At 39.5% G+C, this 117,618-nt stretch overlaps 6 protein-coding genes across 8 annotated transcripts; 2 read left to right on the forward strand and 4 right to left on the reverse strand.

Annotated features, from left to right (window-relative positions):
- Positions 1–546: 546 nt before the first annotated feature.
- On the reverse strand, positions 547–1,309 carry LOC128734663 (39S ribosomal protein L21, mitochondrial). Its single transcript, XM_053828959.1, has 2 exons — positions 1,193–1,309; positions 547–1,137 (listed from the first exon to the last, which is right to left on the reverse strand). The coding sequence occupies exons 1-2, from the start codon at positions 1,236–1,238 to the stop codon at positions 581–583; spliced, it is 603 nt and encodes a 200-aa protein (XP_053684934.1). The 5' UTR covers positions 1,239–1,309; the 3' UTR covers positions 547–580.
- Positions 1,310–2,430: 1,121 nt separating this feature from the next.
- LOC128734662 (POC1 centriolar protein homolog) lies at positions 2,431–4,219 on the forward strand. 2 transcript variants are annotated; one of them, XM_053828957.1, is made up of 4 exons: positions 2,436–2,486; positions 2,558–3,436; positions 3,493–3,756; positions 3,856–4,219. In XM_053828957.1, the coding sequence occupies exons 2-4, from the start codon at positions 2,570–2,572 to the stop codon at positions 4,048–4,050; spliced, it is 1,326 nt and encodes a 441-aa protein (XP_053684932.1). In that variant the 5' UTR covers positions 2,436–2,486; positions 2,558–2,569; the 3' UTR covers positions 4,051–4,219. The 2 variants fall into 2 exon arrangements, with proteins under 2 accessions (XP_053684933.1, XP_053684932.1); XM_053828958.1 differs by lacking the exon at positions 3,856–4,219 and having other exon boundaries at positions 2,431–2,500; positions 3,493–3,768.
- On the reverse strand, positions 4,124–4,946 carry LOC128734664 (copper transport protein ATOX1). Its single transcript, XM_053828960.1, has 3 exons — positions 4,774–4,946; positions 4,514–4,592; positions 4,124–4,417 (listed from the first exon to the last, which is right to left on the reverse strand). The coding sequence occupies exons 1-3, from the start codon at positions 4,780–4,782 to the stop codon at positions 4,287–4,289; spliced, it is 219 nt and encodes a 72-aa protein (XP_053684935.1). The 5' UTR covers positions 4,783–4,946; the 3' UTR covers positions 4,124–4,286.
- An 11,558-nt stretch (positions 4,947–16,504) lies between these two features.
- Positions 16,505–66,713, reverse strand: LOC128733601 (bestrophin-4). Of its 2 annotated transcripts, none has more exons than XM_053827314.1 (6): positions 66,418–66,713; positions 51,315–51,995; positions 31,453–31,563; positions 31,224–31,395; positions 20,363–21,193; positions 16,505–17,923 (listed from the first exon to the last, which is right to left on the reverse strand). In XM_053827314.1, the coding sequence occupies exons 2-6, from the start codon at positions 51,383–51,385 to the stop codon at positions 17,000–17,002; spliced, it is 2,109 nt and encodes a 702-aa protein (XP_053683289.1). In that variant the 5' UTR covers positions 51,386–51,995; positions 66,418–66,713; the 3' UTR covers positions 16,505–16,999. The 2 variants fall into 2 exon arrangements, with proteins under 2 accessions (XP_053683289.1, XP_053683288.1); XM_053827313.1 differs by having other exon boundaries at positions 20,297–21,193.
- Positions 66,714–76,529: 9,816 nt separating this feature from the next.
- LOC128738782 (uncharacterized) lies at positions 76,530–102,087 on the forward strand. Its single transcript, XM_053834157.1, has 5 exons — positions 76,530–76,942; positions 83,494–83,962; positions 98,064–99,541; positions 99,612–100,394; positions 100,455–102,087. The coding sequence occupies exons 1-5, from the start codon at positions 76,915–76,917 to the stop codon at positions 101,654–101,656; spliced, it is 3,960 nt and encodes a 1,319-aa protein (XP_053690132.1). The 5' UTR covers positions 76,530–76,914; the 3' UTR covers positions 101,657–102,087.
- Positions 102,088–105,814: 3,727 nt separating this feature from the next.
- On the reverse strand, positions 105,815–109,170 carry LOC128737660 (uncharacterized). The gene is made up of 4 exons (XM_053832338.1): positions 109,090–109,170; positions 108,815–109,015; positions 106,413–107,646; positions 105,815–106,339 (listed from the first exon to the last, which is right to left on the reverse strand). Exons 1-4 carry the CDS (start codon positions 109,161–109,163, stop codon positions 105,908–105,910), a joined length of 1,941 nt encoding a protein of 646 aa, XP_053688313.1. The 5' UTR covers positions 109,164–109,170; the 3' UTR covers positions 105,815–105,907.
- Between the last annotated feature and the right edge of the window lie 8,448 nt (positions 109,171–117,618).

Below are 117,618 nucleotides of genomic sequence, written 5' to 3' on the forward strand. Positions count from 1 at the left end.
ATGGCTAAAAACTGCGAGTCAAAACGATCTAAGCATATCAATTTATTCGGGACCACGTAGCTAACAAATGAGTGGAACTGAGATATTATATGAGATCAGCCAGCAAATTTGTTTACCAAAGCCGTAGATGCTGGGCGCATCAAAGAACTTTCTATGATGATCGGATTATCAGTTTGAGAGGGGGTGTTAACATAGCAACAATCGACTAATAGGTTGCGACGAAACAGTAACAACCCTGCTAGGTTGCGTGTTTGTCATAGATATATCAATTTAGATTTTTTCATTCCAATTCCAATTTTCATCCTGTTCGGAAGCTTTAATAAACGTTTAATATTTAAAGCCAGAGTTTTAATTCCAATAGATCTATATTCATCTCGCCCCGTATGGTCCTTACCCAAAACCCTCGAGACAGTATAGGTACTTGTAACTTGAACACTTTTCAAAAACAAAAGATGACCGGTGACTTTACCAAACCAAATTCTTTTTAAAATATGTAGATAACCTAGAGGCCGCTGTTTAAAACAAAAGTCATTGAAGTTTAGATTTTCTACATTTATTATTCTAAATAGCATACCAAAATTCAAAAGAATTTTTCTGGCAAATTAGTCTCACCTTGCGTTTCTACACCATTCGGATTAATTTCTATCGAATTGATTCGAATCATCGTTTGCTGTGTTCGGTAGAAATTGATACGCATGTATTGCTTCCTTCGCTTCTTCTTGAAGTGTGTCCTCGTGTGCGAAAGTGACTTTTCAACGATTGTTGCTTGAACATCCACCAAATTAGGCGAAACTAGCGGTCGTCCAATCAGGGAAAAATCCGTTCCACCCGCAACGAGTACCTTATCCAGTCGAATACGGTCTCCATTTGTAGGAGGCCAGTAGCCTTCGACAATAACTATATCCCCGGCCGTGATTTTGAATTGTTTACCGCAAAGTTGTACTACCGCGAACAAGCGCCCTTCATTGCCGGATGCAATTTGTTTGTTAACCTTCTGTACGACAGATCCATCGGTAAGCTGGGGTATTGCCACTGTCGAACAATATCGGCTACATACAGCGGCAAAAGGAAATTTAATTGCCGTTTGAGCCGAAAATGGATTAGCCGCACCGGAGGTTGACGGGGAGTGTTTAAACACTGAAATCAACCACAATACTGTACCATTTATCGTTAGTAGAATAACAAAACTTACCAGAAAATAACGCTGGCCATTTGCTAAATATTTGTTTAGCAAACATTTCAGAAACAGAAACCGCTAAGTAGTGAAAATGACAAGTTATTCTACAATTTAGATAGACTTTCAGGAAAATATCGGCACTTCCAGTTCGGTACGGTTACGGAATACACACGCAAAAAAGCAAAAGCACGGTAATGTTTTGATTTGTTGACAGTTCACCACAGTTGATACGAAAAGTGACAAAAATTTCAAAGAACGATTCACGAGGGTATCTTGTCATGTTGAACTTCGACACTGAAATTAATCTGCATGTTTTAAGCTGGAATCACACGCACCATCAGCGAACATCATCGGCAACGTATCGTAACGGAACGTCAGTGATGGTCGGTTGCATTTTCAATTGGCGATGCCAGCAGTGAAAGAGATTTCGTATAGGCTGCTGTGCGTACAGGAAATCTCGTGCCGAACTGTCAACGCGTGAGTGTTGACAAAAGCAAAAATACTTCCCTTCCTTTTTTCTCACGCAAAACCCTGAACAATATCAGCAACGCTGGCAAGGCCAAATGTGCGCATTCACACGCGCCCGGAACGTCACATCACGGAACGTCACGGCACTCGTGTGAATGCTGTGAATGCGCTCATTGAAAATGCATGGAACCAGGGATGCCAGGTGATTTTTTGAAAAGTCTTCACGAATCAAGGAAAAATGTCTTCATTTGTCTTCCTTCGGCTTTCCGCCCATTTAAATTGCATGGTGAAGACATGTCTTCACATGTCTTCAAGTGAAGACATTTCACTTTTTTGTAACAAAAATAAAGATAGAATTAACAAAAGGGCGAATGTCGCAAGCGTAAACAAACCGAGTGAGGGTTGATTTTTCTATGCTGGTCCACCAAAAAGTAACTCTCACTCGTTTTGATTACATTTGCGACATTCGCCCTTTTGTTAATTCTATCTAGAAATGTCTTCAAAAATGAAGACATGTCTTCACTTCGGCATCTCTGCATGCAACCATCACTGACGTCATTTGATGTGATTCCAGCTTATTACGTAATTTGTGAATGGCCATACGATTCAAAAAATGGAAACTAGTTGACCCAACGTCCAAATCCATTTTATCGTTTAGCCACAGTTGATTTCGTCATAACAAACCTCGTTAAAATCCAAAAAGTGTAAACTGGAATGCAAACGGTTTTTGTAACTTGTAATTTGCAAATTTAATTGTGTATTTTAACTTTAATCGAACAAAACAATTGAAAACCTATTTGTAAAAGTTAATCCACAAGTACTAACTTCGTGTTTAATCAAAGTACGACAATCTTAGTAAGCATATGCATTATATGTGGGTAACTGTCTACTTTTTAATTTTTCATTCCGCAGACCCGAAGTAAAATGTCCGATCCTGTGCTTATTCGACATTTGAAAGGCCACCGAGGCAAAGTAACCGGTATTGCGTTTCACCCGGAAGGAAATCGTTTTGTAACAAGTTCAGTTGACAGTACAGCTATTGTATGGAATATGAATGAACAAATCCGTTGTATGCGTTTTGCGGCCCATACGGATGTAATTAATGATGTCGCTTGGTCCCCGGATGGACGTATTGTTGCTTCTGCTTCCAAGGACCGAACCATCAAAATCTGGGTACCGTCACTGATGGGCAATTGTGATGAATTTCGTGCACACACTTCCAACATACGGTCGGTAGACTTTGATTCAAAGGGCAAAAAGCTGATCACCGCTTCCGACGACAAAACAGTAAAACTGTGGCGCGTATCACGCAAACATTTCGTGTCCTCATTTACAGGGCACACAAATTGGGTGCGGTGTGCACGATTTTCCCCTGATAATAAATTAATTGCTTCTTGTGGGGATGATAAAACGCTAAAGTTATTCGATCCGGCCTCCGGCAATTGTATCCACACTTTCGTCGATCAGAAAGGAGCCGGAAATAAAGTAGCATGGCATCCGGATGGATCACTGGTAGCAATTGCCCTGGATAATGCTCGGGTAAAGATTTTTGACATAAAAATTCGGAAACTGATCCAGTACTACCGGATATTTGATGGACCTGTGAATTCATTGGACTTCCATTCTTCGGGAACATATTTGATCACTGGAAGTGACGACGGAGCTGTAAAAATAATTGATTTGCTGGAAGGTCGGCATATCTACACTCTTACAGGACATACAGGACCAGTGACCGCTGTAAAATTCGCTAAAGATGGTCACACATTTGCTACCGGAAGTGACGATAGACATGTAAGAAAGCTATGCTTTATCAATATGTTGTCAGTCTAAAATTATTTTTTTTGCAGATCATGCTTTGGAGGGCTAATTTTACTGGGGAATCCTCGGATAACTCTTTATATACATCTGAGAGCAGCGACGTTCAGCAAGAACAAACGCAGAAACACTGTAGACAGTCGGTTCCATATTGCAAGAAACTCAGTTACGACGATTATCGTGAAACTGATGACGATGACGAACTACAATTTGGCAACAAAGAGAATTATCCAGACACGAGCGTTCTGGTAGATGCTCGCAAAACAGAAAATTTCCAGCTCACAGATGCCGTGGAGGTTTGCGAATAATTATTCTGCTCTTTCTTAGTTTTGTCGTTTAACAAAATAGTTATATTTTTAATGTCGATTAGTAATTAAGAATTTCTATGCCTCAAGGAAATTGTAATAAGACTAAGCAGCGCACCTCATCAACGTTGCTTGTCGGAATCCTGTATAAAACCCGACGAATGGATTGGAAGCAATAATTTTGAGAAGCATGTCCTCTGTAAGCTGGGAGTAATTGAAATGGCCATGCTGAGTCTTGAGCGAAGGGTATCAATGATTGAAGATGTTGTACTGAATCGAAGTTAGGACAAAACATTACATTTTCAAGCCAATTTTGTACATACTTTCATGTTAACCATCCGAACTGCTTTTATCTACATATTTGAGACACTGATTAGTTTACGGCTTTATTTAATTAATGAATTAAAAACGTGTACTATTACAAATAGTTATGCTTATTTACCTTATGCTAGAAATCAAGCTAACGTGTAAATAAAATAATGAATCGCGAACATCCCTGAGTTCAAATAGAATTAAAGTTCCTATTTTACTCCAACATAGGACACCTCTTTGCCTGTTTTCTTGATAGTTTCAAGCAATTCTTCCGACGTTAGTTTTGAGGTAACGAAAACTTTTTTGTTGTCCAGATCAATATCAACTTTCTCGACTTTTTCTGTGAGTAAAAAATTAAAAATAAATTAACAAGTTAAATCGCTTTTAAAAAACACTCGATATCTGGTTGCTAACCAACTGTTGGCTATTTGCTTACCTTTCAACTTGCCAAGGACCCTTTCCACTGCCCCAGAGCAGCCGGTGCAAGTCATTTCCACTTTGAACTCATGCGTTGGCTGCAAACAGGTGTTTACAATAAGTCCAGCACCATATGATTTCATTGTAGTATGTAAATTATTGAAATTGATTGCAATTGAGTAAACCATATAACTCCCTAATCTAATCAAGTAGCTAGATTGTATTGATAAAGTGCTATTCCTCCGTGGAACTTGCTTTGTGTTGTAAAACACGACTTACCGTTGCCATTGTACACTCAAATAATAGTATACTGGTATTTATCTAATTTACGAAACTAAAATCGCGTTCAGAATCCTCGAAATAGCAGAGATTTTGTTATTTGGCGACTCAAAAATTAAATATTATTTTAGCATCCGTGCTGTACATTGAAGAAAAAAGAAGCAGACTGCTGTTCGAGCTTCGAGTGTTCGCATCGCACAGGCCACAGAATGTCAACTTTCTAAAACACTGATACAAAACTGAAGGTACAGAATGCTATAAAATGCTCTTGAAAATGCTACAAAACGCTGTTTTTTACTTGGATTCCAGATATACAGATTACCGTGTACCCCCGTTGGTATGACCTTCTTTAATCTGAACATTTTTAATCTGTACCCCGGTGGTATGAATGCGTTCACATTAAAAACCGATCAAGCGTCACACACAATTGACGTTAAAGTGGAGCGGTAAATTAAAAAAAAAGCAAAAAATCTTAATGCGTTTCCTCTTGCTCAGGAGCTTTGGCAATATTGCTAATATGCAACTTATCTCTCTCCAGCACTCAAAATAGACCATTTTAGTCGAAACTGCCGAGCCAATTTCGTATTATACAAATCGAACCTTCAGAATTCGCGCATGTTTGAGATGTTTTCAAAACGTTTGTTTTCGTCAAATCAAAACAACAAGTTCATAGGGTGCGCGTCTTGCGCGTTTGTGAAAATGAATAGAGTTACCAAATATTCAGATTAAAAATGAACTCGCCCAATCTGAACGAGCTGTTTTTCATATTAGCGGGGGTTGAGTGTACCTGCATAAATTTTAAACTCGATGGTAAAATTTTAATTTCTTTTCAAAATAGGTTTGTAAAATATTGAATATTGAATATGGAAACTTAAAACCTTGAAGCTCTTACTTGTTTCTTGTTTCTAGTTGCATAGAGCCGGGGTGGCTCTTGCTGAATCAAGAATTCTTCTTTACTGTACTCGGTCCTGGGCTACTCGTCGCCAATTCGTTGAGCGTTTCGACACATGCAAGTCGGCTTCAACATAAGTGGTCAAGCCGCTTAGCATGTTGAGCACCTCTGTCCCTGGTGCCGGTTCTTGGAGAGAATGGATTTCACTGCACGGTCGTCCGGTATCCTTGCGACGTGGCCGATCCACCGTAGTTGGTCAACTTTTGCCAGGCTTACGATAGGAAAAATAGTCCGCAACACCTTTCGTTCAAATACGGTAAGTAGGTATGTCTTCCGCAAGTAACGTTTCTGTCTCAAGTCCATAGAAGATTAGTGGTTGGCGATGACCTGAAATCCCATATATATGAACTCGTTTTGGCAATTTTGCCGACTTTGGCAATTTTGCCAACTCACTACACTAGACATTGGCAATTACCTTTCCCGTGACATTTGAAATAACGTTAAAACAGTTTGACGTTCAGTCATCGAATGTGTTTCATTAAAATCGTTTACTTATAATCACACTTCTTACATTTTAAACTTTCATCCCTACTCTATTATTTCTCTGAAGTTTAAAAGTAGGAGGTGGAGTTAAGGTTTACTTCATTTCTATCCAGCTTACTGGTGTTGGTAAAAAGCTTGGGCAAGCATCATCAAAAACGTTTCATTGGCCACCACTTGTCACTTACAAGTTGTGGTAAAAGAATTCATTACACAACAACAATCTGTATCATACAAGACGTTGAAGTGTCACAATGAAACAAGCAACATGTAGCGCGACTTCTCGTCGCAACATTCGCTCGTGACCCAATTCGATTCTCGGAAGGAAAGTAGTAAAGTAAGGTGCTACGTGCTAGTTGACGACGGTCAGTTCTTGCGAGACACACAGCAATGTTTTCACTGCATGGGGATTGTCCCTGAAACATGAGTCAGGTTGATCTGGCTCGATTTGGCTTGCTGAAGACATTAACCAATAACATCTTCTTGTGGGAAATATTTTCAACGAGTAGAGATTCATAACGTAACAATTTACGTTGGTGCAATCGTTTGCTTGAGAATTAGAACATGTGAAGTACAACACGTTGGTGCAAGAGCAACGATGTTGTAAATTGAAGCACAGACAAACAGACGAGACACTCGTGATAATTCCATTGTCCAATCAAAAACCACTCATTTTTCAAACAAGCATGTTTCGCAACATGGCCACACCGCGGCGCGCAGGTGTTGCTTCGAGTTTTCAGTATAAAACCATACAAATGTAAAAACCCTACAGCATAAAACCCAGCAAATGCAAGCTACTCCGCGACATGCCATAACAGAGGGTGCTAGTGTGTAAGCAAAATGTGTAGGACGATGGTTTTTAAAGGATTTTCTTCTATATGTCATGTCAGTTCGTCAGTGATTGAAGTACCGTGTACCCCCGTTCGTATGACCTTCTTTAATCTGAACATTTTTAATCCGTACCCCGGTGGTATGAATGCGTTCACATTAAAAACCGATCAAGCGTCACACACAATTGACGTTAAAGTTGACCGGTAAATTAAAAAAAAGCTAAAAATCTTAGTGTGTTTCCTCTTGTTCAGGAGCTTTGGCAATATAGCTCATATGCAACTTGCCTCTCTCCAGCACTCAAAATAGACCATTTTAGCCGAAACTGCCAAGCCAATTTCGTCTTCTACAAACCGAACGTTCAGAATTCGCGTAGGTTTGAAATGTTTTCAAAACGTTTGTTTTCGTCAAATCAAAACAACAAGTTCATAGGGTGCGCGTCTTGCGCGTGTGTGAAAATGAATAGAGTTACCAAATATTCAGATTAAAAATGAACTCGCCCAATCTGAACGAGTTGTTTTTCATATTAGCGGGGGTTGAGTGTAACAGTTAATTTTACGATGTTGGGTTCTGGAATCGAGGGTTGTTTCTCACGATCCTTTTTGTAATATGAAGCATGGGAATGCAGTACGTATAGTACATCATCAACCACTTTCAGTTCATCGTTGGCAATTCGCACTGCCCGTGGGAGGCGACCGTTGTTGCTCTGGAGGCTCTTCGTTTCATATACACCCAGTTCTTTTTTGTACGGGTTTTTTTACACGGATTTTTTTTGCACGACTTTTTTGCAAGGTTTCTCGAAATAACACGGTTTATTTTTGCACGGTTTTTTTTACACGGGACGCATCCCCCGTATAAAAACAGAATTTGGTGTATTTGGTTTTCGATGGTTTGATTTTAAAAAAGGTTGTACTTACTTATGTGTCCATGTCCGCCGGTCCGGCAGAACAAAGGGATGAAATCAGAGATCTCCACTGCTGACGGTTACCCGCCATGGCTTTTACCTGTCGCCAGGACAGGTTCTCGTCTACAGCCCAGATGTCGTTGGCTAAGCTCCGTCGCCATGAGCCTCTGGGTCTGCCTCTTCTACGCTGTCCTTGTGGATTCCAGTCGAGTGCTGCTCTGCAAACCTCGTTCGCTCCTTTCCTCAAGGTGTGTCCGATCCACTTCCACCTACGCTCACGAATTTCTGTGGCTATCGGCCGTTGATGACACCGACGATGGAGTTCCTCATTGAATATCCAATTATCAGGCCACCAGGCACGAATAATATATCGCAGGCACCGGTTAATGAATACCTGCAGTTTTTGCGTTGTCTCCGCTGAGACGAACCACGTTTCGCAGGCATACAGCAGTACGGATTCAACGTTTGAATTAAAGATTCGGGTTTTCGTACGTAGAGTGATCTGGTTTGAGCGCCAAATGTTTCGCAGACCTGCAAAGGCACCCCTGGCCTTCCTGATCCGTGTGGCTATATCAGTCTTGGTACCACCATCGGGCGTTGTTTGGCTACCAAGATATTGAAAGACGGCTACCTGCTCAACTTGTTGTCCCGCTACTGTAAAGTTGGTGGAGTTGTGTTCACTACCATAGACTTAGTTTTCGCTACATTGACTGTGAGACCTGCTGCCTGGGAGCTCTCGGAGAGGTCGTCTAACTTGCTCTGCATATCGTTTCGGCGTTGTGCGAGCAAGACAATGTCGTCGGCTAGGTCGAGGTAATTTAGCTGCTCCATCGTTAGAGGATTCCAAGGCAATCCTCGATTTGGTCTACTGTCAATTGCTCCAACTAATATCTCATCCATAACGATGAGAAACAGAAGCGGTGATAAAATGCAGCCCTGTCTCACGCCAGCAGTAACCCTTATGGGGTCGGACAAGACGCCGTCGTGCAAAACCTTGCACGAGAACGCCTCGTACTGAGCCTCGATGAGATGGACTAGCTTATCTGGAACTCCTCTACGCCTAAGTGCGCCCCAGATGTTTTCGTGATTGAGTCGGTCGAACGCCTTTTCGAAGTCAACGAACACCAGCAGAAGAGAGTCCTGGAATTCGTTGATCTGCTCCAATATAATGCGGAGCGTTGTGATATGGTCTACACATGATCGGCCAGCACGGAATCCAGCTTGCTGCCGCCGGAGAGTAGCGTCGATCTTCTCCTGGATCCGGTTGAGGATTACCTTACAGAGTACTTTGAGAGTAATACAGAGCAACGTGATGCCACGCCAGTTACCGCATTCCGTTAGGTCTCCTTTCTTAGGGACTTTGACCAATATGCCCTGCATCCAGTCCACCGGAAAAGTTGCGGTTTCCCAAATATTGATGAAAAGCTGATGCATCATCTGGGCAGACAAAGATGGGTCAGCTTTGAGCATTTCGGCTGAAATACGATCTATCCCTGGCGCTCTATTGGATTTCATACTCTTGATGGCTGCTACAATTTCATCCAGCGATGGCGCCTCCGAGTTCACGCGATTTATTCGACGAACTGTAGGCGTCGTACGCTGCTGGTTTTGTTGGTCTCTGACATTTGAAACTCGGAAGAGTTGTTCAAAATGTTCAGTCCATCGCTTAAGCTGTTCTGTACGGTCAGTCAATAGCTGACCAGCTCTGTCCTTTAGCGGCATCTTTGTATTCATCCTGACACCACTAAGGCGGCGAGAAATATCGTACAACAAACGGATATCACCATTGGCGGCGGCGGTTTCTCCTTGTTCGGCTAGGGAGTTAGTCCAGGCTCTCTTGTCCCGCCTACAAGCACGTTTAACAGCCCTCTCCAGTTCGGCGTATCGTTGACGGGCAGCTGTCTTAGCCGATCTGGTCCGCGCTCGCTCAATGCCGGCTTTCGCCTCTCCGCTCGTCGATCTTCCTCCAAGTTTCATCCGAAATCCACTCCCTCCGCCCACTGCGCGCTTTGCCGAGGGTTTCATCACTGGTCGTGATGAAGGCGTTCTTGATGCCGGTCCATTGCTCTTCGACGGTTCCACCAGATGGCAACTCCGAGGCTCGAGATTCAAGTTGTTCAACAAAGGCCCTTTTCACCTCAGGATTCTCCAATCGGCGGACGTCGTAGCGGCACCCAACCTTCTCCTCCCGTCGTTGGACACGTGCGACGCGCAGACGTATCTCAGCGATAACAAGATGATGGTCGGATGCAATGTCAGCGCTGCGTTTGTTGCGTACATCAAGAAGGCTCCTTCTCCATTTTCGGCTGATGCAGATGTGGTCGATTTGGTTTTCTGTTCGGCCGCCGCGGGAAACCCACGTGACTTTATGTACTGGTCTATGGGGGAAGAGCGATCCACCAATGACCATGTCGTTATTACCACAGAATTCTGTAAACAGCTCCCCGTTTTCGCTCATCTCTCCTAGGCCATGGCGTCCCATGACGCGTTCAAGGTCCGCGTTGTTTGAGCCAATCTTCGCGTTGAAGTCGCCCATGTAAATTTGGATGTCCCCCTTCGGGATTTTCTCAACCACGCTGTTCAGCTGGCTGTAAAAGCTCTCTTTCTCCTGCAGGTCGGCAGCATCTGTTGGCGCATAGCACTGGATTGCCGTAAGGTTCCTAACCCGTGTTCTAAACCTGGCAACGATTATTCGCTCATTTATTGGTTCCCACTTCATCAGGGACGCATGTGCCCCTGGGCTCAGTAGGAATCCAACTCCTTTTTCTCGAGTAGCATTTTCACCTCGTATGCCAGAGTAGAGCAAGACTTGCCCGGATGATGTCCTGTGTTCGCCAGTACCCGGCCAGCGGACCTCGCTCAGCCCCAGGATTTCAAGCTTCAGGCGGCTAGCTTCCCTTGCAAGTTGAGCCAGCTTGCCCTGCTGGGCAAGGGTCAGTATATTCCATGTTCCGATTCTTGTCCGTGTTTTCATGCTAAAGGTCGTTGCCAATAATCCGGAGAGATTTCTTCTTTCATTTTCATTAACTTTTTGTGTGTTCTGGTACAGTAGGCTGTTAACCTAAGGTCCTTATCCCGCTGATGGGGCTGCCATCTTAATGTGGGCGGGAGCCACTGTGCCCCCTTTCCTGTTAGCATACGACAACCGAAGTTGCGTACCCCAGCCGGTACCTCGTGGAGGTAGGAATAGGAGTTAATGAACAGAGGTTATGGAATGCAAAAAAAAGGTTGTAGATTGAAGATTTATAGATTGCGTCCGCCATCCCAAGGTTTTTCCGCCAAGGCCCTGAAATACGCACATAACACATCACTCACTCCAGGGTAGCTTTGACCGGCCGGTAAAGGTCCTACACAAGTGGGTTGTGGGTCGGTCAGGGCCAGATTTGTCTTGTATCAACCAAACAACCTCTGTTAAGAGCAGACTTGTCCAGCACTCAGTGAACTTATTTAGCTGTAACACCTCAGCCAAGTAAAATTCGAAAATATTTTGTATGGGACATTTATAGAGTAAATTATTATCCATAAGATTGCTGAACTAAGTATTGGTCTATTTTAGTATTTACGGCGCACTCCCAGTTCACAATGGCTGGTGCACCAAATGCTGGTGGATGGTAAAATAAGGATCGGCTGGTCAATCTGTGCACTTACGGCCAACAACGTGTGAAGCACTGTTTTAAATGCACTGGTTTCAGTCATCGGGCGGGAAAGAGCAAAATCCCCGAACAGTCTAAACGCGAGGAAAGCTACTTCTCGAAAGTGCGATATTACTATTATCGCAGACCCCTTGCGTGTCGCCAAGGGCAACGGTAACTGAGTAACGGACAAGGGTCGGATGACAGCGATTGCTATCACAAGAAGGGTAGGTGATCGCTGCAGTCACCCCATCGACATCTCTATATCGAACTGCAGTAAACGTCAGCGACAGCATGTCCTAGGCGCAAAATTTGACAGCGGGCCCAAATCAGACTGCTGGCAGTTGAGTGAAACGCAGTGCTGACATGCTATCTCATTTTCGCATACACGAGATGTTGGCAGCGAAAACATGGTTGCCTGCCAATGGGGTGGCTGCAGTCGATGGCGTTTACATCTGTAGCTGCTTCGCTCCCTCTAGGTGCTCACCAGAGCAGTTCTTCCGGATGTTAGATAAGCGATGGTACGTACATATAGGGATGGTCATACCACATACCATCTACTAGAGCTGCGGCACAGTTTTTATAGTGATGGATGAGATGCAGAAGCGGGTGATTGGCCAATCAACCCCCGAATGTGCAGATTAAGAATCAAGGGCCAATTTTTCAATATTAGCATCATTAACGTGTACAGCGCTCACCTCGGAAGTACCGATCATGACAAAGACGAAATTTAAGCGCAGTTAAAAATTACGACCGCTGCCCAGGACATGATGTCAAAATCATCATCGGGGACTGTAACGCTCAGGTTGGTCAGGAGGAGGAATTTAAATCGGTGATTGGGCGGTTTAGCGCACACTCGTAAACGAACGAAAACGGCCTAGACTTGTCGTCTTCGCCGCCTCCAAGAACATGACCATACGTAGTGCCTTCTTCCAGTATAACCTCTACCATCGGTACACCTGGAGATCAACCAACCAGACGGAATCACAAATAGACCACGTTCTGCTAGACTTTTCTGACATTATCGACCTCAGACCCTATTCGGGCGCTAACATTGATTTGGATCACTACCTAGTAATGGTAAGGATACGTCAAAAACAATTTGTTGTCAACAACATACGATACCGGCATCCGCCACGGTATAATCTAGCGCGACTCAAGCAACCGGATGCGTTATCTCTCGAAACTGCGCTGCCGGAAGAGGGTGAGCTGGATGAAGCCTTTCTTGAGAACTGTTGGAATACTGTGAAAACAGCTATTAACCGTAGCGGAGAAAGTCCTAGGCTGTGTGGCACCGAATCGACGTAACGAATGGTTTGACGAGGAGTGCCAGCAGATATTGGTTGAGAAGAACGCAGCGCAGGAACAAAAGCTGCGTAGAGCCAGCCGTCAGAATATGGAGCGATACAAACAGAAGCGGAGACAGCAAACCCGACTCTTCCAGGAGAAGAAGCGCCACTAGTAGGAGAAGGAGTACGGAGAATTCGAGCAGCTGTATCACTTCCACGACACACGGAAGTTTTATCAAAGAGTCAACGAATTTAGCAAAGGCTTTTTACCGCGAGCTGAAAGGTGCAGAGATAAAGATGCAAGTATCTTGACTGATGGCCGTGCGGTGATCGAAAGGTGGAAGCAGCACAACGATGAACACCTGGATGGCGTGCAGGCGGAAGACCATGATAGCGGAGAAAGTGACCACATTGGTGTAGCAAGCAACGAAGATGTGCTACCGCCATCGATATCGGAAGTTAAAGAAGCTATCCAACGGCTGAAGAACAGCGGGATAGGATGGCATTGGAGCAGAACTTATTAAAATGGGCCCGTACAAGTTGGTTAGCTGTCTGCATCAACTGATTGTCGAGTTTTGGGATACGGAACGCCTACTGGAAGAGTAGAAAGGTGGGGTTATTTGCCCTATCTACAAGACAGGCGATAAGCTGGATTGTGAGAACTACCGAGTGATCACTATCCTGAATGCCGCATACAAAGTGATGCCCCAAGTCATCTTTCATCGAGTCCCCACGCATCACTTGTTCATCGATTTTAAAGCCGCCCGCTTGGACAGTACCGTGTTAATCGACGGGGATGGATTTGAGGTAGTCGACGAGTTTGTATACCCTGGCTCACTGGCAACAGAGGACAACAATGCAAGCCGTGAGATTAAAAGGCGTATTATCAGCGGAAGTCGGGGCTACTACGGACGCCACAAACACTTGCGATCGAACAATCTAATCTCGCCCACACTGTACAAAACGCTAATTAGACGGTTATCCTCTACGGGCATGAAATGTGGACACTGCTAGAAGAGGACCAACGAGCACTCGGAGTTTTCGAACGGCGGCAGCTAAGAACCATCTATGGCGACGTGCAAGAGAACGGTGTATGGAGGCGAAGAATGAACTATGAGCTCGCGCATCTCTACGGCGAACCAAATATTCAGAAAGTGGTTAAAGCTGGACGGATACGTTGGGCAGGATATGTTGCTAGAATGCCAGACAACTATCTCGCAGAAATGGTTTTCGCATCGTATCCGGTAGGAACAAGACGGAGAGAGGCACAGCGAGCGAGGTGGCAAGATCAGGAGGAGCGAGATCTGGAGAGCACTGGGTGCTCGCGGAACTGGAGACCAGCTGTTAAATAAGTAAGCTAGGTAAGCTTACGGGCGAGTTCAGGGACTGCATGCCGGATGTCATTGGAAGGGACTTCAATACCTGGGCAGTCGAGTGGGGTAGTTGCCATACTACCCCTATGGGGCAAAGCTTAATAGAAGCTCCATGCTGGCTGGACGTAAGCATGACAAATGACGGTTCCGTTAGTACCTTCTGCAGCAGGGTATAACAATCAATCATCGATAACATCTTCTACGACCCATAGGGTCCGGTAAGTACACGCATAGCGATTGACAAGCTATACGATACAAGATTGACCAACGGAGGCTGTCGCGAGGCCTTAGATTGACCGGTACAATGAAATAATGAAAATGACTTAAACAGAGCTCTCGTGAAAAATGGTCAACAATTCATACAAGAAATTGAGTACCGTCATCCGGGGATACTTGCATCGCCGGGGTTACTTGCAACACTTCGGCGCATCGCGCTTTTGACAGCTCTAACGCATTTGTTTGTTAACATAACCATTTGTACCCAATGCCATTTTAAAGAAGGGACGTTTACCTATTGTTTAGTTAGGTTTAATCCATTACATCATTGTTTTGCTTGTTTTTATACGATTGGAAAGTAATTTCACTTTCAGAATAGGAAAAATGGATGTGCAAAGTTGCGTCAGTTCATTGACATGGAATTATTTTTTATTGTTTGGTTCCTGTACACAATAAGTGCATCATATAAGCTAACAAATAGCAACTTTGAGCTTTGTTTATATTTTGGACTTGGAGAAGAAACGATGAATTCGTGTTGTTACTTCCAATATGGCGCGGCTTGCAGCACTTATAAAAAAAAATAGTAATAGACAGTACATACTTTAAGTAAGTAAGTTTGCATCTATACGATGTTATTTTATCTACCGCCATCTCCAGAAAAATTCAAATTGTGAAAAATTCCACGTGCCTTGAAATGGCAATTTGGAGTTCGCCGACATCCTGCATTTTTACCGAATATCTTTAAAAAGGCGATAGACGAAATTGGGAAACAAAAAACGGCTCCAGTATCTCTTGTTTTACTACAAATACATTCAAAATATCTAAAAATAGCCATTTGCGGTTTGAAATCAGATATAAAATCATAAGAAACGCAAAATCAGAAAAGTGTTGCAAGTAACCCCGTTTACTGGGTAACTTGCAACATCCCCATTTTCGGTTCATTCTACAGATTCATTTAGTTTATATTCTTTCTCATAATCATAAATCAAAAGTACTGACTACTATACAAGTTTGGCTACTTACACTTGGACCTAAACGGTATACTTCGAAAGTTATACTAAGTCAAAGTTTAAAAGTGTTGCAAGTATCCCCGGATGACGGTTGTCTTGTCTCAAACAGATTAAAATAGGTCACCATAGCCCTACAAGGTAGTCAAACAAGAAAGTATAGCTATTTCAACTAATAGTTAACTATGTATTCGAATTTTTTGGCTGCATGGACTTCTGGAAGATTTTTTCCCAATTATTGCCATGCATCCAAATATGCTGCAGTTAAACATTGTTTTAAAAAATTAATTTTGCCATTGTTTGGCAGAAATACTGAGCAGTATAATTAAAAGCAATAGCAATAGCAATAATAATAAGCAATAAGCAATGATGGGGTTCTTTCATACTATTTCTGATTTATCAATTTTGGTTCAATTTTGAAGTACAATTACTGTATTTTTGAATAAAATTACGAGTATCTGAATAGAATACGTAATCTGTATAGTAAATCTTTGTGTATCGTGATAATTATGGATGTTTTTTTGGCCTACACTCTTACTTGCGAGTGTTATGTGTTATTGAGTTTACAATAACAGAAGGCAGAATGGCGTGACTGCATACGTTATAGCCAAATTATTTTATAAGGCAGAATCACAAAATGCAGACTAACGATAAAAGCACCCCATTGGTAATGATCCTTGGCAATGTACAGCGTAACAAACAATGATAAACTACGAGTGTTTACCATTGCAAGTGCTGGCCATTACTGGGTTGAGCTCATAGTTGTCGCATCGATTTGCTATATTTTGAATGTAATTTGTGTCCTTTTATGATTTTGCTTTCCGAGATTTAATGTTTTGAGACTTTACCTTGCTTTCACGTAGGTACTAGTTATTAACGATCGTTTAGTTCATGTCCAAAGGCGTTTAGATTATTGTTACTGTACTTGTTACTTTACGTTCTTAGTGGTATAATACAGCAGCAAATAATGAACGTTTTACGCTGATTGTTAATAATAAATATTTTTGTATAGCTAGAATAATGTTCTTTACATAACTATTAAGTTTTGTGAATTTTCTTTATGAGTTGTGCAATTATGTAAAGATCATTAGTAGATGTCTTTATTAAAACGATTTTACTGTCGCTTTTGCGAAAAATATCACTGGTTTGTTGTTTGCATTCGTGCGTCTTTAATATTCCTTGCTGTGCAGGATAAGCATAGTCAATAAAAATGACCTAAGAATTCAAATATCCGATTTTTATAAGCTGTATTTGCTTTGTATTTATAATTCTCGTTAATCCGAAAACCTAACTTTTTTATCTCTTATGTTTAGAAACGTGAACGAATGAAATTAATTTTGTCAATACTGATAAAAGAAAAGTGCACTTTTTAACGATTGTCTTAGAGATTAAATGATACGTTTTTCACATCCAAAATGTTAAAAAATAAAAACACAACTAATGCCAATGCCATCCCGGAACAAAAAGATTTACGAATTTCTCCTACTACTAGCTCTTGTCCGTAAGATTGACCACAATGACGTTGTCTTCGTCGGAGACGTAAAATCAAATGGTCGTGTCGGCTTGTGTCCCGTGAACACCGGAATATCGTTTCGTGTTAGGTGTGTCCTGTCCGGATGGTCCAGGTGTTGCATCCTGTTGCTGCTGTTCGGCCGTCCTGGTAAGTTTTTCTAGTAAAATATCCGTTGCATCGATCGGTCCTAGCCCACTAACCGACCGGGCGAGTTTGACCTTTTGTCGTTCTAATCGCTCTTTTTCGCGTGCTTGGCGCAATTTTTCGAAATCATCAGCTTCACTCGTATCCTCGTCCGGACCACCATCCATGGCATCGCCAATTGTTTTTTCTGACTCTTTGCTTCCCGTTATGTTTGGTTCGTACAATGGGTTATTCAGAGGAACAAAAGCAGGTTCAAATTGTCCTCCGACTGGGGCAGAAGCACTTAGTAATGATTCGATGCCGCCAGGAGGATAGATCCCAACTCCTTCGAATTGTCCATGGGCAACTGCCGACTGGGTTCGCTTGTAGGACGGTTGTGGAACGTCGACAGGTTCGCTGGGCTTCGGTGGCCCTTGCTCCCATAAACTGGCGGCCATTGGTCGAGCATCATTTTTCCCTGTAACCGAAGTGATAGTCATCTGTTGTTCATCGACTTCTTCGATCACCTGATCTGTGATGCGTATGCTGCCTTGAGCACGTTCCGGCAATCGTCCGGTAAGATTCGATGAGCTTGCCGATCCGGGAAATTTAAACGGTCCAGTTTGTGATTCCGGAGTAGCACTTGGCGGTCGACTAGTGGTGGGATTATTGCTATCCTCCCGGCCGAAGAACCGCTTCAAAGCCGATGCTACCGTGTTGACGCGGGTTATCGTTTGTGCTACACTGGCGAGACTGTTCGTGGACGGTCCGCCTCGCTGGAATGGTTTATTGTCGTAGGAACCAAAGTGAATGCCACTTGCATTGTCGTCGGCCTGCGGGAAAATCGAGTGAAATATTAGATAAAATATTTGTACATATGTTCCAATATTGAAGCAATCGCTGCAACTGCCCCCTTAGGATGCATGGTTTCAAAGTAACATCACACAACGGTGCTGCCGGAGACATTACTCACAGATCTAGAAGCAACGCTTAATGGCTCGCAGGTACTAAGGCGGTAAGCAACTACTCTATAGCTTTGACTATCCGCGTACGTTAACTATTCATATAGTATATCTAACCATCACCAGAGATTGTTGTAGAAACTTAAGGTGAAATTAGTCGTCATCGATTCTGCCAATTGTAAAAGCAGTTTTTTTTATATATTCGCTGTGTTCAGATTGACAAGAAGAATGCAGTATTTACATTTTTATAAACAAAATCCCGCTTTTGGGTCCAAAAACTGCTTCCGAAATTGGGCTCTCCGACGAAAAATTAATAATGACTGCTAATTTCCCGTTAACATTTTGTGAATGTTTGTAAAGCTCAACATCTATTTAACACACAAATGTGAAATGAGTATGTCAACTCTAGATTTTTTATATTCAATGAAGGTATAACAAATATTTTAAAATGTTTAAATAGTTGGACAAATATCCAACTGAAAATTACTGAATCCGCTGGATCGTATTGTCGACCGGACATAGATATACGACTATGGATAATGCAATCCAATGGATTCAATAAAAAAGGATAGGACGAATGGTGTTGAACTCGAGGACGATTGGGTGCTGAATTATTCTATAATATTATATTTCCAGCTTCAAGTGAAAAAGAGAATGATAAGGTCGGTAGTAAAAAATCACTGACTACACTTTACCTACTCAATCCTCTCAATAGTAAGACTCTATACGATGTAACTCTATATGATAAAATGACTGAATTCTGAAGCACAAAGCATGTAAACTTCTACAAACTAAAACTAAACAAACCCTTGAAATTTATAAAAAATTCGGAATTACTGATTTAGTTTGTGCGAAATTTGATAGACTTGAAATTACTTCCAATTTTTGAAACGTTTATGCGCCGGTTTGAAAATCAAAATATGGCATTGTTAAGAAGATACATCTAAACTTTGTGTAAGTTATGAATAAAGTAACAGGCACTTCGTTAAGAAGGTTGTGTCGATCAATTAATTGAATACCTCATGGTACCCACGAGCCACACGAACATTGCTTCAATATTTAAGTTGGCAGTTAAAACCTTCACCACTATGTGCTGTTAATAAGTTACTTTTATCGAATTATGAGTCAAAGTATGCATGAGCAAATATAATTAGAAATAAGAGTTATACAGTCGTGCAATTTGTGGTTAAAAATTAAGTGTACTGTGAAGTGGTGTGAAAAGTGAAAATTGACAATATAATCAAGTGCAGCAGTAATTGGTTTCAATTTATCTTGACCGGTTTTGTCATATTTTGCTATTTAATTTCATCTACTAACGAAGAGTGCGTCACCAGATTAGTAAGCGAGTGCTGTAAGGTATTTCTAATCTTACGAAATAAATTCGCTAGATAGGGAAGTTGGCGCATTGACTTTGATATTTTTCCAATCGAGTTTTTCACAGGTTTTGATTGTTCATTTGCGTGACATTCCTTTTGAGGCTAGAAATAAAATGCAAGAAAACTTATAACAAAAGCTGTTTACTATATGGACGATCAAGACGCCTTTCACTAGGAATGACATATGGTTATCACAAAAAATTAATCCTTCCACCGTTGAAAGGGGGTTGGTTAAATTAGGTTTGCATACTGGTTGAGAGCTGAACAAATATATTCCGAGTGGTAGTTGATATATTTTAACCGCAAATAAAAAAAAATTCCGCAATACGAAGCAAACTTAGGGAATTTGTAATACTCTTAACCTTTAATCGTTTAACTGTTTCCTGCATTTTAAATAATAATTTTCAAGTACATAAGTACATAAGAGTAAAAAAAGAAGTACTTTGTTCAATTAATTACCGGTATGTTAGTAGAAATGAAAGGAATACTTCTTTGTTTACTTATGAAATACTTCAATTTTAAACACTTGACTGATTTTTGTATCAAAATTCATCTATTATTACAATAATACAGAATAGGGTAAGCGAATCAGAGAAAGAGAATTGCGGGAAAAAATATAATAGTAGAAAACTAAACGTTTGATACATTATCTTTGCTACAATTTGGACTTTGGATATAGCGAGTGAACTGTACAAATTAAGCGAAGCGATTCGCTTCAGTGCAGTCATAATTGCATGCCATAAACTATGCAAATCGTCCTTTTTTCGCGGAATATCATAATGTTCAATCTCAACTGGCAAACCGTACGGAAGTGTATATCAAAATGCAAGTAAAAAAGTCGGCACTTCGCCAGCACTCGTTCGCTAACCTCGTCGTCGAGCATACCCTGCTGTTCAGGGAATGTGTAGTCATAATTGTGACTCTTTTTACCGACCATTTCGTCCACTCGTACGGATGACGGCACCACCGGGATGACTTCCGCTTGTTTATTCTTCACGGAGATGTTAGCCGTGGACGGTTGAGGTGGTTCCTCCTTGTTCTCAGCCGTTGCCACGGTGTATGGCAGCTCGGACGGGAAGACTTCGTCCCAGTATTGATCCTTAACCAACGTGGGATGCTCGTGGTGCATTTCATCTACAATTAGGTAGGAAACCTGAATGTTTCGATCAACCATCCAGTTCACTTCGAAATCGTCATCGTCTTCGCCGAAGGGATTTATCAACGATTCCGCCACTTTGAGCCAGCCCATGTAGAAGAAAAACTGTAACGTAGTAAAGACCGGAAAATACTGATCGATCTTATTAACTACTCCTTCGCCGAGATTCTTTGTTTCGATCCATTGCTGTCCCATGACAGAGGTTAGGAAGTACGAGTACACAGCCAACGTCACCACCTGAGTGTACACTAACGGGATACTGATAGTGTCGTACGAGATCAACAGCCCGCATTGACCTCGAAATTTGTTCAGTTCATCAATGATAGTCTTAACGGCAAAATCGTCCCGACAGCGACCTTCCTTCCGTGCTCGGGTTACAATACTGGCAGCCCACACAATCGGTAACCAGTGTTTCGAGTGCCTGGGAAACTTTTGATTCAGGTGGTGCATAATTTTGTGCTCATTTTCGTTGAGCAAACCAGCTTCCACCAGATGCTCGATCGTTGGGAAACGTTTCTTGACGCGTGGTGAAATGTTGGTCAGAACCATTGTCAGGCAGAGGCACACGTATCGCATAATCGTTCGCCGCATCACTCTGCCTCGCTCATCCTGGTGAATAAAGTAAATAGAAGGCATGATTAGACAACTTTGTGTAAATACATCAACTTCTGTTTCTGTTTCTGTTTGCAGCACAAGGTGGGGCAGTTAGAGCCAAGTCTGTCCAGGGCTGAGATAAGGTGGTTGTGATAATGTTAAAAGAATCCGTGCGGATTACGCTAGCTCCATAATGTATTGGTGATTATGGATTAATGGGCGGAAGAAGAGTGACAGAACTTGGCTTGATATAATTGTGTGCTTGGTCAATATAGCATAAGATGGCTTGTACTTATCTTGTTTTCTCCTTCCCTTGTTTGTTTCCTCGTCTTGCTCCACCCTTTCTTACAACTTGTTTATTCATGGCATCACGGCGTCCTCATCCATTGTTGTCACCAGTATGGTCATCTGTGGCTGGTCTCTTGTCTCCCCTCACGGCAACATTATTGTTGCCGTGAGAAGAAGCGATAGAGATCAGGCAGAAAAGAAAAGAAAAGAAAAGAAAAGAGGAATTTTTTAGTCAACATGTTGATTGCAATTTTCAAGTTAGTAATATCACGAGAATTCTATGTCTGTCCATCACCTATGCTACTACCGACTAACTACTCGCTAGGCTGGACGCTACTCATCTCCCAAATACCCATGTCGTCACGATTGACCCAGCGCTGTTCCACAACCTATGCTCATTAAAAGCCACAGCCGCCTCTTTATCTACCATCTTTGCAGTATTGTAGCTGATGGCGTAAATTTTCGAATATTTTGTGCGGAATATTATTCAAGAGCAATATTATCGCTCAGAACTATCGAAAAACTACTTGAACTTCCGAAAAATAGAGCAGATGCGATATAATGGGGACTGGTACTCGCTCGTATTATTCCCGGTGGCATTAATTGCATATTTGTAACGGTAGTCAACCGATTTGTCGGTATGCTCTTCAGACCGTGGTCAATTGAAATGATTCTGTAACTAAGAAGGGATGAGGTGGATCAAAAAGAACTGCACTTCGAGATATGTATATATGCCGTGTTAGGTCTTAAGTGCAAGCTGTCACTAAAGCAAGACTTAATAAGATGTTAACGACGTTGATAATTCTGTGAGGATGGTATTGAATCGAAAAATAAATCCTCATACCACGGCCATATATTATGTACTATGACCCCATTTTAGGAAGTGGAAATGATTGAGGACAGCCCTTCGCTATCGCTTGAATCAGCCAGAGAATCGAATACCTGTTTTACTTGAAGAAGTTTTAACTCTAAAAAGATTTAGTTAGAATGGAATTTCAGTTGAAGTTTGCCAGCATTGGGCAATGGACAGAACAAGATATATATCGAGGCTATAAATCTTTTCGAGTGATCCACTAAGTCCGACCGCGACGACAGCCGCAAGAATGGAGAGGAGCAGGCCGCCGGTGAGTTGCCACCGTTCGACTTGATGGACTCTCCGACAGAGGCTCATCAGCATTAGGAAGGCCCTTGGGAGACAAACAGCGTCATACATGATCATTTTATGTTGTTAGTTGAATACCGTTTACGCGGTTAGTCACAAGACATGCAAATCATTCTAATAAAGGAGGGAAATAAGAAAAAAAAAAATTATAATTACATCCAAAACAATACAATAGAGGTGACAGTAACAGCAACGATAGCAATATTAGTAATAATAGTAATAGCATAGGAAACTGATACAGGAAACACAGCTACTGACTATAACTTCCTGCCCATTAATAATTGTAATTTGGCAGCATAGGTATAAGAAGAATTTCCGACTCATCATAGAACACTCAAACATATATTCATTCGTACCTATACACCCATGCACACTCATACATGCATACACATGTATACATGTACGTGTGTGTATATTTTTCAGTGCTGTGCTGTCCATAATCGCATAACAGCCACAAATTCTATGGCAATCTCATAGAAAATGTCTCGATTACGCAAATAAAGACATCACATCATTTTTGAACGCTCGTTCGTTCTAACTAGCGATACATTTTAATTTTCATGAGTAAGTCAAAATCTCATGAATGGTGGGTAGGATTTGGTTTCAGTTTTCTAGAGAAATTTCTGTGCATACCAGCAATTCATCTAGGGAACCGAGTAAGCCCTCCCGGTGCTTCGGCCCAAACGGATTGAATTTAAAATCAAATCCGTTCGATTTCGCTCCATTCCGCTTTACGAGACACATGCTACACATAAAGCTAAATTATGCAATACTACATACTACACATATATCCAACTTAAACTATAAACATTCTACATGCGGAACTAAGAATTTTTAGGTTGTTTGGCCGAATTACGCGTCAAACCACCTACCCATGGGAGGGAACTTTGTGTAAATACATCAACTTGCGTTTAAACTTAAGCTATTCAAGCGTTTCACGTCGAAAAACTTCATACTAAAGTTTAAGAACAGATTTTCCTAGAGAACAATTATATAAACTAAATTTGAAAACAACAGAGTGAGTTAAAATGGACCATACTATGTGATACTATGACAACTATGTGAAAATAGCTTAATTAAATACAGCATCCGGCATTCTCCTCGCTATGATTTACGTTATTGATTTTACTCAAAACCACGAATAGTAAAAATTTGCTACAAACAATCGTAAAATAAAATATACGATAAACTGCCCATGAACGTAAATGTACATTCTGAAAACTTTTAGAACCTTTAAACTCGATTAACGGATTTCAATATGCTGCATGAGCGAACGTCGCAACAAGGCAAATAAAACGGTTTAACAGTGCCACGACAATTGTTTTCCAGGACCATGTAATGGATTGACTATATTGGGAATCGTAAACGACGCGTGACACGGTGTGATCCGCAGCAGCTGTTGGCTCCGTCGATGGCGAAGCTATCAAAGCCTCAAATAAAAAGCGTCATCATTTTTACGGCACCGTCAATTACTTCTCGCAAGAAGCTTTCCGTCGCCAATCAGTATCGTTAGTCAACGAAATGTAAACTTAAATAGTGCACTACTCGATATTTATGAAAAAATTATATAATGCATTAAAAATGTTATCTAGTAAAAATATATTTTTGAAATTAAGCTAATTAGGATAAATCCCTTTTCGATTCTGCGGACTTGGTTACACTAAATTATTAGGTTTTTAAGTTTGTTTCTCACAAAGCCTTGCTTGATATAGTAAAAAAATGTTAAAACTAGGAGAAAATAAGCAAAAGCAATGACAAACAAGAAAGGGGTAGCACCACGCGATTCTACGAAAAATTATATCATAAAAACACCTACATTTTATCAGCATGTAGGTCGTATCTTAATTGCGTCCGTTTTTGGCTTGTTTTTGCCCATAGTGCAGCAGCTCTCCGCAGAGCGATTGGCTCGATTGAATTTTTACACTCTGTAAATCCTCCAGAAATGCCGAGAGTACAACGTGCCCACGTGTCATATTTTCGTCGATTTCAATGCAGCATACGATACAGTGGAACGCGAACAGCTATGGCAGATAATGCACGAAAACAGTTTTCTCGACAAGCTGACGCGGTTGATCAAAGCTATCTTGAAGCGACTGAAGTACCGTGGACCCCCGTTCGTTTGACCATTTTTAATCTGAACACTTTTTAATTTGAACCCCGTTGGTTTGCACGACGTGCAAATTAAAAATGGTTCAAACGTCATTCTCAACATGACATCATTTTTTGTTTATGCAGACAATGCACATAAACACGATTTGTTTGTACTGACCTAGCGTGTTTAATCGGTTTCACATATCGTTTTCCTAACGGTTAAGATAGAAATCCGATCAGAAAATGCAATATTCGCACTTGCAACTGCCAACTAAAACAAACCACCAAAACAATAACAAAGAGCAGGGCGGCCAGTTCACACAGGTTTCAGCATATTTCGGGTTACCAGTTATTCAAATTAAAAAGTAACCCCGTTAGTTTGCATGAGGAATCGTTCAAACGAACGGGGGTCCACTGTACTACGAGCGTATTTCGGGGGCACTCTCGAGTTCTTTCAAATCACGCGCAAAGGGTTGCGGCAAGGGGATGGACTAACCAGTATATTATTCAAAATCGCTATTGAAGATGTCATCCGGGGAGGGCATCCAAACAAGAGGAACGATCTTTAGCAAAAGTAGCCAACTCCAAGCCATCGCAGACAATCTCGTCATCATTAGATACTAGAAACCTTTTGACGGCGGATGAAATCTACACCAGACTAGGTGCCTAAGAGGATTGGACGCAGCGGAGAGGATCAACGCAACGAAAACCAAATATATGATATGGTATAGTAAGAAGAGGCTCCAGAAAAAACAACTTTTGATTCCCACGGACAGTGATTATTGACGGCAATGAAGTGGAAGTGGTTGATGAGTTGCTATATTTGGGATCTCTTATCACCGCCGACAATAATACGAGTAAGGAATTCAACGACACATTCAAGCTGGAAGTTGAGCCTGCTTTTCGCTCCGCAAGACGCTTCGATCAAGGAGCACACACCACCACACAAAACTGACGATCTACAAAACCCTAATCAGACCGATAGTCCTCTGTGGACTTGAGACTGTTACTTTGCTTACGGGAGACATACGTGTACTTGCCGTATTTGAACAAAAGGTGTAGGGGACTATTTTAGGCACAGTACAAACGGATAGCGAAGAGTGGCGTAGGTGTATGAACCACGAGTTACGGGCGCTACGTGGAGAGATTCCCATCGTAAATCTGGCGAAACTTGGAAGACTACAATGTGCCGGTCATGTCGCAAGGCTGCCAGACGATTATGTAGTAAAATCCGTTCTCTTCAAAAACCACACCGGCACCAGGAATACAGGGGCCCAACGTGCTAGATGGCTCGACCAGGTTGAAACCAACTTGCGTGTGTCGGGATGCGCGCATTGGCGACGAGCTGCCCAGGACCGACTATGATGGTCCGATCACATTGACTCAATTTTGATTCATTTGACGGTACCATCTCAGCCGAGCAAAATTCGACAAAGTAATGTATGGGACATTTGAAGAACTAGTTATTATCTACAATTTTGCTGAATAATGTTTTACTGTAACTTTTGTATTTACGGTGCTACGATGGTAGTACCTCATTAGTAACAAAGTAAAGGTTCATTTGGGTACTAATGAGGTACTAGCATTGTAGCTGTGACAGTTACGGTCAAATGAATCAAAATTGAGTCAAAGTTGTCGGACCACCCCCTTTGGCCTAGCTTGAGGGGGTGCCTCGGGGACCAGGCTCCTTCCAGAATTCTGTAGGCCCCCTCCAGAAATTTACCATTGCCATTCCCTCCATTGCTATTTGAAAACCAGAAAGAATCAACGTATATGTTTCCAAAAATAATTCCCTCCTTATCTTTCTCGCGCAAAAACCAAACGAATATCAACAGCTTTGTAGTTACGATATCACACACCGAAACCTGAAATATGATAGGGACTAAGAAGGGAATCTAATCACAAACAAGCGCGAGATGGTCTTCAGATGGAAGCAGTCCGTCGATGAACACCTCTATGGCGAAGTTGCAAAAGGAAGCGGAACGGAAGTTAACCTGGGAGTGTCCATGGAACATAGTAATGTCTCACACACTTAAAAAACTCAGCAAAATTTGCCGAGATTTGGACAGCCGAGCGTTCGGTAAAAATTTCAGTTTTGCAAATCGACGTTTACGGATCTTTACTAACGTTTGGCATCATAAAAAATTTTACCGAACGCTCGGCTGTCCAAATCTCGGCAAAATTTTGCTGACTTCGGCACTTTTTTTTAAGTGTGCACCATCTCCATGAAATTAAACGAGAAATCGAGTTGCTGAAGACCAACAAAGCCGCATGTAAGGACCGTTTACCAGCAGAGCTTCAAAAAATATGGCCGAGAAACGCTGGCAGCGGCTCTACACTAGATTATTTCCAATATTTGCGAGGAGGAGAAGCTGGCGGAGGAATGGATGGAAGAAGAGGCATAACGCGGGTAAAGCCGCCTATAAAGTACTCTCCCAGATCTTGTTACACCAACTGCTACCGATAGCATATGGTTTCGAAGGAAATTAACAGGCAGGCTTCATGGGAACACGGGCAACTGCGAACCATAGTTTTAACCTCCGATAGATCTTGTAGAAATTTCGGGACTACAACGTGCCCACGAGTCACATCTATATTGTTTTTAAAGAAGCATACGATACAGTCGATCGAGACCACCTATATGGCAGATAAGGCAAGTACACGGTTTTTCGCATAAACTGGTGGGACTGGTCAGAGTTACATTGGATCGCGTGTGTGTTTCGTGTGCATCTCGGAGAAACTCTCCAGTCCCTTCGAAACGTAGCGAGGGTTGGGACAAGGTGATGGCTTATGCTGCATGCTGTTCAACATCACTATTGAAGGGGTAATCCGACGAGCGGATTTCGAAACGAGAGATACAAGTTTTACCAATGGTAGCCAGCTGCAAGCCAGGAATTTTGCGGCGCAAACGCTACGATCGTACGAAGCTAACAATGTACAAAACCAATATTAGATCGATAGTTTTTTACGGAGTTGAAGCCGGAACACTGCTCACGGAGGCGCCATTGCCATGTTCGAGCGAAAAGTGCTGCAGATGATATTTGGTGGAGTGCAAACGGAAAGTAGGGAGTGGTAGAGGCATATGAATCACGAGCTACAGGCACTGCTTGAAGAGATTTCCATCGCACATCTGGCGAAAGTTGGAAGGCTGTGGTGCTCCAGACACGTCGTAAAGATGCCGGACGACAATGCGACGAAAATAGTTCTCTTGAATAAGCTAACCGGCGCCAGGAACAAGGGGGCTTCACGTCAGGATGGCTTGACCAGGTCGAAAAGATGTTTTGACTTCTGAGACGACTGGGAAATTGACGACGAGTGGCCCAAGATCGAGTTGAATGGAGACGACTCCTTGAAGCAGCACGAGCCACTCCGGCTCTATGCTGCTGACGACAATGACGACGATAGCGCTTATATGAGTTTTTAAATATATAACGTGAAAATATGATTTGGAAGGCACCCCCTAGGCCCCTTCCAGGGAAATTTTCTAGCTACGCCAATGACCATCCCTGGGACCGAGTACAGCTGATATCGTAAGAGTCACCCCGGCTCTCTGCTGGTAGAAGTAAGTCAAATCGCTAAGTATACAAAAAATACGAATCAAAATTTTGGTTAAATCAAAAAAGCAAAGCCGTGGGCTTAAACCGTCATTAGACATTACCCTTCTTTATCGACAGACTTCGCAGCCGGCTGTTAGAGTACAGGAAAATTACGGGGCCAGTGTAATAATCCTACTGACTCTATCTAGCAAGCACCGCCTAACCGAGATTCGAACATACGACGACTAGCTTGTTAGACCAGCATCGAGGCGGAGGAATGTCATATAATAAGATTGTTCAAGAGCAAGGGATATTGTAATCGCTTTGTAGCGATCCAAGTTAGTCAATCTGCAAAAGTGTTACCAAATTTCCTAAAAAAAGGTCCAAATATGGGATAAAACGTTCTTACAAAAGGCAGTACCAAAACCTTGGGTCTAAAAGGTCTAATCCAGTGGTGGCCACAGTATAAGCATAGCTCGCCTTGGATTGTACATAGATCGATTATGACCAAATACTGTACTGAAATTGGATTATCGATGAGAAAGTTGGGGAAGCAGCAAAAAGTTAAGGGCCGCACAGAATTAGTACGTTTGCGTCGCGGTTATGGAAATTTGACACTTCTTCCATGCAATCTGACAGATTATCTGTCCGATTTACGCAACCATAACGTAACAATTCTGCGCGGGCCTTTAGCCTTTACGCGGTTCAATATGCGATTAATTATTCGGTACACATTACACATTTCAGAATATACTTTTTCACTGCCGAAAAATTTGTTCATCTAATCTGGATGTAAACATAAAGATTTGTAAAATGTTTGAACAAAAAAGGAAGTATCACTTCAGAATTACGCAAAAAAGTGTAGAATATCAATAGGAAATATTCAAAGCGCTAAGGCACGTAGTTCTCTCGAAGTCTCAAAACATACCAAGAACTAAAAATGTCCTAAACGCAGCAAAATTCAAGCAGATTTCGTGAAAACTCGAGCCCGTAAGCTGTATGATGATACAGTCTTGAGCAAAAAAGAGATGTCCATCATTATGGATGACGAAACATATGTTAAACCTTACTACAAACTACTTCCAGGGACATAATGCTATACCGTCAACAAAAGGAAATAGATGTCCCAACCGATTTTGTTCAAATTCATTGTACTTTTTTCATTTCAGAAAATTTTTACCTGTACAGCCCCTTTAAAAAATCTTTCATTTGCCGCTTCAATGCTTAAAATCGGTCCAATAGTGGTTTAAAAGTTGAGATTTTTCGAATTTAGCAAGGTAGCATCGCGCATCGCTTTAATTCAGAAAGGACAACGTTAGAAGCAAAAAAAATACGAGCTTATTTTCAAAACAGCGAAGTACAGCGAATTTGAACAAAAACGGAGGTAACTTTTATTTCGATAGATTTTTTTCTGTGGAATTGCTGGTATAGCATCTCCTTAGTAACCATTATATGGTACAAAGCAAATGCAAAAATCAGAGGGGTTGTGTACAAGACACGACCGCATATGTAAGTGACGCAGGACTACGTAAAGTCTCTTTGTAATGATAAAAGCATCCATCCATGCATGTAATCATTAGATTCTTCATGTATACATTCTATATCCAGCATATATACATGCTACATGCGTTGTATGTAACATTTAACAAAATGAAGAACACAAACTATTGCTTTCCTGCTACCTTTTTTTCCTTGTTGGGGATCTTGGACCACTGCGACCAGTTCTTTGATCTATTGTGGTGTAAGCTACCTTACAGAAATTAAAGATTGTTTTTATTACCAATCGTTCCACCACTCGGATTTTACCAATTCAATCCCATTTTATCAACAGCACATCATTTTATTACACTTCCAATGCAACGCAAACTTAACCCAACACTACAGCTGTAGCACACTTTTCCAGCACAGATATCAAATTTGCCTAGGTTTACACGTCTCGCCGTCAAGAATTGGCATCTGGTGAGACAATGGACTTCAGTCATTTTTTCTGGCTCCCTAACCCAGACATCAAATTGGACTAGGTTTAATCTGTTAAGGCAATGGACTTTAGTCATTTTTTCTGGCACACTTCCCTAACACAGATATCAAATTAGACTAGGTTTAACCGCGTTTGAAAGAAATTTGTTGGCACGTGGGGGCTTTGTCGCTCTTTCTGGTGTATTTCCCAAGCAAGGATTTCAAAATGGTCTAGGTTTAATCGCGGTGTTAGGAAATCCTGTTTAGATGAGGAAACTTTGTCACTTGTTTTGGCTTCCCAAGCACAGATATCAAATTAGTATAGGCTTATATCATCGTAAAGAATCTTCCAACCAATCACGAAACGAGGATTTCCAATTGGACAATGCTTCATTATTTTCAATTTTTCAATAGTACGTACTTTGAAATCAATAGGTTTCGTTATTGGTATGGATGCGTAGAAGATTTTCATATCAATTTGCGTAAAAATATTTAAAATCGATCTGGAAACCGCTAAGCTATTAGCGCTCAAAATCTTTCATTTTTCGTGACGCTCGTGTTTTTCGATTTTTAGGAATGACACCATATCCCAAACTTTGCCGTAAGACGTAGTCCTACGTCAAAACACAGAGCATTAGCTAGCGACCAACTGAATGACTATATCAAATTTTTGTTTGCGGAAGGAAGGTTCTTTGTTATCAACAAAACTCGTCGTACTACTCAACTACGAATATATAACTGTACAGCGAAATATTTCATCACGAGATGGCTACAGCTGACTTGCATTATTGATAAGCGGCGAATACGTAGAATGGCGCCAGTTGGACTGCACCCTTTCCAATGTTCTATTGGTGGGGTTTTGGGTGTGTGCAACTGCAATCGCAAAGCAGTTGCGCTGTAGTTGAAAGCCCGCGAATGTTTGCTTTGGTTCATTCATTAATTAAGTCTGCCTATGTACAACCTGAGATTTGCTCTCTGTTTTATGCATTCAAGTTTAATTTTTTTATCTTACCTGACCATGAATATTGGCACTAACGAATACCGCGATTGGGTCCGGCCACGGTATACTGGTGTACTGGTTCCACCATCGTGTCATCACAATTGTGACGTAAAAACCAAGTACGAAGGATAATGGAATGAGGTTACTGTATGTGGAACAATATCGCACAATTTCTTCGAAAATACTAAAACGAAAAAAAGAAATTACTCGAAATATTCACTACAAACAATATTTTTCTTACCGCTTCTGTTCCTCGTTTAGTGCTACCCGGTAGGTTATATTTAATATATAATACAGCAGTAGGAAACAGCTGAGATCCAGCCAGACTAATTTGTATATGCTGCCTCGCCATCTGTAAACATAGTTGAAGGAAAAAGAAAAAAAAAAAAGACTGTTTACATCGTACCGATAAATGCATTGAAAGCGTGATGGGCGTGAAGTTGGTTGACGGCGGCACCGAAAACGTGTTTTAAGCGTGACCTAAAGGGTTTGTGGCACGATCAATGGCAAGGTCTTGGTTGCGATAGTCGCCTTCAGGCTACGGTTTAGTAAGAGGAATATATTTAACGTGAAGGTTTACTAACAGTGACGATGCAATCCTTAGTCATTTTTGAAAGTTTCGTGCGAGTTTCTGACGGTTACCAACTAGATTTCATGAGTCTCTTTTAAATGCTATGGGATTGAAATTTGGTTAAATATTAATATCAAAATAATGATCTTCGATAAATTTGCCGTTCATTCAACTTTATATAAAAATATCAGCAATTAAGTTAAGTTAAAACTATTTTTATCACCCTTTAGAATATTGAGTGACCGCCAATTTTAGCTATTTCGCTTTCAACGAAGGATGATCGACAGGTAAGTATCGTGCAAAAGTTTCCGTAACTTCCTTTTATGTGGTTAAACAGAGGACACAATTTTGTAGATAAATGTATTAATCAATACAACACACTTCGAAAAAATCTCATAATTTTACGTCTTCTGACATGGATGTAACATGACATGACATGGAGCAACTCCTACCCCTACCTGCTCGGGAACAGCTTTCATAGTGATGAGCGAGATGCAGAAGCGGGTGATCGGGTGGTGGCCGATCAACCCCCGAATGTGCTGATTAATAGCGAATTTGTTTATTCAATCCGGGTTGGAACCGGATGAATTTTTTGTGTTCATTTGCTCCTATCTGACAGATGAAATTCATGCAGTTCCAACCCGGATTGAATAAACAAATTCGCTATAAGTATCAAGGCCCGATTCTTTAATGTTAGCATAATTAACATGCACATCCCTCACCTCGGAAGTACCGATCATAACAAAGACGAATTTTACGCGCAGTTGAAGCGTGAAAACGACCGCTGCCCAAGACATTATGTCAAAATTATCATCGGGGACTGTAATGCTCCGGTTGGCCAGGAGGAGGAATTCAAGAACATGGCCATACGTAGTACCTTCTTCCAGGATAACCTCTACCATCGGTACATCTGGAGATCACCCAACCAGACAGAATCACAAATCGACCACGTTCTGATAGATTGTCGGCACTTTTCAGACAATATCGACGTCAACATTGATTCGGATCACTGCCAAGTGATGGTAAGGATTCGTCAAAAACCATCTGTTGTGAACAACATACAATACCGGCGACCGCCATGCTAGCGCGGCTAAAGCAACTGGATGTCGCCGAAAACTACGCTTTATCTCTCGAAACCGTGCTGCCGGAAGAGGATGAGCTAGATGAAGCTCCTCTTCTTGAGGACTGTTGGAATGCCGTGAAAACAGTCATTAACAGCGTAGCGGAGAACATCCTAGGCCGTGTGGCACCGAATCGACGTAATGAATGGTTTGACGAGGAGTGCCAGCAGATATTGGCTGAGAAGAACCCGTCAGAATGTGGAGCAATACAAACAGAAGCGGAGGCAACAAACCCGACTCTTGAAGGAGAAGAAGCGTCACCAAGAAAAGCAGGAGTGCGAAGAACTCGAGCAGCTGTGTCGCTTTTACGATACACGGAAGTTCTATCAGAGACTCAATCTCGCAAAGGCTTTGTGCCGCGGACCGAAATGTGTAGAGATAAAGATGCAGGTATTTCGATTAACGACCGTGTGGTGAACGAAAGCTGGAAGCAGCACTTCGAGGAACACCTGAATAGCACGCAGGCGGAAGACCATGATAGCGTAACGAACCCGGACAAGTTGGCCGGCTGTCTGCATCAACTGTTTGCCAAGATTTGGGATACGAATGGCTACCGGAGGAGTGGAAAGACGGGATAATCTACCTTATCTACAAAAAAGGCGACAAGATGGATTGTAAGAACTACCGAGCGATCACTATCCTGAATGCCGCCAACAAAATGCTGTCCTAAATCATCTTCCGTCGACTATCGCCAATAGCCAATAGATTTGTGGGGATGGAGGGACGGTCTACAACGGACCAAATCTTCACCCTGCGGCAGACCCTCCAGAAGTGCCGCGAATTCTGAGTCCCCACGCATTAAGTGGTCATCGATTTCAAAGCCGCATATGATAGCGTAAACCGACAAGAGCTATGGAAAATTTTGGACGAAACGGCTTTCCGGGTAAGCTTACTAGACTTATCAATCATGGCTGCAATGGATGGGATCCAGTGCTGTGTAAGAAGCGCAGGTGGATTGTCGGACCCATTCGAATCTCGCAGGGGATTTCGACAAGGAGATGGTCTTTCCTGCCTGCTATTCAACATTGCGCTTGGAGGTGGCGTTATAAGATGAGCGGTAATCGAAATGCGGGGCACGATTTTCAATAAATCAAGTCAATTTATCTGCTTTACTGCCGACGTGGGTGCTGTCGGTAGAACATTTGAGGTGGTGGAAGATCAGTACACCAGACTAAAACGCGAAGCAGAGGAGATTGGGTTGAAGATAAATACGTCTAAAACAAAGAAGTATATGTTGGCGGGCGGGACCGAGCGCGACAGGGCCCGCTTGGGCAGTACCGTGGTAATCGACGAGGATGAGTTCGAGGTAGTCGACGAGTTCGTATACCTTGGCTCACTGGCAACAGAGGACAACAATACCATCTGTGAGATTAAAAGGCGTATTATCAGCGGAATACTACAGATTCCAAAAACCGTCGAACAATCAGAGCCCCCGTACAAAGTGCACACTGTACAAAACGCTAATTAGACCGGTTGTCCTCTACGGACACGAAACGTGGACACTGCTAGAAGCCGGGACGGCACAATCACTTTGATTCAATTCACATTCATTTGACAGTACCGTCTCAGTCATACAGAATTTGAAAAAGTTATGTATGGGACGATTGAAGAACTAGTTATTGTCTACAACTTTTCTGAATAAAGTATTCCTGCGTCTTTTGTACTTACGGTGCTACAACGCTAGAACCTCTTTAGTGACTAAGTGAACGTTCATTTAGTCATTAATGAGTTACCAGCATTATAGCGCCGTAACTACAAAAGATACAGCAAAACTTCATTCAGCAAAATTGTAGATAATAACTAATTCTATAAATGTCCCATATAAAACTTTGTCAAATTTTGCTTGGCTGAGACAGTTGTGTCAAATGAATGTGAATTGAGTCAAAGTAATCGTGCCATCCCTGGCTAGAAGAAGACCTACGAACACTAGGAGTTTCAAAACGGCGGGTGCTAAGAACCATCTTTGGCGGAGTGATGAATGCTGATATTTTTAATAATTTGTGTTGGATAGGACGGGAATAGGTAGTTACGACGAAGCATCAACATACCCTAGGACATGAGCTGCTTTATTCACTGTAGGGGGGTTTTCACTCCATGCTGCTAGAATTCAGCCCAGGAAACATCGTCTTTCTATGCAGCTTACAATTATTTATTTCGCGAATCACTTTTTTAGTGGGTTAGTGCGTCTATAGCTCACAATCATGCTCACTCCGCCTGGTCCAACCATCTTGCTCGCTGCACTCCTGATTGTCTTGTTTCTACCGGAAATTAAGTAAACACCTTTTTGCAGGGTGGTTGCCCGGCATTTTAGCAACATGCCTTGCTAATTGTATCCGCCCAGCTTTAACCACCGCCGAAGATCGTTCTTAACACTCGTGTTTCGAAAACTCCGGGCACTCGCAGATCCTCCTCGAACATTGTGCATGTTTCATGCCCGTAGAGAACAACCAGTCTAATGAGCGTCTTCTACACGGGGCTTAGTCTGTTCAACCGCAATTGCTTGTGAAGCCCATGGTAAGCAACGGTGTCATTGTCTACCGTTGCCAGTGAGCTAAGATAGACAAATTTGTCGACCACCTCCACCTTATCGCCGTCGTTCGTTATACTACTATCTCAGTGGTGTCGGTCGGCTCCGCCGGCTAGTATGTACAACTTTGTTTTAGACGTAGATACATATTTACTTTTAACCCAATCTTTTCTACTTCGTGCTTAGTCTGGTGCACTGTTCAGTCACTGCGTCATATGTTTTGTTGATAATATCCATGTCACCGGCAAAGCAGACGAATTGACTAGATTTGTTGAATTTGACTCGCCTGTTGATATCCGCACGGTTCATAACACCTCGTAGAGCTATGTTTAACAGCAGGCATGAGAGACCATCATCTTGATGAAGTCTTCTGTGCGATTCGAATGAACTCGACAATCCACCCGAAAGCCGTACACAGCATGTAGCATCCATCGCAGATTGAATCATTTTAATAAGCTTCCTGGAGTAGCAGTTCTCGTCCATCATTTTCCATAGCTTTTTTCGGTCGATGGTATCATATACAGCTTTGAAGTCAAAGAAAAAATGGTATATGCCTTGGCCTATTGCAGCGTAGCTTCTAATCTAAATGCCGAAAGTCAATAAAGAAGCGTTTGGTATGGGAGGTCCACGCTTTTTCCTTCTCTTTGATTTTAAGGAGTTAAATGAAATTAGGTTCGTTTTTGGTTCCACTTGATTTCTTAGAATTCTACCTGCGGTACATGCTGCATAGTTGGCCTGGCCGTCGACAAGAAAAAGAATTTATTGCATTGATTCAAGTGTATGTTGTATTTCACCCACTTTTTCCGGCCGGATCGTTATAAAATTAGTATTAGGGTAAAAGCACCAGTTTTGGCCATAGTTTGTCAAACTTTTAAGGATATCGATCACGTTTTATAAAAAACGAATAAACTAAATATTTTTAACCTCTTCAACAGGTAATTTCAGTCTCAATCTTCATAATGTATAAGTTTATTTGATGGAAATATGCTTTTTTGTTTTAATTTTTGTCGATTGAAAAACCTCTGCTGGGTTCCTATTTTGGCCATAATGTTCTTCTATTCGCCACTCTGTGTTCCTATTTTGGCCACCCTGGTGAAAAAGTATCGCAACACAAGTTAAACTACCACGCAAACTAATTTTACTGAATTAGTTATCTTTTTAATATTAAATTGCAACGGATTGGCATTGCTTCCGGAATTTTAACCTTTTCTCGTTGCACCTTTTTTTTGCAAGAGTGCAAAAATTGCTGTTCGAGAAAAAAAAGTTATAATAAAAATCATTTTTTCCTTATCCTTAAGTTTATTTGAGATTATTTCTAATCCTTTAAGCAGTTTTCAGTTATAAATCCATTTTTGCAGCAATATAATCAAGTATGGGAAATCTTTTGGATAATTTTCATAGCCGATGATTCAATAACTTCTGCTTTATTTTTTGCTTGCTACGGGTCCAATCAGTGTAACAAATTTATCCGATTTAAAAAGCAAAGCAAAGCAAAGCCCAGCTGTTAAAGTGCAGGACAATTGCAGGACCAGTTGCTGCGATCCTGTTAACTCTAACAGCCTCTCCCAGCATCATACCTCGAGGCAAACTGGGAGGCATGACGGAGTTATGTTAAACAAAAGCGTTTTTCATAAACCACAACTGCAAAAAATTGACATTCAACTTTCAGCTTTACATAAGACAGATTGGTGAGATATCGTAATATACAGATGCATTACCTTCAAACGTTTGAAAAGTGTGTAACAGCCTTTTGATATCTGAATTTCAAACATAGTTTTCTTTCAATATTGTGATCGTGAAGATTAATAATCACTAGGTATCGTAAGGAAAAAAATAATTAGCCTTTATAAACATACTGTTGTTCGAGCTACTTAATCTCAATTACAGAAATCGTCGCTTATAGCGAAACTAAGCAAAAAAATTATGCTGTTCTAGAAATAGATTATATTTCAACATTATTTTAAGTCTGATACAGTACTTTCTTATGTAATCGAGGAACATTAGAACCTATCGAGATATGAAAGCAAAACTTGAACTTCCTTTTGAGAAAACCATATGTATTATTTAATTTATTCCAGTATTTACATGGCTTTTCAAATTATAAGTGGTCATCCAACCCCGTTCTCTTTGACCAAGTCCCCATGTAGAGTGTAGAGAGAAAACCTTTAGCGACTTTTTTTCTGAAACGCTATCCTAGGAGTATAATCAAAACAATTATCAAATTAATTATGATTCCTTCGTAGTTTATCCACGTGGAAGCTTCCATGATAGCTTCGCTAACTCGGGCGCTGGCTGAAGTTACAGTTTCGGGAGTCCAAATTGATAGTTGTTTATGACGGACCATGAAAGACGAGAACCATTTCCTGTCCAACGTAAATAAAAGTTATCAAAAAAGTTGTGAATATTTTGAACAATATGTAAATTACATGAAAAATTATATTTTATGGAGTATCACGATTGTTTTTGGCAAGAAAATCTTTCACATTGAATAACTACGTATGATGCTGCATTATAAAATCGCTACGTAGTATTTCAATAAGCCAGGAAACAATTTTTTCCTCCTCCTTGGACAGTATCGTTCCAGTACTCTGTGTTGTGGTTTTCTGCCTCTTGCCACACGTACGGTATCAAATTGTAGACCTTAGATACCGTATTTTTACGGGTCGCGTATTCTGAAGATACTTTGATTGTACACCTCAATGTACACCTTTGATTGGACAGGCAATGTTTTTCGATGAAGCCATCATTTTGTGTACAATCTTCAACAAAGCATATCAAATAGTCAATAAATTTATTGATAAATTAATCAATTAAGTAACTCACTGTCTTCCAGCGGTAAAAAAAGAACAAATTTTGGAATTCCACGATCACCATTTCAGAACTAAATATCAATAGATTTTACATATGGCGAAAACGGGCATATGAAATATGAAATTGCTTTGACGTATGGCCAAAAGCGGCACAGCGAAAGTTTTTGATCTCCTATGGCTAAACATCCTTTTTTATATAAAATATACTTCTTTACGTTTATCATATGATCGATATGGTTTGAGAAATAATCCATTGCACCATATGGAAAAACCCAACAAAAAATAAATAATTTTAGATAATAAATGTTATGTACTGAAAGTTCTTCTCGTACTATGCTGGCAATAGGTTATGTGGGAAATTAAGGGAGGCCTGTTTTATTTTTGCAATATTCCTAGAATAATGATTTTCTAGTATTAGTTTTCATATACGTTATATGGAAAAATATCAAAAATTTGATTTAGTTTCATCTAAAGTTGCATTATTAGCCATATATTTCATCAATTAACACGTAAATACAAGTATGGCCAAAACAGGTGCTATGGCTAAAACCGGTGCTTCTGCCCTATTCGTAATTTTTTTTTTGTATGCCAGAAGGGCATTGGGTTAAAAGGCCACTGCGACAGTCTTAATGATCGTCTTTTGTGGCAGGCCCCGATTGCTGTACACAGTTTACGGATCGCTCATACCCATTGATGGAGTTGAGCGGAATAGTTGTAATCCTGTGCCCCAATTCGGTACTACATGGTTTATAAAGCCAATGACCGTTTTGGGATTTAGGCTCCATACCTGATATGGAGTAAGAAGGAAACTTCCTAAGAAGTTGTGCCTTGATAATGCAAGAGCTCCGCAATAGCAGAGCAGATGCGCTGAACTTTTAGGTTCAGAGTTACAAAAGCGGCAGGTGTCAGATGATACCTTGCCGATATTCTTTAAATAATAAAGAGCGGGGCTGTGTCCTGTTAGGAGTCCCGTGATCGTGCGTAGTTCACTACGAGTTAAATGGAGTAGTTTTTTAGCTACTGCAGGGTTTGGGTAGATAAACTGTTTAGCTTGTCTACAACCCTGTGTTTGATTCCAACGGGATGCTATTTCTAGCTTTTCCCATGTCATCAGTTCGCCTTTCACGGCGGATGTGGAGGTGCCCAGAAACGGTTCAGGACCAATAAATTGCTGAGCTGATCCTTGTCTTGCTAGGTTGTCAGCAAATTCATTGCCCTCGATTCCGCAGTGACCGGGCACCCAAAGTAATAAAACTTTGTTTTGGCGGGAGAGTTCCCTCAATGCTGTGCTGCACTCCCAAACTAATTTGGACACGCATTTGGAGGACTTGAGAGCCAGTAGTGCTGCTTGGCTGTCCGTGAAGATACCGATTTTCGCATGTCTGTACTTTCGTTTCAAGCATATTGTCGCACAGATGTATATGGCATATACTTCTGCTTGAAAAACGGTGGGCCACTTTCCTAATGAGATAGTTTCCCTGATGCCGGGTCCGTAGACTCCGGAGCCTGTGCAGGCCCCCATTTTTGAACCATCTGTAAAAAAACAGATAGTTCCAGATGGAAGATCTGGCCCTCCATTATTCCACATTGAGCGATCTGTTTCAATCACCTCATATGGAACGTCCATATTGGGCCTGGCTTCCATGCAGTCAGAGACTGAAGTTACTAAGAGTGTCAGATTGAATTCCCGAAGTATGCGAAGATGACCGATTTGGTCACCTTCGAGTATGGTTTTACTCCTTTGCAACCGTAGTGCGCCGAGCTCTGCTTCCTTCTTCACATGAAGATGCAAAGGCAGTAAGCATAGCATTGCCTCCATGGCTGCAGTAGGTGTTGTACGCATGGCACTGGTAACTGTAAGACAGGCCAGGCGCTGAACTTTGTTTAGTTTGGCTTGGGCTGTTACCTCGTTCACCTTTGGCCACCATACGACTGCAGCATAGGTTATCCTAGGCCGTGCAATAGTAGTATATGACCAGAAGGCTAGTTGAGGTTTCAATCCCCAGGTTTTGCCAAACAGTGACCTGCATGCCCAGATAGCCGAAGTTGCTTTCTTAACAGCATAATCTAGGTGGGCAGCCCAGTTCAGTTTTTTATCGAGAATTATTCCGAGGTGTTTGACTTCATTACTGAAGCCCAGTCTGACACCATTCAGTATAGGCGGAGTAATGGTATGTTTCCTTCGCCTAGTGAATGGTATAACGACTGTTTTGGTGGGATTTACATTAAGTCCCTCTTGTGAGCACCATAACATGGTGGTGTTTAGAGCTCCTTGCAAGCGACTTGACAGTACTGCGTCAAACTTTCCTCTGACGATAAGTACAACGTCGTCGGCGTAAGCAATGGTCTCATAACCAAGCTGTGACAGCTTGTGAAGGAGTGCGTCGGCCACCAGTGACCAGAGCAGGGGGGAGAGAACTCCTCCCTGTGGACATCCTTTGATCACCGAAATCGTGACCGACGTATCTCCCAATGATGCTGTAATTTGTCTGCTCGAGAGCATTGCTTGAATCCAGCTCATTGTAGTGTGGTCGATTCTCTTTTGACAGAGAGCCGTATTAATTGACGCAAAGGACGTGTTATCGAAAGCGCCTTCAATATCAAGAAAAGCACAAAAAGATTTACCGTGTTGGTATGCATGTTGATTTACATGTAACGGAGAGTTTTTTAAAAACTCATTGCGGATATAGTTATCCGTGATTTTCTCCATCAGCTTAAGAAGCGTTGAAGTCAGACTTATCGGTCTGAAAGCCTTAGGCATGGTTTTGTCTTTTTTGCCAGCCTTAGGTATGAACACCACCCTTACTTTCCGCCAATTCTCTGGGATATACCCCAAAGTGAAACTGGCTCGAAAGAGGTTGATGAGCTCGGACATTATAACACCGTCCGTTTTTTGTAAGAAAATGGGTAGAATACCATTCGGACCTGGAGATTTCATTGGTTCAAAAGAGCTGAGTGCCCAATTGATCGAGGCCTCCGTAAACAATCGGCGTGCAAGTAGAACCGAATCATTTGGCACATTGTGTAATGACCCATTCCACTGATGCCCGCCTATGTTTTGCCCAGTGGTCACTGTCGAACCAGGGAAGTGCGTGTTCATCAGAACTTCCAGAGTTTCCCTGGTGGTAACAGTGAGACTCCCATCCTCTTTTTTCAATTGCCCTAGACCATTGCAATGGTCCTTGGACATCGCTTTCTGCAGACGCGTAGCCTCTGGCAGAGTTTGAATGCTTTCGCAAAATTTGACTCGTGATTTCCTTTTGGTTTTGCGTAGCTCAGCGTTGTATTTGGTGAGGGAAGCTCTGTAGTCTTCCCAGTTAGACGTGATTTTGGCCCTGTTGAACAGACGCCTTGCCTTCCGACGGAGATTGCTAAGCGTCTCATTCCACCAGGGCACATCACGGCAAACTGTTCGCGTGTTTACGGGACAGTTTGTGTTATACGCGTCTGTGATCCTACATTGCAGGTCACTAGCGGCGATATCCAGCTCAACTGGAGTTCGTATATTATTGTGACAGGAATTACGTGAGGCAATCAGATGATCCCTAAAGGAACTCCAATTAGTTTTCCTCGGATTCCTGAATTGTTCACTCTTTAGAGGATTAGCCTCGATGTCGAAAATGATATGTCTGTGGTCTGATAAACTTGGTTCATCAGAGACATGCCAATTTTTGACTTTCTCAGCTATAGAGGCGCTACATAGAGTAAGATCTAGGACCTCTTGTCTGATAGCGTTTATAAAGGTGGGGTCATTCCCTACATTGATTACATTGACATCGTTAGAAGTAAGATATTCAAGTAGGTACTCACCCCTGTTCGTAATAAAATATGCAGATAAATCTATAGAATTGGGATCATGCTCCCTTAACTATAAATTTGCAAAAGTGCAATTTATCAATATTATAGTTAATTTCTATTGTGATTTCTCTTCGTTTCTATTACGACAATTATCTTTATAGTTATAAATTATTTTCGAGTGTCTTAGTATAATTCATGAACAATCGAGAAAAATCGAGAAAATTCCTAAGAATTCTACTATATTTAGGAGGATGTAGGAGTAGGTCAAAAAATACTGCCACTTGGTGAAAAATTAACACGCGAATATTACATCAATCATAACTGGTAATCATACCGACAAGCTAATTAGTCTAGGTCGAATTGCCGGTAAAATATTATGGGACAAAAGCTCCGGATCACACCTTTCCCCACGCGAATAAAACCGGTCGCGTCTGCCAGTTAACATACACAGAAGTTGCTATCCTCAAAGCCAATTATTGGTACATTAATGTTGAACAAAAGCCAATGAAGAGAATATAATCATTCTAAAGTTTCATACAGCTACTCGGTAAAAATTGAGGAACACTAGCCATTTTAGCACCAATTGCAATGATTTAACGATACATTCAGTATGACAATGATAATTAATGAAGCGCAAGTCTCAGAAACTATCGGCTGCTTTATTCTCGGTTATATAAAGCGGAAAATACTTATAGTCATAACGTGAAAAACCCAAACGCGTATTACCCGTTGCCACGATACAGATAATAATTATTTTATGCATAACCGGTACATATAGCTACTTTATAAGACTGTTTAGATGTCAAAAATAAAGTATAAAGGCCGGCCAACTCAATCCATGATCATATTGTATGAGTGGCTGCCTTTCCATGTTGGAAACCGACACAAAGATAGAAAGCTTTGCACTACCTACGACACGAGTAACGGAGCTTGTGTGGATATCGTTCCTTTCAATATCAAGGCACGCGATCAGGAATCCGTCAGCAACGTTCAAGGTGAATAGTAATTGTGTGGAAGAAAATTGCCGTCAATGCGTTACTATATGAGGCGTATTACAAGATAATAATGTTCGATGAAAAAGAGGAATACTACGAATACTAAATAACGAGAACGACTTGTGTATGTGCGCCGTTGTAAAAAAAAACGACGAATAAATGATTTTCTGAACAAATTTAATATATTCCAACCGTTCCAATATATCATAATGTGAAGTGTTTCCCATGATAATTGAATAATGCTTGCATTGCACCACACAACTAACATCAATTTTTTCTCTACTACTATGACAATGAAACTAATATTTCAAATTTCTATGAGTTCATTAATGATTATCTTCATTAATAATTATAATTATTAAATCAGGATTACCTTCAATACTATGATTATGATAGAACAAAGATGAAAGTTTGTAATAGGGATTTACCTGTGTATGATCGCCTTTCAAACCGAATTTTATTTTTAAGTGTTTCATGTTTTAACTGTTTAGCGAAAGGCACAATTTGAAATGGTGCTCAACTGATAGCTTACCGGCCAAACTAACTCTTCCGAAAAGCTTTAACTAAGTTTATGTCTTCCTCCTCGTTGAGATTTATGGGAAACTTTTCGGTAATATGCTACTTCATTCAGGCGCGCGATTTAATGTTGCATATAAAATCACGGCAACCTAACCACCCCGCTTGCAATAAACTCAGACTTGAATCAGAGAGAGTACTCTAACCCGTGACGACAACCTGCTAAACTATCAATAAAATAGAAAAAATACATCAAGTAGAAAATTTAGAGTGAAGAGAAATGTTACTACAGAAATGACATATTTTAAACGGAAGTGACGACTAAATACTGATTTGTGTTAATATGTCGTCATTCTGTGTAACGTTTATCAGCTTTAGTCTTTTTTCGTCCGTCTGAAGTGCAGTTCGATGTTTGCCAAACAAACACAAGCTCCACTCCATTCGCTCGTGTGTACTCTGATAACGTCTTGCCCCCTCGTCAGCTGCTGTTATTAAATAAAGTTACGACTACTTATTGGTATTGATATTAAAGGCACTTTATATTCAATCTAGTGAAACCAAATGGGTCGATCCACGCGAAGCGTCCGAGCCCCGCCTGATGCATGTAGTCGACCTTCTCGGATTTGAACCAAATTTTGTCAGTTTTATTTATTTTAGGTCAAAACCGAAGAAGGGAACCTAGTTTTCAAAGTTTGACATTGTATGGATCTAATCATACAGCCTCCGCTTTGCCTTTTGCAGGTCATGATTAATACATCCGTATTTACTGATTTTCCGGCTGTCCGGCTGTAAAACCACTTTTTCATTACTCTATGGGTAATTTTAAATGGAATATTAAAATTTGACCGCATAAAACTTCCAATTTCTGCATGAGGAAATAAAGTACCAAATCTGTAAAAATGTATTTTTGTAGGCTTTTTATTAAGCTTGAAGGGAAAAATACAAGAAAAATTATTCCTCGTCTTTTCTGATAAGCTTTCGAACTTTGCATTGAAAATACCCCCCGCCATTTCCTGCACAGCGGTATGGTCAACTGTATGTGCCATCATTTTCCACCACTTTTCCAAATCAGATAGTATTTTGATTGTTTCACCACATGTTTCCTTTTACGGTTGACAATCTATCCGTATATGTAAAAGTGAACCGTATGTTTATATGTTCCGCCATAACTCTAGAACGCTTTGACCGTATTCCGCCTAACTTGGCACACATGTTCCTTGACATAAGGGAATCAGCACTGGATAGTTGACAAAAGAGGGGTGGTCCCTATTAAATGGTTGCGTTTCTACTGCATTTAGACCGATTGCAGATGCGCAAGTGGTTGGGAGACAAGAAGGGGAGGGGGTGTTATGAGGAGATTAAGTAGGGGCCCGGGGAAGGATATATTAAAAAAAGATTTTGTTTCTGTTCCATTATACGAATTTTCAGAGAGCAAACAGATGCGTTATTGGTTACGTGACAGAAGGAGGAGCTGAATGGAAGGGAGCCAACAAGGAGGGGGACTAGGAACGTGAGTATGAATGTATGTTCCGCCACAACTCCGACACGCCTGGACGGTTGTTCATCAAACTTGACACACACGTTCCTTGACATAAAAGAATAACCGCAGGGGGTGACAAAATGGTGGTTGTATCTAATAAAAGGAGGGGTGGTACAACTAAGTAAAAGGGGTCGCATTCGTCTTGCACTTGGAATGATAGCAATTGTACAATAAGCAAATAATCAAACGTAATCAACTGAGTTTCAATATTTTATAGATCGTCATTTTGACGTAGGACTACGTCTTACTTTAATAGGGTGGCACGTTGGAGAAGCAAAAATGACCGCGACACGACAAAGTGATAGATTTTGAACGCTTATAGCTCAGCCAATTCTGAATATATTTTTATGGTTTGCATACTATTCGAATCACAAAATATCAGCCTTTTGTATAGTTTTTATCAGAAGATTGTATTTTGTATGTAACTTCTGAAATTTCCACGTAAAGTTGAACAATTTTTCCAAATTCCCTACAGTATTCGTTCAATCGTCGCCATAGTTACCATATGAAATTGTTATTAATAACATACAATCAATTTAAGTGAGAAGTGAGTGATTTTGTGCATTTGATTCTACAATGTCTCAATTGTTTCAAGCAAAATATATGCGTAAATACCGCAAGCGAGTCCGTGAGCAGGCATTATTAACTGGACCAGCAAGAGGCCAGCGTTGACGGAGGCAGAGCACTGTAAATTCTACTATTTGAGAAGAAAAGGAAATCGTAGCGATTCAATGTATTCTGAAGTGGGCAATACATCGTTAGATGGTGCATCGCACGAAATAGCTGGTCCCTCCAACGTTGAAGTGTTGCGTGCGGTGACCGCTCCGGCGCACGTAGAGGCCAGCGTATCGCCTAACGTAACAGGTGAGTCCTATAGAAGCCGAAAAGATGTAAAAATGTACGGTACGGGATCAGTCATCAAACATTTTCGGCTTGTTTATGGATATACCATTCCATGCATTCAACTTGCCGGATAGAATATTATAAAGAATAATGTAGGTTCAAAATATTAATATGTGAAATACTCGCAACCTGTGCTTTATTATCATTACTCAAATTTGAAAACGACTCCATTGGAAAGGTCTTGCGGATCAAATCAAGGCCCGCTGTGTACTCTAAGCATGACGTTCTTCAGCCCGATTGGACACTGATTGAAAAGCGATCTGCAAATATTAAGCTAAGTAGTAGCATTATGTGCAAACGTATACAATTTCCTTTAGTATGTGCGAATGCTCGTACTGTACACAAGAGTCGAGGCGGCACATTTTCTGGAATCGCGTACGAGTATGGCAAGGGACAGGAACAGCAGTTGGTGTACGTGGGAATGTCAAAAGTTACATCGATTGAAGGATTGTACTTGACGAATAACAGAGGCATATTTAAGTTTTACCATGCCAAGGGAACTGCATCGCCGAGAATCCAGGAATTACGGACGGAACTTAGGCGCCTGGAAAACCACAAATTGGTTACTTTAGGTACTGAACTTCTAGAATTTACATCTAACGTAAGCCATTTTGCTATACTGCTGAGCCTGAATGTACAGAGTCTAAACGCACGCACATTCAGCAGATACTTCAACCGATGCGGTTCTCAGACAGGCAGATATCCTTGCGCTCAGCGAAACATGGATGGACAGTAATGAAGTTATTTCCATATCGACATTAGTGCCAGGAGCTTTTCCTTACCAACCGGTAAGGAGATGACACCATGTACCTGATTTTAACGGCTAGTAAGTTTCTGATTAGCCAAATCAATTTTTTAACTAATTGTGACAATGTGATTTCTTCCCTTGAACCCTTTAAATAATTCAGTTAAAATATTCGGCCAAGCGACATCAACTCGATAATGTTGCCACTGGAAATCAGATGTAAGAAAAAGAATGTCATTTATGATTATACCATACATTACTTTAATTCACAGTGTCAAACAGAAAACTTAAATTATCAGCATTATCATGATGTCTGATTTTGACCCCACGCTGCTCTAAATAACGGTTTAGCATGTGCCAGATTGCTTATAATTTACACGATGCGAAGTTCTGCAATATGTAATGTAATGTAATGCTAACACTATGCTTTTTCTCTACAGCACAAAGTAGCCAATCCAATTCTTTTCAGAACCATCATAACTGTCAATGAAGAGTATTATGATTTCCATTAGCAATCAATTTTCTCATAAGTGTTTTTAGTAAGGTGTGTCTAGATTGGCAACCAGTGGCATGCAATTGTTCCTAACTGTTGCTGATGTTTCCTATGGCGACGTACCACAAATGTGCAGGTGACGACAGAAGCAACATTGAGCAAAAACTAGCAACATATCGCATTCCCAACGTAGCCAAAATTGCCTATTCTAAACGCACCTTTACATTAACTTTGCGTAGTCCTACGTTGAATATGCGGTCGTGTCTTATACACAACCCCTCTGATTTTTTCTGCATACATTAACGTAAGTGCCATATTGGAGAGCTTCGAATAAGTAGGTGGCTTTTAAATATCAAGTTCTTCAAAAATAAATTGAAACGCGACGTCTGGCACATACGGGTAAACATTTTTACAGCAGAGATGTTCTACTGTGCTTTAAACTCTTCATTGCTAGTAGCCGACAAATCTCGTCAGCATTAACACCATGTTTTTCTATGAATTTTACCAAATTTAGCAATTCTTCAAATAAGGAGCCTAAAAACTAGGATATTAGAAAATACCGGTTTTTTGCCTTTCCAAAACCGGTATTTCGGTATCCAAAATTTGGTCGGTATTACCGGTTTCGGTACTACCGGTTAGACAGCCCTAAACGAGAGGTATGATTTTCACCAAAAGCTTCGCAGAAGACTTTGATATCATAGCCAAGAACTTTTCGACGGCGGAGGCAATATACGTCAGACTGAAAGTGGAGTCTAGCAGGATTGGGCTAAAAATAAAAGCGTCGAAGGCCAAATACATGATATGAAGAAGCTCGAAGGAGACAGATGCGCGTTTCCAACGGACGACAACCGTTGACGGCAACGAACTAGAAGTGATAAATGAATTTGTGTATTCGGAATCGCTGAAGACCGCGGACAACAACAGTAATAAGAAGATCTAGCGGCACATTCAAGCGGGAAATCGGGCCTACTTTGGCCTTCGCAAAACGCTACGATCAAGAAGCATACGCCCCGTACGAAGCTGACCATTTACACAACCCTTATTAGGACGGTAGATCTTCACGGATTTGAAGCCGTGACGTTGCGGAAGATTTTTAATGGAGTACAAACTGAAACCGGAGAGTGGCGGAGGCACATAAATCACGGGCTGGGAGAGATTCCTATCGTACATCTGGCGAAAGTCGGTAGGCTACGGTGGCCCGGGCACGTTGTAAGGATGCCGGACGAAAGTGCGACGAAAACGGTTGTCTTTAACAATCTCACGGGCACCAGAACCAGAAACACGGGGGACTCAAAATGTAAGATGACTTGACCAGGTTAAAATTGATATGCGAGACGTCTTCTGAGACGCCTAGAAAATCGGCAACGAATGGTCCGAAATAGAGTTAAATGGAGAAGGCGCTGCTTGAAACAGCACGAGGTACCTCTGGTTTATACTGCTGACGAAGACGACGACGAAGAATCTTCCTTACGTTCAGCAAGGTAATATTTTTGACCCAAGATTTGTCTAAAGTCTACTTTTACATATGACTTCATGGTACATACATCAAAATACATTCGTTGTACCTGGTCAGAATTTGGTTTCCTTGCACGGTTTTTGGCAACAAAAGCAAAGCAAAGTCTTGGGCTAAAACCGTCATTAGACATTACCTCTCTTTATCGACAGATTTCGCAGCCGGCTGTTAGAGTACAGGAAAATTACGGGGCCAGTGTAACGATACTACTGATTCTATCTAGCAAGCACCGCCTAGACGAGATTCGAACATACGACGACTGGCTTGTTAGACCTCGAAGCTAACTGGGCGGCCTTGGCAACAAGGTTCTGTTTCAGTATTCTATTAGGATGTTTGCTGGCATGGTACGATCCCTCTCGCATACAGATTCGCGGAACTGTACTTGGTGCTCCAACGAACCTTTTCATCAAATCACGTCCGGAGATCCCAGAATTATACGATAACTGCAGTAACTAGAAAGAAGCGGGTTAATACTAACACAAACAGACTTTAATATGACAGAATTTAAATCCGAAGATCTATTTGGCAAAACAGCAATGTACAGCCTCGGTTTTTTGGCCAGTTGATATGAATAAGAAGTGTGCTACTAAAACATGAAAACAGAAAAAATAAAACCTACAGACTGAAAGTGGAGTCTAGCAGGACTAATTGAACTCGTGAAAAACAATCAAGACATTAAGTTAATTCTGTTTGCAGGAGTAGTAAAATATACTGCAAATATTTGGTTCCAGACTTAAGCTGTTCAAACTAAAATTGTCTAACTAAATTTGGTTCGTGTTAATAATAAAAAACAACGTGTTAATTATGGTCTGGCTTGAAAGCCACACGGTAAATAAAATAAATTCACAGTTCGACACGAGTTTGGGAGAAGTGCATAGATAAATAGATTGATTTGATATTATTGAGAAACTTTCCAATGCAATCTAACGCTATCTTAAATTGATGTACTTAAATGAGTCTTCTTGAGATCATTGTACACATTGATTAGACACGACTCTAACAGCTTCAGAGAATTACACCGCCAATCTGTCACACTCGAAAGGTCGAAACATAATACTATGTTATTTCACACAACTTTGTACACAGAAAGATCTAACAAGTCAAATTCTTCTTCAAATTCAAATCATAAACAAGCGACTTTTCAAAAATCAACTCTGCCCTCACACGTCATAACAATGTCAGCATGGTTCACTAAACTTGCCAGAGGAATCTTTGGTTTGCAATAAGCATACGCAGAATTGCACTTTAGGTGCAATTTAGATGAAAGAAAGCTATTTGCATATATTAATTGGAATTATAATCTGAAGCGACAGCCCTCTTGGTTACCCGTTCACGCTACATGCTTTACAACCACACGATTAAACTCATTAGTGGTGATAACTATTTTCCGCCTTCATTGCTTTTGACGTGGAGTGGCGTAAATAGCGCGCCGAACTTGACCGATCACAAGTGATAAGGTGGACAGCTCACAGTTGACGCGTGTAATCGATATTTTTGGCAGAGGGACTGTCCATAAAAGTTGTCTCCTTTGTGTATGGGGTGTTTATGACACATTGTTTCTCTTCTTCACTGTTTCTGTTTCAGAAATTTGAAATAATTCATATTCTCCGTAAAAGTTCATGAGTCATAAACAAAAATAAAAAAGTTCGAACACATTTTATTAAATTTTAACTGTATTTAACTGTAAACCGAATTTATTTCATATTTTGTAATATAGAATAAAATTTTAGTTCACTTTTTATCTCGCCGAGGGAGGAACAATGCCAATCGAATTAAAAATTACAGATATTTATCAAACACGATCACAGCCGCATTCATGCGCGTATACGTAATAAGTAGTAGGTTTCTCAGCGTTGGGATTAAATTCACGCCAGTGTAGCGTCTCATAATACTATGTGAATGTGAAAAATAATTACTATTCAAAAATGTCTCAATAAACAATCCCTACGCTATAGTGCTGAATGATGCGGAAAGCGAAAGCTCCAATTTACATGATTGAAGAAACATTACAGGTTTTATCCCCCAGTAGGAATATCACAAATTGCCACGTTATCAACACCTCTACTCACTCCTAAAAGCGTGACGTTCACTATGGATAACCCTAAATATAAATCACTGCAGGTATTGCAAATTGCAGCACAAAGACAGTGTCCGGGTGGTTTTTGACTTTTCTATCATATGAGCTAATTAGTTTCGCTCTGATAGCAGTTCATAACTCTTTATAAAGCATATAGAAATAATTTAAAGATTATTTTAACTGGATGATATATGGTATTTGGTATATCGAAGCTCTTAAGCTATCTCCACAACAACAATAACAGCAGATTAAAATTTTAACTGTGAAAGTGAAATCGACCTATTATTATTTATTCTAGTACATAATTGTTATTTATACATATCGCCAAATGAACTGAGAATGCAAGTAAAGAACCTCACAGACAGTCTGTAATCGATCGATTGAGGGCAACTTCCTCCGACTTATCAGATTGAAGCTACACAAAATGCAAGCATACGTAAGAATTTCACAATATGAAAGTTATTTTTAGTACGACTCGTAATGATGGGCCTTACCTGACCAGCAGTTTCAAGAAGCAGCCGAAGCCCCGGCAGGTGGCTACCTCGGCAGTATAGGTGACGGTCATTTTGCAAGTCCAGTCACAGGCACAGCAACCGGCACCGGTGAGTGTTTAGCGCTTAACCTGCCGGCTTATTTACCGGAATAATTAGCGATCGTCGCAGAATGTTTCACTCGCCGGGAACGTCACTGCGTTCGAGCGGATAGGCACTAACGGATTTCGAAATGGCCAATTGTAACACACGTGAACACTTGCTATCTTCTCATTATATAAATTTGTTACTGGGTAACTTTATCACTTTAAAACACACATTTAATATCACCTTATCTGGTAATGTTGACATCACTTTTCGGCTGAATTCTCACATCTTTTTCGCTTTTCAATAGTTTTTATTTTGATTCACACTCGGAACACACTTATCTTGTACTTTGCGCATCAAAACTTAAACTTACGAACATCTGATTTTCGGTGCGGTTGTAACGGATGCGTGGCTTAAGCGCAAATGACATCAGACATCACATTTCGTAGCCAGTCCGCTTGCTATGCTCCGAGCGTAGAAGGACAGATGTATGCGTGCTGTCGGTGACTTTGTATTGGTCGATTTTAATTAGCTTCGATTATATTGTACACTTCTAGGAAGCGCTGGCAATCAGATGAATGACGAATGGGGACGGTCCTAAAATTAAAAAAAAAAAACGGACAGAGATGTAAAAATGCTAGCGCGACGGTAATGCGGACTGGAGCGCGCAGGAAGTTTAAGTTTGTTCATAAGCCATCTTTCTGATCTGTTATTTGAGTGGATTTCCCCACAAATTACTTTACTTTTTGGCACAAAAACAGGTTTTCGTACTGAACTGAGCAACAGTGCAAATATTTAAAAGCATAAGAGAGAAAGGTAGAATCTTAACTATAAAAACTTTACTTTACTTTACTTTAAGGTCGTTGGATCACATGTAATAATATGCAAATTCAAATAAATTTTGATTTTGAATAAATACGATAACATATCAACTAAACCAAGATTGTAATAGACAAACCCAAAAACACAAAAAAAACAGTTTTTACAATTCTGATGAAAATATACAAAAAAAAAACAACTCCCGAATATGTTCCATCAAAAGAATGCCTGTCAAAAAAATGAAACGCACTGAATGGCTCTGAATGAATGAATTAATCGCATCCCAATAGAACTATGTTGAAAACCTGATTTAGAACACGGGAAATGTTTTGACATTTAACACTATTTGCCTTACTATCGTCACGGACAAAAGGCAAAAATATCGTTTCAAAAATTTAGCTTTTTACGAAACGGCAGCAAAACCTATGGATTTCCAAACCTCCAAGCAAATAAACACACCGGATTTTTTCAATAATGACTTCATATATTAACTCTGTAGATTTTTTCGGTTATTTTGATACTGATTTTATAAAGAACAACTAGAGGAAGTGAATGAAAATAAATCACATACAGTCAGTCCACAATCATGGGTCACATACAATTCTGGGTCATTTTAGCTTTATCTGCTGATTTATGCATAATTATTATACTAATTGATTGATAAAATTGTTACTCATAAGTAGCACTAATAATTTGATCAATCATTAGGTGGTATTTAAACAAAAATTGGCAGCAGACAGAAATCTCGGCGCTCCTTCAATACCATGTTTTTGAACCTTTATGTGCCTTTTTCTTCGGCAACTGAACAACATATTAGTAGAAACAAACTGGAAATTTAATTTTAATCAAGTATCCTTTATTTTGACTTGTTATGAAAATGATTAGCGTTAATTAACTTCAAATTTTCGTTTTTCTTTGCATGTATAACGGCCAACAGAAATTGACATACACCATGTTCTGAGGAATTGTGTCCAAAATTTGAACTAAGCATGCTTTGAAGAGTTTCATATTTGATGTAGCATTTCGCCACAAACGAAGAAACTAAGTTAATTAAAATCCGATAATGTTGCTGGAGGTTGGCGGTTGTTTGATGGTGACAGAAGTCGGTAAATTTATCGAACACTACACCAGTATCTTCTTTGATTTATGAGCCGAGGCAAAACCTTGTTTAAACTATTATAACTTATCATTAGTTAGAAGCATTAAGCATTAGGCATGAGATTCTCTAAGGACACGTGCCAGCACCTACAGAACGGTTAGTTGCGCTTGAGGAAATTCATTAGTTTAATTAGAATTTTTATATAAAGAAGATATTATTGCAATGGAAACAGCAAGTTTTGAGACATGTTCGTCGGTGTGGTTGCTTGTGAGGTCAAGGATGCTTTGCAGTGCCAGAAAAAATCATTAAATCGAAGCTCAAACTAACTGGTTTTGAGTTATATCATGCATGAATGTCTTTTTTCTAAATACTACAAGGTGTACATGATACAGCCATAAGGGTTGCAAAAAAGGGCAACGTAGGACTATATCAGATCATTAGATCAAAGATTAATGTAAGCTCCCAGTAAACCATTTGGTTTGTATATCTCGATTGCAACTGAGATATACGAAATCATATCTTAACGAAAAAGTTATATTTCACGCCATATAAGAACATATATGTACCAAAGTGGAGGCGATATACGTGCGAAAATTTTGACAATTATTTGTAATTCTATTTTGCGTAGTTTTAATAACACGCAACTAAATACTCCTGAATATAAGATTAAGATATAATCAAATATTGCAATCGTCTATACTGCTTTATAATTCACAGTCATGAATTGTATATGAAGACACGAACGACTGCAAAACAACTTATTGTTCACTTCGATTTGACATACTCTAATCATTGTACAATTCCAATGTGAAATTGACATGAAAACGATTTAATGTGAACTTTCTATTACGATTTTGTGTTATCTGGGCTGCATGTCTGGCATATGTATGTTTATAAGAATCTGTGAGTGTCATTCTTTAAGTGAATGTTTAAAAGAGTGAAATATTCAGATTCAATTCTTCATTGAATGCAATGGTGGCCAGTGCTGTTAATATTCATCAGCATAACGTTCAAACTTCTGGATTATCAGTCTGCCTTGCATTGAAAATCTGCTTGCTTTGATCAAACGTGCATAATAACTAAATGCAGCAAGCATGAACTTCATGCACGAGAATATAGAATATCAGCGCCCTGTGATATTGTAACAAACTGATATTCACGTTTGAGCAGTGAAAATCAATTAAAAAAATTTATGTTGTGTTTTGGCATCTATTGCGTTCAGCTGTTGGACATAAGATTTTTCTTTTCATTTACTGCATTTAAAATTGTTTTTTTCCTGAAGTGAATATCACCTTCTGGGTTTGAAAATCACTTTCTCCTGTTCTATTTTCACGATATATTGAACTTGTATACTATGATGAAAATCACTGTGCAGTTGTACATACGAAACTCAGAGGTATAAAAAACAATGTATGCTAAAAAAAAAGATTTTCTGTTTTGTTTGAAATTCGGTGATAATTAAAGGCCCTGATGGTGGCTTTGAAAATACGTGGACGGGGGTTCATAAGTACAACGCCTACAACCATAGAGACATAGTAATTCCTTTTAAAAATCATTTGTGTGCATTATAAAGGTTGAAATAGTAATGAATGAACAGCCCACATATTATTGTATTAAATATGATTATGCGTAGCTTGACATGTTTCAAAAATCTTACTTTAACTAGCTTGTGGCCTTTAAAAGGGCCACTGGTTACAAATAACACTAAAGCCAAAGCACGTTCATCGCAAATATGACGTGCCATTCAAATGTCCTTTTTTGACATAAATGGTAACTGGCACGTACGTCGATTCACTGTCCTTTGCTCCAAAAAGGTTTTACTAGTTTACTTTCACAGCTTATCGCTTGTTACATAGCAGAAATATGGCACATACGCAAAAAATTCTGTTTTATTTGTATGAAAATCCTTATGCTCCTACCACAGGGGTGAGGGATCTCAAACCATCATAAAATAAATTCATGCCTCCAAAAACCCCCGCATGCCAAATATGGTTCCATTTGCTTAATTAGTTCTCGAGGTATGAGGACATTTGTGTTTCTTCTTGTTTAGATTATAGTCACTTTAACCAGTTTTGGGTCATTCGTGACTTCTGCGGGATTGGGATTTGAACTCGCGTCCTCGGCGTGAATGCTAACCACTACGCCGGGACTGATCCCAATTTGTGTTTCATTTGTATAGGAGTCCCCCTGTCGGACGGATGGGTCTCAGTACATCATAGAAAAAAATTCTGCTTTCTAAAACCCCCACATGCCAAATTTGGTTCTATTTGCTTGATTAGTTCTAGAGTTATGAGGAAATTTGTATTTCATTTGTATGGGAGTCGCCCCTCTTAGAAGGAGAAGGAGTTTTAGTACACCACAGAAAAAATTCTTACCTTCAAAAAATCCCGCACGCCAAATTTGGTACCATTTGCTTGATTAGTTCTCTAATTATGAGGAAGTTTGTATGTCTTATAGGGGGAGGGTCCCCTCCTAAAGAGGGGAGGGGTCTCAATTCACCATAGAAAAAAATTGACACCAAAACACCCACATGCCAAATTTGGTTCCATTTGCTTGATTAGCTCTAAAGTTAAGAAGAAATTTGTATTTGATTTGTATGGGAACCCCCCCTCCTAAAAAGGGAAGAGATCCTAATTCATCATATAAAAAATTCTTGCCTCTAAGAATCTTCTCATGCCAAATTTGGTTCCATTTGATAAATTAGTTTTCGAGTTATGATGAAATTTGTATTTCATTTGTATAGGAGCCCTCTTCTAAAGGTCCTAATGGGAAGAGGTCCTAATTCACCATAGAAAAAAAAAATCTTGCCTCCAAAAACCTACACATGCCAAATTTGGTTCCATTTGCTTGATAAGTTCTCGAGTTATGAGGAAATTTGTATTTCATTTGTATGGGAGCCCCCCCCTCCTAAACGAGGGAGGGGTTATAAAAAAAATTCTTATCTCCAAAAATGTCCACATGCCACATTTTGTTCCATTTGCCTGATTAGTTCTCGAGTTATGCAGAAATTTGTGTTTCATTTGTATGGGAGCCCCCCCCCCCCTCTTAGTGGGGGAAGGGGTCTCTAACCATCATAAGAATCTTCCTCGGTCCCAAACACCCACCCCCACATGCAAATTTTCACGCCGATCGGTTCAATAGTTTTTGATTGTATAAGGAACGTATCGACAGACACACAGACAGACAGAAATCCATTTTTATAGATAGGGTAAGACGGGGCAAAGAGTGTCACGTAAGCTCAAACTGTGCTAGATTAAAAAATATCAGTATTTTAACAGCAATGCGCTATGTACATAACATTTTAGGATATTTTCTAAACAATCGTGGAAACAGCGAGCATTAGAAAATATTTTTTCTAGTTTTACAAGAGCTTTGAAAAAGACCCTTTTTTCCTGGCAGTTGAAAAACACCGGGGCAAAGTGTGTCAATCAATGGGGCAAAGAGTGTCGCGTTCTTAAACAGGATGTTTTAAATTTGTAGGATTCAGCAAAATTATTTAAAATAGAGAAAATCAATTGTTGTTGTATGTTCAAGTCAATCAGTGCAAATTTTGTAGTTTTCCGCAACGTAAATATAATATTGTCGACACGATGTTTTGAGCATTTTATCATATGGTCTATTCAGCAGCTCATGCGTTCTTTTCTCAATCGTTGTTATTTTAAGTTATTATAAGTGTGCATTTATGTCATATAGGTAATCTAGATTACACGATAGATGTTCAAACGTGTTCAAAGCAATATTTCTCTAACTTTACATTTATACCCCTCGCCCCAGGCTACTGTGACACACTTTGCCCGAAAGCATGTTATTTGAATAAACATGAAGATTAACGCAAATAAATAGCCTCTTAACCACTTTTCTATGCAGTCGTTAAACCTAAATAAATAAATGATTTATAATATGGGTTTAAGATTACCACAATAAATCAAAATAATGGTCGCAGTGGTCAAACCTTCCGACAAAAAAAATGGGTTAAAGATATTGAATTTTTAAATGATAACTAATTTTCCATTTTTATAAGTATTGCATAAGCGACGGTGCCAAAAATTTCAATAATTTTTACGGAGAAACTCATAACTTGCTGGTTATTATTTATCCCTGGTAAAAATATTTCAAACTTTCAAACTGAATATCATGGGACATAGAAAACTTCACTGACACACTTTCCCCGTGACACCCTTTGCCCTGTCCTACCCTATAGATATACTATAAGGTAGTCAGTGAATATTTGGTTGCACCCACCTATGTTGTCCTGCTTACTGCTTCAAGAGAATATTAAAATAACCATAGAAAAGTTATGCCATGAGTTCCAACTCTATGAACTCACTCTATAGTTCAAAAGTCAAATGATTTTATTGGATTCAAAACACAGCCAAAATTTTACTGCGACTGCGACGCGGAAATAGTACCAAATAAAGCTGTTCCCATTATTGTTTTTCAGGTAGTTTAATGTGTTTGATATAATAAAAACTATTCGCACGCACCAATCATTCTCATTCAGCTCATTCATTCAAATAGAACCGTCTAAGTTTGCTGTGCTGGCACAAGACCTATTTCCTGAAATGGTTTACACCCAAAATAAACTACTATCCATTTTTTAAGCATAAGATCAGAATGAATCGCTTTTAAAACGCTTGCTGGAAACATATATTGCATTGTTTGAAATAACAATCTATCCTATGTGCTTTATCCAGAGTTGGAAATGTACTCAACTTTGCCTTCAATCAAAAAACTCCCGCAACGTTCCAGTTTGACGGCTCCATTTTAGGTGCATCAATTCGCGACAAGGCTGTTTCGGTAGCGGCGCGGCGACGGTGCTCGTTCTAGCGCAAATTTGATGCTCCCTGTGTGTTGTGTTTGTTTCGTTCTTGGCAGGTTCTTACATATTTCGATTTTTCGATCATAAAGTTGAATGAACTTGACTCTTCAGAGGTTAGCCAACTCAAGGTCATCAATGGATGTTTCTTTTCCGGACCTTTTGGGTGTCTTGAAGCAATTGCTTGTTAAATAGGAGGACTCGTTCGAGGAGGACAAAGTTTTTCGGTTTGGGCCGACCAATCGGCGACCGCCGGCTGAAACAGGGGTCTATCGTATTTCTTTTTGATCATCACCGCTTCCCTTTTAGCGGCTTGTTAGTAACATTTTATAATGGCATAAGAAATACAAAATGTACACACGCAAATAACATTTTAATGATATGGTTTGGTTGAGTCCGCAATAAAAAATATAGAACTTAGTGACAAGTAATCCTCTTTCTAATTTTAGCACTCATTCTACGCAAGGTGCCTTTCAATTAAATTCGGTCAAATGACTGCTAGCCATCAACCGAATATAATTGTCACGCCAGTTTCACGTTTCCTGGTTCTTAGAATACGTACTACATATTGGACAGTAGCTTTTCGTGACAACTCGCACCATCGACTCCCCAGAGACTGGGTATATTTACTGTTGTTCGTTGCATAACACTAATCAAACTGTAAAACAAATCGCGATATGCTGTGTCAGCAGCCCTGTCGAAAATGAAAGCTGAACAACAAGTTGGTGATGACTAATGGTTGATTATAGTATTCTGTAGGGTTTACTGATTCACTCGCTGGCGGATGAAAGCGCTCGTAACGAATATGTGTAGTATGTACATCATTATCGCGTTGCTATTCGTTTGAATGCGAACCGAAAGCATTTTTGCACGTGTTTAGCTACTATACACACTGAATTCTATATACTCGTAGTTGCCAAAGGCGTCTTCCTTTTAACTTGTTTGCGTGATTGAAACAGCGTTTTCATTGACAGACCATATAATTTGGGTTTCAAATGTGCTGTTTTCGAACCTACTGATCCTCATATTGTCGATAGGGGGATTGCAAGAGACTAATGATAAAAAGTTGTATAATTAATATTGCTGATTGCAAGAAAAAATCTATACCTATAAAAAAGGATTTCTGAAGAGGGGGGGCTCCCATTCAAATCTATATCTATAAAAATGGATTTCTGTCTGTCTGCCAGAATGTTCCTTATAGAATAGAAAACTACTGAACCGATCGGCGTGAAAATTTGCGTATAAAGGTTTTTGGGGCCAGGGAAGGTTCTTATGATGGTTAGAGATCCCTCCCCCCACTAAGAGGGGGGGCTTCCATACAAATGAAACACAAATTTCTGCATAACGCGAGAACTAATCAAGCAAATGGAACCAAATTTTACATGTGGGTGTTTTTGGAGACAAGAATGGTGAATTAAGACCCCTCACGACTTCAGGAAGGGGGCTCCCATACAAATGAAATACCAATTTTCTTCTAACTCCAGAACTAATCAAGCAAATGGAACCAAATTTAGCATGTGGGTGTTTTTGTAGGCAATTTTTTTTCTATGGTGAATTGAGACCCCTCCCCTCTTTAGGAGGGGAATAATGACCTCTCTCCCTTTTAAGAGGGGGGGGCTCCCATACAAATAAAACACGAATTTCTGCATAACTCGAAAACTAATCAAGCAAATGGAACCAAATTTGACATGTGGGTGTTTTTGGAGACAAGAATTTTTTCTATGGTGAATTGAAACCTCTTCCCACTTTAGGAGGGGGGGGGGCTCCTATACAAATACAAATTTCCTCATAACTTGAGAACTAATTAATCAAATGGAACCATATTTGGCATGTGGGTGTTTTTGGAGGCATGAATTTTTTCTATGGTGAAATGAAGGGGAGGCCCTCTTTAGGAGAGGAATTATGACCCCTCTCCCTTTTAATAGGGGAGGCTTCCATACACATGAAATACAAATTTCCTCATAACTCGAGAATCAATCAAGCAAATGGAACAAAATTTGACATGTGGGTGTTTTTGGAAACAAGATTTTTTTCTATGGTAAATTGAAGCCTCTCCCCACTTTAGGAGAGGGGGCTCCTATACAAATGAAATACAAATTTCCTCATAACTCGAAAACTAATTAATCAAATGGAACCATATTTGGCATGTGGGTGTTTTTGGAGGCATGAATTTTTTCTATGGTGAATTAGGTCCCCTTACCTTTTTAGGAGGGGGGCTCCCATGCAAAAGAAAAATAAATGTCCTCATAACTCCAGAGCTAATCAAGCAAATGGAACCAAATTTGGCATGTGAGGGGTTTTGGAGGCAGCATTTTTTTTAATGATGGTTTGAGACCCCTCACCCCTGTGGTAGGGGGATAAGGACTATCATACAAAACAGAATTTTTTGCGTAACTCAAAACCTAATCGAACTCGAGAAATTTTAGACTCTTTCATAAAACATTAATCAATAACAAGACCTAAGTAACATTAGATAATTCAGCGCGAGACGGCCACAGGCCGCGAGTGTTGCCGGCGACCTGCCGTCGGAAGCGCCGACCACTACACTCAATTCAATGCAGCTCTAATCAATCGCGATAGTTTATGCAGAAAACTGTGCTCGTGTATCTACCATAGCAGGACTCGATCGGCTGTATCGTATGCTGCTTTGAAGTCAATGAAGTTGTGTCGGATGATAAAAATTTCTTCTGCCTTTTTTCAAATGTTTGACCAATTTTTATGATAAACTCCGTAAAAGCCTAACTTACAGCCATTTTCAATATTTATTTTTAATGTTGCCGCTGTGCTTCCTCGCACGAAACAACGTACTGTTTTTTTTTTCTTAAAATATAACCAACTGCTTACATCTGCTTAAATGCTACATCGATCTTTTCAATGTATGCCTGATCTACTTCCATCTATGCTCCCAAATTCCTGTTTGTATTCGGCACTGGTGACATCAGCGATGGAGGCTCTGATTTGAGCGTCAAACTTTTCGAAGGCCCATAAAGGCACCACCGATACGTGTGTTTATAGTTTTGGTAAACTTCCCCATGCTGAACTGGTTGTACAGCTTCTGCGAAATTGGGAGGATTATTAGTATCGATTGAGCAATGTTGACCATGAGACATACTGCCTTGGAGCTATCGGAGCAGTCAAGCTTGTTCTTCATATCAGGTCGCAGTTGAGACAGTATGTTGTCAGCCAAGTCAGAGTCCTATCATTGCTGCATTGTCAAAGGGTTTCAGAGTAATCCACAATTCGACTTACCATCAATGGTTATGGTTACAATAAGGAATGTACACCAGGTGCTCTCAAGATTTTCTTTTTTAAATTAATAAACAGGCCCTGAAAGTCTTGGAATCCATCAATTTTCTCCAACATAATACGAAGCGTCGTGATATGATCCTGATACAATGATCGGCCAGCACGGAATCTAACTAGCTGCCACCAGAGAGTAGCGTCAATTTTCTTCTCGGTCCAATTAAGACCTTGCAAAGTATTTTGGAAGTGGTACAAAGCAACATGCTGCCGTATCAGTAAGATGCCCTGCGTACAGTCTAATCAGTCGATACACATTTGTACCGATAATATCATCATTCTTTGCTGGACTCCATACTTAATATGGCTGCTTCAGTTTTAGAATATTTCTCCAGTTCCGCATCGTTGACGAGCTGCTATCTTAGCTCCCTCTGGCTGGTGCCCGCTCAATGCTGACTTTCGCATGTCTCCGCTCATCGATCGTTCTCAATATTTCATCTGAAATTCTGTCGGTGAAAGTAACAATGGCACTAAACTAATTCGTATCTTACTTGCACTGGTTTGACATCTCTCGTCTCACACATCAAATCAAATTGTCTGCCATTACCGCAAAGCTTTTCGCGAACCCCCTAAAACTTTTGGCGAATTGCTGGGGGTTCGCGAACCCCCATTTGGGAACCGCATTCGAATGAGTTTTTTCTACACTGCTTCGATCCTCCCAATCCAGTCTCTTTGAAACGGACATCATACTATCTATAGAGTAGGATTCCAGTATTGTGAAATCGAAAGATGAGCGCACAATCCACTTCTTACTTGTTACAATGCGGACCCAAAATAGAGTATTCGAAGGTAATCGACCCAAACAGCACCATTTGTTGTATGAAGGGTAACTATAATTGAAACATTCAAATATGGTAAAAATTCGTATCAGTTACCTTTATCAAACTACTTCTGACTGAAAAAGCGCAAGAGGTGGAGCTTATATGCAACCAATTGTTACACAGATGTTTTGTGGAACATCAATGCGCGTTACCTATCCATTCACGACTACGATACTAAAATAGATTTTAAGCCTGTTCATACTCACACGAAATCCTATATCAATGTGATATATACAGGTGTAGCAATGTTGGTTAAGTGGTGTTAGTGCAATGAAGGAATTTCATCATGGTGTGGGTGGAATCGTAAATCGACCAATCACGATGAAGCGTGACGTCAAACTCCAAAAACAAACCCCATTGTCCGACGTCTGATTTTTCGCTGTCTTCATCTGCCACACCTTTTTAAACCTCATTGATCCTATATGTCGCGTTGTCAAAACTTCCGTGAAAACGAAAACAGAAATACTTTTTTCTCGCATAAAAACCAACCAACATAATCGCGAATTATGTTTAGCGGGAAACAAATTTCCTCTCTGGTCTCCAAGACGAAAATTAATTACATTAATATCCTTAAAATGAAACAAAACTTTAGTTTTTTTGGGCCTATTATGAGCTAATCTTTATACCATTCAAAATTTATCGTGCAAAATATAATTTTGCTTTGTATTATTTCATGCGCCTCGTGAAAGTTATTAATTTTCAAATTTAAAGAATTAAATTAGCCAAATTAAGAATTCGTTCACGATGGAAAAATGCGATGTAAAATCGAACTAGACACTGTAATCAAATAATATTTTAGTAAATGCCAAGGGATCCTGATGAATATCCGTGTAATTATTGTGAAAATAAAAACGTTTCTTCGTTGAAAAATATTTTTTCATAAAAATATGGCGGAATATGACGTTACATTGATTGTATTTGTTTTGTTGCATTTTATTTAAAAATATGCCGTAATCAACATGATGCAACATTATGTGACATTATTGTTTAGTAATGACATTATAATAACACGATGTTGCGATGAAGTTTCATGTTACTAGATATACACGAATATATTGGTGGCACCTAGGATAAGTATTGGATAACCTGAATCCAACGTATTAATCATAAGCATAAGCATAGGATACCGCCCGTGTGCTGCTACTCCGTTATTGACCAGGATCGATGAAAATTGCAAAATGATGGCTGGAAAAAGTATGCTTGGGACAACACACTGTTCCTCATTGTGCAACCTTATCAGGTCCCTGCATGCTGATCAATACCGACGCCGGCCACGTCCGAATGCGGGTCCTGGTGGGATGGGAAGGAATGTTAGTCCAATATTTGTTGCTACTAAAGACCAGGGAATTCTCTGCATCTTCACAAGCATATCGGGAAGGGAATTGTTGTTAGTAGAAGCGGGAGCTAGATCCTAGATAAAGATCCAATTTAATTGAAATGTGATTTGTCGAAAACTACGCTCGGTTTCGGTGTGGAATAATGCAACAAACGAGGCACAAAAACAAACGATGCTAAATTACCATACGAAACGATGCCATGTGAACGCCATTTATTTGAAACTAACCTGGATATTCAATAGTTTTCTTGTCGTCAGTAATTAAGAAAATTAAGATCACAAATACACCTTTTTTGTAAATTTAATAAATTTAATATAATGTAATGGTACTACATAAACAACCATGATTTGTTTAATTTATATCGAAAAATACTATGCACATCCAAGATTCACGGTGGCTTGAAATCCACCTGAAAATAAAAATCAGGCACAATAAAACGAGCCAATATTGTCCCTAAGTTGATAAGCATTTCCTCTTATCAACGATAATATGCAGATATAGCGCCCTACACGCTTATAATCTCAATGCAACGTATTAATAACATAAAGTTACTTATTTGTTGTGTGTTTCAATACTGTAACCGGTGAAGTTTTTTGCAATTTAAAAAAGATTTAATAGCAACATGCAAGATGATGCAAGTGTTGCTTGGGGGGTTCAATCTGCGATGAAATGTGATTGCGTTGCACTTGAGGACACTATTTTTGAACAAATTAATCGTGCACCACGATTCAAAAATATTGACTATAGTTTCCGAGCCACCTTGTCATACGTAACCACGATTCACACTTTATTGCGAGTTTTTAAAGGAATTATATTCACAAGTACCTAAGCTTTTGGTACGAGATGAATCTTTCACTTTTTGTCTGTACATGTACACCCAATATTTCGGAATTTATATTTTTTACAGAAACAAATTTTCTTATTCAGCGGCAGTTCGTCAAACGGAAACTGCGCTTCGTCATAAACAAGATCTGCTTTTGTCTACACTTATTTACAAAAATTTATGCATGTATTCGTTAGCCGTCTGCACGAATTATCCAACTCGCGCAAAAAGTGCAAGTAGTTTTATTCAGAGCTCAAATTTCGATGTTTCGACATATTCAAAAAATAGTCAAAAAGAGTGGGTGTAAGAATGTAAGAATTATCTTTTGTCGATCACTAAACGACAATCTATAAATGTTGATGCCAAGTATTTGTTTGTAATTTCAGGTAGCCGATTGCTGCGATAAAATATACTCCGTCTCTCACGTTTTCACACAAGACTTCAGTTTTAAATACCTACATTCCAATCTAATAGCAGATCGATCTCATGCAAACTTAAAGTTAACCTTTCGTACTCGCGCCATTTTCGATTTATAGGCATGCTAAAACCTAACAAAATTCACTCGAATACTAATGTCACTTGGTGAAAACCCTATGGCTTTTTCCGTCATTTGAAAGATCTTGGCTTACGGATCAACTTTGCTGAAAACAGAAATTTTCTTTATTGGTGGAATCCCGAGATATACCGAGATAAAGTTAACGGTTTACAGGCGTTGTACAAAATAGAACAACGCGGGTAATGGAGGGTTAAAGAACAAAATTTTACAACATGATTTACTTTCAGGACATTAAAATGGTTCAGGTTTGAGTGAAACAAATAATTCCTGACCTGTTGGGGCGGTGAAACTCGGTCACATTTTTCTAAAATGAAAATACACAAAGTCGCATTTGGCAGCTTTTGTATAGGTGTGTATGTGATTGGTTGAATTATTATCTTTGACGTTTGACTTTCATGCATGTTTAGACAGTGATTTTCCGAAAAATAATTGTTTTCCTTATTATTCCATTCGAAAAAGATTCCTGATTAATGCATTTTCCGAAAATAAAAAAAGAAGAAACGACATCAGCGAACCGAAAGAGACTTTCCAATCGGTGAGCCGAAACGAGCAATTCATGGTAGTACAGTGGTAACCCGATTTTGTCACTCCCCGATTTTGTCACCCCCGATTTTGTCACGTTTTTGACCCGATTTTGTCACGTTTTTTACCCGATTTTGTCACGCTTTTGATTTATCAAAAGCTTAGTTTGAAAATCATTTTGAAACATGTCAAATGTGTTAAGACACTGTAAAAAGAGCTGTGTTGATTATCGTGGAGTTTTCACAAAAGTTGTTTCTTATCTCCACAACTATAATAGCTAGAAGGTCACTTTCTTTGGCAAAGTTCTTTATAATAATCTTCTCAAAAATTTTGTAGAACATTGTTTTGCTCTATCTCTTACTGCTTGAAAAATAAATTTTCTATCTTACTTTTAGGAGGATTAATCAAAAAATGGTTCATACCATAAGAAAGAGCTTTTCACGCTATGAAATTTCTATGAACATAGTTAACCAGTATAATCAACCATTTCGGCGCAATTAAAAAACGCGTGTTTTCATACCTGTGGGACTGCTGTGAACAGGTGACAAATGTCCACAGAGAGGTAGATGGAAGTGCGAAATGTCCTAAAAGTGATCAGAAAGAAATATATGTAGTTCGTTCTAAGTTATCTGCAAAAAAATAAAAATTGAAAAAATACCCGATTTTGTCACTGTCCCGTTTTTGTCACCCCTAAATTCATCATGGGGGTGACAAAATCGGGTCATTACTGTATATTGATCATTACTACAAATTCATTACAAATTTACTGCTAATAAAAAGTTCAGAAAGGCGAAAATAAAAATAACTTTTTAAAGGATATGTTATGATTCCAACACGATTTAAGAATTTCTGATACCTAACCAACCTACCAACCATAACCAACTGATAAAGGCTTATAAACGCAAATCTCTCAAAACGAAACTTACCTTTCAAAATAACTATAAAATCCGAGATAAAATCATAACAAACATTCCCTTTTAAATTACACAACATTAATGATAACAGAAATACGCCGCGTCGAATCACTTTTTCTTACGCATTCACGCACAATTGAATTAAACACTCACTGTTTACCGTAGAGGATAATGAAAGCTTTAGTTTCCCCTCACAAACGTTTAAAAAGTGACAAAATCTGAAACAGTCACTACATACACCGTAGTAGTTGAGCGAAAGGGTTATAAATTTATTCACTTTATTGCAAATTCGCGGTTGCAACTGCATCCCACGAACTAGCCCCGGCAATCGCTACGAAACCGAACCGATCCGATCGACCCACTCACGCAAACTGAACAGTGAACGCCGCATTGCATCGAAATTTTTAGCGTTAGTGGTCGTTCTCTCGCAAAAATATAATGCTGCTCTCCCTCCATCGGAGGCTCTCGTGTTTATGCTAAACACGCGACGCGTTGATATTTTAATCGAAATGAAAGCCACCACACACCGCATCATGCGGTCCGCATGCAGTTATGACTGTATTATGTTGCATTTGCGACATTCGGTGCCTGCAAAACCGTGGGGCGCGGAAAAGCCGGTTGTTTTTGTTTACGTTTACGGTTGTTCGTTTCTCATGTTTCTCACTTCCTATTCAATAAACTCTCATTCTCATTAGCAACGCCAACAAGAGTAGATACCAAGGTGAGGAAGTAAAATCATTTCTTTGGTGTTTCTGAATGCTCAGAGCGCTATCAGATCAGATCAGAAAGTAAAAACCCGATTTAATCCACCTAGTGGTGAAAGGAACCTTTGTTATACGGTCTTACTTGCTATTTGAGATAGAAATCGACACGTCTTTGGAAAATAATTCATTTATTGGTTGTAGTTGCGTAGTGCGTTGGTTTACATAATATTTTTGAAAATTGAATAAGTTTACAAAATTTGAACAAAATAGGAACACTTTTAAATTTTGATGAAAAAAGGATCATGAAATTGCTGAGTAAGGATAAGTAAGTTGTTATTAATCTGAGTAAGTGCAAATAAAAGTAAGTTGTAAGAGGAAATCTTATCCTTTAGCATATACATTGTCTAGTAAAGGTCTAGTTTATAGGTTTTTGAACTATGCATAGTTTCCTGTAATGCCATTCTATTTGAATCACATCAATAGAGTTTTCTTGAATAATTTTCATCAATTTTTATTAACTCACGCTGTTGTATTTTATACAACACGTGTAGGTTTTTCAACGCCATATTGTTACAAATCGTTACAAATAAAGTTACAAATCGTTGTTTAACTAACGTATATTCTTCAACAAACTTATTGTGAGCAAAATATCATAATTATTCAGTGCATTAATAATTTAAATTGTTGGGAAAATTTATGCAGCAAAACTATCAGCAAATGTAAAATGTTTAAAATGTATCCGTCTGCTGATAGTCGAGTAATTCGGAGTCAAAATTAGGGTATTCTTTATAATCAAAGTTATACAGTTCCTAAAAAAGCAAACATACAGGTATACTATTTTCAGAAAAGTTGTGTATTTTTACTATTTGTACAATTTTGTAGTACATGAAAAAGTCATGCAACAATTACAAAAAGAGCAATGATAGAAAAACTGATTTTACAAATTCATATACAATAAATAAGATTTTTCTATCTTCGCTGCAGAGATAGAAGATTACTGTCTTTAGCAAACTTTCCTGTAATAATATGCTCTATAGCTTTGCAGAACACATCAATGTGTTATATTGACACTGAAGAAAAATATTTTTTTTATTTCACTTTTAGGGGGTTTAATAAAAATTTAAATTCCACCAGACGATAGAGCTCCCAATTTCAAGAAACTCTTCCAAACGTTCGATCAACCTAAAACCAAGTTTTTCCAGCCAAAACTCTAGGGCACACGTTTTCTTTGGTTTGGGGCTATTGTGCGCGCGAGTAACTGTGTTACAAAAGTTGGCGCGAGTGTTCGACGGTTAATATATTTTAATCGGTAAAACCAATTCTTATGAAATTTTGCATATATATTCGTAGTCTCAAAACCTCTCGTTTGATATTAAAATAATTGAAATTAGGTAAATTATCTTGGTTAAAATCATTATAAATTATTGTAAATTTTGGGGTGGTGTATACTGTTGCTCATAACTTTCAAATTAAAAGGCCAATCAAAAAACCATTCAATAGTGATCTATTAGGATATATTATCTTTCAAATGAGACTAATAGCGCATAAATCGGTTTGGCCATCTCTAAGAAACAGGCGATAATTATTACTTTGTCAAAACAGGTTTTTTAAGCATAACTTTTAAACTACTTGTTTGTTTTCAATTAAAAATTCCTGAACAATTTAGCTTTAATAAGGGCTTTCATTTGATACTAAGATCGTTGAAATCGATCATGTAGTTTTGAAGAAACCCGTGTCACGTATTTTTCACATTTTTGCTTATAACTCTTAAACGAAACGTCGTGTCACGAACCAACTCAATAGTGATCTACTAGACAAAAACACCTTTCAAACAAAAGTAATAGCGAACCATTCGGTTTAGCCATCTCTGAGAAACAGGCGATAGAAAACATCATTACATACATACACACACACACACACACACACACACACACACACACACACACAGACATTGCTCAAATCGTCGAACCCTATCGATTGGTATATGTGACTTGGCCCTCCGGGCCTCGGATCAATTTCGTGTTTTTCGACCAATTTTTAAACCTTTGTTATAGTATAACAAAGGTAAAACGAGTTAGATCAAAACTTCTCGGTCGGTGGTCTCTACTGTAGGTGGAGGAAGAGGCACAATTTGTGTCTAAAAATAGCCCAACCCATGTCGCTACTGTTAATAACCCAAGTAACAATTTCAGGCTGTTCAAACGCTTTTATAGCTGATTTTATTCAACCTGTGGCTGAACTATGGTTTAGGTTTAAAAATAAAACCCCTTTTTCAGCTCTTAAACATCTAAATCTGGTGATTTTATCAAGCTTCAGACTTGTTAAAAGCTGCTTTCGAAGCTGCGTTGAAGCTTAATAGAGTTTTTGCGCGCTTTTAAAATGCCAATTTGCGCAATGCTGTCAATTCTATTTTTAGAACGAGAAATTGTTTTGCAATATGCTCTTCCAGCCGCTTAATCAACGATTCATCAACCTTCATGCAGCCAAAAAAATCTATTTTAAAATTTAAAAAAATGGAACGCGTCATTTTTATTTTGCCGTGAACATTGTCGAGCGCGATTTTTTAAATTTCGAATAATTTTAATTCGTATAAGTAAGCTAACTAATTAAAAATACATGTCTTTTTTCCGGGAATTGAACCCACCATCTTTTGATCCATTAGCACTCACCGTATGATCCACCCCATTTGCATCTGCAGAACAGACAGTGAGAATATCTTTACACCTGAAGCCTAGCCCGCCTAGCGTGAAGCGATAATGTCGATAACTGACAAACTTTTGCTGTCAGCTGAATTGCTAAATTCTATGATCTGACACTAAGTATGCTGTGAGCCGAAAGAAAACTTGGTAGAATTTTGTAAAGCCACTTTAACACCCTTAACCAGCCTTCAAGTAATTTGCAAGCTGTGAGTCTAATGAAAGCTTCCACTCTACACTTTAACACCTTTAAGCAGCCTTAAAACGGTAGGATGTTTATGGCTGTTTAGAAGCAGTGTGTTTAGCAGAAAAATCCGCTATTAAGCTTGTTTATCAGCTTTTAGGAGAGAACTGGTTTGAAAAATTTAAAGTAGCTTAAACATCGCTTATTTAAACACCATTTGAGTGCTTACTTTATGCAGCTTTGATCGCCTTAAACCAACTCGTAAACAGCCATTGCTCTTGCAATTCAGCTACCATTGTTAGTTGGGAAGGGGGTTTGTGCAGACTCCTTTTGTCCAGCGCCTCTGTGGTTCATAGGTACACGGGTACCAACGAGCCACATGCCCTGGCGGGTGTTGTGGGTTCAAATCCGGTTATAATCTCAGATTATAGCTTGGTTCGACCCATGCACCTTCCAGCATTGGACAAAAGGTAGGAGCCACAAAGACAACTTGTTAAGCGTAGCTACCTATTACCCCCTTCCTTTCCTCTCTTTCCCCTCCATTCCCAAAAAATCCTTCTTTATTACTTTCCCTTACCGTCCCTTCATCAATTGTAGAACCATCGTTTCACAAAAATACATAGGCTGGGTGTTAGCGATAACCTTTTGCAATGGTTTCGCTCGTATCTCACCGATCGACAACTGGTGGTTACCGTTGGAGATTATCGATCCGATAGCTATCCAGCTTCATCAGGTATACCTCAAGGAAGCCACCTAGGTCCTCTGATATGCTTTATTTCAACGACGTTAATTTGGTCATTAAGGGCCCGCGACTCTCGTATGCAGATGATCTTAAAATGTACCTCCGGATCCACTCGACTGACGACTGTCACTTTCTTCAAAATCAACTCGAGGCCTTTGCCACTTGGTGCGATGTGAACTGTATGATAGTGAACCCGGAGAAGTGCTCAACAATCACATTTTCCCCTAAGAAAGATCCGATCCTGTTTCGTTATGAGCTCAAGGGCACAGTAATTGAACGTGTTTTGCATATTAACGACTTGGGCGATATCTTAGATTCGCAGTTAACGTACAAGCATCATATCTCGTATGTTGTCGCTAAAGCCTCAAGGTCCTTAGGCTTTATCTTTAGGATCGCAATAAATTTCTCTGACATATACTGCCTCAAATCGCTATACTGTTCGCTGGTGCGGTCAGTTCTGGAATACTGTTCGTCTGTTTGGAATCCTAACTACAACAACAGCACTGAAAGAATCGAGTCCGTTCAGCGTCAATTTCTTAGATTCGCTTTGCGAAAACTGCCATGGAGAAACCCGTTCCGTATTCCCAGCTATGAAAGCCGCTGTCAACTGATCGACCTAGAACCTCTCCGTGTTCGTCGGGCTAGCTCCAGAGCACTGTTTATCGCGAATAGCATACTAGGAAGAATTAACATAAGATTAACATAAGTGTTCAACCACGAGCGCTGCGGAACAATGCAATGTTGAGATTGCCAGCTCGTCGCACTAACTTACAGAGACTATAGATTACAGAGGCGACAAGGCACTCTCGAACCGTTAAATTTTGAACGAAAGCGGAGAGTTACCTTTATTTATAATGGTATTCTCCGTTTTGATTTAAAATTTAGCGGATTTTGAGTACCTTGTCGCCTCCGTAATCTATAGTCTCTGTACACTAACTACAGCTGAAAGGCGCTATCGGTGGTCTGCAGCGGACCTTTAATCAAGTATCGTTGTTATTCGACTTTCATCTGCCCTGACGGATACTACAGGGAAGATTCAATCGCTTTTTTCGGGAGAGGTAAACCTTATTTTAAGATCTGTTTGTATACGTTTGATAGCATTTTACTCACTTAATGCGACTTGACTATTTATTTGTTAACCTGACAATCATTGGGGTCAAATCGAGCGCGTTGATTAATAATAATAAATAAATAAATAAATAAATAATGGTGAGATTCGTTTGCTATAGTTCATCTGTTGAATGGTTCAACCAAAGTTGTTTGATTCTACGTCTTTTTGTACAAGCTGAATTATAGAATTTTTCTCAGCTTTTCAATGGTGAGCTTAAAATTAAAATCGGCTTATACTCTCATGGTGAAAATCGCGATTTTTCAATAAAATCACACATGGTGGCCAAACCCAAGATGGTCAGCAAAGTTTTTAACTTCAGATGTAAGCCCTACAATCATCCAATTATCGATTATTAATTATTTCGTAGCAAATTCAAGAAATATCACAATAATTATACGAAAATTGTAAGTCGTTTCGTTTAAAGAAGTGGCAACTCTGCCCCAAATCGAAAGACAGTAACAGCAATGCTATCTGTCTAGTTATAGTTGAACTAATACATGCTATATGTGTGTATATTAAAATATGGATGCACAGAAACATGTATAAAATGCATTGCCACGCTCGCGCATAACTTTTCTCAACAATACTTGTACACACCAAAGATGGTCGGGTAGCGGAAAATTTACCCGAAAACCGCACCCGTACCCGTACCCACCGAGTACGGGTCGGGTATTGAAAAACTATAAGGTATACAGCCCTAAGGGTTGTACGAAAGTGTGACGTAGGACTATATCAGATCAAAGACTAATGTAAACCGCCTTTCTAGCATATGTAAGTTTATAAGAATCTGTGAGTGCCATAGTTTAAGTAAATGTTTAAAAGAGAACAGTGGAATATTCAGATTCAATTCTTCTGGTGGCTTTGAAAATACGTGGACTGGGGCTAATAAGTACAACTCCTGTAACCATTGAGTCAAAGAGATTTCTTTTAAAAATTACTTGTGTGCATCGTAAAGGTTGAAATAGTAATGAATTAACAGCCCACAGATTATTGTATTAAATATGATTATGCGTAGCTTGACATGTTTTAATCATCTTACTTTAACTCGCTTGTGGCTCCCCTTCTAGGGGGTGACATTGTGCCAAAAACATAAAATAAAGCTAAAAACCTAAACAGTGAACATTACCATGTTTATAAACAATACACATAAATATCAGTATAAAGTAGTTCATATGGGGCCGTCCATGAACGGGGCAAGGGGTCGGCCAAAAACAACGCATCATACAAAAAGTATGAAAGAAAAAAACCCGGAGAGGCCTGAAATAACTAAAAATGAGTTCGCAGTCAATGGACAGCCTTTATATATCCAGTAGCGTTTCTAGGGTTAACAAGGGGGAGATATATGAAGAGGTGTATCCTAAGGGGGCATACCTATTTGATCATTTAACAAAAGTACCCCGTACTTCGTTCGAGAACCCGCGGCCGCAGAACATATGTCCAATCCCACCGTCCTCCCCCCTCCAAAAAACTGGCAGTTTATACACGGTATAATATATTCGTCTTATATTAGAGTGTTTATTCAAAGCATCTGAAATTTCCAGAGAAAAAGTAAAAATTAGTTTAAATTATTTAGCAGACCTATGATTCTGTGATGCAATCCAATCTGTCAAAATATTGTGCTCAATAGTAAACAATGTGAGTGTACTGGTGCATTCTGACGTATTTTTGTTGTGTATGTGAATCCACAAATTGGATCGATCATTATGGCTTGGCACAACCCCACCCCTGTGACGCTCGAAAAGTACAAAGTTTCGAAAAATATTATTTTCCTAATCAAAACTTATTCAACGCATAATAACCTTTCAATACATTGTAAATGATTAGTTTATATACCTTCAAAATATCAAGTTGATGCAATTTCTTGTTGTGGTTGGTTTTTGGGGGACATTTTTTACAAGCGTATTTTTGCTCGCGAACTTTGAAACCCTGTTTAGGCTAAACAGTTTACTAAAATTATCTGTGTCCTATTCTAAGTTATGAATAAATATGTTATTTTCATCATCATTTTGATTTAGGTCACCAGTTTCTATAGATATAATAAATTTTCACAAATAAACATTTTTGATTTTTTGCAAAATCTCACCCCCGTGGCACAATCTCACCCCGGGTGGCGGTATGTTTAGCGTAAAATATTATCAAATGTTTATTTTTGTTAGCAGGTAATTTAGAACGAAAAAAATAAGACCAATTTAATTTCTTATTTGTGTTTGCCTAAAGAACTACCAGCCGAAAACCTGCACGAGATACCAATACTTTTCCATTTCTGAGCAATAATAACGACTGACTGCAGTTGACAATTCGAACTGGCTGCATTTGACGTTGATTTTTTTTCTATCCGCGAATCTTTCAGAATTTTACCATTCTATTTGAATGCAAATAAAAAATTATTACTTATAAAGCAAAAAACACCTTGCCGATAACAGGATCATGTACCCTGTGAGCTTTCCCCTTTTATCGATTCAACTCACTTCTCACGCACTTTCGTCTCAACCCATTCACTGACTAATCCGGCAACTCACTTTATCACGAATCACTGGCACACATACACAAGCATTATATCAAGGGAAACACATCCATTCACGACTGCTATCTTTATTCCTTTCTTCATCACATCTTTATTGTCGTTTCCGCTTTACTGATATTTTTTGACCAAATGGCCCATTAATCTAACCTATTTTGAACTTTCGCTAACACTAGCAAATATAAAATAGAAATTCTTCAAATTAGGAATTTATTACACAACATATTATCGGTTTTATTTCTATCCATTTTTTTTTACTTATCGAAACCACTCGTTGAAATTAATCAAATCGGTAATGTAGATTTAGGTGCTTATCGGAAGCCATCTTGGATATATATTTCAATATGTATATGTATGACAAAAATGCTGCATATTATTTCTTGTGCGAACTAGGTAAACTTCTACGGTATCTAAACTACTTTTTACTTGTAATAAACTAAACTAAGAAACAAACTCCTAAACTACGAACCGAACTACGTACTCCTAAGCTAAGAAAATCCTGCTTCCAATTTAAAAAACTATGGAATATTGCTATTGTTTGTTTGGAATATTGCTATCGTGTTTAAAAATCTGAAATTATTACTGATCATCGGATTTCATGTTAAATATTGTTAATTGTATTAATGTAGGTGTGTTCGTTTCTTAGTGAATCTATCTAATTTAACTAAACAGATATGTTGAATTGCATACCACTTTCATTGTAAGAGTTCTTATTTAAATTATGCATTTCGAAACATTCGAAAAAGAAAATATTAATTATTATCAATTGTTAGCTATTTGTCTATTTTAGGTTATTTAGGGTATTTTGTTGTCTTATTTTATTTTTATTTTGTTGAATTTTTCCATTGCCTCTTTTTTTAGCTGACGTCTTCTTCGCACAGTATCGTTCAGGTGCGTAATCAGACTGCGGTAGCGGGGATGCACCGGCTTAAAGATCCTGTGATCGTATCCACAGATTTCTGTTCGCGTTTCTGTGGTTTCTAAAATATTGTTTTTAAAAATAATGCGGGGCGAAATATGTTTGTTTTTGTTAGTACGAATATACTTCGAAATCTTTGTATTGTCATCAAGACGAAACTGCGTCAGCGGTTTGCTTATATTTTTGCGGATTTTGTGTGCGAAAAGACGGAGGAAAATATTGTTTGCTTTTGTTTTATCTTTATTTGACAATTCAGAATGGGTTTTCGTGTAAATGTGGACAGGCTCGAAAATCTCTTACTTTCGCCAATGCAAATGGTTCTCAAAAAAAACATTAAACTAACTTTAACCCCTTAGAAACGCTGGTCGGATGTCGAGTAAGCCAAATGAGTGTCTCAAAACTGTTTGTAAGTTCAGATAAGGGAGGGGCAAAATCCCCCTTTTGTCTCTAACCAATATTTCTTGCAATATTTTAAACTAAGTATTCTTATTATTGTACGATTAGACATAATGAACTAGTTGAAAAAAAAAAGAGGATGTTAGGTGTTCTGCGAATGATCTTACTATTGACAAATCAGTCCGAAGAGCACACTAGCGCACTGAAAATCTTAACAATGACATTTATAATCCGTTTCTGCCAGAAGGTCGAATATTTATGTAAGAGGGTATCAAAGTTATCCTAGGCTTTCCCCATTGCAATGACTTGAAGAACGATAAATCTATAACCCCTTATAACCCCCTCCTGGATACGACCCTGGTATTACTGCTAAGTAATAAAGTTATAAAATCGCATTAATATTAAAATAAATTCTCTCAATTTGTTTATTTTTCTATTTTCATTTAAGAAAATATTAAAACTATACGAAAGTTGGTTATGTTCTTGGTTATGTTCCTATTTGCAAGGGTAAATCAATTTGACATTCCTCTTGATCATCTTCATAATGCGTCTTCGCTACGTCAAATAGCCGCGAAAAACCAACAAAATGGCGCTCGCTTCGTGACAGCTGTCATAGCGTGCTCACCAGCACGCCAATACAATGAAACCTAGTGTATTACATACAAGTGCACACTGTCTCCCTTTGCCATTCAAAGCTCTGATCTTCCGTCGCATTCTCGCGGGCTCTGATTGGTCGATCTCAACATACACCGTCAAGATATGTATGTGTTGGTTTGCCCCGAGTGGCAGTCGAAATATTTTCACCGCTCCGCTCAACCAAATCTGCTGCAGTGTTCGTACGCGACGGTCGCATCGCTCGTTACCGCTGTTTTTGCTCACAGTGTGCTGAAGTGATAGACAGCAGAAAAGATATTTTTCTTCAGTACCGACGCCATATTGTGTAGTGCGGTGTGCTGGGTGAATTCTGGCTCACTGTGGGGAATTTGACGGTCGTGTAGTAGATTGAGATTTGGCGAGTCGATAGATTTGAGGTTAATTAGAGTGCATCGCAGCAAGCGAGTTGAAGTGCAACAGTGCATACAGATTCTGTTGTCTGTTGAAGATGTCAAATGTTTAGTGTTTCGAGGCGGCAAGAACTGGTGAATTAATAAGTGACAGTAAGAAAAACAGGTGAATTAGTAACAGAAAGGGAAGTGAAGTAAATTATTCCAGCCAAGTTTGTGAAAGCGCGAAATAATGTCAGACGAGTACTACGATGAAGACGGTGAGTTCGATATATTTTCGACTGATTCTACCGCTATATTCGAATACGTCAGCGGTGTGTGATTAAAGTTTATCGTTTTCAGTAACATAATTGTACATTAACTTTTGTTTTGTTGGTGCTGCTTTTGTGTCCTTAGCAAGACTTCGAATGTTGCGAAAAAATAGTGCTAGGGTGTATGTTCATATTATATAGCTTTCTTCTTTGTTAATCCGATCGGTCAAATTTGTGTCATAAACTAAAAGGATAGGGTGGTTTTAATGTTTATTTTTCTAATATGCAAAATTATTATATTATTCTTTAAAATCGTTATTACTAGAGATGAATCCTTAGTCTTAACTAAGTTTAGCTAAGAATAGTTGAAATGTTTTTTTATTTGATTATAGTCACTTTAGTAGATTAGGTCATTCGTGACTTCTGCGGGGTTGAGATTTGAACCCGGGTGTTTTCAAAGAAGAAAATTACAAAACTAAATTTTATGTATAAAACTAAACTTCTGGAGTTTAAACTTTTATAAATATTTTTCCCTGTATAACATCAACACATGTTTTATTTTATGATATCTAATTAATAATAAATTGTTGCTAATTTCATAAAATATATTTTAAAACAGCCCGAACTTCACGTTGAATTCCAAATAGGTGTAATATAAAAATAATAGGGGAAAGTCCCCCAGTATAGGGACCTAAGGATTTTGACGTATATAAAATCTACACTTGGCATAAATTCAGCATAACGGCTCGGTGTCCGGTACTGGGTGAGGGGGTCACCAAGTATAATGTACATTTTTACGAATTGAATGTTTTTATGAAAAAATATATTAGTTACTAAGATGCACCATTTGAACTATGACAGTTAGAAGTGTCCGATATTGGGAGCTGTCCGGCGTTGGGGGACTTCCCCCTATAGCAAACCAAAGCCTTGGGCATCTTTGTAAGACTTGATCCTTCTTTATCGACAGACTTCACAGCCGGCTGCTAGAGTATGCCCTACAGCATAAAATTTAATGATAAATTGTAAATACAGTAACGTTCCGATTTTGTCAGTTGTCCCTTGTTGAAATTTGGGCTAACAAAATGGGGAAACTGACAAAATCGGGAAATTTTTTTTTCGAAAATTTCAAAATTCAAAACTTAGGACCTTGCAACATCGAAGATTTTTACTAAAAATTATGTTTTAATCTTCAATTGTTCAACCGAAAGCTCAATGAACCGAGAACAGCACACTGGTCCAGAACCTTATTTGGTGCGCATTAGCTTTGAGCGGGAAAACTTGGTTTTAGGCTTATGGAACCTTCGGAAGAGTTTCTTAAAATTAAAAGTTCTGCCGTTTAGCGGAATTCAAATTTTGATTAATCCCACTAAAAGTGCAATTAAAATTTATTTTTTTTGAGTTTCAATATAATGCATTGATGTGTTCTGCAAAGTTTTACAGCATATTATTCCAAGAAATTTTGCTAAATTTGCTCCGATTTTACTCAAACTCAATGTACTTCTTTTTAGAAAATACTTAGAGCTGTAATTTTTTACAGTGGTGGTGCCAAAAATGCGATTTTTACCTTTCTTCCTAACTTTGAAAAATCATAATTTTTGAACCACTTTAATGGGAGCTAAAAATTATGCATCTTTGCAAAAATAGCAAAAATGTTTTTTTTGTGCTTCATGGGTATATCAAAAGTTCTTTATATTTTTCTGAAAAGCTGCAAGTTTTTTATAAAATTTATCAAAAAATATTGAGATCTATAATTTTTTGTTTTTGGGATACAGTTTCTCAAAAAAAGTTGCGAAAATGCAATGGAGATACATAGTGTATGTTTTTGCGTCTAATTGAATGAACATTTTTAGCAAACAAAACCAAAAATATATAGTTCTTTGCTAGAACTGTTGTACCTGTCCTACCGTAAATCAATTTTCGTATATTAACCCCTCTAAGGTCTACATCGTTTTTAGCGCCGCAAAATTCACTAAAATGGCCATAACTTTTTTATTTTTCAATTTTTTTTCACCAAATTCGGGAATTTTGCCGAAAATATTTTCTATTTTCATAATATCTATAGATAATGGCCATAAGCCATATGGTCCCGGAGTTATTCCGGAGTTCCTTGGGGGACCGAGATATGGCTTTTTTAGATAAAGTTGCCAAATATCTCAAATTTGTTTGAAATCTGTTGATTTTTTAAAATATATCATCGACTGTGGACATATCAGTTACTTTGCCGCAGTTATGAGCCATGGTGCGTGCCATCCGGATCCGGGGGGACGCTATAAATCCGGAACCGGTTCCCGTAACGGGGCATTTCAGCATCAGTAAAGCATGTCGTGTCGCATATCAAAAATCATCAGCATTCGATAAAATAGCGATTGGCGATCATCTCATGTCTTTCAGAGGCCATATGGCCGATTCCAGGTCCCGGACAAGTTCCTCCGAAATCCGTTCTGTGCTTGAATTAGAAAAGAAACCCTCCCCGGACCCGGAACCGGTCATACGGCCTCTGAGAGACATGAGATGATCACCAATCGCTATTTTGTCGAATGCTGATGTTTTTTGATATGCGACACGACATGCTTTACTAACGCTGAAATGTCCCGTTACGGGAACCGGTTCCGGATTCATAGTGTCCCCCCGGATCCGGATGGCGCGCACCATGGCTCATAACTGCGGCAAAGTAGCTGATATGTCCACAGTTGATGATATATTTTAAAAAATCAACAGATTTCAAACAAATTTGAGATATTTGGCAACTTTATCTAAAAAAGCCATATCTCGGTCCCCCAAGGAACTCCGGAATAACTCCGGGACCATATAACATATGACCATTATCTATAGATATTATGAAAATAGAAAATATTTTCGGCAAAATTCCCAAATTTGGTGAAAAAATATTGAAAAATAAAAAAGTTATGGCCATTTTAGTGAATTTTGCGGCGCTAAAAATGATGTAGACCTTAGAGGGGTTAATAAAGCAATGTCGCCGTAGTTGAGCCACCTTTTGGTATTCGCCCACTTCCGTCCCAGAGGAAATTTTGAAAATCTAGATGCATCGTAGCCATATTTCTGGAAAATATTGAACTGATTACTTGATAAATAATGAAGTTATAAGCATTTACTTGAAGACAAAAAATGTTATCAAAGTCGGGCTAAGTTGCTGTACAACATTGCCCGATTTTGGCAATATTTTCTGGGCCAACGCTAAAAATCCAAGAAATACGTAATAAAGTTCTATGTAGAGACAAGAAAAGAATGAATTCCGTGAGAAACGGCCCATATGAGTACAAATACCCTATTTTTTGCGAAACATTGGCGATCTTGTAAAATCAATCATAACCATAACAGTGGTCCGAGACTAACGACATTACCCTATTATTTTTTTATTTAAGACTTAGCCTGCGGCAGGTTCGTCTCAATTATTGAATATATGGTACTACCACCTGCCTTAGCAGAACATCCGTTCATAGCAATGAGCCTATCATGTCAAAAAGAGTTGAACATATTCAACGATTGGTCATGCTTCCCAACTCTTGTATGAAGGGCCAAAAGGGAATTGGTCGATAAGCAACATCACTTACACGTACCAGGGATTTAGAGAATCTCCTTCCAAGGGCTAAGTCACCTGAGTCAATCGTTGAATAAACCGTCTCAATGCAGAATGACTCCAGCAGGTGGGGAGAAGAGCCCGCTCATTATCCACGATGTGTTGTTAATCGGGCCAAGATTAACCCTAGAAAGTTGACTGTTTCACTCTCCCTAGGCCCACCGCTTCAAACAAGTGCTCTGATGGTCCCTCCCTCTTCCCGATTCTAGTTTATTTATGAAATGTGGTATATATGCGTAAAAATAGAACAATCTCACCAGCAGTCCTTCGAATGGAATAGAGTTGCGTCCTTTTAGTTTCCATAAATGCTTCTAATAATTAATTTGATTTTTCTTCTGGTATCCAATATCGATGTGCAGTATTAACACTCGTATTGGCCAAAGTTTTCACTATAAAGCAGTAAATGCTTCATAAGCTAAAACGAAAAAAATAATTAAAATAACTTATATTATGCTTACCAGATCGTGTGGCTCCACCTTCTGCCCAAAACCTCGATTATGAGATCAGGCAGCCGGGAACCACACAGTATCGCACCTCCTAGCTTGGCTACTCAATAGAGCATTACCGGGTATGGCCACGTGGAGGCGCTAGGTAGGGGCTTGGGATAGCTAGAGCTATATTGGACGCTCCTCATTTGCCTTCCCCATTTCATCCCCGCAGGTTCGTCTCAATTATTTGTACATAAAATCGTGTTTTTACTTTTTCCTTCAACTAAACTGTTCGCTTTAGATATAAAATAAGTAGGGAGAGAAATATCCGTTGTGCATTGAACGTACGATTGGTGCCATCGCATTTGTCTATCTCAAAAACTGTAAAGGATTTTTCTTCTGACTCTTATGTAAATTTTCGTCTGCTGAATTCAAGGAAAATAGAAGTCCATCACGTCACGTTTTTTTTTCAAAAACTCATTTTTCGAATCTGAATATGGTTAACGTTCGGTAGCATTAAAAATATCACGAAAGAGATTCAAAGGATAAAAACATGATTTTTCATCAGAACTGTTGATTTATGTAAATCTTCCTAGGTACTACATGAGAGAAAAACTGAGATTCTTTACAAATTTATATGCTAAACCGCATATAATTTACTAAATATTGTATAATATTGTGTAAAATTATATGAAATAACATTCCAATGCAATATTGTTTTGTGTTTAATAACAGTCAATTTACGAAAATAATTTTAAAAATATTTGTTTAGGTTTATATTTACGGAATGTGATACTGTTTTTTATGCCGGCATTAATTTTCCAAAAGGGCGTAACCGAGAGGGAGAGAGTTTCTTTCTCTATGAAATGCTTTTCTTAAAACTTTGACCAAACCAAATTATCGTACAGGTTTGGGCCCAGGAATCCCAGTATTCCATGAAGGTACATGTTCTACGGTGGTGGTAGACTTTAAAAACGCACGAAATCTATATTATGACCGGAAAATTAATTTTTCTAAACATTTATACCTACATCAAAAATTTATATCTCATGAACCAAGTATCGTACAGCCAAGATACAGGAACATTTTCTCGGTAATTCAGAGCAATATTGATTACGAAACTTTTTTCACAATATTTAGTTTATTTATTTGTTTATATAAATGTCTTAATGAATATAACAATAATACTAATTCCCAACATTCCTATAACAAACAATTACGAAAAACATATTGGCACGTAGAATTCGAACATCTCAAACAGGTCGTAGAGTTAAATTCATTTAGAATTTTCGAAAAATCGATTTTTTTTCCAGTTCGCAGTGTATATATATTTGACACAAAAATTTTCATGCTAATTCGTCCAATATTAACGAAGCTACACGTACATTTGTTGTGACGTGTCAGGGCGATTGAAGAAGGAACGCAAAGCAAACTTGTGCTAAAACTCTGTGTTCATAGTTGTTGTAGTTGTACAAGAGTTTTCGAACACTGCCAAACCGAACCATTTAAAATTTTTACCGTAGCTTTCCAAGAATATTTTCTTAGGGTTGATCGAAGGTTTTTCCTCGCGGATTTCTATTTTTCATTTTAGGAACAATTAGGGACAAAATTTGTGGACTCTATTATGTAAGTCATGTCGAGCAACTCGACTCGATTCAGTCACTGTGGAGCGTCGAATACGGTTTGAACAGACAGCGGTTTAAGCCGCTATGCTTAAGGCATCACCAAAACACAGTTGAGCCACAGTTTTTTAGCGGTCGACGCGGTTGTGTGACTTACATAGTACCAAAAGTAGACTAGTCGAGCAAAGTGACACTCGACGTGACTTATATAATAGTGCCCTATGTCAAAAATCTTTTTTTTGTGTTTGAGAAGCCGTCAAAATTATTTCGCTTAATCCTTTGATTAATTCCAAGATATCTATTATGGGTTTTTGATTTTCAATAGACTGAATCCTATAGATATCGTGCTTACCACAAGACGCTTTATTTTAGAAATGTTTCAGGAGTTGTTAATGTAGTTAATAGCTGCTATTTCAATAACGATTTTCACAAATTTCATGAAAATATGATGACATTCTAGGATCCCCGGTATATTTTTTGATAGTTTTGAAGAATGTCTTGAAGTAAAAGAACACATTGTTTTGAATTGGAAGGAGGCAAATAAAAACCCGAATGAAGCCATCAAGCGCAAGCGTACCTTATTCTGAAGGATACGTGATTTATGATATATCAGTGGTGATATATTCAGCTCATATGCAAAATCAAGTCCATAGTACAGAAGACAAAATAGATATCCCAAAAAGGAGAAAAGATTTTGTGAAAGTTTAAAACAACCCAAATCAGGAGTCATGATTTTCATGACAATAAATGTAACAAATAAATAAAAAGGAAACGAAGGATAAGGTTGCGTTATTTTCTCACATAGTCCAAAATTATATCCAATCCGACTATATCGTTGTATGTTAGCATATATAAAATATAAACATCAAACATCAGTTTAATTTTACCCGTAAAATTTGTTTCTTCCTACAGGTTTCCGTCTTACGTTTGAAGATGACACCTCAGAGCAAGAGAAACAGTTCTTCATGCGTGCATTTCCCAATGTCAACCGAATATCGGAGCGTAAGGTCCACTGTACGTCGTGTTACATGCATATTGGGACAGCTCCGATTTCTGAAGCTGTTATCAGAATGCATCCGATTCTACGGGTAACGCACTGTCGTAACTGTCATACGTTCTATAATAGTGGCGAGTTCGACAAGGGTGAAGATGGTAGTGAACTTTACTGTCGCTGGTGCGGCCAGGGAGGTGAGGTGTACTGCTGCTCCAAGTGTCCGTACGTATTTTGCAAAAAGTGCATCGTACAAAATTTGTCCCGTGCCTGCGTGCAAGACATCTCCCGTAATGATAACTGGCAGTGCTTCAGTTGTGCCCCGAAGATCATGTGGCACCTTCGAGCTCAGCACTGGGCATTGGTAAATTACATCGAGAAGCAGAAAAAGTGAGTATATTCTTGAACTATAACTATGTGAACTATAATATCTATTTTAAAACTTTTATAAGTAATATAACTAGAGCTCAATGAAAAGGTCACATTAGTCTGCATTTGGTTGTTTTGTTAAACATACTTCATGTTGGAGGGAATAATACGATGGAATGGACAATATTGAGAAATACTAAGAACATTTATTGCATAAGAAAGACATCACAAAATGGTAATGTTACCATTAAACAATAACATTTTTTGTTATCTTTCTTATATTTTTGGGTACTCTACTAATACGCTGCAATAACTAATGGTAAATTGAATCTACAGTAATACCTCGTTATAAAGCAACTCTAACTTACGCATTAAAAAAATGGACTGTTTACGGATGCTGATAAGAAAATAACTAAGACAGCGAATTGAGTTTGATAAATTTCCCATGGAAGGTAATTATATTAGCTCACTTGCAAAAAAATTCTACGCCCTTGCGAGCGGCTTTCCGGTAGTTATCCGAAACATTCGCCATGGTGGACGAAAACATGCGAATAGACATGTTTTTGAGTTCTTTCTTCGTTTCATTTTACAATTCCTCCGTTTTCACGACAAAATTGCTGGAGTAGATCTTACGCTTCAGGTTTGCCCAGAAATTCTCGATTCTCGGACGCAGCTGGGGGATGTTGGGTGGGTTCGCCGGCTTCGATATTCAGCCGCTCCATCTTCTCTAACGATCGCTTCGAGTAGTGGGCCGACGCCAGATCCGGCCAGAACACCGCGCCTTCGCCCTCTTGGATGAACGACGCAACTTCCGGCAGGCATTTCGTACTATAAATTTCCCCGTTCACGGTCAGTCCGGAGTGAAAGAGCGGCTTTGACATCGCTTTCTCGCTGCTTGTCACCAACAGCAGCACCTTTTTGAGAAATTTGGTGTGTGAAAAGAACTTCACCTCGGAGCTCGCTTCCTTCGTGGAGGAAGTAAATACGAAGTGCCCTGCCAGTCGTTGCCATCCAGGGTGAGATAGGTTTCATTGTCCATCACCACCGCCACGTCGGTCGCGATTTGCCGGGAAAATCGTCTTGACCATTTTATTCAGCTGCTGCCGCTGTGTCATTGCCTGCAGTTCCGAGACTGCCGCTTCCTGACATTTACGTTCATGTTCGCCAGGTACTTTTTCCCTATTTGGCCGGTTGTACCGACCTCCTGTACAAGCGCAGGCAGCGAGTTTACAAAGTACCGCGGAGTACCGTTCTTTGAACGCGGACACTTCTGAACGGAGTAGCTTCGCTGTTTTCGCCATCACGGTTAGAGCTCGACTGATAGAGCTGTAGAATTTTTTTGCAAGTAAGCTAATATAATTACCTTCCATAGGAAATTTATCAAACTCAAGTAGCTGTATTAGTTATTTTTTTATCACCATCCGAAAAAAGTCCGTTTTTTAATGTATGCGTTATTCTTATTTTCGCAACGTTATATGTAGTTATATCGAAGTTATGTTATATCGAAGCAAAAACGAAATTTATTTCTATTCGAAAGAAATTGATTACAAATGAAAGGAAATTTCAAAGCGTCAAGTTTGAAATTTTATGATGATTGATCTTGTAGTTTGAAAGATATATTAGGAAATGTGAAGTTAATTCAGTTGATTTTATTAATTCTAAAAAAATAACGTTATATCGAGGTAAAAGTTATCTTACATGTATCGAGTTACATTATATCTAAGGTGCTTTAAATCAAATTTGCCTTATATCGAGGTATTACTGTGTTATACGTTTTATCACAAGCTGTTTTTCTACAACGGAAAAACAAAAAAAAATCTGAACTACACTTATTACGAGAGCCTTGCAGTTAGCCTCGCAATTGTCGTGTACTCTTGCAGCTGGCTGGCTTATCAATTTAGTTAAGTGACTTATGAGATTTTAGTAATCAAAATTAATCATCTAAATACGAAAATATAATTATCCCTTAACTAAAAGTAGCTCATCAATCAAGCGCACATAATTTTCTGACCATTTTTTTAAGACGTATTCTATCCGAAAAAACATCAGATATTATTTTTTTTAAATAAATATATAACCTTGCAAGGCTCGGATTTGAGCATACAATTTTCGATTTGTGGTCAAATGTAAAAAAAATATGTTAACTAGGATTATACCGCAGCTACTCGCATAACAGTCTCATTTTCGCTGCTAGTGTTTACAGCTGGCTGTTAGAGCAATGAATAAGTACAGGACTACTGTGACGATTCTTCTCTTAATCTGACAGTTCATTTCGTCCGAGAACCGAACATTGGACGTCTGGTTTTTAAGACTAACGTATACTTTGGTACCGACTTGATTAGGTTAATTGCAAATACTGTAGATAACGTTTTTATGACACCAATATTAACATAAAGCGTGCTGCAAGGGATTTTGCTAATAATGGAGCTTTATAGTTTTTTATTTTTTCTGAGCATACGATTACATTGTAGGGTAGATGCTCCATTAGTCGTGCCACTAAGCACAATATAACTTCATTTGTTTGTTTATTGAGGTATATGCTTCAATTAACGCTTGTGGGATGTAAATTTATCAAATACAAGGTATTTGTCACAAGGCAAGAAAATTGCTTTCGTCGTACGAGAAGCTTTATAAAGAAAAAATGAATTTTTCGATTCAATTATGTTGTACCAACAGTTGCGCTAACGTTTCCTTAATTAAGTTTGGTGTTCCTTTAATTGTGTTATTCCATATACCTTGCTAGGTTGCTAAGTGAAAAAACATCGTAGCAAAACTATACAAATGAGCGCCTATAGTTGTGCGCTCCAACTGCGCGTATAGTTGCGTTAGGTTTTAGAAAATTGGCATTTTAGCAAATAATGCTTTATTTTAAATGGTGTAATCTAACTACCAATACTTCTAAGAACCTGTTTTATATAATGAACGTAATTGTTTTATCTAAAATGCTACGGTGACGAATATATGCATTAAAAATGAATAGTAGCGCAACTATTGGTACTACCACAACTATTGGATCAACTACCCTAATGCTTTTTTGTTATTTACCGCCATTCTAGCGTACTAGGGTAGATGCTCCAGTAATGGAGGAATTATCTCGGGGGATAGTGTGTAAAGACAATTTGAACACTCAATTTATCAGTTTCCAATTGAACTACCTGATAATATGGTGCACCATAGTGTTGGCTTTAAATACATACCAAAATTATAGTATTCTGCTGGTTAATATATCTAAAATATTGCTTTTCCTGACATTAGTATGTGCTCCTAAAGTAGTGGTAATGTTCCTATAATAGTGGAAAATTTGCCTATAATAGTGGAATGTTGTTTACCGCCTTAGCAACACTTGTAATGAGCATGGCAGCCGGTGGATAACAACGTAGACTTGTTAAAATGCTATGGATTGTTACGAATTTCTTAAGAATTGCACTCTATTGGACTGCTGAAAAGGAATTTGTAATTTTTGCACCAACATCTTGAATTTTAACTGTGTATCTTAGATAAAACTGTTACCAAATATATATTTAACAATAGAAAACGGAAATTATCTCTAAATCCACCAAAATTATGATATATTTCGAGTTTCCACCACTACTGGTACTACCACAACTACTGGAGCATCTACCCTATTGCTCGTTGGAAATGAAAAAATATCCAAGCCACAACTGAAACATCTTACATAAGATATATAATCAAGTTTTGTTGACATTTACTTTTATACAAAATTTTAAATTTATTATGGAATCGGATACTGATTGACAGAGCACAATGCTAAATTTGCCGATGCAAAGTATATAAAGTAATATTAAGCAATAAACGTATTGCTGAAACATTTTATACGACTCCACTCCGTGTTGTAAGATGAATTGCAATGTAACTGCAACTGATATTTACTGATACATACAGGGTATAGTCTACAAGCATGTTTGCTGTATTAATGCTTATTGGGCGTTTGTTTTCCGAATATTGTCTACATAATGGCCGAATAAGCCATTACTCAAATAAAATTTGTGTTACCATATATAATGTAATAGCACATGCCACATATCACATTTTTACATGCAGTATAATAAAAATCGAACTTATAATATAATCATAGTTAATTTAATGCATACAAAATAACAGGAGAAAACAATTTCATCAAGAACCACCCTAGCAGGGTCAGTTGGCAAGAGAAAACAAAATGGCCGCCACACACTTTACAAAAACTTTGCTTTGATTTCATTTCTTCTACCCGGAATCAGACCTTCGCTCAATACCTTTCCATACATGCTCACGCCCCACACAAGCATGCCAGCAAAAAAGAGGCAACAGTATGCGAACGAGCGTTCGACGTGTCGACGTTCGCCCGTTTGGTGCAGTGCCATGTGGTGTTCAGTAGGTTCGAAACGGCAAACGTAGCAAGCTTCTTGTTTGGCTATGATAGGGTAAAGCAACAAAATGTGGGCTTGCTGTATCATACCATAGATAGCGTTGTTTTGTAATTTGGGCATAGTTTCAGAAAATTAATTCCTCAGATTACCTAATTACTGTTGTTGACTATTTTGTAAAAAGAGGGTTTAAATGGAGTTTTGAATGCGTAGCGAAAAATTCGCTAAGAAACAACATAATACATGACTGAAACAAAAACCATAGCTGTGATGGGGTCAGTCCCGGCATAGTGGTCTTGGTCTTTTTTCAGATTTTATTTGATATTCTACTTGAACATTCAAATGTATACGGAGCGAAAAGACTCCAATTTATTTCAAACAAAATTATTGTTGCTCTAAGCTTCAAAAAAATATTTTTATAACAACCTGAAAATATTGTTGTTTCAAAACGAGATTCTGTTTGAATCAAGAAAATAACAGTTTTGAATTAAAAGTAAAGTATTTTCAAATTTGAAGTTAAGATTGATATAACAATAAATATTTTCATTTCAATCATAGATTTCAGTTTGAAACAAAACGAAATTTTTGTTTGTGCGTAAAACAACCATAAATATGGTTGAAACTATATTTTTATTCTCCGTGTAGTTTGCAGTTATTTTGAGTCATAGCTACTTTGGTAAATGCACTAAACTTGCCTCTCTAACAATCTGCATCAAGTTATAGCGAAATAGGTCGCTCTGTCACTGGCCTATTGCAGTCCGACTTTGAGTCTAAATACCATAAGTTCATTTCCGAGGGTCTGGAGTATCATTTAATCTTTATAAGTAGATACTCCCAACGACTGTAAATATATAATATAGGAAGCACATGGTACGGGAGGTCCATGCTTTCTTACTTACTCTTGATTTAAAGCAGTTATGTATTGATTGTGATTCCACTTGACTTTTTGGAATTGTTTCTGGGGTACATGCTGCGCAGTTGTTTCGTGTCATATTTCTAAAATTCTCATAAAATTCGAATTCAAATTAACAACACAATCAAAAAACAATTCGGCTGTGTAAAGTCGTTTGACACTGACAGAAAAAGGTTTAAAGTTTATAAACTCAATACTTGCAAATGATAAACATAAATGCTTCATAAGTATCAAATATTTTCAAAACTAAGTCGTTTATAAATAATAAATAAATAAAATATGTTACCTTGAAGAATGCATGGTTGAAACGTCGACTGTTCCAATTGCTTTACTCGAACGTTGAAATAGAGTAAAAACAAAATGGCTACTGACACGTAACACGTCGCAACGGTGCTGACACATCGTGGCGAAGCCAGACTACTTGAGAGATATTTTGTTCATTTCGTGCACGTTATACAGGTCGTAATACACGCACGCATAATTTTAACCCATACCAAAGCAACGCCCAAAATAGCGTAGAGCGATCACACTGCCTCCGCGCCGCGCCACCACCACATCTCGCAAAGCACATCGGCGTTCGTAGCCAGGCCACAGTCGTGCTGCCAGCAGCAGCACAAATTGCGGCCCGAGTAGATTCATCGGCAGTGTGCGAAGGCGAGTGGAAAATAAAGTACAGTTGTCGAGCTGATAGGGCAAACGGACGACCGGGTGTCCGGGGCATTTATAAAACCAGTTTGTTGTATAGTCTGCACATGCGCCTTCCATATCGCCAGTTACTCAGTCTTCTCCCCGGTTGAAATGACGATGAAATCAATGAATATGAGGGGCGTAGGATTTAGGTGGATTTGTTGGGTTTAGGATGGGTTGTATGAATTTTTACTAGAATTTTATAATATGATCAATTGAATCAATAAAAAATCAAGAATGAAGGATATGAAAACTTAGCAAATTGAGAGCGAAATAGACTTGAGCGAGTTTTTAAATAGACACAAACATGTCTTTGAGAAAGTTGTTGACTATGATTTTTTTAATATGGGGTAAAAACCTAACCTTGCCTAGTTATATTGCACAAAAGATAAATTTAAGGTGATAATTTGATTTGTTGATTTATTTGATTACACTTTTGAGTTACTTAAAATTATTTCATTTGGCGAATTCATATATTAAGTTTAAATTTATAAAAAATTATTGTATATATTTTAAATAATAAATAAAAACTAATCAATAATTTTTGTGTTTCACCACCTTTATCTAATACCTTGAAAATTTATGACTTAATAGATCAATCAAAACCTCCTAATAAAACGCTTTATAAAACTCTACTTGAAAAACAACAGAAAATTTTACTTGCGATGCGTTATGTGCCAGCTGTACGGTGGCGAATAACCAACAAAAAGAGAATGTCAAAACGGACCGTCGCTGCAACGTTGCCGTATTCTCACGGCTCTATGAGGCTGGTGACGTCAACTGAACAAAAAAACAGTGTACTGATAGCAAGGTTGCCGTATTTGTTACTCTGGCAACTGCTGTCCATGTTTTGCCTGCATCGCATACTTTGGTCGTGCGGCCGCAGCATGAAGTGAGCGCTGTCTATGCGGCATTGATTTTCGTTCAACTTCTGAATAGGGTAAGCAACAACAGCGCCGTACTGAATTTTAGAAACGTGCGGGTAGACCTTATAGCTGGAAAGACATGCTGGAGTGGAGTAGGCCGGTGCAAAATCACGAGTTGCGATGGCACGGACGATGGTGCGGCGTGCATGAGAGAAATAAAGTAACACCGTTCGACTCATACTCTGCTGTTTGGGGAGCGACATTTCTCGAACATCAACAGATATTGAGTGCGGAGTAAAAATAGCGTTCATCAATGTTGGTTTCCCGAGTTCAATATGGCGCCCGGGGAGGGACTACCCTGGATGAGATTCTGTTTATTTGCTTTTACAAATGATATGCCATAGTTTTCTAAAACAATAGAAAGTCCTGATATTAAAAGATAAGAATATTAAAAGACGTGGTACGATCTAAAAATGAAATGAGTCTGAAGAAATTTGAATTAGCAGGCAGTTCTAGGGTAAACCCCCCATATGTTGTTCCAAGGCAGCGAAAAATGTTTTTACTCTTCGAGACATTATAACATTTTAGACATCCTTGAAAAGTTTCACTGGAATATTGAACTGAACAATTGGCGAAGCCAGCTTTGCTTCTTTTGTTCAGATTTTTTGCATGAGAAAAAAGAGAAGGAAGTATTTGTGCTTTTGTCACCACTCACGTGTTGACAGTTCGGCTTTTGTAAGTGCGAGCAGTCTTACTGCTAGGATCGCCAATAAGTTCATTGCTTAGCATAAGGGGTTATATACCGTTAGAATTTTCGAAAAATCGATTTTCTATTTATTTCATGATCGTAGTGTACATATACTTAAGTATGCACACAGAACATTTTACGCCGATTCGGCAAATATTAACGAAGTTATACGCATATTTGTAACGACGTGTCAGAGCGATTGAAGAAGGAATGTGAAACTTTGAACGCGTGTTTCTCAAAACCGTGTTTTCAAAGTCGGTGAGCAAGATTTCTTGAAAACGGCTGATCCGAATCACTTCAAATTTTGACACAAGGGTTCTAAGGATATATTCCACAGATTAATCGAAGGTTTTTCCTCACCGATTACTATTTCTTAAGAGTAAAATTTATGCTAAAAATTGATTTTTTATGTTTAACAATCGTCAAAAATGATTATATTGCTAAATTCTTCGATTAATCTATAAATATATTTTATCACATTCCTTTTTGGTTTTTCGATGATTCAGTCCAAAGATATCGTGCTCTCTGCAAGACGCCTTATTTTAGAAAAGTTCCGGGAGTTTACCTATTGCCACTATTTAAATAACTTTTTTCAAAAACAAAATATGTTAAAATGCAGCCAAAAGCTACTGTAAGATGTATACAAATTTTCACTTTAATTACTTAAAGGGTTTTCTAGAAAAATTGTAGAAAAATCCACTTTTTTAAGCCTCCTAACTGTATATAACCCCATAAAAACTTAGATTCACACAAGTATATCTGAGTAAATCTCTTTTTTATATAAATGACAACATAAATTGTCTTATAGTTTCAGTCAATGTGCCTGGAACTAACTTCAATATCTCCTAAAATCGGTGCAAATAAACCCAGACTTGTTTCATTTTCAGAACTGAGCTCAAGCAAGTTTTCAAGATTGGAAAACACACATGAATTAATGTAAGTTGTCCTTAATTTTAATTGAAACACTTTTCATGGACGCTGGTAGACATTACTTTTAAAATGAATCGATACCACTTCAGTTAAATTTAAAAAATTCATTGCTTCATCGCCGCGTGAGACTTTTTGGTTGAAAGTACGTTGTGGGATCCTTTGTGTCCGTGTGGCACCGAAGCAGTGGAAAAAATATACCCACCAGCCTAAGCAATAAGAAATACTTTTTACCAGAATTGTGACGGTTACCCAGGGTTGATCGCGCAAGGAATGCTTTAAATTTATTTATTTATTTCTTCAACAAATAGTTGCACAGATTATTCACTAACTTAAGGCCTTAATTCTATGTTTATAAGTACATTTACTGATATTGAAGTCGAACAAACTTGACGTTTCATCAAAAGCACGGCAGCACATAGTCCACGGTTATTTAAATTTAATGTTTTAAGATTTAGAGTATTTTTATTTCTGGCAATATTTTAATTATTTTTATGACCAGAAGAAAAGAAAGAAAGAAAGAAGTTAATTGAAAATATCATATTCAAAAAATTATTGTAAAATACCTCTTTAAGATTAAACTGATTTTATTAATTTTAGACACTTTGCATCAGTGATGCATTTGGTGCTGAAAATCATTGGTTTTTCAATGCGTTAGCATTTTTTGTATTTTGCTTTTTACATACTTGAAAAAAACCTCTAGGTGATGAAACGAAATAGAGAAATTAAACTGCTGTTTTTGCAAACCATTGTTATTGTATAAAATGTGTCGAATGGTCTCAGAATTTCATAACATTTCGTGCACGAGCAAAGTTGATGAATTTCTGAACAAAAGCAATGTTTTTAGATCTGCTATTTTTTCAAAAACCCTAATAGAAAAATAATTTATGTATAATACATTATTTTTAGTATACATTTTTTCATGTCTAGAAATCATTTTCCTACATCTCATTCTTAGACATAATTCCGGAGTAATTTTCGAGATACGACTTTTGAAACAATTCCATTGAAAATAAATACGCCCTTTTTAAAAATGAGCCTTAAATCCAAATGTTGCGAATATCTGTCGTTTGTAGGTGCTTGTTTCCGCCTATCAAACATGCCGGTAAAGTTTAATCCAAATCAGAAAAATTCATCTTAAATTTCAGCTACCCTATTCTACCCTGCAGAATAGGAGGAAATAAAATAATCGAAAAATGCTGGGGCTCCACTCTAGATATGAGCGCTAGTTTCCCCAAGTTTTTTGTATCAGGTCATAAGCAAACTGGCAGGACGCCAAATTCGGCTAAAATAGGTAGATTTTTTGTTAGATACCAAGAAGGTCAAAAGCGACATTCGTCCTTGTAGATGTGTCTGTTGACGGTCTCCGATATGATGAACGTCTGACACATTCACAGACCGTTGGCCAATCAACGTGTTTTAGAGATTTACATTCTCATGAACGGCAAACATACAGGTGTCCCGGTATATGTCTGGTGTCGGCCTTAATGTATGTATCATCATCCATCATAAGGCAGAACGATTTTTCGAATTACTTCATGTTTCCTTGCGCGAGTTGAGACCATCGCGATCTCAACAAATAAATTCGTATTAAGTAATTCTTTCTTCAGCGATGCTTTAACGTTGCAGCTTCGCGAGGTCTGGTGATCAGAAGCACTTTCTCCCCTCGCAAAAATATCCACAAAGTCACCTGGAGATCACCTGAACCTAGACTACATTGAACAAAATCAACAATATTCTCGAATCCTCCCCCTCGGTTAAACATTCGGCAGTTGGAAAATCCGCATTTTGTATAGAACTATGCGCACCTTCTGGAAGAAGTTGTCGAGCGTGGAATAAGTTGATCATGATCCTGGGGAAGAAAAGGCTCCAGAATAAGAGCAGAGCTAGTGAAGAGCTAGAACAAAGGTGAATCGGTCTTGTAAAGGATACACACCGAAGCCTAATACGTGTAGTGTAGAAGAGAGAAAGCTTATCACAAACGAGCGCGAGGATATCGACAGGTAAAAGCAATCCTTCACTGGTTTCTGAATGACCATATAAACGAAAGCTGTGTCGCGGCTTCAGATCTTAAAAAGAGCCAGCTAAAGATTAATAGCGCCACATGAACGGACCTACTATCAGCAGAACTTTACAAAAACAGTAAAAAAACACTATCAACGGCATTTCACTAAATAATTTCAATGATTTGGAAGGAGGAGAAACTACCAGAGGAATGAATGGAAGGTGTGGTTTGCCCCATCTACAAAAATAGCGATCTGCTCGATTGCTGTAATTACCACGGCATTACGCTAACCAACGCCGCCTTCAAGAGGCTCTCCCAGACCTGGTAACGTTGCCTCTCCAATAGCAAGAAGTTTCATAGGGCAGTATCTGGCAGGCTCTATGGGGCCCCTGCTACTGCGGATCACATTTCCACACTCCGACAAATCCTCCAGAAATATTGGGAGTGCAGCGTACCCTCGCATTATATACTCATGGATTTCAGGGCAGCATACGATAAAGTTGAACGTGAATAGTTCTGGCGAATAATGCACGATAACGGTTTTCCGGACATTTTGACGCAGCTGATTAAAGCTATTCTGGAGTGAGTGATGTGCTACATGTGTGACTCTTTTGTCTTTTCGAATCGCGTAAAGTTGCAGCCAGAGTCTTCAGAGACGACCTTGAGATCATTACTAGATACCTTGAACTGGCGGAAGCAATCTACGTCAGGTTAAAAACGAGAGCTGGGAGGATTGAGCCACAAATTAATGCATCCGAAACTAACACGGACAGGGACGTAACTCAAAGTGGTTGTTGAGTTTATATATTTGGGATCTCGGATCACCGCCGACAATAACTAGAGTAACCCGAAGTTGGGGGTTACCTACTTTGCCTTCCACTAGACGTTTTGATCAAGGAGTATCCGCCGTCACACAAAGCTGACGATATCACAAAACGGTAATTATACTGATACCCCTTAACCCACAGCACAGGCTACTCCGGCTCTATACTGCTGAAAAGGAAGAGTTGTGATTCTTTTTTCATACATCCCACACTCCTATTAAAAATCATTATGAATGAATCAATCCTAGAAAACCATGAAAAAAAATTAGAATGATGCGAGCCATAATTAATTATTCTATATTTCAATCTTCGCACTCAATTTTTGTCACTGAGAGGGTCAAATTTTCTTCTGTTCAAATTATGATTCTACAGTTAGTAAAGTAACCCTTAGGGTAAGAATGATATACCGTTCTAATTCAAATTTCGGACGACTTCGGACTTCGGACTGTTTAGCATGAAATACGCATGATAAACGTTGGTAATACGACAAAATCACGTGCACCATCGTTTTCATAAGGATGTTCTCTATCCGAGGAGGCATAACATTAAGCTGTAAGACTCCTTGTTGGGAATCAGTAGGCGCTGGAAGAAGTGAAAACTCCGATTTTCACTTGTTTAGCTTACTCTTAGCGTTTTGCGTAAAAGTTGTTGTTTTAAAGAGTTGTTGCATTATTTGACCAATTTTAAAGCGATTTGCTTTGCTTGCTATGATTATTAGGTACGTGGAAGGTATGTAATAACTAAAACAAAGTTGAACTACAGTGATAAATGCTGTATTATAAAGATATTAGGATAACTTAAGTGTCCGAAATTTGAACCACACTTTGCACGGACGATTCAAACTTCGGACAGTCACACATAATATCAGATTATTCAGGTTCTTATCGAAAATAAATGCTCCTGAGTATAATGATGTGCAAATTGAAGTTCGCACAATTTGAAAATATGTATCAACTAACCATATAACTATCGATTAAAATGTTTTTACGAGTGAACAGCCAAATCCTATCGCTAGGCGAATAGAAAAGGCAAAGGTCCAGTAAAAAATACATCAACTCACTTAATTAAGTTAAGCTGCACGATAAACGTTATTTCCATCATTATATTACGCGCGTTTGATGTATGAGACAGAAATGTTCGTAGTTTGAAAGAAGACCATAAAATCGTCATTTTCAACATTCTTCAGTGCAAATAAATAAATTTTCATGCTGCTGAACTGCTCAATAAGATAAAATTATAATATCTTCGAACATTTTGCTTGGGACATAGTTGCAGCATAACTTAACCCTCTCTGTCCCAGGGGAGTTTTGGTGGTTTATAGTTTTTGATCATGTGAAAAAGCTATTAATAAGCAATTCGTAAAGCAAAACTATTCAGCTTGTAAAACAATGTTTTTGCTACGTTATGAAATCAAAATATCCATATTTGAATGCCTTAAAAATTTTATCGACCAATTTTAGTATCGGAAGTCATGGAGCACCTGTGCTACCATGGGACAGAGAGGGTTAAGTGTTCGAAGTTACGAATCAGAACGGTCATTATCATTTTATTTTTTTTTTGACCTCATTCCAAGGTCAAGACTAAAAACTTGAGATTAGTCCATTATCATTTTGCAAATTCTGTATCATAATCATGAAATATATCTTTCAAACAAATGGTTTTTCATTTGTTTAAAAAATATACACTTCAAAAGAAAATCCAGGCTACGTCATTGGAAGCGGTGATGCTTCAGTTGAAACAGAAACTTCATTGTTTCATTGTTGAGTGACGATTTGCAATTGAAGCTGACGTTGTCGGGTCCTGGTGGTGAATGTCAAAAACTGGAGAGGTGTAGACCCTATCAAAAGAAAATGATCATACCTGGGTAGAGGTTAACTTTGTGCGAAGAGACTTCCAACGGCAGGTGGCCGGCAACATAGCTGCGACCCGCGACTGTCTTTTCCTGAACCATTATCGATAATATAACAACTTCGGCTCTTCTTGAAGTCTACTCGAACTTGACATACTGCCACTATGCTGGGCCCGTTTTAAATTGGTACAAAACCAGTAAAAGTAGTTTTGCAGCACAAACACCAAGTATTCCGGAACTTTACTGTATTGAGAAAGCTTAGATAATCGTGTAGACAATCTTTCGTAAATCTCTGAAATTATTCAATGAACTTCAATTGAGAAGAAATTGCAATTAAGAGTGTAAACAATTCGGCCCATTTCTGATAAAAACGGTCAGGATATGGGTATGGGTGTTTGGATTGGGAAAGGTGCTTCAAGAAAGCAATACATACTGTAAAATATAACTAGCAGGTTCAAAAAGAAGGAACATTCCTAGCATCCTATTTCATGTGTTCATTTTTTTTAGTTTTTATTATATAATAAGAAGGTGACATCCTCATTAGCAGCTTTCAGTTAATTCGTTTGAAGCGTCTAAATATTTCATTCGAGCGAAACAACTATCAAATGCATGTGTAGGGGAATGGTAGGAATAGATAAAATGCTGAAAGAAATGTCGTTATGATCACCGTCAGCTTCCTTCGTGATGAAAGCAAAAGCACTTGCCGGTGCAGAAGACTATGCCTAGTTTATGTACAAAAAGATGAAAATCCTTGCCAATTAGTAACTATAACTACCTCTTCCTTCCAGTTAAGTGAATTCCTTGCTGAGGCTACTGGAAAATTACCAGTTCTATTTACACTGCTTATAAATGGTTATCAAAAATGTCAATCACTTGCAGACATACTTTTTTCGAGTCGCTTTAATATTAATTCTACTCCTTTCCATCTATTTTCAGGGACATGAAGGACAAAAACCACACGGTCCAAAGTATCAATAATCTAATGAAACAAGATAACACGACATGCTGTAACAACAAAGGGCTTAACAAGAAGTCCAGTACTCCGGCTTCAGCCAAGAAAGGTGTGAAACGTGCTTCCGATGCCCATGAATCGGGAGCCGCCAAGATACCGGAAAAGCGTACAATGATGCAGGTACAACAGCAGCAGCAATCGCCTGTCCTTCAACCTCCGGTAGCGAAAAAGGTGAAAACAGATAACAATGAAGTGGTTTGTACACCGGACATCATGAGCATGTTTATGAATCCAGAGGAATCGAATAATGCGGCGGGAGCGAGACCAGCTCAACCGGCTCAAAAGCCGGCACCAGCTCCTCCAGCACCCGTTTCAGTTCCGATGTCCCAGCGGCAGGTCGTCGTTCGTCCTGCTTTTCAAGGCGCACAAAATCCAGTGCCCATGCGTATGCCAATAGCCAACGCTTCGAATTTGGTACCTCCACCGGTTTATCATACCATCAACGGATATAAAATTGACCTGCATACCGCAGCTCAACAGGGAACATACCGTTTACCGAACGGTAAACTCATTCAGGTGAGAAAGCAAGCTCCTGCAGCTCCATCTCCGCAACAGGCGGTTGCAAACCGAAACGTAACCATAGCTCCGAAACCCCCTACAACATATTATAATCCACCAAATGTGGTTCCAAACCAGCCAGCGCGCGTGATCAATGGTAACCCGAATGTACACATAAATCTAGCGTTGCAACAACAGCAACAGCTGCAAGAGCAACGTCTTCAGCAGCAGCGCCAGCAGCAACAACAGCAGCAACAATATCAACAACAGCAACAACAATTGCTTCAGCAAGTGCGGCCACCACTAATGGTTCAAGTTGGCCAACCTCAGCCAACCATAGTAGCCGGTCAACCAAATCCGGCACTCCAATTACCGACCCTCGTAATGCTGCAGAGTATGGTCAACGGTCCACACGAGGACTCCCCTCTCGGACGATCACGGAAGAACTTCGAAGGCAAACTGCTATCTGGCGTTGAAATCTGTCAGCACATTGTCAGTAAAATCAACACCCTGACCAATTCGAATCCATTCAAAAACATTCGTAACGTACGCGACTTAAAAGAATTGTACATCCATGTTTCATATCTGCTAACGTATGCTATCGGAAGATTCAAGACGTTGCAAGAGAAATGCGTTGACGATGTGAAAAAGATGGGCTTTACTAAGGAGTCGGACTTTGTTATGATGGGCGAGCAAATCAGCAATCGTAACCCGGACGAGGACAAGAGCGATGACGAAGGTGACTGTGAGATAGTCGAGCAGAATACAACATTGATCACGATTGATTCCGAGGACGAAGAGGAAGGCGGAAAGAAGCATAAAGACTCCTCGCCGAACAAGCGACAACCGGCTGCAACCGAGACAGAAGTGGCGGTGGCAGCTATTTTAGAGGACAAAAATGATGGTAAGTTTTTGGGTAATGCGCTTAAATGCGTTGATATTCTACTATGAAACATGCTTTGTATTCTTTACAGCCGATATGTCTGGTGACCCGATCCCAATGGATGACTTCCTTCATGTTAGCCTTAGCGAAGGCGACAAGTCGTTGGAGCCAACTAGCAGTACTGTATCAATTGCTACTGATGCTTCGGATAAAACTGACAAAGCGGATGCAAACAACAAAGATGGTAGCAGCAATGATAAGGCGGAAAATGACGAAGACGACGTGGTCGAGATAATAGATGAAGCAGCAACAGAGGATGTGTTACCCGAGAAGCAAACAGATAACAATGCGGAAACGGTAGCTGATGAAACAACAGCAGCAACCGTTGAAAATGTGACTGACAAATCGGCAAAGTCACAGGAGGAAGCCACTGAGAAACTTGCCGTTGATGAGGTAAATAAAGAATCGTCTAAAAAACTCGAGGATAAGGCCAATGATGAAACAGTAAATAATAAGGTCGAGACAGATAAACCTGTTGAAGCAGAAAAGGAAGCTAAAGAAAAGGAAGGGGAACCAGAAAAGATGGAAGTGGAACAATCTGGAGATATTTCAACCGGTATTTCTGAGCAAAATGTTGTAGAGTCTACCGAAGAAAAGGTTGAAAACGAAAAACAAGTCGAAGAGAATAAATCCTCCGATGTTTCGAACAACGCAAACGATGATTCGGAAGCTAAAGCGGGCAATACAGACCAAGAAAAAGCTGACGACAAGGCTGACGATGGAGAGAAGATGGAAACAAATGACGTTGAAACGAGTAAACAATCCATTGATGATGTTACAAAGGAAGAGACAGCGAAACCCAGTGAAACTAATGGTAAACATTCCGGTAAGACACGTACGGCTGTTACTCTAACCCGCATCTATTATATTTTAGATCCGATCGAATTAGACGACGACGAAGACGATGACGTTACGGTGGTGGAGCCAGTTGACGAAAATGAGGTGGATCCTTTAAACAGTTCCATTGATCCGCTCAATGACGTCGACAATACGCAAGTAAACGAATGTTCCGTTGAAAGTGTGGCAGAAGGTGATAGTTCGGAGAAAAGTACATCACCTGGCAAACCTACGGATAGTACTGTGGCCGTTGCTGAATCTTCAAAGGAAGATGTCGCTGAAGGTTCTGATCCTACTGCGTCGGATGTTGAGATGTCTGGTGAAACCTGTACGTCTTCCAAGGCAACAGAGGAGGTGGCTGGGACAGCTGGCGTTAGCGAGTCTTTAGAGACTGATGAACCCATGACGGTCATTGAGATAGCTAAGAGTGCTGAAGCAGAAGATGTTACAGATGCTTCGCAGGTTTCAGAATCTAATTCAAAAGCCGTTGATGAGGTTGATGAGGTTCAAGCACCTGTCAGTGAGCCTTCAGAGATTGATGAGCCTCCCACGGTCATTGAAGTAGCTGAGAATTCTGAGCCTACAGATGCTACAGACGCCTCACAGGTTTCTGAATCTAATATCAAAACCGTTGATGAAGTTCAAGAGCTTACCAAGTCTGTACATGAATCAGATGATCATTCGTCTGTGAGCAACGCCCTGGATATCGAAAAACAATCAGCTGAAAGCGCTGTTTCGGATGCACCTGCGGTATCAGAAACTCTGCCAGAAGAATTGGAAGCTCCCACAGGTAACGATTTGTTAGCTAGCATAGAGGATTCTTTCCAAAAACTGCAACAATTATTTGATGCCACCGAAAATGATGCCGATGTGGAGCAACCACCACAGGCGAATGATGCCGATGTTGATATGAATCCGACAGAACCCGCTCCGGCAGAGCAAATGGAAGTAGATGAAAGTCCATCAGTAGGCGAACTGGAAAATGGTCTTCTTGAGGCAGCACAAAAAACTTTAGATAAGAATTTCGACCGTACTACCGCCGACACAAATTTACTGGGATTGGAGGACGGGCTGGAGCTCATTACTTCCGATGAAAATTTTACTAATTCTCAAAAAAGTCTAAACTCTCCACAAAATTCCACAACTTCTTTAGCGGAAAAGTCTGTGCCAAGCGATAAGCTTGAAGAAGTCCAGAATTGTACATCGCTGGATGAGCTACCGGTTAACGGTGACTGTTAGGGCGATTCCTTATTATGTACAAATTATGTTAATTATCCATCAGCACTGCATCCATTACGTTTTACGACTATGTGAAGTTTGAGAAAGAGAGATTCGCAACTTTAAGATGCGCGATAAAGTAGTGTAACACTACTTCCGTAGTAGCGAAGTATAATTAGTTCTTACACTAAAACTATAAATAGAATTAGTATTACTAACATCAATAAAAACTGCTGATTGCCGACAACGGAAAATTTTACGTTTGCTATTGGAATAGCTGATATGATATAGTATACATAATTCATAAGCATCGTTTGTGACATTTACAATTAGTGCTGAGTTTCAAATAATCAAACAATAGAGTTTGTACCCTCTAAAATCATAAATTATAAAACGCTAGATTCGTAAAAGGTAATTGTAAGAGATACACTGAATAAAAGGAATTTAATAGTTTATGGATGTCAAACAAGCGACATATCGAAATTATTAAATAGAGAAATTACCGATTCCATTGAAATTGATGAAAAAGTTTAGACTCAATGTCTGAATACCATCTTTGGGTATTAGCATAATCTCGAAGATTGCTCAGTGAGAACCTGCTTCCTGCACTGGCTCGTGTCACAAACTAGAGGTCCCAAGTACGATGAAGTGAACCAAAAGAGTGTTCGACGACTCACAAAAAACTCAAGAAATTCGTACGAGTCGGAAAGCAGTATTTTTTTCCCAGCGACCGATAAGACGCAGAGAAGCAAGGGTTCTTCCGTATCATGGTAGTCCCTCACCTCCCCGCCGCATCCATCCTTGCCGACAAACAACGGTCTTGGGTGTGAGTGATATAACGTACTAGGTAAGCGTAACATCTTCTTTATCACTTCTTTGAAGAACTCTTTTAATCCTCCGCTGCTTGACTACCAGAACGTGCGTTCATTTCGAACCAAATTCTTTGAATGTGTTGAATTTGTTTGTTTTTACTTCGAATTACATTCTTAAAATATATATCCCCTGGGCTTGGTGGATATTATTTATTTATCTACTATTTGAGTGGGCTTTCAACCGTTGGTTGGTTCGCCCCGATTGGTGGATAAGTTTTATGGGGCGTACTACAAGTGGTGGAAGGAAGTGGGAGTTAAAGAAAACCAATGCTCCTTTTTTGCGGGGCTCTGTTCTTTTTATTCTCTTACTAGCTGACCCGACAAACTTCGTATTGCCACAAATTAAACTGTGTTGTACATACATCGTGAAACTCGGATCACCTTTGTCACAATCTTGAGTTTTGCAAGTTTCTGGGGAGTTCATGGATGTTTTAATATACAAATTTTCCTCACAGTAAAGTAGAAAACAACTCCCCCCATTGCTAAGCCTGATAATATAAAGCGGATAGCATTTAAATATTCGCCAACATTACAAACCATTTCGCCGAATAACATTTTGCGGAACACCAATTCTCGGTTGACCATAACGAGGAATATAGAGTTCCGCAGAATACCATTTCGCAAAAAAACGTTACGCGGGATATACCATTTCACGGAAAATATTTTCGTAGAAAGTACCATTTCGCAGGGGTGACCCAACTGAAGGAAAGTAATAGAGGTCAGTAGATCTAGGAAAATAAATAAACTTAGATAGAGGTGATCTTTACGGAAGGCTGCTCCCCCCCCCCCCCCCCGCCGCGGCAGTGGCCGGCGCTTCCGACGGCAGGTCGCCGGCAACACTCGCGGTCCGGCTCGCGCTGAATTATGTAATGTTACTATTATAGTTTTTGGTGGTCTTGTTATTGATTAATGTTTTATGAAAGAGTCTGAAATTTCTCGAGTTCGATTAGTTTTTGAGTTACGCAATTTCTGTTTTATTTGTATGAGAGTCCTTATCCCCTTACCACAGGGGTGAGGGGTTTCAAACCATCATTAAAAGAATTCTTGCCTCCAAAACCCCTCACATGCCAAATTGGGTTCCGTTTGCTTGATTAGTTCAAGAGTTATGAGGACATTTGTATTTCATTTGTATGCGAGCCCCCCCCTCCTAAAAAGGTAAGGAGTCCTAATTCATCATAGAAAAAATTCAGTTCTCAAGTTATGAAGAAATTTGTATTTCATTTCTATAGGAGCCCCCCTCCTAAAGTGGGGAGGGGTCCTAATTCACAATTGAAAAAATTCTTATCTCCAAAAACACCCACATGTCAAATTAAGTTCCATTTGCTTGATTAGTTCAAGAGTTATGAGAAAATTTGTATTTCATTTGTATGGAAGTCCCCACTCTTAGGCTGTGAACCATTTCGCGAAATTTTTAACTATTTGGTTAAAATTTGACAGTTCGATGGTTATTTCTCCTTGAGCGGTTAAAATCAGTTCAGAATATGAACCATTTCATATTTGACGGATTGATAGTTTTTTTGCTCAATGAGAGCATATAAGGTGAGGATGAAACTATTGTTTATTCTGACCGAGTTAAAATCGGATGAATTTTTGATGTTCATTTGCTTTTATGTGATAGATAAAATTCACCTCATTTCAACCCGGGTTGTTTTGACAAATTTATTATGCGATAAGCATCCATACCAATGTAAAAAAAACCCAACGAAAAATCAGTGAAACACATCGAAGCTCTCTTCCTCACCTGTGCATATCTCATTGGCTCTCAGAACTTGGTTAAAATTAACCATGCTCCCGAGCAGGGTTATTTTCGAAAAACCATCGTACTGTCAAATTTTAACCAAAAAGTTAAAAATTTCGCGAAATGGTTCACAGCCTTAAAAGGGACAGGGGTCATTATTCCCCTCCTAAAGAGGAGAGGGGTCTCAATTCACCATAGAAAAAAAATTGCCTACAAAAACACCCACATGCTAAATTTGGTTCCATTTGATTAATTAGTTCTTGAGTTATGCAGAAATTTGTGTTTCATTTATATAGGAGCTCCCCCTCTTAGTGGGGGGGAGGGGTCTCTAACCATCATAAGAACCTTCCCTGGCCCCAAACACCCCTATATGCAAATTTTCACGCCGATCGGTTCAGTAGTTTTCGATTCTATAAGCAACATTCGGGCAGACAGACAGAAATCCATTTTATAGGCATATATTTGTATGGGAGCCCCTCCTCTTAGTGGGGGGAGGGGTCTTTTGTCATCGAGAGAACCTTCCCTGGCCCCAAAAACCCCTACATGCAAATTTTCACGCCGATCGGTTCAGTAGTTTTTCTAGTAGATTCTATAAGGAACATAGGGACAGACAGGGCCACTTAGGGACCATTCATTTATTTCTCAATACATTTGGGAGAGGCCCGACAGTCGTCACGTAGTTTGTAAATGGTCCCTCAGTTGCACCGTTCTTGAGTAATCTTCAAAAACAAACCGTGTAAAAAAAGACTTGAGTGTATGCTTGGCTGAGGTGCAGGGATACCAGACTTGCTGATTTGCAAATTCCAGATTTTTCGAACGGTCTTGCAGATCACTATAAATTTGCAGATATTTGCAGTTTTTATGACTTTTATTGTTTTGGTGCAGATTTTTGTTCGAAGCTCTTTAAAGTTTCACAGACTTCCTAAAAAAGTGTGCAGATTTTCGCAGAATATTTTCAAACCAGAAAATTCGAGTAGCCGGAAAACTGCTCGATTTTTTTGGTTTTCGAGCAGTTCCAGACATTTTTTAGAAAATATGGCATCTCTGCTGAGGTGTTACAGTTAAAAAAGCGAAATAAGTTCACTGAGTGCAGGACAAGCCTGCTTTGCCCAACACTTATGAAAAAATATATGAAAAATATATGATCCTCGAAAAATCCGACTTGTTGATTTGTTCGGAAGAGATTATTCGCCTCGATTCTGATTCTCGGGTTTGTTCCGATCAGAAACGTCCCGATCGACTTGTATTATAGCATACGATGTATTCCGATCGAAACGCAATTTCTGATCGGATCCGGCTCCGATCAGTATGTAGAATAGAGGCGATTAGTGACTCCATCTAAATAAATGATAAGCGGGTTAAAATTGAATGCGTAGAAAAACGCATGGGGACTTTCCTTAGGTGACCCGTCTTGCCCCACCTGACCCTAGTAATGGAATGGCATTAAAAGACGCTAACAAGATGTTGCATTTAGAATCTTGAAAATATTGTGAAATAGATACATACGTAAAATGAATATAAGAGTACTTGAGAAATAACTTTAATTTTATACTCACTAGGTATTATAAACATTCGAATAAATAGCACTTTTATCGTACTTTGTACAACTTCACCAGACCAGGCGTACCTGTCATACGTTGAAATCAGTCGATTTCAATCATCTTATGATAACAGATAAAACTCGCCATCAATGAGATCCACTACCTTATAATCGTGTCGATCATCTTGCTCTATCTCTGCATCTCCATCGATTATTTCAATTAATTCCTGTTCCTCTTCCATGCTCGCGTCGGATAAATCTCCTTCAATATTGAGGGGTGGTTCATCTCTTAAATCTAATGCCATATCATCTGCCCTCTCTTCGTCTTCCTGGTAATATGTTATTTCAGTTGTTTCTGTAGTTTCTTGCATCACTATCATTTGCAGTTCTTCTGATTCATCCATCGGCGATGGTGTCTCTTCAGTTCCTGGTAAGTTCAAGTCAACCGCGGATTCAATGGCTGCCTGGCAGCCAAAGGATGCAGTGTTTTCTGCAGTTGTTTCACATCCATTCCCGTCTTCAGTCATGTTCCCACTATTCGAACAAATGCTATCCTGTGGATGTTCAAACATGTTAGAATATATCAGAATAAATAAAATAAAATAAAATTTAATAATTTAATGTTACCGGAGTATTTTTCATGGGCGAACTGTTAACTGTCTGCTCCGAATCCGCATCTGATTCTGCGTCTGATTCAATTTCAATCAAATCGGTCTGCTGCTCGATGATTGCACAGTCATCATCAGACTCTGAATCCGAACTGTTCTGATTTTCCGTAGATGCCAATTCGCCCAACACAGGACCCATGTCCGCTAGCTCCGTATATCCCATACTTCGAATGCCATTTATTGCTTCTTCTTCTAGACCCTTAAACCGATCTATGGCATACTTCAGAAAGTACGACACGGTAATATACAGCTCTTTTAGATCACCTCTATTGGATGCGTGTTTGTAGGGATTCGAATTGAGCAGAGTATTTATCTTAGACACCATGTGAAGCGACGTTTCAGCGGCTGAGATTAGTTGATCATCGAACTGCTTCTGGAAGGTTCCGTATTCGTTCTTTTTGTATCCTTTATACATCAAGCCTTGGATTGCTGTTAGTGTTGGCGGAACTAGATTTCCGAGATGAGCGGTTTTCTGAGGAGGTCGTGAGTGAGAGCCTGCTTCCGATGCCGGAGTCGAATTTGGCATAGAATTTTTATTTGCGGATACAGACCGTTTGGAAGCCTTTTTGGTTATCCTTGGTAGGTTTAAAACCGTAGTCGTTTCCTCAATCGTTGTTGGAAGTTCTACAGTAGTTGGTTCTTCATTTGTCTGCTCTTGTAGGGTTATTAAATCCATGGATGATGGTCTGACTGGTCGCGAGGGTTGGCAAATCTCTTTGCCCCGTGCTGTCGAATGATTCAATGCTCGCTTATTGGTATAGGTTTTGGAATACCGTTGGCTTGGTGATGTGTCTGTCGAAGATTCTGGCTGGATAGTTGTATTGGCTGAATATGCCACCTCAGTTTCATCAGACTGAGTTTCATTTTGCAATGATTCCGACAAACTGTTTTGAAGTTCAGCTTCTTTTTCCGATGTTTCCGACTTTGCCGGCTCTTGGAGATTCGATGACTGTGGCAATGTTGGCAATTGCGCTTTCAATTGTCTACGAACCTGTATCACCTTGCCGCTAGGCAGACGAAAATTGTCTTGCAGTGCAGCGATCCGTAAATCGACCATATAGCCGTGCATGGAATGGTACAGAGGAGGTTTGCCATCGAATGATGTTTGCAACGGTGAATATTTTGAATCGGTACATGTTGATTTTTTGTGTTTATTGCTTTTTCTCGAAAAATTTTGGAAGTGCTCTTCATCACTGAAATGGAATTTCGAAAAAAAACATTTGTTACAGAATCAGAAACGAAGGCAATTCTAGAGCAACCTAAACTAGTAAACTACCGCATTCGGAACTTGACCTTCTGTTTATGATTCGACAAACCTGGCAGTCATCTCTAAGAATACCTACACAACAAACTAGACTAGGATCATCAATACAAAAAAGATATAGAAATACTTAAATGTCTTTTTTACAAGTTTATCTTTCGTTTTTGAATTTTATTTTCATACTAATACTCAAATATACTTCGTTATTTTTTAAACCGGCCGGTCGGTCCTGCCTTCAAAGAAAGCGGGGGGGTCGTGGCAGCATATAGCATATTTAAAAAAAAATTGCCTCAAATGTGCAATATGCGCTAATGACATATTATTTGGGTAATCGCCGGAAGTCGGTTCAGTTTCCCGTGTAAATGGGATGAGATAGTGAAAAATAGGACATCACATTCAAAACCACAACGAACATTGAATGGATTATTGAAGACAGCTAGTTTCAACTACTTGCTTCTGGTGCTAGTGGACAATTTAATGTATATTACCGCCAGAAGCAAAGTATTGTCACTGCAAAACTGGCTATCTTCAATAATCCACTGCTCAGAATTGCTAATAAATTTATCAGAAAATTTACAAATCAGGCAAAAATACAAATCCGGCTTCATATGTCGGAAAACCGGCCTTTTTGCAGGATTGACCGGCCACCGGCTTCGCAAGTGAAAACCCGGTCGGGCCGGCCAAAAACCGGCCACTTGACAACCCTACATCTAAGTACTGTGCAATATACGCTGTAGTATTGCGGCAATAGTTTTGGGTGTAAACTCGATCCCGTCGTCCCAAATTTTAAAAAAACGGGATGAATTTGATAGTGATGAATGATTGTTTTACATACATGCTTTTATAATAACATTCGAACAGGTAGCAACACCTTAACAAACATAAAATAAGACACTACCTGCCGTAAAAAATTTACTCTACTGACAGTATTTTTCAAACTTTTGAAGGTCGTTTTTCGTTGTCCCTCCGTTGTAGGAGTGTTCCGTCAGACGTCAGGCCGACGTAATCAAAAGACTTGCTTGCGTCGACCCAACGTCTGACGGACGGTTCTTACCGGGTTAGCTCTGCTTTCAGAAAAGTTTCCTAAAGGGTTTACTTACATAATTCCGGGTGGACAGCAGGGAACCGCACCGCGCCACAGGGTACGATTGTTGAAATTCATAATAATCTGCTTTTTTTCAAAGTGTAGATGACACATCTTCATTCTCTTGCGGTTCAGCGTTTTCAATGTCAGTTTGCTTACGTTGTATTGATTAATAAAATCCATCCATTCCCGCAGCAGAACCGTGTTCTTGGGGAAACTAAGGATAGATGTTGAAGCAAGCAATCAGTAGAGCTCTCCTTTCTAATAAACACAAATGGAAAGTTTGTTTACCTGAAGTATGAGATATCATCTCCCACTTGTTTTCGCTGGTTACCACACTTTTCGAAAATACAAAAAACCCGCATTTTACTAACAATATATCGAAAAAATTAGAATTTTCGTGATGCTGAAGCGAATCCGTCCGACATTATTATCCGTAAAATAGTTTATGGCTATTGACATTTGGATGTTCTGGAACCGGACCCTTGGGGATATAACGACGATCGTAGTTTTCTGACCTGCAGTTCTGCTCAACAGATAGCAACAGTTGATGAGACACTGAAAGCTCGTCGTCAGGAAGCAAGCCGTGCTATTGGTGGTTTAGATGCATGACCGTTATGAAGCATGTGCCTGAATATATGCTTCCAGTGACATCTAACGGGAGCTTGCTTTGAATGTTTTACCTATTTTCATTTTCCGTTATTGTATTCCTAATGCAAAAATAACCATTGCATTGGCAGTATATCAAAAATGTTTCAGTGGTGACTTTAGAACAAACTTTTAACTATCTCTACAGCGTTATATCCAAGTATTTATATTATAACATGTCTCACGTTGGTGACCGTAAACTTTTTTTAGCCTGCAAAGCTGCAATTTGACTGCATTAAGCAAAGCTTTCAGCGTGGACAAAAACTCATTTTCAGTTCCACGGTATCACCAGACTGGAGTAGTATTTGTCAAGTATACCCTATTCATCACCAGGTGGCAACACAGTGTCAAACTGGAAAGCTTTTATGTTCGTTTGTGCTTTGAAAGAAAACCTGAAATAACCCGTCACTAGATGTCTTTGATTCAATGCGCGCCCTTTCTAAACGCTCTGAATCTTGCTCTGAATGGTGTGTTTCATTGAATATTGTATATACAGCAATCATCCGAATAAGGCGGATTTTTGCCGGATTCCTATAAAGCTCAATATCAACTTAATTGTCCAATAAATGTAATAATATAGTTGAAAAGGGCCCCACTATTGTCGTATTGATGCAATATTGCCGGCAGCTTTAAAAATGTGATATTATTAGGTATAATCAATATAATGTAATGAAGGAGTCATAAAGTTGGTGTAAAACTACGTGGCTTGGACATTGCTGATAAAAAATTATGTTGCGTTGACTTTGTTGATACTCAGTCAAATTAGTGTCAGTCAAATTATGATATAATGCGCCTAATTACTTGGATTCCCTTTGAGCGCGAAAAACGCGATCGTTGGTGATTGTGTAAAAATGCTCAATTTTTCAAGGGTGGTGTTTTCAGAGAAGTCTAAGTTTAGTTTAGTTAAGTTTTAGAGGAAATTACCAGCATTGGTGCCACAGCACAGCATGTGCCAAAATCGAACCGTTATTGAAAAATCATTCAATTTGGACCCATAAATAAACATGCGTCTTGAACAAGTGTTTAACACAACCGCTGGGAGCTGAACAATACTTTTGTTGAAAAATATGCCAGCTAAAAGTTCCATATATCAAAACTAGCGCTTTTTTCCACATTATGTGTATTTTAAAAAAAAATCATCGAATAGAAGTTTATTAAATTTTTTTTACAAAACTTTTGTGATTAATTAACGTTCTCTTAATAGTTAGTTGAAGATAAGTCGCCTCTTTTAAATTAGTAGCTGTTTTTCATTATCTAGCTCATTCTTGAATAACAAACACACATGACGTCCCAAGGAACAAACCGGGAGCACTTATAAGAGTAGATGTGGAATAACTCCTGTGCTATAACATTCGGTGCTGAATAAGCGAAATTGCTGAAGTACATGTTGTATAAAAGTCATATTCAATATTTTTCTAGTTTCTAATCAACATCTACATTCTGTCTCAACTCAACTGTTGTTTGAAGCACTTCTTTGAAGTAATGAATAAGAGTCGAACAAATGTTGTGCAGATGCATCAGTACCACCGCTAAGTGCAAGTGTAGAATACCGGTTGCTTAAAGGCAGCTAAGGGAACCAATTGGAATAAGAGTAGAATAAGAGTGAAATGGACGTTACGCAAACGTATCAGCAGCATTACTGAGAAAAAGTGTAGAATAATAGTGGAATAAGTGTGGAAATAAAAGTGCATTGAACGCTGCGCAAGCGAATCAGCAGCATTACAGAGAGTAAGTGTGGAATAAGAGTTAAATGAACGTCCCAAGGAACAAAACGGCAGCACTTAAACGAGCAGGTGTGTAAAAAAAGTTGTGTGGTAGCATCTGGTGCTTTTTTTACGAGTAGGGAAATCTGATGAGCACCTGAGAATATATGATGCTATCAGACACCTGCGAAGACAACTCAGGTAGTGTGGGGTTAGCTATTTCGACCCCCCTTCTGAGGCGTGAGGATCCCGACCCACTAAAACCCTACTCGAGTCTCTATCCTCAATCCTCCCTGGCATCACCATATCACAATAACCCCTCCCTGAAGTTATACTGATAAAACGCTTAACGCTTAACGCACCCTCTTAGATGACTACTGGACTATGGTCACGATAAGTATTTGTTCATGATAAGTATTTGTTCATGTTCGATACTGGCTATTTTCCACAGCGATAGCTTAATCCGGAACATTTCCTGTTAGTCCCAATACAGCGTAAAACTCCTAAAATGGTCGGCAATGGGCAAATGTTGCATAAAAAATCAATACCGGCTGTGATTTACGTTCATTTTGGAAGTGTCATTGAAGATTTTTATTTACTTTATATGAGCAGGCTGCCTTTTAAAACTTTAAAAGGGCGTAACTCAAAACTTCGACAATCGATTTTTTTTTAAAATTGGCTCAGAGGTGTAGAATGGCAATACAAACCAACTGGCATTTTCCGTTTAAATGGCCTGTTTTATTTTTTAATAACGGTATTTTGAACACCGCGTGGTAGTTATGCTGTAGGGCCTATAGCTCAAGTACGATCTGGAAAGCAGCCGCATTGACCGCTTCCCAGACGTCCGAGCTAGAACACATCCTTTGGGCTAAATTATCCGGAGTACTACCTTGTCCGCTCACTGCCATCATGTTCCCAGTAAACCATTTGGTTTGTATATCTCGGTTGCAACTGAGAAATACGACATCATATCTGAACGAAAAAGTTATATTTTACGTCAGATTAGAGCATATATGTACCAAAGTGGAGGCAATATACGTGTGTGTTATTTTTAATTCTGTCTTGCATTTTATACAGCGGTTTTTATAACACGCAACTTAATACTCCTGAATATATGATTGAGATATAACTAAATATTGCAATGATCTATACTGCTTTATAATTTACAGTCATGAGTTGCATATGAGGATAACTTATTGTTCACTTTATTTTGACATACTCTAATCATTATATAATTCCAATGTAAAATTGACATGAAAACGATTTAATGTGAACTTTCTATTACGATCTTGTGTTATCTGGGTTGCATAGTCAATGTGGCTCCCGAACTTGAGCTTGTCGTGAACCATGACTCCCAGGAGTTTTGAGGACCGCGTTGATGAAATAGTCCGCGACGCTGATCTTTGCTTGCTGCACTTGCGGTTGTTTATTTATTTATTTATTTATTTATTTATAAAAATTCATTTGACACAATATTGTCTTGATGAACACTAATATAGACTAACTACATGTTGTTACCGATACTTTTACACAAAACTACACTTAAACAGCAAACAGCTATCGTCTCTGCAGGAGTCGTCTTTTAAAAGTGTCTATGGTAATGTCAAAATCGAACAGCTCGTACATGGTGTTGAACTGAGCTGCCATGTACCTTATCGGGCTAAACTGACCGTAGTTAACTCTCCGAGCGTCAAGATGAAGGAAATTCCTAGTACGAAGAGCCCTTTCCGGAGCGTATAGATTCAGCTGTTGCAGGATAGGCGGACAGTCAATATGGCCGATCAGGAGTTTAGCAACAAACACAACTTGAGCAGTCGTACGCCTCTTTTCGAGGGTTTCAAGTCCTAGCAATTTGCATCGGTTTTCATATGGAGGCAAGTCCAGCGGGTTGCTCCACGGCAGCATCCGAAGAGCATAACGGACGAACTTTTTTTGTACTGCTTCAATCCTCGCAATCCAGTTAGCTTGAAACGGGCACCAGACTATTGAGCAGGTTTCGAGTAATGATCGTACCAATGCGCAGTATAGCGAACGAAGACAAAACGGATCGCGGAACTCGTTAGCTATTTTAAAGATGAAACCGAGTTGCCTATTAGCTTTTGAGATGATCTCTTCAAAGTGCAAACGAAAGGTGAGAGCACAGTCAAGATTCACTCCCAGGTCACGAATATGATTGACCCGTTGCAGCGCATGACCCAGAATAGAGTAATCAAAGGTAATCGGGTTCAGTTTGCGGTAAAACGAGATAACACTGCATTTGGGAACACTGATTGTTAACAGATTATTCGTACACCACGCCTCAAATAGGTCAACCAGCCGCTGCAATCTCAAACAGTCAAGTGTGGTTTTTATTGGCAGGTATATCTTAACATCGTCCGCGTAAAACAGACGACATCCAGCAGGCAGCAGTACGGAGAGCTCGTTGATGAATAGTGTGAAAAGCAAAGGGCCCAAGTTGCTTCCTTGTGGAACCCCTGATAGATTACAAAACAGTTCCGATTCTGCTGGACCGATTTTGACGCATAAACTACGGTCAGTGAGGTAGGACCTCATCCATCTGATAAAAGCGACAGAAATTCCAAGTTTCTCCATACGATTCAACAATATCGCGTGATCAACACGATCGAAGGCAGCTTTTAAGTCTGTATATATAACATCCACTTGCGCATTTTCCTCCATGACGTTTAGGCAAAACGAGACAAACTGCGTTAGATTAGTGGCAACTGATCTTCTAGGGAAAAATCCATGCTGATCAACGGATAAGTACTGCGAACTGCACATAAAAAGTGCATCGTGGACTATGATTTCCAACACTTTCGAGCAGGCACAAAGCGATGTGATACCCCGATAGTTTTCCACGTTCCTCTTATCTCCTTTTTTGTGCACGGGAAACATGATGGATTTTTTCCATGACTCAGGAAATACATTTTGCCGGAGAGAAGTTTCGAATAACAACACCAGTGGGCGAACGATAGCTGCAGCACATTTCTTCAGACCATGATTTACCATGATAACCTTCGTTTTATGATGCGCTAGCTCGAGTTTTCAGGAGCGCATCCAATCTTCAACAATCCTTCCGGGATCTTTAGCTTTCAACACCTCGTCATATATGACGTTCCACAACAACGGGCCCAGTATGGAACCTTGCGGAAGCTCTGAGGTTATTGGAACGCACTTCTGACCCTCCTTGTAGTAGCATAGCACACGATTCTGGAAATAATTTTCCAGAATCCTGTACAGCGACACCGGCACTTGGACGTTCCGAAGCGAGTTGGCTATAGAGTCCCAACTAGCGCTTTTAAACGCATTTCTCACGTCGAGCGTGACAACTGAGCAATAGCGGATACCCGTCCTCTTGCGCTGGATTGCCACCACGGCTCTCTTAGTGACAGACAAGATGGCATCCACCGTAGATTTGCCTTTTCGGAAGCCGAATTGGTTCCTTGACAGACCGTTTGTACCATCAGTGTACTGTACGAGTCTGTTAAGGATAACCCTCTCCAGCACCTTGCCGGCAGTATCGAGCAGACAGATCGGCCTATATGACGAGGGGACACCCGGTGGGTTTTCCGGCTTCGGCAATAGGATCAGGTTCTGTCGCTTCCATCTGTCCGGAAAGTGGCAATCTTCCAGGCATCTACTTATTACTTCCCGAATAATTCGGGGGACTCTAAAATAGCCGCTTCAATGGTCAAGTTCGGGATTTCGGCTGGTTCCGGTGCCTTGCTCACCTTTAGGGATTTAGAGATCTCAATGAGTTCCTCGTTCGTAACTGTCGCTACCTCCATCTTACGCTGTGGTTTATTTTTTATTGTTTATTGTTAAAAAAATCAACAAATTTCTTGATATCCAAATGACGAATAAAAACTACTACTAACAACTACTACTAGCTAATGTCCTGAAGCGAGATTTCAGCACATAGCGGTTAACGCCAAAGTCAAAGCAGGATACAAAACGGGTAAAATTGCGTTGTAAGCCAGTTATAGTGCTAAAGGTGTTGCAGTTAGTTCTCCTGTGTTGTATACGTAAGAATATATTATTCCTTGTTTAGGGAGGCGGATCTGAAATGTCGATTCTCTCTAATATCCAGGAGCAGCCGATTCGGGACGTCAAAACATCTGATATAAAGATTGCTTTGATTACGTCCCGACGTCTTTGCAGAGAGTCTAGTTGACTAGTCTGCAATGCTGTTCGTAGCTTGGTAGTCTGATCGAGTCGTTCCAGGGTAGCCGTGAGATTGCAAAGCGAATGAACCTTCGCTGTACTGTCGCGATTTGGGTGATGCCGTTTTGGTAATACGGGCTCTATACGGGGGCGCATGGTAAATCCCAAATTCCTGCAGGCTTTGTCGACAACGAAAGAAATGTGTTGCTTGAAGTTTGAAGTCGAGTAGTACCCCGAGCCCTTTGACGCAATCTACACGTCGTAAAGATATGCTTGATAGTCGGTATTCGAAGATTATCGGATTCAACTTTCTCGAGAACGTAATGACTTCGCATTTATCGGGGTTCAACATTAGACGATTGTTTTACACCATTCGGTAAATATCGACAGCTGGTACTGGAGTGCGAGAGTATCAGACGAGTCATTTACTTTTGCGAACAATTTTAAGTCGTCGGCAAACACAAGCCGAGGACCTTTGAGCGTTATGTCGCGTCGTTAAAATAGATAAGGAAAACCAAAGGTCCGAGATGGCTATCTTGCGGAATTCCATAGAAGGCAGTGAAGTCTGAGATACTAGAACGTCGACCGTGGGGCGACTCAGCGGCCTGAGGCCAGGGTCCTGGTTCGTGGCGCGGAAAGAGGCCCTCGATGATCCGCTCCAGCATCTCTGGCGATCGCTCTGCGGGCGCCATCATGCCCTTGGTCTTTGCCATTACGACCCTGTAGGTATCACCCCACGGTTTCGCATTGGCATTAGCACATAACCTTTTAAAGAAGGCTCGCTTACTAGCTTTTATCCCACTCTTAAACACTGCGCGTGCAGTAACATGTGCTTCTCGACATTCAGCCATGCTTTCATCCGAACGAGCTCTTTGCCTAATTCTTCGCGCACGAAAGCACGCTCCGCGGAGTTCCACAATTTCATCTGTCCACCAGTTAGCCGGTGACCTCCCATACCTAGATCGGCCTTTCCTAGGCATGGTGGTGTCACATGCTCGCGACAGAACCTCAACCAAATGATCACCGTTCGGATCACCGCATTCTCTTCGGATCGCTTCCACAAATACTTCGGAATCGAAGTATGATATCTTGAAGTTTCGGCTCTACCCGCCGCCTGCCGCCTCGTTATCTGACCGACGCCATAGCGGACCAGCTGATGGTTATTGCGAGCGTAGTCATTGTCTACCCTGCAGTCTCCTAGTAGACCAAAACTGCCAAAAGTCACGTCGATGATAGACTCCGCACCATACCTGCTGAAAGTACTTATGGTGCCAACGTTGGCCAAATCAACGTTGAGCTTTGCCAGAGCCTTAAGCAGAATCCGACTCCTATGGTTCGTGTGACGACTTCTCCACTCTACCGCCCGCCACAACCACCGGCCTTAGGCTAGTCAGCACAACTGATACTCAGTCTACCATCCGCGTAAACTGCTCGATAAACCAATTCGGCGGAGCATAACAGCTGCAGTAGAACATTCCACCCACTTTGGCAACCGCAAATCCCTCGTCTGCGGTTGACACAACCTCTTGAAACGGAAACCTGCTTGTCGTCCATATTGCTGCCATCCCGAACCTATTCGAGACCCATTTACCGTTTCCGGCAGGAACGCGATATGGGTCTTAGATGATGGCAATGTCCGTTGCCGACTCGGAAACTGCTCGGCGTAACAGAACAGCTGCTGAGCCGTGTGGCAGTGGTTCAGGTTGAGTTGTGTCCAAGGGTAAGTTGCTTAGAACATTGTGGCAGGCTCAATTTAGGGAACAGCTTACCTCATTGACACTTGTTGGACACTGTGGCCCACCTTTTTGACATTTAAATTTTGAAATGTTCGAAATTGGCAGCCCTGCCAGTTTGTTATTGTCGAAACGGTCAAAGCGGTCAGGCTAAGCGCAGGCGAGTTTGACAGGTTTCACATAATCAGCACCTCGGTGGCATAGTAAGACACAGATTGAACAAAATTTTCATGAATGAGGTGAGCGGAATGTTCTCAGCGACTTACCCTTGGTTGTGTCACTTGCACTCAACCCATCAGCAGGCAACCATGTTTTCGCCGCCAATATCTCGTGAGTGCAAAAATGAGATAGCATGTCAGCAGTGCGTTTCACTCAACTGCCAGCAGTCTGATTTGGGCCCGCTGTCAAATTTGAGCCCAGGACATGTTGTCGCTGACGTTCACTGCAGCTCGTTATAGAGATGTCGATGGGGTGCTTGCACTAGATCATCAAAACTAAGTATTAGCTCTTGAGGGGCTTCGTAGCCACAAGATTACCGAGTCTGCTTTGACAAGCGAGTGTTCATGGGTTTA

The sequence above is a fragment of the Sabethes cyaneus genome, chromosome 2, assembly GCF_943734655.1.
Source record: "Sabethes cyaneus chromosome 2, idSabCyanKW18_F2, whole genome shotgun sequence".
NCBI lineage: Eukaryota > Metazoa > Arthropoda > Insecta > Diptera > Culicidae > Sabethes > Sabethes cyaneus.

Excerpts from the sequence above, each read along its gene's own strand:
- LOC128734662 (XM_053828957.1), top strand. The coding sequence starts at position 2,570 with ATGTCCGATCCTGTGCTTATTCGACATTTGAAAGGCCACCGAGGCAAA. Across the intron at positions 3,437-3,492 it reads CCGGAAGTGACGATAGACAT|ATCATGCTTTGGAGGGCTAA; the intron begins GTAAGAAAGCTA and ends TTTTTTTTGCAG. Across the intron at positions 3,757-3,855 it reads AGCTCACAGATGCCGTGGAG|GAAATTGTAATAAGACTAAG; the intron begins GTTTGCGAATAA and ends CTATGCCTCAAG.
- LOC128733601 (XM_053827313.1), bottom strand. The coding sequence starts at position 51,385 with ATGACCGTCACCTATACTGCCGAGGTAGCCACCTGCCGGGGCTTCGGC. Across the intron at positions 31,564-51,314 it reads TTCTTGAAACTGCTGGTCAG|ATGGCGAGGCAGCATATACA; the intron begins GTAAGGCCCATC and ends CTATGTTTACAG. Across the intron at positions 31,396-31,452 it reads CTAAACGAGGAACAGAAGCG|TATTTTCGAAGAAATTGTGC; the intron begins GTAAGAAAAATA and ends TTTTCGTTTTAG.
- LOC128738782 (XM_053834157.1), top strand. The coding sequence starts at position 76,915 with ATGTCAGACGAGTACTACGATGAAGACG. Across the intron at positions 76,943-83,493 it reads CGAGTACTACGATGAAGACG|GTTTCCGTCTTACGTTTGAA; the intron begins GTGAGTTCGATA and ends TTCTTCCTACAG. Across the intron at positions 99,542-99,611 it reads TTTAGAGGACAAAAATGATG|CCGATATGTCTGGTGACCCG; the intron begins GTAAGTTTTTGG and ends TATTCTTTACAG.
- LOC128737660 (XM_053832338.1), bottom strand. The coding sequence starts at position 109,163 with ATGCGGGTTTTTTGTATTTTCGAAAAGTGTGGTAACCAGCGAAAACAA. Across the intron at positions 107,647-108,814 it reads TGCTGTCCACCCGGAATTAT|TGATGAAGAGCACTTCCAAA; the intron begins GTAAGTAAACCC and ends ATTCCATTTCAG. Across the intron at positions 106,340-106,412 it reads CGCCCATGAAAAATACTCCG|GATAGCATTTGTTCGAATAG; the intron begins GTAACATTAAAT and ends GAACATCCACAG.
- LOC128734664 (XM_053828960.1), bottom strand. Across the intron at positions 4,418-4,513 it reads GGTCCTTGGCAAGTTGAAAG|AAAAAGTCGAGAAAGTTGAT; the intron begins GTAAGCAAATAG and ends TTTTACTCACAG.
- LOC128734663 (XM_053828959.1), bottom strand. The coding sequence starts at position 1,238 with ATGTTTGCTAAACAAATATTTAGCAAATGGCCAGCGTTATTTTCTG. Across the intron at positions 1,138-1,192 it reads ATGGCCAGCGTTATTTTCTG|TGTTTAAACACTCCCCGTCA; the intron begins GTAAGTTTTGTT and ends GGTTGATTTCAG.